Genomic DNA, 115,468 nt, shown 5'->3' on the forward strand with positions numbered 1-115,468 from the left:
GAACTTGCCAGGTGGAAAGCAGTGCTGTCCAGTCCTCTTGCTGCCGGCCTGCCTATGTCCAGGGCAATTCTATTTGGTCTCCAAGAGGATACACGGATCCCTTTTTAATGGTTGTGGTGAAATCAAGGAACTTTGAGTCTATTTCCTTCTGAGGGGTTGGTTCTGCAACCTTTTTTTCTGGGTTAAAGTTGCACATTATTTAATTCTAAAGTCGGATTTGATTCTGCCACCCACCCACACGCATGGCCACTGTCTGACCCCCAGGTTCCTTGGTTACTTGACGGGCTTTAGCTAGTCTGTTTATTGTGATTCTTACCGGTACCCTGCTCTCCGTGCAGTCTTGAGGTCATTTTAATGATACCACTGAGCCAGCTGAAGTTGCCTTCCTATCTTGCTCCAAATCTCAAAAATCCTGTGATTTAAAATGGAGCTGGACACGTGGAAAGCTGGGACCCTCGTCAGCTGCTTAGTGAATCGTCCCATTTCCCGGGTCCTTTTTTCACTCAGGTGCAGAAGTATGGTCCACAGAGAAATAGAAGAGAGTCATCCAAGCCTTGGGGCACCACCCAGCCCCCTCATCACCAGGGCTGGGGCAGAGAAAGCAGTAGCTAGACTGGCACAGAAGGCCGAGGGGGCAGCTGGGAGGCCTTGACATCTCTCTTCACTCATGAGTCTGGCGCTGAGACCCAGCACTGCCCTTCCTTTATGCTGACTGCTACAGCCAACAAAAGTCATTTCCTCGGGCCTGCCGGTGGGAAACGGCCTCTCATCACTGGGCTGGGCTGGGCCCTCCCTCAGGGTGGGGCAGAAGGGCTGAGGAAAGCTCTGCAGGCTTGAAGACAGCAAGAAAATCTGGAGCTGCTGCCTTGCCACCCCGTCTGAACACACAGCCGAGAATTCAACAGTTGAGCCCTTGAGACCTTGGAAAAGGTAAAGATCCCTTCTGGATTCATTTGACAGATTTCTCCCCAGATACTGACAGGAGAAAAGGAGCAAACAGAAACATTGGTAGTCCATAGTTGTTTGGCCTCAGAGCAGAGGTTCTCAAAATTTATCACGTGTAGCTTCTGGAACGCTTGTTACGGTGAAGATTCCTTGGCTGCACTTTTCAGAGACTGTGATTCAGAAACTGTAGGACTGCCTGGATATGCATTTTAAACAGGCCTAGGGGCACATTTTGCTCCAAAGCCTAAGCAACAGAGTTGGAATGTTCCTTCCTACCCCACTCACCAGCCTGGGTGTATTCAGTACAGCCACAGCTCCAGTCAGCCTAGAGCAGAGACTCTATTGTCCTCAACCTATGGTTCTCACAGCACGCAGCAAAGGTCCTGGCATGTGGTATACCAGTTAAGTTACCAATGGGGAGCTCATGCTCAGGTGGGAGTATTTCTTAGAGTTCCAGATTTACTGGCAAGATGAGAAAGTGAAGTCTAGTTAGAATATGGAAACCCGACACTGACTCTCCAGACTGGGCTGCTGACTGCATGGAGGGCTCATGGAGATACCTGTTGCTATCCTGAGAAGCCTCCAGTTCAGGTTTGCCTAGATGTGCTGGAAAAAGTACTGGACTCAGGAGATGAGTCTACTGGGCTACTCATGAGCTGAGCTTTGTGGGCTTCTGAACTACCTGTAAAGTGAGGGGTTAGCCCAGCATTCCACTAAGGTTCTCTTTGGTCTGACTTTCCAGGGTTCTCCAGCCCTGTATGAATGCTTGGGCCAGGGCCATGATACTTGGGTGGTAGGCATAGGCTACTGCTCCTTCTCATCATTTGCTCAGTATAGTTATGTGTACCTGGCACATAGTAGGTGCCCATTAAATACTTATTGCCGGAATGAATAAATCCTTGTAATTGATTATAAGAGTATTTTACCTACAATCCTCATTGGAAAAATGCCCAGGTATTAAGGCAGGGGCAGGGGCTGCAGCTGCCGGACTCTTGTGACAAGAGAACTGACAAGCCACTGGCCTATGTGGCTTCATCAGGGTCTCTGACAACTGCAGAGTGGCCATGCTACATTTCTTTTCTTTAAACATATCGAATTTATTAAAAAAATCTTACAAAAGGAATTCACATACATTGCACACAATTTATACATTTTTGAAAGGTGTAAAAAAAATTAAAAACCACCCACAATCCAGCAGTTTTTCTCTTCTTTTTGGTACTTTTCTATACTTTCGGAATTAGAGGAAAATATGATATATGTTATTTAAAAGTCACTTAACTCATATATAATCATAGCTAAACTTGTATGCATCTTTTCAACACTTTCTGTGCATGTCTTAGGTATATGTAACCATACTGTTTACATGGTGTCGTATTGTGAATTCTATGCTTAACATTGTCCCTTCTGGTCTTAAGCATAGTTTTCAGTAGCTTCATGATCCAGGGCACTTAACCACACCCCCCTCATTATGGATGTTTAAGCTGTTTTCTTTATGCTTTATATCACAAATATCACATTTTTATCTGTATTTCTTTATTTCCGTAGGATAGAGTCCCAGAAGTGGAATTACTGGGTCAAAGAGAATAACGCTCATTAAAGCCTCTTGAAACAAAGGGCCGAGTTATTTTGTAGAGAAGTTTTCACCGGTTTACACTGAGAGTCACTATCTTCCAGTGAGTTGGCCGCTGCCCCCGCAGAGAGGAGAAACAGCCCCCAGGCTTGAAGGCTTCCCCCAAGCTGTGTGGCGGCCGCAGTGAGGGTGAGCATGCTGGGATTCCGGCCGTAGTTCCGTCTCAGCTACCCCTCCCCTGGCACGGCGACCATCCTGTTTCCATTTCTTTGGGTTCTTCGTTTCATAAAATCCCAGGAGAAAAAAACGTCCCAGGGGTGGAGGCTGTTAGTGGTAAAGGCTGTGGAGATGGGAATGGGGGCATCCCTACGTTTGCGCCAAGAGAAGAATTTGTCAACAAGAATCCAACATCTGGAGATCCTTCACGGAAACATGCGTCTATTCCTAAGTGAGCTTCCCCGAGCAGGATAAAGAAATAGGAGGCGGTAGCGGGGTAGGGTTGGAGTACGCTTCCCGCTGGAGGGCTATGGCCCCTTTAAGGCTCAATTCAGGACCTGGCCCTTTAAAGCCTGTGTCAGTTTCCCCTGACGTCAGCGGCGGACCCGCCGCGCTGCTGTTTACCGCCTCTCGGCGCAGAGTACTTTCCGGAGTTCGGGGCCGCGGAGCCGCTGGGACCGCCCGCCCTTAAAGGGCCCGCGCCCTTGCCCACTCGCCGCGCCCTGCGGCGTCGGGTCCCTACCCCTTAGCAGCGCCCTCGCCGTCGGCCTCCACGCGTCGCGGCCGCCCCCGCCGCCGGCTTGCCCTCCCTCCTCCCCGGTCCCGGCGTCTGTCTGCAGGCTCCCAGCAACCAGTCGTCCCTCGCCCTCCGGGCCCAGACCCGCGGCCGCAGGGGCTCCGGGTGGGCGGTGCTCGGCCCCCCTTGAGCGGCAGCCGCCCGCCGAGGCCGGGACCCCACGCCCTGCCCGCCTCCCCGGGGCCCGGCGAGCCTCTCTGCGGCTCCTGGGAGGAGACGTCTCCTAATCTCAGGCGGGGTTAAAGTTCTGGTCGTGGTGAGATGCTGGAAGCTGCGGCCGGAGCCGCAGCCCGTCCGGGAGGTGCCCTGTCGCCCGTCGCCGCCGCCGCCACCTACGCTGCCGCCGCCCTGCTGGGGCCATGTTCGTTCTGGGCTTGCCCTTCTTGGCGCTCTTGGTGGCCTCGGTCGAGAGCCATCTGGGGGTCCTGGGGCCCAAGAACGTCTCCCAGAAAGACGCCGAGTTCGAGCACACCTACGTGGACGAGGTCAACAGCGAGCTGGTCAACATCTACACCTTCAACCACACCGTGACACGAAACCGGGTGAGGGCTGGGGCTGGGCTGGGGCTGGGGCCGAGAGGGCCAGGCGAGTCTGCCAGCCCCCTGCCCTTCAGGAGGCCCGGCGAACGAGCCGCCCTGCTGGGCTCCCGTTCCCCAGAACTACACTGGAGCCTCCTGACCAGCTTTCCTTCCTTTGCCGCCAGTGTTTTTCTGAAGCTCCGGCTGGACAGTTTCTGAAGGTGTCCCACTGCCATCAGCTCTTTGACCCCCTCTTGTCCACCAGCTGTAGTCTGAGCAGGACTGGCCAGCTCCCTAGCCAGCACCCAGAATCTGCTCCGTGGGGTCTGAGTGCCAGAGGAAGCGGCCTTGCTGCTGGCCTGGCCCAGAAAGCCCCAGCGGGCTGACAGGCCCAAGTGAAAGGGGGTGCGTGGGGACTTGGGGCCGCTGTAACTGCTGGGATCTTCCCAGGATTTTTTTAGTTTTATTTCTCTTCTAAGCCCTCCTCCTCCTGCCCTAGCCAGCTGACTGAGCTGAAGAGGGCAGATACAGGGCCAACTCCCAAGTTGGGTGAGAGGCGAGAGTTTACCTGCTGTGGAGAATCTGCCTCACACCTTGACTTCTCTTTCGTTTCTTCCCCACAGTGAGTTGAACATGAGCTCCAGATAGGAGGTCTGGGAGGTTTAGACGTAGACGTCAGTCAGAACTGAAATTTGGAGAATTCTTGTAGCCTGGCTGAATGGCCTCTTGCCCAGCTCACCCCATGCCTGGATTTACTGAGAAGCAGAGGAGTTGCCAATGGGAATCTGATTTTCTCTATGCTGGGGAGGGGCCTGGTTTCTGTGGCAGGCCTGGATCTACCTTCAGTGCCTGCTTCTCTGAAATTTGATCTCCTGTTTGGAGTCCTTTCTTCTTTTTTCCCTGTATCTGGAGTCAGGCTGAGAGCTGTGGCCTTTATCTCTGGGCAGTGCTGCCCCAGGGCTTGGGTTTCTGCAGCCCAGTAACAAGTATTCCCAGGAATTTGTTTAGTTCTATTTCTTTCTCTAAGCTGCCACTGTCGTGTCTTTGCTGCATAGTGACCCGGGGTTGAGGGTCTCCATTTTGTAGAGGGGAACTTGAGGCTCAGAGATGTGAAGCAACCTCTCCACAGCCTTGTCCCTTGGTCAGAGCTAAGGATAGAACTTGGCTTTCCACAGTCTGTTTCGTTTCCCCACCTGCCCACTCACCCCCAGATTAGTTGTTGATGGGAGCATCCTGGCTCACAGGGGAGCAGGTTGAGGAGCACTTCCTGCTCTCCTGTGTGCACGTGTGCCTATGTGTGTGCCTGTGAGCGTGTGCAGGCATGAGTGTGGTTAGGAGTGGGGTGTCCCGGAGATGCTGAGGTCTCCTTTCTCCTTCCAGGAAGTGAGGCCCTGCACATACCTGCCATCCAGACACAGCTCTTCCCTGAGCCTCTCTTCTAACTCAGCACAAGCCCCTCCTGGAGACTGGGTGCTGCCCTGGCAGGAGAAGGGGCACACATAACTTTCCAGCCTGACCAGGATTGGCATGAGGGTGTCGTGAGGGAGGGCAGGACTCACAGTCTGGAGCCATGTGTCTGGGGGACAGAGATAGTCACAGGCTTGACGGAGGGCATTTCCATGTCATCCTACAGACAGAAGGAGTGCGTGTGTCTGTAAATGTCCTGAACAAGCAGAAGGGGGCTCCCTTGCTGTTCGTGGTCCGCCAGAAGGAGGCTGTGGTGTCCTTCCAGGTGCCCCTCATCCTGCGAGGGCTGTGAGTAGGACCTGGGAATCAGGGAGGGGGGTGGGCCTCGGTCACGCCTTGCCCACAGCCTCACCCAGGGCCATCCCAAGGGCCTCAGACCACCCAGAACCAGGAGGCTGGTCCGCGGCACGAAGGCTGAGCTAGCCAACCCCGAGCTTGCTAGCCTTGTGGAGGCAGGGGTAGGGAAGTGCTGGAGATCAGAGTGGAGGAAATGGGGCCTTGCTGCCCTGGAGCAGCACGTTGGCCGGGGTGGGAGTCACGTCCTGACTCTCTGCTTCTGGCCATAGGTTTCAGCGCAAGTACCTCTACCAAAAGGTGGAACGAACGCTATGTCAGCCCCCAACCAAGAATGAGTCTGAGGTCCAGTTCTTCTACGTGGATGTGTCCACCCTGTCACTAATCAACACCACGTACCAGCTCCAGGTCAGCCGAATGGATGACTTTGTGCTCAGGTCTGTAGGGCAGAGCCAGGGGAGACTACGGGACTGGCCTCCTTGCCAGGCTCTGAGGGTGACTGCAGGGGTCTTCCATGCGCCACAGGACCGGGGAACAGTTCAGCTTCAATACCACAGCAGCTCAGCCCCAGGTAAGATCGCCCTGTCTCTCAAGAAGACTGCCCATCAAGAAGAGAAATGGGGAAGCCTGGGCATGGCGTGGGAGTGGTCTAGCAGTCTTTGCTGGGAGTTTCAAGTCGGCTGTGCTCTCCTTAGAGGACTCTCTGGAAGCAGGAGCTCTGGTCCCAGGGTGGTAAGGGACAGACAACATGGAAATGCAGGGACAGGAAGTCTGGCCGCTGTCTCTCCTGCTTGCTGAGTGATTGAGTGACACTGAGAGACTGTCCCGAGTGCCCAGCTGAGGCCGAGGAGAGCAGAACACGGAAAGTGGGGCCACTTAGGCCAAGGCCTTTCTCCCCAGAGAGCCTCTACCACTCAGCCCGCAGAGGGTTCCCACTGTTCCCTTGTAGAGGGTCAGAGAGAGCCTCCTCATGAGATAGGGCTCTCCCTGCACCCCTGTGCCCTCAGTACTTCAAGTATGAGTTCCCGGAGGGAGTGGACTCGGTGATTGTCAAGGTGACCTCCAAGAAGGCCTTCCCCTGCTCAGTCATCTCCATCCAGGATGTCCTGGTAAGCTGAGCGCCCTTCTCCTCTCCTCTAACTAGTAACAGGGCTGCTAAAGAGAGGGGACAGGGCCCAGGCCCCTGCCCATTTGCCAATCCCTTCTTCCCTCTGCAGTGCCCTGTCTATGACCTGGACAACAATGTAGCCTTCATCGGCATGTACCAGACTATGACCAAGAAGGCAGCCATCACCGTGCAGGTAGGAAGCACGCGTGGCCCTGCGGGAGATGCGGCCAGTGATTAGCTTTCCAGACCTTTTCTCCCTTTCCCGTGCCCCATTCCTACCCTACCCAGAGGACTCAGTCTTACCCACCATTTCCAGAGACTTTATGTCCCCCGATACATGTGGGAGTTGAATCGTAACCTCTACGCCCGTTGGGGGCAGCAGAGAGCAGAGTACCCTTTCTAGCTGCCATTCCTCTGTTCACTGCGATGACAGGTAGGAGAGGACAGGGCGCTGCCCGGTCTGGGTGCTGCTGCCGGCAAAGGCTCAGACCTGTGCTGGGGGCAGGGAGGGGGAAGCCACGCACGCGTTCACCTCACAAGCCCAGTCGTGCAGCTGACGAAGGCAACGTGGCCCTGCACACTTTCTCTTGGCTGATGTGCAGGCGGTACCAGTGGGTTCCATAGCGGTGGGGCAGGCGTGCATTTGCTTACTTGTCTGTAGGGTAGGTTCAGGCCTTGGGCTCTGGAGTCAGATGATCTTGGCTCTAAGCTGACTTCTGAGCCTGTCCAACAGGACTAATGACAGTACTTATGTTTTAAGGATCTTTGTGAAGATGAACTAAAAATCTGTACAGATGAGGGTTCAGTATGACATCTGGCCCACAGTAGCTACTGAGAGAAGGAGGTGGTGATGACAGTGGGGGTGATAATCATCACCATCTTGTGATCCTGCAGCGCAAAGATTTCCCCAGCAACAGCTTCTACGTGGTGGTGGTGGTGAAGACTGAGGACCAGGCCTGCGGGGGTGCCTTGCCTTTCTACCCCTTTGTAGAAGGTACATTTGGTGCCCTGGGCCTGGCCTGGGATGGGGAGGGCTTGGTCACCTCCTGGGAGGTAGAGGAGCCTGTGGGGCCGATTGGTGGAGGTGATGGGATGTGGGGTTTCGGCCCCAAGTTCGCCCAGGCCTAGTCCCACCAACTGTAGCCAAGCTCCAGGCAGCCACTTGTTTGCCCATTTGACATTTTACTTCCAGATGAACCGGTTGATCAAGGGCACCGTCAGAAAACCCTGTCAGTGCTGGTATCCCGAGCAGTCACATGTGCGTGTGGGCGGCTGAGGGGGGATGGACCGGCCTCTGGCTCTTCCTTCAGACCTAGGGTGGGGCGTGTTCTCCGAGCAGGAAGGGTGCTGAGGACCTGTTGCGGCAGGCTGACTGGGTGACTGGGTAGGGAGGGAGAGTCCTCGGCAGGCTTCACGCTGGGAGGGCCAGGCGGTGAGTCCCGGCACAATTCGGTTTAGATGGTGCCGGACCGCAGAGTGAAGTACCGAAGTATCGTTCTCCCTCTGCCACTACGTGCAGTGTAGTCTCACGCAGCCTCAGTTTTCCTTTCTCTGTAGCAGAGGTAATAGAATCTGTCCCATTAGTCTCACTAAGCTGTGAGGTTTAGCACACAATTAATAGGAAAATGCCAGGCCCCGTAGTCATGCTCAGTAAATATTTACTGAACTATTGAATGGACACCTTTGTAAACTGGAAAGTATAAGATTTTTCAGAAAGGGATTGTGATGGGAGGAGAAAGAAGCACCTTTCCATCCGGCTTCTTTATTTAGCATCTGTATATGGCGCCCCCTCTGTGTGCCAGGTGCTGCCCTCCGGCTGCAGTCCGTGGGGAGCACCCGTCTAGAGGAGCAAGGCCTGGTGCCCTACAGGGCACAGTAATGAGGAAAGGCCAGGCCACTGCTGGGGCCGAGGAGGCTTCCTAGAGCACACAGTCCCTGAGCTGTTTTGAAGGTTAAGTCAAGATCGAGTTTTTGAGAAGGAAGTAGAGGAAAAAGTTCTAGCAGAAGGAGCAACGTGAACAGACAGGCATTGTGTCCAGGTTTGGCGTATTTGGGGAACTGGCAGGTTCACTACCTGTGAGGGGAACAGTGGTGAGAGGATAGGTGGGGCCCTGTGTGCTACAGTGGGGGGCCTGGAGGGCCTGGGGGGCTCACCTTCCTGTATCCTCCACCCAGCTGAGGCCTACGTGGCTGGCATGCTCTTTTGCCTGGGCATATTTCTCTCCTTCTACCTGCTGACCGTCCTCCTGGCCTGCTGGGAGAACTGGAGGTAAAGGGGACCTGCTGAGCCCGCCCCTGCACTGGGCTGGGTTGGGCAGGGGAGATGGGGAGATGGCCTGGCAGGATCTGGGGTGATCTTCTCCACCAGCCATGGGGCCTAGGAAGGCAGGTCCCTTTTGGGGTCCGTGGTCCATGGGCCTCTCCTCTGGAAACACACCCCTCCCCTCAGCCTTCTTCCCAAGCAGGGAGACCCCACATTGCTCCCCAGCCTGGAGGAACGTTGAGATCATGCACAGTAGACAGGGTTATGGGGTGGAGAGGGTGAAGGCAGGCCAGCCCCACAGAGGGGTCCTCGTCCTGCCCTCTGATCGGCCTGGGGATTCTCCTCCTGCAGGCAGAGGAAGAAGACCCTTCTGGTGGCCATGGACCGAGCCTGCCCAGAAAGCGGTACCTCCGGAGGCCTGGGTGGGGAGGGCAGAGCTTGCTCTGGGTTTGGAGGGGAGAGTGGGTGGTGGTTGCACTGGGGAGGCTGGACGAGGAAGGGCAGCCGGGGATTCTGGTCTCCAGATGGGAATGTGCCGGGATCACCAGGCCCGTCCGTCCCTAACACGCCGGCTGTAAGGGCCGCCACCCGATTTTCTCTCTGGGGCTGCCTACACTGTCTGTCTGTCTCGGATGGTGCAGCTCACTGTCTCTGGGATCATTAACCCTTCACTCTCTCTCCCTTTCTTCTGCCGCTCCCTCTTTTCCTGTGTCCCTCCTGCTTGGGACCTCCCCTCCAGCTTCTCTCCTGGGTAAGCCCCAGCTGCCTTGGGCAGAGGAGCTGGCCTGCAGAGTGGGGGGGAGGGGAAGCACAAGGGGGCCCAGGCGGGCCGTGCTGTCTGTGCTTGCTGGTGATTCCGTGGCGGGAATCCTTGCCCTTTCTCTCTCTTTAGGGTGAGTGTTCCCACCAGGGACACACAGGGAGGTGGGCGCAGGTGGCGGCGGAGGGCGGGAGTTAGCGGATCGGTTCTGTCTGCCGCCGTGGGCCCTCTGCGTCTGTCTCTCGGGGCTCTTCCTTCCCTCTCTCCCTGCTTTTGGCCTCTGTCTGCTTCCAGGGCTAAGAGGCCCATGGACCTTCTCATTGCAGGTCACTCTCGGGTCCTGGCCAATTCCTTCCCGGGCAGCTCCCCTTATGAGGGCTACAACTACGGCTCCTTCGGTATGTGTCCACGTCAGAGGTAGTACCTGCCGCTCGCCTGCTCTCCTAGGCGGCACGGTGGCAGTCGGCCTCCTCAGAGCCCCTGGCGGCTGGGTCCAGCGCCCCCTTCGCTGAGGTCTCCTGCCTACCTCACCACCTACCATTCCCTGCAGAGAACGGTTCTGGGTCTGCTGATGGTCTGGCTGATGGCACGGGCCCTGGGGACGTGTCCTACAGTTACCAGGGTGAGTGGGCCAGGCAGGGCAGAGTGTGGGGGGCAGGGCTGGCGCTAGCTGCTGAGACCTGACGGTGGCCGCCGCCTCTCCTGCCAGGTGCTGGAACTAGGGCGGGGCCTGCCGTTTCTCTGCCCCTCTCCTCCTCCGCCCCCGGCCTTGCCTCCTTGGCGCCGCTTCCACGGTAACTCTCCCTTTCCTTTGAAGGGCAGGACCAGTTCAAGCGGCGCCTCCCCTTTGGCCAGATGCGGCAGCTGTACATTGCCATGGGTAGATGTGGTGGGGGGCTCTTCTGCCAGTCAGCTCCTGCCAGGGTGGTTGGCTGGAGCTGGTGGGCTCTGGGGCCAGGAAGATGCTTTGTGCATGGCTCCCCATCTAATACCAAGAACTGCCAGCTCTTGTGTCCTTTGAGATGAGCAGGCACTGGCCCCTGGTGCCCGTGGGCTGGCGCCCGGCTGCCTGCCCCCAGGCCAGGTGTTCTGGTTTGCTGGTGTGCTGACCAGCACCCCAACTCCCTGGCCTGCTGGGGTAAGGCTTGCAGACGGGTGTCATGTCCTGCCCTCTGGGGGCTTCAGTCAGGCAAGGTCACAGGAGAGAACTTCTGAAGGCACTAGAAAAGAACAGAATAAAGGAGTGGGTGCTCTTCTGAGAGGCAGCCTCTCACCCTTGCCTGCACCCCAGGGCCCACTGGGACTTTACTCAGCGGGGGCCAAGGCAGTCTCTTCTCAGAACCACACACAGCTGGGCACCGTCTAATCAGCATGCCTTCTGCCAGATTCCCTCCTGTTGCTTGTGGCTGGGATCTGGGGTCTGCTCAGGGTCCTGGCCTGGAAGCCCTAGCTCGCTGAGGGGGCAGGGCTGGAGCAGTCCCTGTTGGTGGCCTCTTAGAGCCCACCCTTGCTCCCCTCAAGGACTGGGGAGCACCTGACACTTCTTCCCAGGGCCTGGGCCCACCCCTGCTCGGAGCCCCCAGTTCGCCTCTCCTGACTGCCTAGTGATTGTGACGATTGCTCCAGGTGGGTGGGGGCAGACTTCGGCTTCTGCCCCAGGCAACCTTTCCTCTCTTCCTGCCCCAGAGCGCCCTCTCGACCCCGAGGGTACCCGGCCACGACTGGACTCCATGAGCTCTGTCGAGGAGGATGACTACGACACCTTGACTGACATCGATTCGGACAAGAACGTCGTTCGCACCAAGGTCTGACACCGTGCAGGCCCGTGGTCGGGTTTCCCAAGGAAGGGAGACTCAGTGTCCAGGTTCCAGCGCGCCTCCCTCTGGGGTGGCTTCTTAGGGAAGCAAAGGGAAAGTGCTCAGCTAGGCAGGATCCATGCCAGGGAGCTCGACGCCCAGCGCTTTGGGACCAATTGGCCGGCTGCAAGGGGCGGCCCAGAGCCCTGCCCAGCAGCATCCTGGCCTGTGCGGGAGGGGGGCTCCTCCCAGGTGGCGTGAGGTGGAGCTCACTCCAGCTTCCCCCCAGCAATACCTCTGTGTGGCCGACCTGGCTCGCAAGGACAAGCGTGTTTTGCGGAAAAAGTACCAGATCTACTTCTGGTGAGTGGCGGGCTTCCTGTCAACCGCAGGGTGTGTGGATTCTGGGCCCTGCCGCCTCACTGCTGCCCTCCCATCCCTCAGGAACATCGCCACCATTGCTGTCTTCTATGCGCTTCCGGTGGTGCAGCTCGTGATCACCTACCAGACGGTGAGAGGGCAGGGGCCTGCTGTGCATGCTCGCCTCTGCCATAGTGAGGGACACGGCCCCACGGGCAGGGCTTCCCCTCCCCAGGCTCTGGACTGAGCACGGGGCTTAGGTCACGGGACCTGGGTTCATGCCCCCGCTCTACCTTACCAGCTGAGTGACCTTGTGCAAGTCACCCAGCTACTGACTTAACCTCTCTGAACATCAGTTTCGTCATCTGTAAAGTGGGGTCAGCACAGTAGCAAGACTGGCCCCTTCCTGGCTGATTGCTGGAACTTGTGAAATGAGTCCTGGGACTTTGTACGTCTCGGTTTCCCTTCCTCTTTCTCTCTACTGTGGGACAGGAACCCCAGTCATGGTCCTGCCTCCGGGTGTCAGCCACTCCTAGGGGGCACAGACAATGAATGCTGAAGGAGGACCTGCCTGGTACCTGTGCTTGCACATGCTGGTCACGGTGGCACCTCCTGTCCTCTGTGCAGTGGGACTGGGCGGTGTGGTGGGGGCTGGGACCTGGGTCCCCTCCCCCAGGCTGTGGGCTTTAGCAGCTGCTCCCTGCTGCAGGTGGTGAATGTCACAGGGAACCAGGACATCTGTTACTACAACTTCCTCTGTGCACACCCGCTGGGCAACCTCAGGTGGGGAACACGGTGGAACAGGGCAGGGCAGGGCTCTGTGAATGGCCTCCTCTGGCCGGGCAGAGGCCAGATCCGAGGCCCAGGCAGTGTGTTGCCCCCTCCAGCGCCTTCAACAACATCCTCAGCAACCTGGGGTACATCCTGCTGGGGCTGCTCTTCTTGCTCATCATCCTGCAGCGGGAGATCAACCACAACCGGGCGCTGCTGCGCAATGACCTCCATGCCCTGGTGAGGGGCTGCTGCCCACTGCGCCTGGCCCCGCCCGGCCCACGTAGCCACTCTACCCACATCTCCTCCATTCCGCTCTCAGAGTCCTCTTTTTTATTCTGTTCCCTCCTTCCTTCCTTGTTTCCTGCCTCACCCCGTCTCTCTCTTCTCTGTCTCCCTAACAGGAATGTGGGATCCCTAAACACTTTGGCCTGTTCTATGCCATGGGCACAGCCCTGATGATGGAGGGACTGCTTAGCGCTTGCTATCATGTCTGCCCCAATTATACCAACTTCCAGTTTGGTGAGTGAGGCTGCCCTCTCCCTGGCCGCACCTGGAGTGGGGACCTGCCTGAGTCCTGCACCACCCCGAGTCACCCAGACTCACCCTGGAGGGGACTCCAGAGCTGGGTGCCTGTGTGCGCACACATCCTAGCTTATAGAAAGTAGGCTTCTGGAAGCTTTCATTCATCCATCAAGTGTTTCAGAAAGGCATGTACACTCACTGAGATAACAGATGATTAAGATGTGGGCCTTTGATGTCTAGGTGCTCAGACCAACTGTCCTTGTCAAGAGGGAAGTCAGACAGGTTAACAGCTAGTGGGGTGGCTCGTTGTGTGGCAGGGACAACTAAGGGACTGTGGTCACTGGCCTTGCTCTGTGGCCGTGCCGGCATCCAGGGCTCTCTCCACACTGATTGTCCGGGCTGGGAGTTCCATGCTGAGGCTCAGGGCGTTTCTGCAGCTCACACCCATGTCCCCCAACCTAGACACCTCGTTTATGTACATGATCGCCGGGCTCTGTATGCTGAAGCTCTACCAGAAGCGGCACCCGGACATCAATGCCAGCGCCTATAGTGCCTACGCCTGCTTGGCCATTGTCATCTTCTTCTCTGTGCTGGGCGTGGTAAGGCTCTGATGTGCTGTGCTCCCCGGGAGAGGCGCCCATGCATTCACATGTGTGCGTGCATGCACCCCTCTCCACCTCCTGCAGGAGAGATCCCTGCTAGCTCCCCGAGGTGCCTTCCCAGCCCTGGCGAGCCCCAGCCTGGCTCATCAGCACCCAGCTCCCCTGCAGGAGGGGTGGGCAGTGGGAGCGGCTTTCCTCAGCGCCCCTGCACCCCTACCCTGGTGGCCCCCAACAGGTCTTCGGCAAAGGGAACACAGCATTCTGGGTTGTCTTCTCCGTCATCCACATCATTGCCACCTTGCTCCTCAGCACCCAGCTCTATTACATGGGCCGCTGGAAGCTGGGTGAGGGCACGCCCAGGGCAGGGCACGGGGCCTGTGAAACAAGGTGGGGGTGGCCTTGGGCCCCGGACTCACAGCTGGCTTCTGGGTTCTGCCCTCTCACTGGGGGCTCTGGAGGAATCAGTGGGTGAGGAATTAGAGGTGTTGGCATAGCTATGTCCTCTGAAGGCCCTGGGTCCTCCCAGCTGCCAGCAGGGGACCGGGGAGGAGGGGTGCCCAAACCTTCCAGCACCTTCACTCCTCCTTGCAGACTCGGGGATCTTCCGCCGCATCCTCCATGTGCTCTATACAGACTGCATCCGGCAGTGCAGCGGGCCGCTCTACGTGGTACCTGCCCAGTCCGCCGCCCCTCCAGGGGGAGTGGGGCGTGGCTGAGCCCAGGGGAGGGCTGGGGACCGGCTGATGTGGGCCTTCCGCCCCTTCTCTCCACATCTCTCTTCCCCCATCTCAGTCCCCATGTCTCTGCTTCCCTCCAGGACCGCATGGTGCTGCTGGTCATGGGCAACATTATCAACTGGTCGCTGTGAGTCTGGCCATTTGTCTGTGGTGGCTTGGCTGGGCGGACAGCTGGGGACTCGGCCAGCCACTGACTGGCTTGGGGGCCATGGACAAATTCGTAGCTTTGAGCATGAGAAATGGGGTCTGAGGAGAGAGGCATTGGCACCTGGGGCTCTAGAATCCTCTGTGGGCCTCTGAACCCAGCCTCAGATTACAATAAAATGGGTGGGGCAGGGGAGCACCCTCCCTGCGTCACCAGCCCTCCCCTCTCACCAGGGCTGCCTATGGGCTCCTCATGCGCCCCAATGATTTCGCTTCCTATTTGCTGGCCATTGGCATCTGCAACCTGCTTCTCTACTTCGCCTTCTACATTATTATGAAGGTGAGTGTGGATAGCTGCACGTGCTCTGCCTTTGGGGCAGGAGTGGCCTGGCCTGCCTGGCAGCACTGAGGGGGAGTGCTTTCTGTCCCCACCTCTCTATGCCAGTGAGGTTTGAGGAGAGGAGAGGCGCAAGCGTCTTGTGTACACTCCCTGGGAGCCACTGCATCCTGAGGCTCATTTACTGAGCCCCTTCCATTTTCTGAGAATAGCCTGTGAAACTGGTAGCATTTCAGGCCACAGTGGGTAAGCACCCCATTCAGTCTAGCAGGGGTCAAGGAGGTGGGGCTCCCTGACTCTCTGGTAGGCCCGGGCCTCCGAGGGCCAGCTGCTTCCTAAGGGACTCTGATGCCATCCCATGTGAGGAGCTCTCTGCACAGGGAGAGTGCCCAGCGGGTGCCCCCTGCCTGCACACGGTTCTGGGTACATGGAGTCCCCGCCAGGGTGGACATCATAGGTGAGGACACCAGGCTGCTAGTGTGGGGACACGTTGAGCTGTGTAGCTGTGTGAGGTCACAGTGCAGTCCTAGAGGCCTTGCTGAGGGGTCCACCCTGAAATGCGCAGGAGGGGACGTGGGGTGGGGCAAGGCCTGGCCCTCAGGTTGTCCTTCCGTCCCCCTCCCAGCTCCGGAGTGGGGAGAGGATCAAGCTCATCCCCCTGCTCTGCATCGTCTGCACCTCAGTGGTCTGGGGCTTTGCCCTCTTCTTCTTCTTCCAGGGACTCAGCACCTGGCAGGTGAGTAGTCCTGCTGGGGGGAGGGTTGCCCACAGGCTTATTGTGAGTCAGCAAGGGCCAGATCTCTCTCCCAGCCTCGTGTGTAAGCACCTACCTGTCTTTCACAGCCGCTTTGTCCTTTAATCCTCCTCACATTCAGTGTGCCAGCATGGAGGTATCCCTATTTACCTGTGGGCAACTGAGCCTCAGAGAGGCCAAGTGACTTGCCGAAGGTCACACAGCCAGAGAGGGCACAGCTGGGGTTTTAAACCGGAGATGGGAGGCTCTCCCCCTCTGCCTCACTGGGCACTGGCCATGGGTCAGGTTTTGATTCTGTGGTCAGAACTAAGTCTGGCATGGTCTCTGCCTTTGAAGCACTTACCGTCTAGTTCCAGAGAGACAAGACCATTGGTTTCTGGCTTGCCCTTTACAGTATGTCACATGAGATGAAGGGTGTAGGCAAGACAAGCAGAGGGGGTTTACAGGAGTGTGGAGGGCAGAGAGGTGTCTGAGTTAGGAGATCCAGGAAAGCTTCCTGGAGGAGGCAGGCCTTGCTCTTGGCTCTGAAGGCCCTGGGTGATGGGGAAGGGTCCAGTGGCTCAGAGACGCAGTGATGTGAGTAACGATACAGAGGCGGAACTAGAGGAGGCAGATTGGGGGTCAGCGAATGCACTAATCTGGGGCTGAGTGAAGCCCTAGAACACCTTGAGGGTACGGCAGGTTGTTCGTGTCATCTCTGGGCCTCAGTGTGCGGCACACACAGCCCCCAGGTGCAGGGCGGTGTCCAGCCCATGGTGGTTGGCCAGGGGTGCCAGGGGGAGAGCATGGAGGACCCGGAGTGCCTCAGGTCACGGCCCACTGGTCATGGCGGCTGTCGCCCTCGGGTAGCAGTGCAGGACCTGCCAATTGTGCTTTGGGGAAAAAATGAGCATGGAGGAGCCAGGGAGGGCTTCCTGGGGCAGGGGGCAGAGGCCAAGGCACGGCTGAGTCAGGAGGCACCGTGGCCTTGTAGTGGCCCAGGATGATCACCCCTCTCCCAGATCAAGGGAGGACGAACGGATGGGGGGCGTGGAGAGGAGTGGAGGTAAGGGGGGGCAGGAGCCCATGTCCTGGGAGAGGCGTCTGTGACCAGGCCCGGTCCTAGATGGGGGGGAAGAGCGGGGCAGAGGGGGTGCTCTCCCTGGGCTGGGAGCAGGGGGCGCCCTGCAGGGTGGTGGGAGGCGGGTCTGGCCCCAGCCTCGGGGGCCCTGTCAGCAGGCCGCTTTCCTGCTCCCCCAGAAAACCCCCGCCGAGTCCCGGGAGCACAACCGGGACTGCATCCTCCTCGGCTTCTTCGACGACCACGACATCTGGCACTTCCTCTCCTCCATTGCCATGTTTGGGTCGTTCCTGGTATGTGCAGCTCTTCTGCCCAAGGAGGGTGGCATAGAGACAGAGGTCACCCCCTTTCCTATGCCTGACTCAGCTTCTGCCCCCCAGGTGTTGCTGACACTGGACGACGACCTGGACACTGTGCAGCGAGACAAGATCTATGTCTTCTAGTGGAAGCCGGGCCCGTTGCTTCACTCATGGGGCCCTGTGCCCCTTGCCTCACTGCCTAGAGCCTCTGTAGCACGGGGGGTGTGAGTCCTGCCTGGCTGCCCCGCACTGCGTGGTGGCAGGACAGCGAGGTCCAGCCCAGGCTGGGTCCAGCACAGTCATGGCGGCAGCCTTGAGCCTTGCAGTCGCCCTCTGCCAGGGCCTGCTCCCCCAAAACTTGAAATGTTGGCCAAATTGCTGCTTTGTTAGCCCTGGGGGCCTTGTCTGATGGCCGTCCATTGGTCCCTCTGCAGGAGGAAGGAGGGGCGTGTTTCCCGCCCATCTGGCACCTGCATTCTGCTCACCCCTCCCTGCCTCCCGACCTGGGACCCACAGCCAGGGGCTCCCAGGCTCCTGCTCGAGGGCCCCAGTCTGGAGCTTGGCCCTCTGTCCTGCGCCAGGGCCCCACTTCTTTTGGGGCTGAACCTGGCTGCTATCACTGCCTATTCTGGGCAGCCAGAAAGAATGGCGCTGTATAGTTTTGAGGGCTGGCCAGCTGGTGCCAGGCTTTTGGTGCTAAGGCCCGCAAGGGGACCCTGGCAGGGCTGCCTCCTCCCTCTGACCTATGCACAGGGCTGGCTCCTTAGCAGTGAGGGTCAGCCCACGTGTGAAAACCATTGATCTGAGGGACTGAATTTAGAGGTCACCTTCCTATCCCATCAGCCCCCAGAGTGATGTTGGCACCAGAATTGGAGGGAAGTGACTCAACCCTTTTTCTTCCTAGGTCTTAAGTCCTGCCAAGCCCCAGCTGGGGGCCTTTCAGTGCCATAGACACTGCCCGAGAATGTCCAGGCTGAGGGGGGTTGTGAAGGGCCCAGCACACCCTGCCTCCGCGGCCGTGCGAGCGCCAGTCCACATGCCAGTCCGCCTTAGAGGGTCAGAGAGGGGCTCCAGGCAGGGCATACTCCCCCCACGCCCGGGGCCCCTCGCCCTGGGACGCAGGGCTGGCTTCCAAGTTTCCGTCCAGTCTTCAGCCCAGTTCCGTGTTAGTCACACACATGCATACATGTGAAAGTTTGGAGTTTACACTGAGTCGCCCCAGCGCTGGGCCCGGGGGCTCTGGTCCTTGGCTTGCTGTTGCCCTACCAGGTCTGTTCCAGAGGCCCGTGCTGGGGAGGGCAGGTCGCGCCCCTGCCACCGAATGGGAAGTGTTTTATTCCACCCTACTTGTTTTTATAGCTCCCCCTTGGGCTGGGGAGGGGAGGTGGGTCTGGATCTGTTTTCAGAGCTCCATTTAATGTCTGTTTCCGTGCTATGGTTGTGTTTCTGTTTTCTATGAATGAGTCTGCATTCAATTAAAGAAACAACCAAATGCAGTTCTCGGGTCCCTGCTTGCTCCCCCTGTCTGGACGGAGATGTTGAGAATGAGGAGTGGGGTGAGGGTCCTCCCTTTTCCGGTTCTTTGGGTCTACTTTTCTCCAAGCCCCAGGCCCACTGGGTGCAACAGTTCCTTGATTCCCCTAACCCCACCCATATTTTTCCTCTCCTTTTAACAATGGCATCAATTCCGTAAACATTCAACAGAGGGTCCGCTCTGTGCCAGGCACTGTGCCAGGCAGAAAGGAGAGCATAGTGAGTAAGCCTTAGCTGTGCCGTCTCAGCTCAGATCTCCCCTTGCCTGGCAAATGGCGGTGGCCTCTGCCCACCGGGTCCCAGCCCACCAGTCAGGCTGGGCTCCCTTCGGGCCTGAGCTCCTCCCGGCTCAGCCGCTGCAGTGCGGGTCGTACTCCCCAGAGACTAATGGAGGGCCCCTTGCCAGCCAGGCTGCACTAGTGCTTGGCCAGTAAGATGGTGGTGGGTGGGGGTAGGTGGGCTCCAAGATGACGGGCAGGCTCCAAGAGGAGGGAATTTTGAAATTCCCTGGGAGGTTCACTTGGATTTCAGCTAAAGCTAAGGATGCCAAGGTGTGGTGGGCGAGGAAGCCGGTGAACTCTGGACGCAACCAGGAGCCTGGGCGGCTCTGGCGGGGCGGATCCCCAGGCTCCTCTCCCTGCTCTTTCCCACACCTGCCACTGGGGGGCGCTCTAAGCCCTTTGAACCCCGAGGCCCTGGAGTCAGGCGGCTGCAGTAGGGGGGCCCTGCTGGTGGTGCTGGGAGGTCTGTGTGTGGAGAATGCTGTGGAGAGTTGGCTCCGCCCTGCGGGCTGCCCTAGGATTTGGTGCCACAGTGGGTAGCCCAGAAGCCCCCCTGGATGTCCCAACTTCTGTCCCTTCCGGGACCCCTGGAGTCAGGTGCCAGCAAGGTAGCAGCGAGTCTCCTTCCCGGGCTGATGGAGTCCTGTCTGTTTCCCCGGAAGGTGGGGACTGTAAAGGAGGCAAGGAATGGTACTCTCTGGGCCTCTTATTCTAGGGTTGGTATCTCAGGTCCTGCCAGATCTTACAGACCCTCGGAATGGGGGCCGGAGTTTACTGTTGAACCCCCAGATTCCGCCCCAGCTGACAGCTGTCCGCCCCAGTAGGTCAGTATAACAGAGGGTGGGGCTGACAGCCTTCCGCTGCCACACCGGGGTCAGCAGGGACGCCAGGTTGCCCCACTCATGGCTTGCCCTGTGGCCTTGGAGAAGATGCCCTCAGAGCTGCAGCTTCCTCATCTGTAAAATGGGGAAAGCAGTCACGCTGTTAGGACGTAGCTGTGAGGACTGACAGCATTTGCAAGGTGCCTGGCACGTCGGAGGTCCTCCGTAAAGGTCAGTTCCTTGCTCTGACTAGAGCTAAAACCGCCGAGAGGGTGCGGTTAGGCCACAGACCTCAGGGATGGGTCCCCCTAGCCCTTTCCCCGTCTCTGGCCAGACCCTCTTGAAGATCGCCCTCCTCTCACACTCGGCAGCAGGGAGCAGTGCAGGGGCAGGAGCGCCCCAGGTCCAGACGCCGGGAAAGCCTTCACGGCCCTGTCCATAAAAGGCCTTTCCCGGCGGTCGCCGCCCCCCCCCACCGCGCGCGCTGCCCCGCCCCCTCCCGCTCCATCCCCGAAGCACGCGGGGAATGTCTCGGGCAGCCCCCGACAGACTGCCCCGACTTGGTGCCTTTCCCCAAATATGGAGCCCGTGTGCGGTCACTGGGGGGGCTTGGGGGTGGGAACGGGGCCCGATTTCCTCTCGCAGGGAGGGGCCGAGGGGTGAGCCAGCGGGGGAGGCTGACATCACCGCGCAGCAGCCCTTTAAACCCCTCACCCAGCCAGCGCCCCGTCCTGGCTGTCCGAGCCCAGACACAGAGCTCTTCTTCCTGCGGGCCCCGAGGAACCGCTGTGAGTGCACGGAGCCCCGGGGCTGGAGGGGAGGTGGGCTCCGGCTTGGCCGTGGCAGTGGCCGTGCTGCACGCAGGGCTCCCGGAGGTCCGAGGCCCCAGCCCTGGCTGGGGAAGCCCGCCCTCTCAGCCTGCGTGCCTAATCTCCAGATGGGGACACTGGCGGGTGGGATGGGGCTGCTAGAATCCCTTGGCACTCAGTCTGGGCCGTCCTGGGCTCTTTGAAATGCCCAAGATGACTTGGCTGGTGCAGACGGATTCATGGTGGAGCCCTGGGAACTGGGGTGAGAGGGAGGCTCCTCATTTGCAGCCTAGTCACACCCAGGGGTATGAGATAGGCTCAAGGCTGTGTTGTCAGTCGTCTACCTAGGAGGCTGTCCAAGTAGGTGAGGAGGTGTGTGAGTGCACCAAGGCAGGATGGCAGTGTCGCACTGGTGGGCCACCAGGGCTTGAGCAGCACAGGAGAGCCCCTGGGTAGCCATGGAGGCAGGGGTGAAGGACCGCAGACCTCGTAATCTGGGATGGACTGGGGTGGCAGGGTGCAGCACAGGTGAGAGCTGCCTCTCCAGTCATATGGCTCCTTCCGTCTCCTGGGAGGCGAGGTCACCCCACTGCAGCAGAGAGTGGCGGGCGCCGTCCGACCCTGGGAGGGATGGCCTGGGGCCCTGGGCCTTGCTGAAGGGCCTGGCTATCCCCCTCTGGTTGCTATTCAAAGGTTAGCAGTGAGTAGGGCTGCTCTTCTCTGTCTGAGTGAGACAAGCCACCCCCTCCTGCCCTCTCAGAGAGCAATGTGTACTTGCTCCGCTCCTCTTTGCTGTGACTTATTTTGGAGAGGGGGCACAGCAGTCCCGGACAGACCCCTGGCGCTCTAGTTTTGCTGGGTCCCTGCGGGTAGGAGGTGTCCCCTGCCCTCTGCAGCCGGGCTTTGTTCTCTCAGGGGAGGGAGGCCGATAGCAGCCTGTCCGTCCTGTCCCAGGAGGCTTGTCTAGAACGGCCCCTGGGTGAGCCGTGCAGCCTGCCGTCTCTCCCTCCTCTCCAGCTCAAAGGTCGGAGCAGGGAGCTCTTGGTCAGGGAATTTTGAGATATTTCTTGGGGCTCTGCACTTCCAGACGCTTCATCAGGAGGGGGAAGCGTGGGGCTGTGCGCGTTTCATCCTCCTCCCTTGTTCTGATCAAAACCCGAAGGACTCTAGATCCAGGGGTTCCAACTTTGCTTGTCACCGTGAACCTTGACGCCTTGCCCATCTGTTCTGAATGCCTCGAGCCTGACAGCTGGGGTAGCAGATACTGCTTCCGTTCTGTTCCCAGCACGTTCAGCATGCCGTCTGGGAGGGGAAGGCAGGTGGGAGGGCAGGTAGCGTGGCCACCGACCACCGTTCTTTGCCCAGGAATCCTTGGGTGGTTGAGAAGCGGGCAGGGAGAGGGTGTGGCTCGGCTGCTGGCAGGAAGCAGGGCAGAGGCTCCGCCCTTGGGCTCTCTGGCCTCGCCCGGCAGGGTGCGGTGGGGGAGGGGTGCCAAATAAGGAAACAGGCTTACAGAAAAGCCAGTTGCCCAACGGTTGGACTTTACATGAGTCAACCTAGGGATCTGGCTCCCAAATTTTGTTGTCCCCTCGAGGAATGGTTTTGGAGATACGTGGAGGCCAAAGCCAAAGAACTCCTACTGTTTTCACCCCTGGGCCAGGGGCTGGCTGTCCCAGGTCACCACCAGGAAACCAGCTCTGGGAGGCGAAGGATCCATGTGAGGAGCACTGCTGAGGGTCAGGCAGCAGGTTAGGGAGGCCCAGACACCGTCCCACCGAATGCGCACAGCCCCGAGGTGACTCCCTGCACAGACAGGGACCTCGAGCTCAGAGCGATTGTCAGCCTTGAGGACAGGAAGAGTAGGGCAGGTGGAGACTGGCACTGGCCTGGGGCCCTGGGAAATGGTGACGTCCCACTGAGGTGGGTCAGCTTCAACCAGAGACGGAGTTAGGAGATGCTGACTGCCTCCATCCTCAGACCATTCTAACCACCCCCAACCTCTGACCTCTCTGAGGTCAGGTGCTGGGTCTGGCCTTATTTGGTTCCTCTTTTGGGGGCTCTTCAGCTGAATTCTGGGCACTACCCAGGATGATACCCATGGCCAGGTCAGCCACAGTGTCTGGACCAGCCACACCATCTGCCCAGCAGCCTTGCCCCTCCTTCCCCCTGTGCGGGCCGAGGCCTTCCTCTGAGCTGGACACCGGGAGCTTCCTGAGCTCTGGCTGGAAGATTCTCAGCTCTGGGATTTCCCTTGAGGTCTCTGGTTCTTGGTTACTCGAGCTACTACAGTGGAGGGAGACTGAACATGAGGGAAAGTCAGCAGATATACCAGTTCTCTCTCTCTCTCTCTCTCTCTCATGTGGATCCCTTGAGGAAATGTACTTCTTGGGCAAAAGCTCTTAGGCACTGCTGGCTTTCTAGACCTGCCAGGGGTGTATAAGTTTGAGCCTCTTCAACAGCTGCAGGCCAGAGGCAGAGCTGACTTGGCAAAGGGCAGGAGTTTTGGAGTTCCAGCTTCTGGGATAAAGTGGGGGAGAAGTTAAGAGTTGGCAGTTACCTCCGTAACTCAAGGCAGAGGCAGGAAACCACCTCACACCCAGCTGAACAAAGAGACCTGCTGGCTTTATTTTGGGGGGCTTTGTGGCTTCCTCTGGGAGGCCTCGCCAGTGCCTGTGTAGACAATCTTGGCAAAGAAAGTACGCTTGAGACCAGTGGTTGTCAAACTACGGCCCACAGGCTACATGCAGCCTGCTGTCTGTCTGTGTAAATAACATTTGATTGGAAAAAAGCCACGCTCATTTGTTGATGTATTGTCTACGACTGCTTTTCGTGTTGCAACGGCAGGAGACCATATGGCCTGCAAAGCCCAAAATATTTACTGTCTGGTCATCTACACAGAAGTTTACTGACCCTGCCCTAGATTTCCAAAGATCTGGTTTCTCTGATCTCCATGTTCAGAGGCTCCCTGGCCGGAGGGGTTGAGCCTGGCCCCAATGTGCACTGCTGGCGAAACCAAATGAGGAATCCAGGGAGGGAGATGAGTGCCCAGGGCTATCCCCGCTCAGAGCCACAGCCGCCTGGCCCCGGCGAGCGCAGAGCTGTGCCCTGAGCCTCCGCCCCTCTGCCCTCCCTGGCCTGGCTACTGCAGCTCTCCCCCAGCATGGCCAACAAGGGCCCCGCCTATGGCATGAGCCGCGAGGTGCAGTCCAAAATCGAGAAGAAGTATGACGAGGAGCTGGAGGAGCGGCTGGTGGAGTGGATCGTGGCACAGTGCGGCCCTGACGTGGGCCGTCCGGACCGTGGGCGCCTGGGCTTCCAGGTCTGGCTGAAGAACGGCATGGTGAGTGGCTCCCTGGGAAGGGGCGGGTCTGTGCCGTCCTGGTGGAGTCGCCGGGCGGGCACCCCTGCACTGGGCCAAGCTGCATTCTGTGCCTACAGATTCTGAGCAAGCTGGTGAACAGCCTGTATTCTGAGGGCTCCAAGCCAGTGAAGGTGCCCGAGAACCCACCCTCCATGGTCTTCAAGCAGATGGAGCAGGTGGCTCAGTTCCTGAAGGCAGCTGAGGACTATGGGGTCACCAAGACCGACATGTTCCAGACTGTTGACCTCTTTGAAGGTATGGAGAGAAAAGGGGTGGATGTGGCAGGTGGAGGACAGCAGGCTGAGGCAGGGACAAGGAATGACCACAGCGTGCCACAACGGCGGCTCTGCATGGCAACGGCGGCTCTGCATGGCAGGAGGGGGATATGCCGAGAGGACACCACGCCCCACGCACATGGGCACACGAAGGATGTCCTGAAGCCTCCCTGGTTCTGGGACCACCTTTGCCCCTGGGTGGGCCATTCCTCTGAGAGTGGGGGCAGGCCCTGCCCTGGAGTCCTGTTCGCACAGTCCTGAGGTCCCTCCACCCCCATGCATCCTGCTCCAGGCAAAGACATGGCGGCGGTACAGAGGACCCTGATGGCTCTGGGCAGCCTGGCGGTGACCAAGAATGACGGGCACTACCGCGGAGACCCCAACTGGTTCATGAAGTATGTGGCCCCCAGGGGTCCCTGCATGTCCAGCTTGGTTCTCTGTGAGATGGGGGGCGGCCTGGGCTGAGCCCTTAGTGAGTGGTCTGGGGAAGCAGACAGACAGGTAGGCACAAGGCGAAGGTCTATGATGGGGGAAGCTGGGTCCCTAATACTTCTTGACCCCTCCCTTCCTGTCGCCCTGTGCCCAGCCAGTTTCCCTCACCTGTGGGCCAAGCTAGAGAGAAGAAAACAGGGAAGGAATGGGGTCAGGCTAGCAAGTTACAGGGGAAACGCAAAACAAGCGGAAACGCGCAGGCCTACCCTGGGCTTTATCCTGGTTTCTCTCGTAGGAAAGCCCAGGAGCATAAGCGGGAATTCACAGACAGCCAACTGCAGGAGGGAAAGCACGTCATCGGCCTACAGATGGGCAGCAACAGAGGGGCCTCCCAGGCTGGCATGACGGGCTATGGGCGGCCTCGGCAGATCATCAGTTAGGGGGGGGCCAGCTCCCAGCCCTGCGCCCCCCAGCTCACCGGCCGCAGCCGTCCCACCTAGCCCGCCTCACCCACACTGTGCAGTTCCTTCCGCCGGCCCAGCTTCAAGGCTCCGTCACTGAGCAAAGGTGACTGCACCTGGGCAGCGCCCCCAACCCCCACCTCAGCCGACTCCCCCGTCACTGCTCCCCCGCCCTGCCCCCACTCTGTCTCTCTCATCCTCAGCCAAGCAGGGGGGACGTGGGCTGGGGGCAGCCTGCGCGAGGGGGCAAGTCCACTGTCCTCCCTGGCAGCAGATGCCCACTGGAGGAGACCCAGCCCGACCTCTCCCCATTTTTTGCTGGAATATTTCTGGGGTTGAAATTCAAAAAGGAAGAAAATACACATCCATCTTTTCTCAGGCCCGGCTAGCGGAGTTTGATTTGCCCGTGGCTTCGGGTTCCAGGAAGTACGCGCAGGGAACAGCCGGGCATCCCTGGGTTTTGTGTACGCCTGGACTTGCACGTGTTCGGAGGCTGTTGTCCTCCAAAGGGCCCCTCCCGTTCCAGGATTTGGGGGGTGGGTGGGGGCACGGCAGGCTTGCAGAGGACCAGGCAGTGGAAGAGGAAAGTGAATCTTGGGGACTGAAGGGACAGGGGCAGCGCGGCAACTGGCATCAGCTTTGTGGAGGCAGAGGAAACGGGTGGGTGGCGGCAGGACTGTGTGGAAGGTTTTTATTTAGGAAAAGCTGTGCGGAAAAGAATTCAACAAAATGTTGCTGTGAAAAGAGAAAGACAAATCTTAAGCGTTAAAAAAAGTTCAAATCAACCAAACTCACTCAGAAGAGGGGAGGAGGCCAAGAACGGGGAGGAGTTCCAGCCTGTCAGGCAGACGGCTGGCCTCGGTGGGTAAGGCCGTTTCCCTGAGCACTTTGCGGAGGAAGCCGGGTGGCCGCAGGCCTGGCGTGGTGGCCGCTGACCCCTGCCACAGACCCCCGGCACACTCCCTCCCTTAGTGAGGCCCGTCCCGGCTTTGCCAGGAGCATCGCACCGATCCTTCGGGAGGGGGCTGGGGGTGGCTGTTAGGGCGCCAGGGGGGTGTTCAGGGTCGGCTCCTGCTCAGGGATGATGGGGGCAGCTGCCCTCAGGGCAGGCGTGCCGGGCGGACGGCCCATCGCCATACCAGTATGTCCGAGGCCCGAGCCTTAGGAAAGTGGGAGAAAGAGAGGAAAAGTCTGCTTTTCCTGGGTCCTGAGTCATTAAGAGAACGGGCCTATCTGGGGGTTCTCCCAGCCTTCACCCCAAGCCCTCTTCCCAAGTGACCCCAGTGATGTTTCCGCTGAGATGCTCTTCTGGCCGTGGCCGGCGCCCTCAGCCAGGCATGGGTGAGGGTCCGTGACCCACACCACTGGCCTGTCCAGGAGAAATGAGGACGGAGACTTGTCCAGTGGTGAGGGGCCAGCGCCCGGTCCAAGACCTTGTCACCAGAAGCTCCCGTTCAGCTGGAGGCCTGGGGCTGCTGCCCATCGTTCTCTGGCCCCGCCCGCCGCCTCTGGACTCCCCCGTGAGAAGGCGCCTGCCCTCCCTGAGCGCAGCCAGCGGGCGCTGAAGGCCCCTGGGCTCCGGACCGAGTGTCCCGGGACTCTGGGGCGGCTCTCCAACCCTCCCCGGACTAGGAAAGGAAGAGGCTGTCCACGCCGACCTGTCAGGCCCCGGGTCAGCAGATCCGCTCCTCCCTCCCGCGCAGCAGGTCTGGGCGCAGGGGCTGGTGAGGGCCGTCAGGGGCACTCCTGCTCTGGGACAGGCCCCACGCCCCCGGCTCCCGCACTGCGGGGACAGGGAGGCCGGCGCGGCGGGGTGCGCCCTCACCCTCTGCATCCGCTCCGGCCGGATCCTTGCTGTTACAAAGCGGCACTGACTCCAGTTCTGTCTCCTCCACCCCGGCTTTTTGGCTTCGCTGGGGCCAGTGGCAGGGTCCACTCCTACAAACCGGGTGAGAGGCCACATTCCTCTGGCCCAAGTATACTTCCAGCATGTAGTAAATGGTCCAGAAGACGGTAAAACAGCCAACAAGCACCAGGGTCTGGGGAAAATTCCAGCCCATGTTAGGGCCCATTTCTCCAAGCCTGCAGTTTTTCTCAGGCCAGAGCAATGGGCTCAGAAGCACTGCCCATCACCTCCAGGCATGCCCTCTAAGAGTCAGTCAGGAGAGTGGGGACCCGGGTCTTCCCCACCCCTCACTCCCCAAGTCACCTGGAGTTTCCCACCAAGAACTGAGTCCCCCAGGACCTTCCTGCCTGCCTGTAGCTTGGGTCACCGCCCCAGTACCTTGAGGGTGTTAGGGGTGATGGTGTAGCCATCTTCCTCCGGAATTTTCAGCCCCGGAGGGCAGGGCAAGGTGAAGCCCTCATCCAGGTACTTGCCACTCATGGCGCTCTCTAGAAGCCTGTGGAGGGGGTGAGGATGCCCCGCTCACTGGGTTTCTCCCCACCTGCCCTCACCCATCCTCCCACCTTACAGCTGAGGAGGGAGCCCCACATCAAAAAGGGGGCAGGTGCCGTGGGTGCCCTGGGAGGTGGGGCTCCCTAGGTGTCCCTCCCCCCAGCCCCCATGCGTCGTCTCCCCTCTGACACGTGTGTCTGTCCCTACCTTTGTCTGTCCCTGATGTCTACCGGAGTCCACACAGAGCCATACAGGGTCAGCTGCCATTGCCGGAGGATACCGGCCTGGAAGGGCTCGTCTCCTAGAGCGGCAAGAGGGGCAGTCCTGAGCCATGCCCTCTGCAGGCCATGCCCACAGCCGAGGCCCTGCCTGCCCGCCACCCCGGGGGACTCGGCCACCCGGCCTCCTGCAGTCCCAGCAACCCCAGGTTCTGCCGCGGTGTCCTTAGTGGCTGACAAGGGGGGAGGTGGAAGAGGGTACTCTGAAGCAGAGAAGTTTTGCCTTTATCTCTTCCATATTTTGGGATTTTGCTTGGAAAAAAAAAAGTTATAAATTAAAGACAGGTTTAAAAGCCACTGGTCCAGTGACTACCTAACGAGGGAGGGCTGGGCTCAGTCTTCTTACTGAAACACTGTGTGACCTTATGCAAGTCACTTCCAACCTCTGCAGGGCCTAAGACTTTCCAGAAAAAGGCCGTGAAAGTTGGTCCTGCCCTTAAATGCCTACCAGGGCTGGCTGAAGGGTGGTCATATGTGAAAGGACTTGAAATGTGGTTTCAGTAAGGAACTGATGTTGCTATACTGAGGAAAAATGGACCAGTCACTTCTCCAGGGAATAGAAGAGGCCATAGGAAAGAACAATTTCAGATTCAATGCCTACTTTTTAGATGGGACATACTTCTTGCCTTCTACGCTGCTGTTCTAAGGGTAACGCTGTGTATTCCACCTGGGATCATTCCTACGGGGACTGAGGTCCAGAGGGACCAGAGGACGGTCACGAGAGGCAGGCCCCGACGGGAGGGCGGGCAGGCTTACCTACGTCCCTGATGGCGAGTCTGTACGTCCCTTGCGCTCTCTCCCCCCAGCATCGCACAGTGGAGAAGGTCCAATCATCGAAGCCGCTGGGGTCCCTGGAGGAAAGCACAGAGTAGAAAACTTGGAAGGAGGGTGCAGGAACTGACCACTTTGCCCAGGAACATTCTTTTTTTTTTTTTTTTTTCTGTAGTAGCCATGAAAGTGTACAGCTGTTGTCTGAGCTCCAGCCATCAGGAGAGTGCCACGTGGGGTCCTCAGCACTGACCCCTTCCCGGGATCTCACGGGCGGAGGGACTGTTGTCAATGGGTCCTAGTGGGAAAGGCCAGCGTGGGGAGAGCGTGGGCCGGGGAGGCCGCTCAGTGCCTGTTTTCTGTCACTCTCCCAGGCTCTTACTAGCTGTGCCTCATTTCTTCATCTATACAAGGAGGTTACACAGTCTACCTGCATGGCTCTTATAGGGTTAGAGGGGCACAGACGTAGAGCATAGTGCTCAGCACGCTGAAGGGCTTGCACGAAGCACGAGTAAGTGGCTTCCAGCTGCCAAGGCCGGCTAGGGCCATGGCAGTGCAGGGCAGTGCCAGTGTCCATGTCTCCCATACCTTTTCCTTGAAAAGGCCGGTGCTGCAAAGGGAGCTCAGGTGTGGGTAGGTGTACGTACGAGTCCATGCTGCGGGGGGCGCCGATAAGGGACATCATGCCACTGGGGCAAAAGAGTTTCAGTTCCAAGCTGCCACGTCGTGGATGAGTGATGGAGACGGTCACTGCCACATGCTCCAGGGTCTTCAGCCCCGACATCTCCAGGTCCATCCTGCTGACTGTGGGAAGTCAGGCTGGGCAGCTGGGAAACCAGCCCCATAGACACCGCGCCCTCACTTCACCCAACATAACTCAGAGGCACTTGCTCCATGAAGCCACATAGAAGCATCTAGGGCAACCCTAAGAGGGACCTCGTGTACACTAGTAAATGGAAGCAGTTACTGCACTCAAGGAGTTTACAATCCAGTCTGGAGTCCAGATGGGAAGGTACCATATACCCAAGACACAACATAAGCACCAGAGAGCAACGTGATTCATTCATGCAAAAAACAATCAACGGGTGTCTCCTTCATTTCAGGCACTGTACTAGATGCTGAGAATATAAAGATAGGTTGGACATGGTCTCTGCCTCTACCTGCAAGTGGGAAATGTTATGGTGTGAGGCATACATAACGGATACTAGAACAGAGATGGTCAGACGGGTTTAGGCACATGGCAGCAAGACACACTCTGAAGAAGGAAATGAATACAGATGATAGAGCGGGTGGGTAGAGGGCAATCCGGGGGGGGAAATGGCATGTCTGAGAGCAGAGGTGGACATGAACAAGTTTCCTATTGAAGGCAATACAAAATTTTAAAAAACTACCGGAGTGAATAAACTTCAAGGAAATTATGCTGAATGAAAAAAAAGCCAATCTCAAAAGGATACACAGCATGTGATTTCATTTGCATAATACACATGAATCATATTAAGTACATCGGTGGAGACAGATTAGGGGTCGCCCGGCGCACGGGATGGGGCAGAGGAAGGCTGGGGCTGCAGCGGGATGACGTGAAGGAGGCTTGTGGTGACGGCACAGTTCTGGCTCTTGGTTGTGGGTGGTGGTTGTGCGAGGCTCCACGTGTGGAAAAATCACACAGGGGCCCCCCAGCTCCCCGGTGTGAGCGCAGGTCTAACTGGTGAAGTCCGATCAGCTCTATGGATCGTACCATTGTCGTTTCCTGGTTTTGATGTTGTACGTAATTAAGACATAAACACTGGGAGAAGGGTGTGCGGAACTTCCCTGAGCATTTCTCTGCGACCCCCGATGAATCTATAATTATTTCAAAGTGAGAAGTTTAAGAAGGAACAAACTACTGAAGCAGAGGATCAATTGGGGACTATTACGACCTTAGGTTGCAATGAGAAATAATTCTTTCTCTAGCACCTTTTCTGCATTAATTCCTTCCAACAGGCAGGCAGCAAGCAGTACCACCGCTTCAGATGCCCAGGTGCAGACAGGCGCCGAGAGCCGGGCAGGGGGCCTCGGCTGGCCAAGGCTTCAATCAACGTCCTTCAAACAAGCAAGCAGAGCTATGAGAAGGCGCCGAGCAAGGACGGAGCGCTTTATAAAGTGAAAGAAGGTCACCGTTAACAGGCGGGGGCAGCCTGAACGGGCAGAAGGAACAGGCTGGCGAGGCCAGTGAAAATGCTCCTGCCTTAGTCTAGGTGGCAGCGTGGGTAACCGAGAGGACAGAGGAAAGGAGAGGCTCAAGCCTTTCTGTGCCACCGCCTTCTGCCTTCCCGGACGCTGAGCCCAGGGGCGTCCACTCAGACGCCCTCTCCCTGCAGTCACAGCAGAATGCCACCGCCGTTTCCCCCCGCGGCACGCGTGGTCATGAGCACCACCTCATTGCGCAGGTTCACATTTCTTTACTTCCTCAGCTCTGAAGACCTTTCCCACCCCAAGTCAGCACCCACTTCCGTGACCAGACCCTGGGCCTCGTCACTGGCTGGGACGGCTTCACTTCTGAATGGTTTGGTAACTTTCACTGTGAGTTTCATCACATAAGCAGTGCAAATTAATCGAACACAAATTAGGGAAGTAAATGTAAATTAGGAGCAAAAATGAAACCAGAGAGCGCCCACAATTCTTGATAACACGTTGGTAATACCCACCCAGACCCCTCTCTGTGTATGCACGGGCTGTGTGTGGCTTTTCTGCCACTCCACCTGGCAGCTCTTCAAAGCCAGCGTCCCATCTTCTCTGAAAACAACCTGCTGCCCGTCTACCCCGGCACTCCTTCTGGACCCTTCATTTCCCTGCAGTCCATCCAGCTCCTGGGTCTGCTGCCTGAGACCCCATAGCTCATCGGTCCCCATACTCCCTGCTTTACACTCTCAGATTCCTTTGCTTTCTTTTCCTTTCACAGTAACTACCTGGCAAAAGTCCAAACCAGAACGCCCCCAGACAGCCACCTTCTTGGCTGGATCTTCTTGCTTACCGTCTTCCCCACTAAAAACGAAAAACAAAAACAAACCCTTTCTCAACTCTCACTGCCTTCTGCCTACCATGGTCTCTGGCGCCCTTCAGCCTGGGTTCAAATCCCAGCTTTGCCATTTTCTAGCTATGAGAATTGGATTTGTGTTTCCTTATCTGCCAAATGGGGATAGTAACAGTCATCAGGTTGACAGGAGGATTACAATACAGGCAGACCTCAGAGATGTGGGTTCAGTCCCCCACCACTGCAGTAAAGGGAGTCAAACGAATTTTTGGTTTCCCAGTGTACATGTAAACATATAAAAGTTATGTTTACACTATATTATAGTCTATTCAGTGTACAATAGTATTACATCTAAAAAAAACAGTGTCTGTACCTTAATTAAGAAATAATTTGTTGCTAAAAATGCTAACCGTCAACCTGCTTTCAGCAGGTCATAATCTTTTTGCTGTTGGAAGGTTTTGCTTCCACGGTGATGGCTGCCGGCTGATCAGGCTGGTGGTCGCTGAAGGCTGGGGCAGCTGTGGAAATTTTAAAAAATAAGACATTGATGAATTTGCTGCATATATTGACTTTTCCTTTCACAAATGATTTTTCTGTAGGCTTGGATGCTGTTTGGTATTTTACCCACAGCAGAACTTCTTTCAAAATTGGAGTCAATCAAGTCTCTCAAAACCTGCCACCGCTTTATGAACACTTTCTGAAATATTCTAAATCCTCTGTTGTCATTTCAACAAACTTCACAGCATCCTCACCACGAGGAGATTCCATCTCAAGAAACCACTTTCTTTGCTCATCCATAAGAAACCAATTCAAGTTTCATCACGAGATGCAGCAATTTAGTCACATCTTTAAGCCCCACTTCTAATTCTAGTTCTCGTGCTGTTTCCACCACACCTGCAGTTATTCCTCCAGAGAAATCTTGAACCTCAGAGTCATCTGTGAGGGTTGGAATCAACTTCTACATCTGTTAATGTTGCTATTTTGACCTTTCCGCATGATCACGAATGCTCTTAATGGCGTCTGCAATACTGAATCCTTTCCAGAAGGTTTTCAGTTGACTTTGCCAGGATCCATCAGAGGAATCCCTACCTGTGGCAGCTAAAGCCTTAGGAAATGTGTTTCTTAAATGCACTCATTAAATAATGTATTTTTTAAAGACTTGAAAATCAGTCTTACTCCTTGGTCCATGAGCTGTGGAACGGACGTTGTCAGCAGCGTGAAAGCAATAGTGATCTCGTCGCTGAGACCCCATCCCCATCAGAACTCCTGGGGGACCAGGTGCCTTGTCCGGCAGCGCCCAAGCTTTCCTCTGCAGCCTCCTCACGTCTCTCAGCCATCACAGAACTGAAGAGATTAGGGCTCTGCTCTGGATCAGGCTTTGGCTTCAGGAAATGTTCTGGCTGGTTTGATCTCTCCAGACCGAACTTCCTATCAGCACTGAGGCTGTTTCATTTTCTCATCACTACTGTGCTCACTGGAGAAGCACTTTTGATTTCCTTCAGGAACTTTTCGTTGGCATCCACAACCGGGCTGACTGGCACAAGAGGCCTAGACTTTGGCCTGTCTGGGCTTTTTCTGTGCCGCCCTCACTGAGCTTGACCGTTTTGAGCTTCTGATGTAAAAGGAGCGACGCGCGGCTCATCCTCTCACTCGAACGCTTGGAGGGCACCGCAGGGTTACTAACTGGCCAAAGCCAGTACTTCTGTGTCTCAGGGAGTAGAGCAGCCCAAGGAGAGGGGCAGAGACAGGGAAGGGGCTGGTCGGCAGGCCAGTCAGAACACACAAAACCTTTATTAAGTTTGCCAGCTTACATGGGCACGTTTTGTGGAGCCCCAAAACAATTACAATGTGGCATCAAAGACCACCGATCACAGACCACCACAGCGAATATGATGATGACAGAGTCTCAAATATCCTAAGAAATACCAAAATGTGACACAGAGACAAGAAGTGAGCAAATGCTTTTGGAAAAAGGGTGCAGACACTTGCTCAGTGTGGGGCTGCCACCAGCCGGTTTGTAAGCGACGCAGGATGTGGATGCACCACCAAGCGAAGCTCAGGAAGACGGGGTCTGCCGCGGGTCAGCATATGGAAAGTGCGAGGTCGGTACCCAGGGAATATTCAGGCCACCTAAGTGGTGGACGTGATCTCTCTTCCTTCACTGTTCAACTTCTTGGAAGATGTCTACATTCACCATCTCTGTTTCTCACCCCCCCATTCACCCTTAACTTCTTTCCCTACCACAGTGGTATATATAGCACACAGGGTCGATGTGAAAAGTTGGTCTAGAGTGCTTATGTAGAAGAGCATTTCTGTACCATTCCTCAGAACCTCTGCAATCCCCTCCCCAGAAGGGAACGCCTATTATCGCTTTCAGTTGTTTTCTTCTGGGATCTACTTTCACGTTTCTATATAATAAGCATGTGTGGCGGTTTTGTGGTTTATCAATTTGAGACATTATTTATTGATTTTGGATGAGAGCGAATGAGGATTCAGTGCCACATTCACACCTCCCTACCTTGCCCTCTCCACCTTCTCAAAATCAGTATATCACAATTCTTGGTTAGATCACTATTTGTTTTACTTTACAATGACCTTATAAATTTTATATGTACTTTAGCCAAGTAGTGTACAATGACCATATTCATTTTCTAAACAAATTGCTGTTTTCCCCTCTGGAGTTAATAACTGCCCAGTTTTGAGGTTTACTTCAACTCATGTCCCTGAAGCTAATTCTTTCCAAATGGCACAGACGAACCACATAACCTCTCTGAATACTATTGTTTCCAACCAACAAACAAGTCAGAGGCCCCCTCGATGCCATTTCCCCCTGGAGTCTGTCTGTGGACCCTTGGGGCTCGCTCCTATCTGCTGCGCTGCTGTTGGGGTGGGGCCTCTCTCTCTCTCTCTCTCTCTGTCTCTCCCTCCCTCCCCCCATCTCTCTCCTCCCTTCCTCTCCCTCCCTCCCTTCCCTCCCCCCCACCTCCCTTTTCTTCTCTTACTTTGCCCTTCACTGTAGCAGGCTAGGGGGTCTTTCAAAGCAGTTCAGACAAAGGGAGCATGAGAAACACTTGCATGTCTGAAAATCGTATTTCCCTCTCCCATGTGATTATTAGGCTGCGGTTTTTGAGCAAAAATAATCTTCCTCAAAACTAGAAAATATTTGGAGGATTTTTTTTTGATGTTCTTAATTATTCTTTATAAAATTAAATTCTCTCCTGTTGGTATCTCAAAATCCTGTATCTTCTTAGCATCATTTACATTTTTTTTTTTGAGAGGGCATCTCTCATATTTATTGATCAAATGGTTGTTAACAACAATAAAATTCTGTATAGGGGACTCAATGCACAATCATTAATCAACCCCAAGCCTAATTCTCAACAGTCTCCAATCTTCTGAAGCACAACGAACAAGTTCTTACATGGTGAACAAGTTCTTACATAGTGAATAACTTCTTACATGGTGAACAGTGCAAGGGCAGCCATCACAGAAACTTTCGGTTTTGATCACGCATCATGAACTATAAACAATCGTCACATATGATTATTCGTTTGATTTTTATACTTGATTTATATGTGAATCCCACATTTCTCCCTTATTATTATTATTATTATTATTATTATTATTTTTAATAAAATGCTGAAGTGGTAGGTAGATGCAAGATAAAGGTAGAAAACAGTTTAGTGCTGTTATTTGGAGGATTTTTTTCAAATGAGTGAGCCCTGTTATCCTCCAAAGTCAGCCTGAAGTCCTAACCGTTGCTGGAGCCTCTCAGCTGGTGGGCTTCCCTCAGGTGAACCGGCCTGCAGACCAGGACGTCCAGGGCATCCCACTTCTCTGGGGAGGACCCTTCCAGTCTCCTGAGCGGCCGGCCGGCGGGGTGGGTCTCCTCTCAGCGTGCTCCCTGCCTCTCACTTTCTGCTGCACCTGGGGTCGTAGGCTCTGGCGCACCACCTCCCCAGTTCCTGCCCAGGTAAGGAGGGGCCAGCACCTGGCTGCTAAGGGCGGGAGAAGGTCCACGGGGGTCTACGTGTCGGCTCATCCTGGGTTTTAGCCTCATACCCCATCTCTGTCCTGCGAGTCCTGCGCTCTGGGACTGTGGCATGAACGGGCTTGCTTCGCAGCATCACCCCTGCAGGTATTTGTACAGGATTTCCTTGCCCTGCTCACTTCTGCCTTCCTTTTCCATCTTCCAAAACTGTGATGAAAGACCTCATTTGCCATTGCCTTTCTCACTCTTTGTCCTTGTGCTTATACCATTTTTGTTCCTTTATTCTTATTCTGGGGAAGTTTGGGGAAAAAGCAGAGATAAAAAGCACGTGTTCAATTTGCCCTCTTCAGCCACAAATCATCTCTGTCCCCGTTAAGGATTCAGCCAACCACGATCTCGCTTTTGCCCCTACGGACACACTGCAAGGCTGTGTCTCTGGGTCACCACCGGCCCAGGGCCGCCCTTCAGCCCTCGGCTACCTGCCTCTCTCCCTCAGACGCCTGCGGCCCCGATACCATCCTCCTGATTCGTCTCCTACCTCTCAGGCCGCCTCTTCATTTCCTCGGAGGCTCCTGTCCGGGGTCCACCTGTAATGGTGGCTCTCCTTTACTCCCTCACCCTCCGTCTATCGTCCCCCGGGGGTCTCTCTTTCTCCCAGACCTTTTCCTTCCGTTTTTACACTATTGACTCCCAAATTATTACCTCCAGTCTAGTCCTTCAAACGTACTTATTCAGCTGCTTTCTAGATGGAACCTTTAGGTGCTGCCCGGAAGCTTCAAACTCAACAGAGCCGGAATTCCCTTCCCCAGTCCACGCGGTAGCCTGGCTCAGCTGTCCTTCTTCCTGGCTTCCTGGTCTCATCTGATGGCACCACTACCTGATCAGCTGCCCAACCTAAGAACTTAGAAATCTCTTTCTATAGTGAAAAAATACATATTTATTTATATAAAGATATACACATAAATATATTTATATTTACATATACAGATTTTTATTATAGAATATTTTAAACGTATACAAGTAGAGAGAAACATGTTCTCAACACTAACTTCATAATTATCAATCTGTGGCCATCAACAATTCCCCCTATTCTTCTGCCTCCCAGATCCTTTGGATGGAATCCCCAGCACCCTATCATTCCATCAGTAAAGGTTTCGGAGGCACCTCTACGAGATGAGGCCTTGGGAATGACTGGCAGCTCTCCTTCTCCCTTACTGGTAACATCCATTGGTGATGTCACAATCTACCTCAAAGGTTCCCCACAGTTTTGATAAAGTCCTACGTCCTTCCCCACCGGCACACCTGGTTCCACTGGGCCCTGCTGCCTGTAGTTTCAGGGCCCCCTCTGCCCCCCACACCTCGTGCTCCAGCCACACCACATGCCTGGCAGCTCCCTGAAGACACTGCAGCCTCTGCACACGCCCTGCGGCCTGGACGTCCCTCTTCTCCTGGCTGGGGCACACGGTGAAGCTCAGGCCAGGCCCTGCTCGCTTTGAGAAACCCTCCTGTCTTCTCTGGTGCAGGAGACATCCCTCCTCTGACACCTGTGTCACCTCTACAACACGACACTTGACTTGCAGACTGACTGTCTTTCTCTTTCCCTACCAGACTGAGCGCTTCGAGGGCAGGAATTGTGTCTTCTCTCTGAATCCCTGGACTGCAATACAGTGCGTGGGATGAGGTAGGTCTCACATATTTGCGGGAATGAATGAGTGACAATGTCAAGAGCCATTTCAGAGAAATACTTGAAAGGCTGAATTGCAGGGAAAGGATAGGGAAGGAAATGGGGAGGGGCAGGGGCTGCAGAGAGACTGCAAACCACAGCGTTTCAAGCTTGGGAGCTGAGGCACTGGTAGCGGCAGAAGGGAAAGCCTGGCAGGTAAACTAGCTTGTGAGAGGTGGCGACGAAATCCAAAATTTGGTACAAGTTCAATGTAGTATGTTGGCGGAATATCCAATAGCACACAGTGATTTAGGAATAGAAAGACGAAGGACAATAGACACGGAATACTCGGAGGAGAGCAGGAACACGGCAGAGAAGGGCGTACAGAGTGAACCGCATGTCACAGAACACTATGGAACAGCACGGAATCCAAGAAGAGCCCTGTGGGTGCCTGTCCGTCAGCACGTGCAGATGGTGGCACGCCGCGCACATTTTCATATTGCTGTGTATGGGGAGCTGGGTGGTCATGCACCAGAGGACATTAGAATTATTTTACTAGACTTACAGGACTTAATACATTGAGTTAATATTTAGAACAGGGCTTAGTACATAAAAAGCACTCAAGCCTTAGCTGACGATCATCAGCTTATTATTATTTGGTCTTTGGTAGTTGGGGTCTTTCTAACTCACCCTCTGGCCCGAAGATTCCAGGGCTTTCTTTGCCCACACTCCCGTGGAAGCTATGAAAATCTCCGACCCTCTCACTGGTCAGGGAACATAGTAAGAGATTGTGACCGAGGACTCATTTAGTGGAGAGGTGACAGATGAAGTTACAAAATCAGCCACACTGTTGAGGAAGAAAATGTGAAGGAGGGTGGAATAGCACGGACTCTGTCTCAGAAGGTGCTCATGGTTCGGGACTACTTGCAAACTAGGGAACCAAGCTCCTAGGGCAGAGAAGCCAGGAGACAGCTCTGGAGCTGCAGGGGTGGCAGAAGCCGGATGAGGGAGGGAGGCTGCTGCAAAGGCCTCTCCACAGGGTCAGGGCACCAGGAAGGCTGAGAAGAGGAACCCCAACTAAGCCCCATCTGAGCAGGAAAGGGCGCTGCGAGCAGGGGCATTTCAGGGCTAAGGGGTGACAGAAGCGAGCAACGGCTTTACTTAGTTCACTTGGAGAGGTTGAAGGACGGTAGGTGGACCTGGGATGTTTGAAGGGGAAGGAAGACCCAGAGGAGAGGCAGAGACTGGGTCGGAGATGAAGGAGCAGGTTTCGCCTCCCTGGCAGAGGGTTCGCCAGCAGGCGCAGGGCACAGGAAGGATAAAAAGGTGCACGGGGTGGCCGGGAGCCTCCCGTAAACAGACTCCCCTGTGTGTGAGACACTCCCTGAAACCCCACTCTCACTCTCCCACCCTCTGGCAGAGTTTTGAGGCCCGGAGTCAGATCTGAAGGAGCTGCGGGGAGAGGAGGGAGGCGGGAGTGTGGGTGACACAGGTGGAGGAGGAAAGAATTAGAACAGAATGTTGGATATCGTGATCTGGTGATGGTGGCATGAGTGTCTGTGTGTGTCAAAGGGCATTGGTGCGTTTTATTATATGTACTCCAACAAAAGAAAAATTATAGAAGTAACTATTGGTAAGGAGGGCAAGAAATAATAAAGAACCGAGGGGCCCTGATCTCTTTTTCCACATATTCTCCTGCCAATGAGGAGAAACAAAAACCTGTCGGCACCAGAGCCACACTGCCCGATGAGGTAGCTACTAGCCAGAGGTGGTTTTCCAAATCTAATTATAAAACTAAAATTTAGTTCCTCAGTCACACTGGCCTCGTTTTACATGATCAATAGCCTTATATGGCCAGTGGCACTGAATTGAACAGCACAGATAGAGAACACTTCCATTATCCTAGAAAGTTCTACTAGGCACACCACTGCTCTGGAGTCGCAGAGGCATTTTACCTCCTCTTCGATCTCAGCAACATTCAGCCCTCTCCCCCCCACCTTGCAGAAGGTCACTTTCCATCCCTCAGACCCCAACTCAGGTCTTGGTAGGAGAGACGATAGTTTGGCCACTGGCAAAGAAAGGATTCCTGACTGTCTAGGGCTGAGCCGCTCTATCTATTCTAACTGGACTTCAACCTCCGAGCACACCCACGGCTTGTACCTTCCCTTCTGTGTCGACAGTCACAGAAGAGGGACAGACACGTTGGCTGCCTCCGTTTCAGCCGAGCTCACTGCCCTTCACTGCCCTCCAGTCCACGAAGGGCTCCACCTGCCCAACTCCCTGAGCCGTCGCCCCCCTTGGCTCCCGCCACCTCTCTCCCCTCACCCGCCTCCCGCTCTCCTCCCCCAGGGCGACTGTCCTCTCCCCAGCCTCCTGTGACAAACCGTGGTTGCCCGATGCCTCTGCTCCTAGGGCAGCTTGTCAGGCTGGGGCAACGCCCCCCGGTTAGTGGGAAGCAGAGGATACCAAAGCCAGAAAGGCCTCTTGCCCTCTTCTAAGTCAACCCCTCATTCGGCAGGTGCAGCTGTGGGTTACTGTCGCTTAGATGACAGGAAGCAGGGAGGTGGAAGCTAAAGGCTCACTGTCTCCAAGACGGGGAGCGCAGAGCGCGGGTTCTTGCTGAACCGCATTCCTGGGAACGTCCCTGCGCTTTCCTCCTTGGCTCCCGCCTCCTGCCCCTTCCCAGATAGCATTCCTTTTACGGACAGTGCCGCGACTGGGCCCCGGGAGTTACTTCCACACAGCGGGGAACTGGGCAAGTGGTGGCCGTGGCCAGGGAGCGCGAACAGGACTTCTCTCGAGAGCTCCCCCCAGGAGACGGCCCCACACCCCCGAGCTCCCCTGTCTCTGGGACCACCCCCAGGGAAGCGGCGGGGACCCCCACCCCAGCACCCTTCTTTGGCCCCTCCTCCTGTCCTTGCTCTGGTTGGGCCCCTTCCTAGGAGGATGGGGACGGTGAGGCTGGAGCTCTGGTTCAGACACAAGACGTGACATGCTTCAATGTTCACAAGAAATAGCAAATAACTCTGCTTGTCAAAATTCCTCAAGGGAAAAAAAAAAAAACCCCAAGGAGCTGGAGGCCAGGAGAAGTCTCCCGAGGGAGCCTGGGAAGTCTGCAGACAGATAATAACCCTGTAGCCCAAGCACCTCGATCCGACCTCCCTCTTCTCTGGCAAGGCGCTCAACCTCTGCGCTCGACACAAGGCCACGTCTCTCCCAGACCTTCAGATAATTCTAGTGGCCCTGGGGTGGTGGAGGTGGGGGCAGAGGGTGGGCAGCGACCGTCCAGGGGGACATCCGTGATCCTACCCCTCCTGGCAGACCCCACCTGACTCCCTATTAGACAGCCTGAGAAGCAAAGGAAGCGACTGCCGGCTCCCCACTCCACCCGAAGGCCACGGGATGAGGGGAATTGTCTGGCAAGTTCTTAGCATAGGAGCCGAATGCTGAAAGGGGCATCTTTCAGCTCCTGTCTGGTCTCCCCCTGCCGTCCCTTCCCACCCCTCCCTCCTGCCTGTCTGACCCACTGCTCAGCAGCTCCTTCTGCTGGTAACTCAGGAGAAAGGTCTTGTTTCAGCAGCCAAGGGACCGGCCAACTCAGAAGCACTAACATGCCCTAAAATGGCCAAAGAAAACTCCCCAGGCCTGGCTGGGGCTCCAGGAAGGGGGTGGAACCCTGCAGGGAGGGTGAGTTCAGCTTCCTGTCACCCTGCCCCAAACTTCAGCCCAGGATTAACGCCCTCCTGCTGAGGACTTACCATTCCACAGGACCTCCAGGGAGCAGGGAGACAGTGGGATAGCCTTGTTCTCTTTCAACACGGGGCTGGCATAGGAAGCCAAGTAAGGAACAGACGTCCAGATCTATTCAAGGGAGGGGGGGACGGTGAGCGAGCTAACAAGACTGATGTCACCCCCACCCCAAAACACACACTTTCTCTCTCTCATCAACTTCGCCTTCAGGGCTCAGCTCTCTTTCCTTCCTCTCCTGGTCACCCTCCTCCCCTCCTGACACTCCTGCTGGCGCACAGGCGTGCTCCCTATGGCACCAGACCAAGGACCCAGAGGAAGCGGCTGGTCCAGGGTGGCGGATGAGAACCAGAGCACCCTGAAGTCCCGAGCTACACTCAGGTCTGGCACGAGACCAAGGACCCGGAGGAAGTGGCTGGTCCAGGGTGGCGGATGAGAACCAGAGCACCCTGAAGACCCGAGCTACACTCAGGTCCCACCTCAGACCCCGACAGTCTGGAAATTGCCACCAGTGTTGCACCTGCTTCGTCACTCGTAAGATGGCTATCAACTGGGATGAGGGGAAACGGAATGAATGAGCATTTATTAAGCACCCACGACATGCCAGGCAATGTTTCAGGCATGCAGCCCCCTCCCTTGGTCACTCCACACTGGGCCCCCTGCGCTGCCCACACCTGTTCACCTTGGCTGCATTAACGAGTCTCCAGGCACTGAGTAGGCCGAATCCGTGCTGGTGGCTGTGGCTGAAGCCTGCCTCATTGGTGGCCCAGTCCGCATGGTGGTCCTCATACTGACAACAGAGGCCCTGGTTAGCCTCCTAGATTCCCAGGAGCCTCAGCAAGCTCACTCTGGCCCCCCCACTCTCCCTGCTGGCAGATCCAGGCCAGGCTCTCCCACGAACACCACTAGGAATGGATTCCCCAAGGGAAGCTGGGACGCAAGGTCAAGCCCCATGCCGTCACTATAGCAGCCTGCTTCTACAGAGGGAGCTGGGAGTCCCAGCTCCAGAACGAGGGAGCCCAGACAGAGCTCTCCCTTGCAGGTAAAACAGCATCTGCAGAATGGATGCAGATGAGTTTAGATCTGTGGTCTGGGTCGGGCCCCTGCACCCATTCTATGCACATGCAACTCTGAAGGGATTCGGCACCTAACACTGGGACACCTGGAATCGGGAGCCTCCTGACCCCTGCACAGTCCTGGGCCCAGAACTCTGGGGTGGTCTGGGCCAGGCCGCAGGTCCGCCTGCTAGGCTCTCACCTGCGTGGCTGTGAAGACAATGATGTGCTGCACGTCTCGCCAGGTGAGGCAGGGCCGCACCTGCAGCATCAGGGCTATCATGCCCGCTGCAAGTGGGGCTGCAGCCGAGGTCCCCGTGTGGCCCTCCGTGCAGCCCGTGCCCTTCTGAAGGTCCCAGTCAGTGGTCACCTGGCAAGCAGAGGAGGGCAGGGGGCTGGGTTAGGGGCTGGGTTTACAGGTGCTGCGGAGAGGGGGAAGGGTTGGTCCTCTGAGAGCGCCCGGGGGCCCCTCCGTGGCGAGGGCTGGAGCTGTGGCCAGAGTGAGGCCCGTGAGCAGGCTGGGACAATGCAGGCCTCACAAGAGACTCTGGAGAATCGAGAGAAGGACAGTTGGACAGTTACCTGTGAGGGTCTGGCCAAGGGGGCAAGGAGATGGGGACATGGGGGACGCCTTAGGTGCCAAGCTGTTTCCTGATTCCTGCTCCTCTGATAACTCCCTGATTCACCACCCCGGCCCCTCTCGCCACCTGCTACCCTGCAGCCATGCTAGACGGGAAGCAGCCAGGGCAGCTCCGGGGCCCCGACTAGAGCTGGGGCAACACTGACGGCACCGTTCAAGGGAAGCCCAGCCGGCAGGGGCTGGAGTGACACGAGTGCGAGCAAAGGAAGCGCGTTCCCAGGGAGGGGGAACGAACGGCCCCCTGTCCCCTGGGGGCCAGCCTGGGTGGGCGTCTACAGCCCCTGCCGGCCTGGCCGTGGCAGGCCACAGGACCCGCTGCCTCCCCGCCTCAGCCCTGTCTTCACCTGTGGTTCTGAGGTGGGAGGTGAGGGCAGGGGCAGGGGAGGAGGAGGTCGCCTGGGGAGAGACGGCGTCTGCCTGGCATCAAGCCCTTTCCAAGCTCCCATCAACCCTGGAGCCAGAGGTGAGCAGAGGTGGGCCCTGCCTAGGTCTGCTCTGCTAAGTGGCGCTTGGGTCCAGCACATGGCACCCATATGAAGACCAGAGAAGTTTTTCTTCCAACCTTCTCTTTGGGGATCAGAAACCAGTGTGCCAACAGCTGCCTTGTCTCTGTTATACTCACTGCTTCCCTCCCAGTTGTTCCGGCAGCTGCCAAGAGACGTAATTTTCACTCAGATACCATGCAGGTTTCACTCGAAAACCTATCCAGGTTGTGGTCTCAATGAGAGTGGGAAGCCCGCTCTCTGCCAGGAAGCAGGGTTTTTTTTTCCTGTTAAGGGAACAGCCTCTTGGTGGCAGTCCGCTGGGCAGCTGTAGGGCTCATGAACTTGCCTGTAGTGGCAGAGGCCCAGGCAGCCGTGGGAAGGTCCAGCCAAGTGCCCCACGCAGCCAGAGGGTGGGCAATAGATGCCCTGCCCTCAGGGAGTCAGCTCCACCGAGCTGGCCATTGGACAAAAACTGTCTACGGGAGGTGTCTGAGGCAAGGCCATCCCAAAGATGGAAATGTGACTGAACAATCTCTCTCTTCATTTCCGGACAGTTCATGTGGAAGGTGGAGGCTAGGGTGGGAAGGGAGGTGAGTTCGGAGGCGAAAAGCCAGGTACCGTAGAACAAGAGTTTATGCCAAGGAGCTGGGAGCCTTCTTGGCCTCCAGCTGAGGCCAGGATGAGCAGTTCCTGGTTCCTGAGGGTTCTGCCAGGGCAGGAAGAGCACAGCACATTCCTGCTCTTCCCCCCAAGCTGGCCTGGCCTGGGGTGGGTGCCCTCTGCATCTGGACCCAGCCTGCTGAGCAAAGCCTCTGGCCCTTTTACTGTAGTTGACTCCCTTTCCTCCCCTCCCCGGGGTGAGTGAGGGGGCTGGGGTCAAGAGGCACAGAGACTTGGAACACGGGGTTGACCAGGAGTCCACTAGCAAAACACAATTTCAGTTTTGGAATATGAATTTGACCCCAAGAAGACAAAGCAGCCTAGTTGCCAGTGGTCCCAGAAGAGACCTCCCAACCTGGGCCACTGGACATCTGACACCACCTGGCACCAGCTCAGCTCTTCCCAGGAGCCCGCTGTGCCTGGATCACCCTGTTGGGGGCAGCTGCCCTGCGACAGGTAGGGAGGCCTAGGGTCACAGCCCAGAGAGCTGGCTTGTACCTGCTGGGATGGAGCTCAGCCAGCTGGGAGCAGGCACTAGACCCTGAATTCTTGACAAGGTCTCACAGCCAGAGAAGCCCCTCTCCCTTGCTCCAATCTCGTTTCCCCCAAGGGGAAGCTGCAGCCCCCAGGAAAGAGCCGCCTCTCGGGCTGAAGGAGACATTCCCGGCTCCTCTCCCCGCCCACCCTGTAAGGACGGTGCCAGCCTTACTCGGGGGAGCGCAGGCCCAGGACTCACGGTGTGTATGGGAGGCTGAAGAGCAGCGGGGTGAGGTTTGTTTTAAGCCCACAGAAATTAGTGAAAGCCCGGATTCTACCAAAGGAAGACAATGAAAAGTCCTGTAATCAGTGTGACACTTGGTAGTTCCTGTCGTGAAATATACTTTCCACTTTAAAATTTGAAACTGAAAAACCATGCATGCAGACTGAGTTAGAGTCCTCAGCTCCAGCCGCCCAGCGGCATGGCCCTTGAGACACGGACCCGCCAGGGAAGAGGACCCTGAGCGGGCACAGGGGCGAGGAGGGGACGCTCGGGAGGCACTCACGATGCTCCGCAGCATCTTGTCCCCGCCGCTGAAGGTGACCGCCAGCATGGAGGCACACTCCTCCGCATAGAAAGGCATCCGGCCCTCCTCGTCCACAGCACCTGGGGACAGAGCAGTGGAAATGCAAGCTGAGATGAGGGCCTGATAATATCAGTTATCTCCGAGTTATCATCCGGGAGGCTGTCCCGACTTTAAAAAATGAACCCCGTGGCCCAAGACTCTCAGTGTCCACAACCCTGCCTGAACAGGCAGCCTCAAATGGCAGAGGGCGTTCTGTGCCCTCATGCAACCTAATGCCGCAGGTCTGGGTAAACCTGGGGGCATTCCCCCCCTGAACCTGTTCATCCACCCACACGTTCATTTTCCTCAACATGTACTATCTACTGTGAGTCCCAGTGGGTGGCACACACACACACATACACGCCAGACTCACAGCCCCTCCCACTAGGCGACACACACACACGCGCACATGCTCCCGGAGCCGCAGGTGGTACCGATGGTGACCGTGTAGATGGAGTTGGCATAGCCGTCATAGTTGCAGTTGTCGCTGTGCTGGCCCCCGTTGCCACTGGCCACCACGAAGATGCTCCCGAAGCCCTGGCGGCCTGCCAGCACTCCATGCTGCAAGGCGGCCTGAGGAGCAGACGCGTCGGGGGTCAGCCGGGGGCAAGACTTCCACCTTCCTACCAGCCGCCCTCTCCCTGCCTTCCACAAAGAGAAGGCAAAGAGCCCAAAGGCACTGGGCACAGGAGAGAGAGAGGCTGAGGGAGGACACAGGCGGGGATGCAGCTGTCAGCTGAGCGGCTGTTGGATGCGTGTATGCTGCTTATCTGATAGGACGGGCCAGACATGGGGGCAGAGCGCACAACCCGAGGGTAACAACCAAAAGCACTGTTTCCTCTCTCTAAGAACCAGTGTCCCCCACACTCCCTCCTCCAGGTTAGGAGCATCCTTCCCAGAGGAGGTGGGCACTGCAAACGGGGCTGCGGGAGGGAGCAACCTGCAGTAGTTGTAGGAGCTGAATGAAGAGGGTGTCCTGGACCCCCAAAGTCTGCCTGCAGCTCAGTTACCTTTCCAAGCTGGTGGGGGCCATCCACCGTCCTCCCATCGTCATCGGGTCCCCAGCTGTTGAGAAACACCCAGAGGGGGGAGCCAGGGCCGGGCTGAGGCTGCCCGCCAGGCCTCCTGGGACAGGGTTTAAGGGCTCAGCCCTCATTCCCAAGGGGAAACTGAAGTGTGTGCTACGGTGCTTTACCTTGGAAACCAGCCCGGTTTAGCATTGCTCTATCCTGCCCCTAAAAATCCTTTCTCAGGCCCCAGGGAGCAGGAGACAATACATAAAGAAGAAAGGGACAGGGGCCACCCCTCTCCTGAGCTGGGGATCCAACACTAGGCTGGATAGCAGGGCACCACGAAGGGAGTGTTCAGTCTGGGCAGGTGCTCGGGTCTGAGGGGCTCTCTAGGAGGAAATGCACAGTGGATGACGTCATGGATTTTAGGGAGGTACTGCCCCGGGGGTAACGGGTGTCCTCAGTACCTCAGTTCCTCCATGCTCCTGCCCTCACCCCACCCACTGCCATGCCCCCGGCCCTGCCATAACCATGACCTGGAGCTGCAGGTGCATTTACGTGTGTAGGGCTGGTGCTGGGCACTCAGCTCAGCTGTGGCTGGAGACAGCCCACTTTCCCCCCGAGGCCTGTAAGTTTATTAAATAAGTAAACGGGGCTGGCTGGAGCACTCGTGCGGCATCCCGATTACTGGGGTGACCTGGGGCTTAAGCCTGAGAACCCAGTGGCTGGGGATCTGGACACAGGAAGGGGAGGGACCACAGGCCGAGGCCCGTGAGAAGACGCTGCTGGGCCCTGCCCATCAGCCCATTTTGCTGTCCTTTTGTCAGGATTTGTCCCAGGTGCCCCGGCCCCTCGCCCTCTCACCCTCCCGGCCCTGCCTCACCTGCAGCTGTAGATGTCATTGATCTGATAGTGCTTGTTGAAGGCCACGGCCTCCATGCTGTCCGTAAGGGGGCCATCCAGGACACGGATACCTAGGCAGTGAAGGCCAGCTCCTCAGTGACGCTGGTCCCCTGGATGGGGGACCTGGGGGGTGGGGGGCTACATGTGGAGACCGGCTTTTCCCTCAAAGTGCTGCCGTATCTCCTGAATTTTTATGTGTGTGCCTGTCCAGAAATGTTTTTAACGTAATGTTAAATCTTAGACTTTAAGGATCATGGGAAGAGGCATAGGCTAGAATGCAGGGAGCTTTGTATCTGCATGCTTAACCACATAAAACACTGGTGCAGTGCTTCACCCACAGAAGGTGTTCGATAAATGGTACTTATTACCCTGACTACTCCCACAGACGCCTAATTTCACTCTGTAAGATGGGGTGGGTCCCATCCTGGTGAGCACGCAGGGACAAAGCTGTCAGGAGGGACCCAGGCCCTGAGGGTGTCCGGCTCAGTGAAGCCTTGTTTACAGAGAGGGCTGCTGACCTCTGCCGGAGGGTAAGAGGAATGCAGCCGGCCACTCAGTCTGCAGGTTCCACTTATGGGGGACCAGGGGAGGGCTTCCCCATTCCTTGCCTTCATGAACCTTCTGCCTTGATGGACAGAGACTGGGAGGCGAAGGAGCCTTAGAACAACCCCGCATGGGGGCTGGGGCTGCTCAGCTCTCTGGAAAGAATGGAGAGCAGACAGTGATCATCAGAAGGGCCGGGAGCCTGAGTGCTGGGAGGGAGCCTCCGCGGGCATATGGGCCAAGGAAGGGCAGGTGAGAAGGTGCTCAGTGAATTATGGAAATGCAGACATAGGTAAGAGAAAGGAGTCACCGTTACAGCGAGCTGGGTCACTGAGGGAGCACAACCACGGTCAGAATAAGGGAAGAGGAGACCCAGCAGGCTGGACTTGAGGCCTCCACCCCCCACCCAGAGCGCTTCCATGTTTACCTGTTTTATATAGTAGAGTTTGCTGCTAAAAACATGTTTCAAACACCACTGCACTGAAAAAAATCAACAAACTGATATGCCCTACAGATGAGCTATCACAAATTTACCCTTTGCTCTCTGCTGCGTGTGCTGCATGTGGGATTAAAAACATTTCAGAATTCCGAGGGAGGGCAGGGGGTGAAGGCTGTGATGACAGGAGCCGAGCGAGGCTAGCTCGGAAAGTACCTGCCACGCGGCTCCCGTACGCCACTCCCACGGCACAGAAACTGTTGTTGGGCACCGCGGCGATCTCTCCCGCGCACCGCGTGCCATGGTAGTTGCCATTCTCCGCATCCGGGTGGGGCATAGGGTCCGGGTCGTTGGAGTTGAGGTCATAGCTGCCCTCAGGGCTCTGAAAAATTGGGGGAGGGTAACATGTGGTCACCCACTGCTTATAAGGGGCCAGCTCCTGGAGCTCAGGGGGAGGGGAACCGGGAGGGCGGGCCTCCAGACCAGCGCAGCAGGGCCCTGTCTCCACACACCGAACAGGCTGTGAGACACGAGGACAAAACACACTGGGGCAAAACCAACAAGCGCCGGACCTCAGCACACTTCGCTCTTGTCTACTAGAGAAACGTGCTCAGAGGACGACTGCTCCATAGCGAGGGAACCTGGGATAAGAATTTAGGGCCACCTAAAGGCCAGCCGCCACAGGGAGGAAGGTGCTCAGAACTCTGCGGAGAGCCAAGCTGCTACAGAGGCCACTGCTTCGGCCCCAGGGCGGGGAGCAGCCCCCGGAACCTGGAAGTATCACCTGGGATCAGCTCCCGCCTCCCTGTGACTCCACCGCCAGTCTGGAATGCCCGCTGGCGCAAAGAGGAAGAGCACCACCCACCCCCAAGCCCTTTTGTTTGGCCCTGTGACCTTAAGAAAGGGGACCAGCCTGAGATGATAGCAGGAAGGAGGTAAGCCATGGAGGTGGGAGACGTCGCTCCAGGGCCACTCACGTAGTTGGGTGCAATGTCCTGGACAGTGTGCTCCACGCCATCATCCACAACCACCACAGTCACCCCTTGCCCAGTGACGTTGCGCTCCCACACACCTGTCACGTTGATGTCCCTGCCGGGGCTCCGCTGGTTATTCTGTAGGAGAGGGAGGGTTGGGAACTGTTCTCAGAGCCTTGGGGATCCAGTGACACACAGCATGGCCCCCGGGGACAAGTTACAGCTAGCAGCCCCTTTTCACTCCTGGCCACCATCAAAGAGCCTGATATAGGCTGCGGACTGTTAGGTCTAAGTGGGGACAGAGCCAAGAAGGGACAAGCGAGAGCTCTGCCACAGCCTAGTCCCCGGGACAGCCTGGTATCACTCACAAGCAGCCCAGGTGGCATGGTGGCTAGAGCTACTGGCTGGAAGATACAATTATTACGCTGTAAAATAAACATTACATAATAGGATGTTAGCAGTTGACGCAAAGTGTCTACCATGTGTCAGGCACACACATATTGGTGCCCTCATCCTAACCGTAACTCTGGAAGGAAGGCACCATGACACTCTCCATTTCACAGAGGAGGACGCTGAGGCACAGAGAGGCTCAGCGGGTTGCCCAGGGGCGCCTGCTAAGAAGTGGCAGAGCTGGACTTTAAGCCCACGCAGCCTGGCCTCAGCAGCCACGCCCTAACCACCAGAGTCCATTGGCTTCTAGAAGTGAGCCCGGGAGGGTGGAGCCGGAGGAAGGGACACGCCCAAAGACAACAGATAAGTGTCCCCAAACAGAGGATGAGGGTGACTGAAGAGTAATACAGTCAAAAGCCCAGGGAAGGATTGGATACCCAGAAGCTACCCATCTGAAGCTGAAAACTGCAGGCCTGGACTCACCAGGTGCCATTGTTGTGGGTACTTGGGGTCATTGAAGTGGACGCTGCGCTTGGCCCGCTTTAGCAGTCTCTGCTCTGAGTACCAGCGCACAGCTTCGTGCCTGGCCAGCACGGCCTCCGTCTGCTGCCGGATGGCCTCCGCCTGCTCATCCTGCCGGTGTCCAGCTGGCTGGACCAAGAGGTAGAACCCCTGGAGCTCCCCAATGCGTCCAGCATTCACCAGCCCCGCTGCCTGGGCCAAGGCATCTGCCTGTTGCTCCAGCGTCTCTTCTTCCTGCTCACCTTCCAGCTTGTCCAGATGCACAGCCCAGCTTAGTCCCCCTGGACCCTCAGCCCCAGGCCCATCTGTCCCTGCCAGGCCCATGACCCAGGGAAGCAGTAAGAAGAGCCAGGCTAACTCCAGCCAGAGGCAGGTGGACAGGCCCCAGGGGGCTTCCAAGTGTGGCACTTTCTGCCTCCCCTTCGGCATCAGAGCAGCAGGCTGCAGATAAAGAGAAAGGACATCAGAGATAAAAGAGCTGATAACCGCAGGGGTCTGAGAGGGAGACTGAACCACCAAGTACTACACCTACCCAGAAACCCCTAATCCACTTTAAACGTTTGACCTAAATGTTTGATCCTCTTTTTTTATTCACATGTACCCCTGAACGATAGGGATAAGCCCCCAGTGGGCGGACCAGTACTAACCCCAGGTGGTACCTCCAGGGCATGAGGGGCCAAGTCCCACCTGAGCAGCTCCTGGAGCAGCATGTCAGTTGTAACAGGCAGCAGGCTGCTCCTTCCCACGGTGGCCATGAGAAGGGCTCACAAACCCTATCACTCCCCCAAACTACTAGCAGAGTCACGACTCTTTTTAGAAGAGACCCTCCTCCCTTATTTAGAAGGGACACAAATCTTTCCCCAGCTGACTTCTCAGTCCAGCTGTCCTCAGGGCTAACTCCCGCCGTGGGGCCCCAGGCCCACCTGGACTCCATGTGAGGCTGAGCTCCTGGTCTGCTTAACCACCTCACGCTCATTTTGCGCAAATGGAGAAAAGGCATCACTTTCACTGCGAGTTGTGTTCGCTCTGTGCGCAGATTGCAGGCCTGTGGGCCCCAAGCAAAGAAGAAACGGAGTTCTTCCAAACCCAGTGGAGCAAGCAGAGGCTCACCATGATCTCCAGGACCTGTGACCGGAGAAACTGGCCAATGGTCAGGATCATTTCCAGAGATCTCAACTGGGGTGTAGACTGGAACAGGACTGGTACGGTAAGGCACAATCAGCTCACAACCCCGAAACCCTACTTCTTGCCCTACCCATCACGCCACCCTCTTTTCTTTCTTCCTAGAGGCCCCAAAGAGGGCTTGGACTATTACCAAAACCACTCTTGAAAACGCAGGCAGTCCTGCTCCCTAGAAGTCCGGGTGGTAGCTAATGTCCTGATTTCTGTATCTCTGAAGGATGCCCGGAGAAGTCAGAGCAGGTGGGAGGCAGGGGAAACAGGGAAAAGCCGAGAACACAAACCAAAGTGAACAGGCGTTATGGGCAAGTGGGTAGCAGTGAGGGACGAAATGAATGGAAAGGGGCACTAAAGGTCTTCGCTGCCCGTGGGCCCTCGCTCAGTAGGTGGGCTAGGAAGGGAGAGCGCACGCTCCGGGTATAGACACTCAGTTTGACAGAAGGGCCAACTTAGAACTCGTGGGGACCCGGACAGGTGAACGGGTGGCAGAACGTGTGTACTTAGCGGTGGCTGGACCCCTTCAGAAACACCTGCCCTCTACTGGCGTCACCTTGAGGCCGGGCTTGGAACCCACACACGTACCCCTGATGTGACTCAAGACATTACAGAAACATGGGAATTTCACCGAAGTCTCTTTGGAAAGAGAACAGGGGTCTTAAGTGACCTAACATTTCCCTCCAAAAGTCTGCATCCCACATCTGCTCTTTTTTCCTTAGGTTCCCAGGCATGTTCCCTCTCAAAGTCCTTCCTGCCCTCCAGCAGCCTAGATTTCCCAAGATACTCAGACGTCTTTCCCAATCTGCGTACCTTGCTGTGTGAAATAAAATCTCGTTAGACAGCGAGAGAGTGACCCTCCCAGGGCCCTTCAGTCTCAGCAGATCCCGCAGATTTCCGGAAGCGCGGAGAAACCTGACCACCACTTCCTCCTTTCCCTCGGGCAGGGCAGTAATTGACCCCCACCCTCCACTCCAGACTCCAGTTTCTGGAAAGGAACCTCAAATACCCTCTGACAGATCACAACCTCATACAACTGCTAGGAGCACCTTCACAGCTCGTAGGCGCTGAGGGAGAAGAGGAATGATGCGGGCAGCCCAGGGTCCAGGGCTCTGCGCCCAAACACTGTCCCGTCGCCGTTTCTACATCCTGTTCCTAAAACCAGGCTGCGCACAGGGGTCGGGCTCGCTGATTCCCTCTCCCCGACCTCGACTGCCCGGGGCAAGGTGCCCCCTCCTCAGAGGGAAGCACTCTATCCCGGAGCTCAAGCCCCCGGTGCGCCGAGTCCTGGGCGCCCCCGCGCCGGGCCTGAGGGCGCGCTCTGTGCAGCCCCTCGGCTCCCCGGGTTCCAGGAGCCCGGACCCCAGGGCCCCGCCCCCGCCGAGCTCCCCACTCACCGGCCCGGCCGCCGCCGCCGCCGCCCCCCTGCGGAAAGTCGCGGCTTCCCGGGAGCGCGAGGAACCAGTGACAGTAACATCACTTCCGCTGCGGCGCGGCCAATCGGCGGCGGGTCCCCGGCGCACACCCGCTGCCGGCGGCGCTGGGGCCGGTCCTGCGGGCGGGCGCCCGGCCGGGGAGCGTGCGGCGGTGGCAGGTTCTGCCCGTGGGGCCCCGCCGCCCCGAGGCCTCAGGCATCCTCCAGGGGCGCCCTCCCCAGAGAGAGCACCTTCCCGGTGTCCTCTGGAGAGGGCATCGCGGTTGCGATCTTTAAAAACACCTTGTCCCTCTTCTCCCCTGAGCACCAGCGCCCCGGTTCTCCCTACAGCCCCCCTAGAGGGGCTCCTCCCTCCGGCACGTGTCCTTCTGTCCGGCGGGCGCGTCTCCCAGCTTCCCTGCGCCCCCGGGTGTCGCCTCGCATCTCGGAGGGTTTCCGGGCGCCCAACCGTGCCAGCTCGGGCCGCCAGAGGGCGCCGTCGGGGGAGGCGCGCGCCACCGCAGCCGCTCCTCTCCCGGCAGAGCCCCGCCCCCTCCGCTCGTGCCGCCGGAAGTGGGCGGTGTCGCGCGCGCGGCCCGGCGCTCGCCCCCTCCCCCCAGGCTCGGCGCCCCCTCCCCCCGCTCCGCCCGCTCAGGTGCGTCCGTCCCTCCCCCGCTCTCCTCCGGGGTCGCGGCGCGGGGGGTGTGTGCGGGGCGCGCGCGGGAAGGGGCTGCGGCGCGGGGGCGCGGGCGGGGGGCGCGCCGGGGGGCGTGGAGGGGCCGCGAGGCCCGGGGCGGGGGCCTGGTCTGCGCGGCGGACCGGGGCTGGCAGCCGGGGTGGGGGGGCGAGGGGAAGGTGCGCGGCGCGCTGGCCGTGGGCAGCGGCCCGCTCGGCGGCCCCCCGAGGAGCGCGGCCGTGGCCGCCGGCGCCGCTTCCCCCCATTGTCCCCTTCGCGCCGGCCCCGTCCTTCCCGGGCAGCCGTCGCTGGTGGTCGCCGCTGCTGGCGGTGCGGGGATGCCTGGCGCCTCGGACTGCGCCAGACGAACCTGCCCCGCTCCGCCCTGGGCCCTCCGGCGCGGGAGGTGCCCGGATGACCCCTGCCCCGGGCTCCCGTGTCCCGGGCCCCGAGGGACCCGACCCTGAGCTCTCGGGGCAGGATGTTTGCACCCGAGGGAGCAGTAGCGGCGATTTGGGGCCCGTTTTCTCCCAGGAGCTTTGTGTAATGGCAGAAAGGGAGGCACCGAGGGTTTCTGGCCTGTGAGTGACTGAAGTGTTGACACATTGTTGCTTGTGCGCTGTGGGAGGCCCAGGGGTGATGCTATCAAAATAAAAACAAGAATTTAGACTAACCCAATGGTAACCCCCACCCCAGTATTCTCTTCTTCCCTTTTTCCTCGCCGTAGAGGGTCAGGAGTTTGCCCTGGGACATAAAGGGTGACCTTTTGATCTACGAGAGGCATGTGTCCGGGGTTCCATACTTGGATACCCTGTTTTCCAGCTTCTGATTTTCATGCTAGAGAAACCAAGATTCTCCCAGTCTTTTGCACCCCTGCCGTGACTCTGAATCAGAGTCGGTGCTTTCCTCAGACGGTGGTTATCAAACTTTCCGCGTCTGTGGGGAACTCAGTAAAGGATGCTTGGATTGCCCGATAGAGTATTGCTCTTTTTTTCACACACAAACACCTCTAAAAAAAACTTCACTTAAATTAATGGAGAATGTTTTTGATGTAACAGCCATAAAATGATTTTTAAAACATAGGATATTATCGGTATTAGGGCAAAAGATACATCCTTTATAAGTTATATTAAGGCAAAGTAGGTGTGTGGACCTTTTGGAAGATTCTCAGACTATGGTCTACTGTTTCAAACGATGGCCTTTTTGCCGAAAGTGAGAAAGCTTTGCACAGATGCCTAGGTATTTATACAAATATGGTGATTCCTAAGGGCTGACGTCCACGGGACCTAGTGTGAGAAATGGCTCTTCTGCTGCCCTGCTACAGAATACTCTGAAGTATTTTCTCCTAGAGCCTAATTTTTTCTTTGTGTTTCTTTCGCGGAACAACCCCGTTGTATGGACGTTCCGAGGGGACAAGATCCTTGTGTTTTAAAATTTTGGAATTTGTAGCCTGTATTTTGTTTCTGAATGTACAGAGCGTGATGGCGGCGTCTGAGGTAGCTGGTGTGGCCAGTGTCCCCAATTCTCCGGAATCCTCTTCTAATTTATGTGCTTCCAAATCAGAGGAAGGTCTCCCAGATGGTCTAAGGTAACGTGTGGATTCTTGACTGGGAAGGTTTTATTTGGGAAAAGGGCTTTCGAGATGGGCCTCTCAAGGAAGTGTAGCTGGTCTGCTCTTTGGGGTTCTAGTGGCACTAGGTTAAGCTTTTTAAAGGTAGGGACTGACCTGTATTTGTATTTCTGGTACCTAACACAGCTTCTGACAGCAGCAGGCATGCTAAATATTTGTTGAATAAATAGATAAGAGCACAGGGGATCAAACTCACCCCAAAATGCAAATGTTTCCCCCACCTTATCCTACATGGACTATATATCCATTTAAATGTATGCTTATATATGTTTATGTATATACATGTAAATCTTCTGTATTCATAGATGTAGATATATATACATGTAGACACATTTACATTTATACACAGATAAATGTGTGTGTGTGTTCATATTTATCTATAGATAAATAGGTAGGCTTGCTAGAATTTTTTTACTCCTTCATGTATACCTTTTGCTTTCCATCCAAACTGTTGAGGGCAGGCATTACAATTACCCAGCCTCGCATCTTGCCGGGCTTGACACATTGTATGTACAGTGTTGTACTGAACTGACTCTGTATCTCCTCAACGCTTTTCTAGAGTACCTAGAACCTAACTCAATAGATAATACTATACTAACAGCTTTATCTGTATTAACATGTTTAATCCTGTTAATAAAACAATCCCAGGAGGTAGGTGCTAATATTATTATTCCCATTTACAGGTGAGGAACTGAGACACAGAGAGGTTAGTAACTTGGCCAAGGTTACCGAGCTATGTTGGAGTCAGGGTTTGAACCCAAGCTTGTCTGACTCCACAGTACTTAGTAAATATTTTTTTCAATGAAGAGAGGTTTGTTAGTGAGTGGGGTAATGGGCAAAAATGTTAAGTAAACTTAACCATAAACGCAAATCTTCATTTTATAAATAAAATGTGCCACTTACTACTAGTAATAATAACACTAAGGTTTACTGAGTGTTTGCTATGTGCCAGGCACTGTACTAAATGTGTCATATGCATTACTCGTGTAATCTTCACTGTAATCCTCTTAGGTGAGTAATACCGTTACTCTTTTACAAGTGAAGTTAAGTGACTTGCCCAGAGTCAAAGCACTAGTGAATGGCAGAGTCAGGATTCACACCGAGGTACTGCATGTGCCCAAATTAATAATCAAGTGTCCCCCCGACCCCTCAGCTCCCAGCAGGGAATCAGCTTAGAGTGCTTGTAAAGATTTTCACTTCAACAATTTTCTGTTGCTTTATTTTGAACAGCAAGTACTTCTGAGATTCAGAAGGCAGTGACCTGAAGCATCAGTCGGTGCTAGTTTGGGGTGCTTAAGGGTGTCAGTTGACAGAATCAGTTTTTTTTAAATAGGGGGCAAAGAAATTTAATACAGATTTAGTCATTATTCCTGGGTGAAAGACTTACAGTTATGAATGTTAGACGTCATTGTAAGTAGGTTTTGAAGATCTCTTTAAAAAGCAATGTGTTAAATGGCCGGGGCAAACAGCTATCCCAGTGTTACGTATATACTTGTCACCTGGGCTAAAATTTCTACTGACAGCTTCAATTTTGGATTCACAGTTGTACTTCAGACAACCTGAAGATGCTATGTTCTGGAAAATTGTTGGAGAACCTAAAGAGTGGTTCTTGTCAAAGATCTGTATAATTAACTTGAAGGCAAATTATTTTTGCGAAACATGAGACTAGAATAAAAACTATTCCTAAGTTACTATTTTATTTAATAAAATATGTGTAAGTAAATTAGTACATGCAACTAAATGGAGTATTCTGACTAGCATTAGGCTGTTTCGTCCCCAAGAGTTCTTCAAATTGGCCCTCAAAATTTTTTTTAGATCTTCTGTTATTTGTGTGATTGTTTATTTACTGTCTCCAGACGGTAAATGTCTCCAGACAGTGACTGTCTCCAGAACCCAAGTTCTTAACCACTAAGCTATGCTTGCAGCATTTGGGCTAAAAATCACTGGATAGAAACCAAGCTCCTGTTCATCCTGATAATTTTGGGGGCGGGGGATGGGTTGTATGGTCTAGTTGTGTTGTTCTAGTGGTTACGTTGGAAGTATTACAGATTTAATCCTGTTTAAAATTGAGTGAAGAGAGAAACTTTATCTTCTGTTTTTGATAGCCCCAAAGACCCCGCAGAGAAGCACAAGAGCTCGCCTCTGTCGAGTGTAAGTAACCAAACGATAGCCAAGGAGAGTAACAGAAATGCCCATTTGGAGCAGCCAGAGCAGAGTCCTGGTTCATCAGCAGGTGACACGGCAGCAGCGCACCGGGCGGTGTTAGGAGAGAACGTGCTAGCCACAGCCCTTTGTCCCTCTGGCGGTGGGTCTCAGTCCGATGTGAAGGACGTGGCCAGCACAGCAGGAGAGGAGGGGGACACGTGCCTCCGGGAGAGCCTCCACCCCGTCACTCGGTCTCTTAAGGCAGGGTGCCATACAAAGCAGCTCGCCTCCGGGAGTTCTGAAGAGAAACCCCCACGAGCCTCCGTCCTAGAGGAAGGTAGCAGGGACGCAGGCTTGGATTTCCGACCTGTAGTGGCTCCGGCAAGTGGGCTTGAAGGAGTCAGTGTGGATCAGGATGGTGATCAGGATAGCTCTTCCCCGAAGCTTTCTCAGAACATTGCTGTCCAGGTCAAGTATGAAGTTTCTACTACTAACATGGAATCGGGGCTTTTGTTTATTTTTTCATTACTTTTTGAGGGTAGGACACATTTCTTCACAGTTGGTGGAGAACTACTCTGTCTCGTCTTTTTACTGGCACCTGGCATACAGTTTTCATCCAGTGCTGTGCAACGCCTTCAGTCTGGTGTTCAGTAAATGGTGAAGCCAGGAGCCAGTGTCTAATCGTGGTGACTAGGACCTTTGTGGCCTACATATAATCTCTCTCACTGAGTGATTGATGAGCGTAGGTCCTTAGCATTCATATTCCCGGGCTTTGTCCCTACAGGAGGGACCCTTGTTCATTCTCTGACCTGCATCTTACATGCAGCGTATCTGCCTTCTAGTGACTGGTGTGCTTTTTTGTAGGAGGAAGGAGGGGCCCAATAGGTAGTAAGGGGCAAAGTTCTTATCTCGGACTTGAGGCTCCTTTCTGTCAGTTGTTGGGCCTTGTTCAGGTGGTTTTGCGGGACAAACGCTTGATGCAGTGTGAGTGTCAGCGTCCGATTGCTAGAACCACCTGCTCCTCTTGCCACGAGGCCTGATAAGGGGGAAGAGAAAGAAGTTAGCTTCTCAGTTACTTGAGGCAGATTTCCAGGTGAAGGCACTAGAGTAATTCTACCTTTTAAAATATCTCTGAACAGTTCTGAATGTAATTGTTTCTTTCTTTATAGACTGACTTTAAGACAGCTGATTCAGAGGTAAATACAGATCAAGATATTGAAAAGAATCTGGTAAGTATTTAAGCTGTCATTGTTGACGTGACAAACCATTAATGCAGAAGAGCTAGAGTTATGTCAGCTCAGTTGGAAAGGGTGCAGGAACCTCCTTTATAAAATTCCTGACAGTTGGTCAGCTAACTTCTGCTCGATCACTTCCAGAGATGGGAAGCTTACTGCTCACAAGGCAGCCTGTTGCATTTTAAAAATAGCTCTTATTGTTAGGTCTTATTCTGAGATGAGGACAGAACCTCTAAAATTTCTTGTTAACCGTTTTTTCTTGAGGTCTGTAGAGTCAATCTAAATCCTTTTTCTTGTTAGCCCTGTACATATTTGAAGTTTTTTTAATATGGCTTCCTCTTACGCCTCAAATCTGAACTTTTGCAGGTGAAACATCCCCAGGTGTTTTAATGTTTTTCTTTTCTTCATAATTAATGTTTTTCTTTTCTTCATAAAATGCTTTTTAGTCTTTTCATCATCCTGGTTACTTTTTCACCTAGACATGTTCCATCTTATCAATGTTTCTTTTAAAATGTGACCCTGAGAACTAAATACAATAATCCAAATGCAACACAGTTTACCATGCTCTGGGATGCTCGTTCTCTTTCTCATTCTAGACACTATTTCTTAAGCTTACCTTGGCTTATTTCGGCAGTCTCGTCACACTGGTGAGCTTGTCTGGGGAGCCTTAGTCACATTTCAGTAGGTGGACAGTGGCCTCACTTACCCCAAAATAAAACCCTGTCTCGAGAGCTTATTTTTTAATCATAATATGATGTTCTCCCATTCACTTCTCAAACCTTTATTGTCTTTGAAAATGGTTATCTTTTAGTGAATCAATTCAGTTTAATGCTCTAGGTTCAAATTTTACATGAACTACCTTATGCCAAATGTGCTTTAAGTGGGCCCTCTAAGTTTTAGTGTCCCTTTGACAGGTAACCACTGATTTTCTTGATCTGCTGATATGAGGCAGAGCTGGGCTGTGGTCCTTGGAAGCCTCACTTGTGCTCCTAGTTTATGTGAGAGCTCTCTGATTTGCCCATCTGAATCCAGGTTCCCCAGACCTCCTTAGTGGATTTGTCCATTTTCAGCACAGATGACCAGTAAGGAACCTGATTTCTGGGTACGTTTTGAATAGGTGATCTGTTCTATATATATATTTTTCCCTTTCTTTTCTTCTCACTCACAATGGATGGTAAAGGTCTCCTTCCTTTATTCCCCAGGGCAGGGATTGGCAAAATTTCTGTAAAGGGTCAGATAATAAATGTCACAGGCTTTTGGACTATATGGGAACTGTTGTAACCATGCTACAACAAGTAGCATGAAGGCAGACCTAAAGCCATTGGATATCGCTGCATTCCTATAAACTTTTATTTATAGAAACAGGCACCGGCTGGATTTGCCCCACAGGCGGTAGGTTGCCAGACCCCACCCTAGAGCAACATTGTACAATAGTATTTCCTGTAATGGGGGAAATGTTCTGTATCTGCGCTAGTCACGTGTGGGTACTATGTGGGTACTTGGGATGTGCTGTTATTGACGGTCTGGAATTTTAAGTTTTCTTATTTTAAGTAATTTAAGTTTATATAGCTACACATGGCTGGTAGCTACAGGATTGGACACTGCACCCTAGACTCTGTGCGATGCCTTAAGCAGGCACATGGTGAATGTGTCTTACAGTCAAATTGGGTATTGAATTTTTCTTCTGTTGTTACCAATAGGATAAAATGATGACAGAGAGAACCCTGTTGAAGGAGCGTTACCAGGAGGTGCTAGACAAGCAGAGGCAAGTGGAGAATCAGCTCCAAGTGCAGCTAAAGCAACTCCAGCAAAGGAGAGAAGAAGAAATGAAGAATCACCAGGTATTCTGCTGCCTTGGCACTGCCCATAAGTAAAGCTGCAGCCCTTAACCAAGCTCTCAGTTTGTTCCCACATTAATACAAGTGAAAGATCAATATTTAACTTGTTAGTGGCTATCATAGAATTTTAAGGATTAAAGAAAAAAACCTTTGTGAGCATCTTGTCCAAACTCTCACTTCTATTTTAGTCTAGAGGGAAAAGAATTATTTAATATATTTTGTTGACATAATCTACCCTCTGCCTGGAAAACTATGCGATTAGATGCTTACATCACATGATATTAAGAAATACAATTCTAGGTAGATTAAAAATTTACATTAAAAAATTGGAAAAATATTTTCAACTAGAAGAAAATTTAGGAGAATATTTATAAAACTTTAAGTTGGAAGAGGTCATATTAATCTAGGCAGAAAACCTGAAAGTCGTTAAAAAGATGAATCAATGTAATTACACATAATGAAAAATTTTTGATACAGCAAATGATACAAAAAAGTCAAAAGACCAATGTTAGACTGAGAAAATATTTGTAGGACAGCTGATGGTACCAATATTTGATGACATTCTGAGGTTCCTACAAATTCATAGTACAAGTCAAATACTCTAGGGAAAAACCAGGAAAGGTCACTGTATCCGTTTTCTGTTGCTGCTGTGATGTTACCACGAATTTAGTGGCTTAAAACAACCCAGCTGTATTATTTTGCAGTCCTGTAGACTTAACGTGGTCTCGCTGGGCTGATGCCAAGACACTGGCAGGTTTGCTTCCCTTCTGGGGGCCCTGGAAGAGGATATGCTTCCCTGCATGTCCACCTTCTAGGGTCTGCTGCATTCCTGCACTTGTGGCCCCCTTCTCCATCTGTGCCTATTCTTCCCTAATCACTTCTTCCTCTGATGACAACTGGGAAAGGTTCTCTACTTGTAAACACCCATGAGATTAGAGTGGGCCCACCCATTCAGTCCTGGACTGTCTCCTCATCTCCAGGTCTGATCCTTAATCACATCTGCAGAGTCTCTTGTCCCGTGGAAGGTAATGTATTCACACACACATACAAGGTGATATATATAAAATGACTTCATTTTGAAAAAGGAAGCAAAGAAATGCATCCCTGAACACACGTGTGTTTGTGTGAGAATGGCAAAGATGGGAGCATTGCACAAAACAGTTACTGTATTGGTTACTTTAAGGGTAGAATTGCTGTGAATTAGGGAGTGATTGACGTCATCACTTTTTAATTATTTGACTTCTTATTACGAATAGGTTTTCTTTGTTAAATAGTAAAACAGAAACCGGAAAATAACCTCACAAAGTAGAACTGTTTCTAAAGAAAGAAGACCATATCTGTTGGAAGCAATGAACTCCCACCCTGTGCAAGCACGCCTTTGTCAGCATTCTTGACAGGTGTTCATTTACCCAGTATTTGAACACCAGTAATGGAGAATGTAGTGCTTCACAAGGCAGTGAATTCCATTTTTGACCAGTTGTGATTGTCAGAAATTCTTTCACCTGCTGATAGGAAATCTGCTTTATTGTAAATTTCTCCTTTAAACCTTAATTCCGGCTTTTGGAACCACTCATCAACCGTATTTCTATAATTCGGTTTGAAGTCAATATGGTTAATTAGCAATAGTTGAAAATGACCTTCAGACCAAAAGAACTAACTCATTTCCTTCTTCATTTGCATGTGACTGTAATTGTGTGGGACACAGGAGATATTGAAGGCCATCCAGGATGTAACAATAAAGCGAGAAGAAACAAAGAAGAAGATAGAGAAAGAAAAGAAGGAGTTCTTGCAGAAGGAGCAAGATCTGAAAGCTGAAATCGAGAAGCTTTGTGAGAAGGGCAGAAGGTAAATGATGCTGTTAAGAACACGACCTCTGTGTGTATGTGTGTATTTGTGCAACAGGGGCCAGTTCTGTTTGTGTTTCTACTTTCTCGTCTTTCAGTCTAACTTTTTTTTGTATTAAGGTATCATTGATATACACTCTTAACGAAGGTTTCATATGAAAAGCAATGTGGTTACTACATTCACCCATATTATCAAGTCCCCCCATACTCCATTGCAATCACTGTCCGTCAGTGTAGTAAGATGCCACAGAGTTACTACTTGTCTTCTCTGTGCTACACTGTCTTCCCCACATCATGTGTACTGATCATAATACCCCTCAATCCCCTTCTCCCTCCCTTCCCCACCCGCCCTCCCCCACCCCTCCCCTTTGGTAACCTCTAGTCCCTTCTTGGAGTCTGTGAGTCTGCTACTGTTTTATTCCTTCAGTTTTGCTTTGCTGTTATCCTCCACAAATGAGGGAAATCATTTGGCATTTGTCTTTATCTTCCTGACTTATTTCACTGAGCATAATACCTTCTTTCTCCATCCATGTTGTTGCAAATGGTAGAATTTGTTTCTTTTTTTTTTTTTTTTGTAGATAATTATTTTTTATTGAAGGGTAGTTGACGCACAGTATTACATTACATTAGTTTCAGGTGTACAACACAGTGATAAAACATTTATATACATAATTCTAGGTTCCAGCTATCACCCTACCAAGCTGTTACAATATCTTGACTATATTCCTTATGCTATACATTACATCCCGGTTACTTATTTATTTTACCATTGGAAGTCTGTCCTTTTTTTTTTTTTTTTTTTTGTGAGGGCATCTCTCATATTTATTGATCAAATGGTTGTTAACAACAATAAAATTCTGTATAGGGGAGTCAATGCTCAATGCACAATCATTAATCCACCCCAAGCCTAATTTTCGTCAGTCTCCAATCTTCTGAGGCATAACAAACAAGTTCTTACATGGAGAACAAATTCTTACATAATGAATCAAGGGCAGTCATCACAGAAATTTTTGGTTTTGCTCATGCATTATGAAATATAAACAGTTCAAATATGAATACTCACTTGGTTTTTATACTTGATTTATATGTGGATACCACATTTCTCTCTTTATTATTATTATTTTTAATAAAATGCTGAAGTGGTAGGTAGATACAAGATAAAGGTAGAAAACATACTTTAGTGTTGTAAGAGAGCAAATGTAGATGATCAGGTGTGTGCCTGTAGACTATGTGTTAATCCAAGCTAGACAAGGGCAATAAAACATCCACGGATGCAGAAGATTTCTCTCAGAACGGGGGGGGTGAGGTTCTAAGCCTCACCTCTGTTGATCCCCAATTTCTCACCTGATGACCCCCCTGCGACTGTGCCTGTCTTAGGTTGTTCCTCCCTTGAGGAATCTTACCCGTCTCTGGCTAACCAGTCATCTTCTGGGGCCATACAGGGAAATGTAGAGTTGGTAAGTGAGAGAGAAGCCTTATTGTTTGAAATGGTTAGCTTTTTATTTCTTTGCATATTTATGCCCTGTAGCTTCTATGCCCAGCATTTGTCTTGAGGTATCTTTACCACTTGGAAGAATTATGATACTCAGTAAATTTGATATGAGGCACGAATTCTATTTAAGGGTTGTAATTAGGAAGGAAGAAGAAAAGCTATAGAAGTAGCAGGCGGGAGAAAACATGGGAAGATTGATTACTTCTTTGACATATCTTCTTGTAGAGTAACTTCAGCATGTATAGGTTTTAAACTACTACTTAAATTGCACACACACATTAACATAATAGGAGTATAGTACATAACCAAAGCATATCTGTAATTACCAGCCATCTCCAGTGAAACCAAGAAAACCAGTTAGGCACCTTAGGCATTTGTGAAAACTTATCTATGATATGGTGGATATTGTCCAACTGAACTTGAACAGTCTGAGAGAAATCAGACAAATTAAAACAACCCATTCCTGGGGAATGTTCACATCCCTTATGTTCTTTTCACAGTAAATAGTCTGTAGTTGTAAGATTTTGGAGCGCTACAATTTGCACTTCTCCTAATTCTTGGTTGAGTTCCAACAGTATAGATCCAGTCAAATTTGTTGTTTTACTGTATGCACAGGCCAGCTTAGATATGTCCTTCCTCATTCCCATGGCAAGTCCAGGAACTGGTGGGATGAGTGCATCTACAGCTGTAGCAGTGCGTGGATCTTTGTTGGGGTTTTTTGATGATCATCTTCTGGCATGAGTCTTCCAGAGAGTGCTGATGTTGGAAGTTCTTTTTCATATCGTATCTTAGTTCATTTTCGGGGTAGCCCAATTAGGCTTTGATCCTCTGTATAAACACAAACAGACCCTTTGCCTACACTTTTATATGCCCTTTATACCCTTGTGTAGAACTCATTGGAGGTTACCACACAGGAACTGCCCTTTTGTTTTGTTTTGTTTTGTTTTGTTTTGTTTTTGGTATCACTAATCTACACTTACATGATGAATATTATGTTTACTAGGCTCTCCCCTATACCAGGTCCCCCCTATAAACCCCTTTACAGTCACTGTCCATCAGCATAGCAAAATGTTGTAGAATCACTACTTGCCTTCTCTGTGTTGTACAGCCCTCCCTTTTCTCCTACCCCCCCATGCATGCTAATCTTAATACCCCCCTACTTCTCCCCCCCTTATCCCTCCCTACCCACCCATCCTCCCCAGTCCCTTTCCCTTTGGTACCTGTTAGTCCATTCTTGAGTTCTGTGATTCTGCTGCTGTTTTGTTCCTTCAGTTTTTCCTTTGTTCTTATATTCCACAGATAAGTGAAATCATTTGGTATTTCTCTTTCTCCGCTTGGCTTGTTTCACTGAGCATAATACCCTCCAGCTCCATCCATGTTGCTGCAAATGGTTGGATTTGTTTCTTTCTTACGGCTGAATAATATTCCATTGTGTATATGTACCACCTCTTCTTCATCCATTCATCTACTGATGGACACTTAGGTTGCTTCCATATCTTGGCTATTGTAAATAGTGCTGCAATAAACATAGGGGTGCATGTGTCTCAGTCTAACTTTTATTTGAAAAACAAGAGCATAAATAAAAATCCTCCAGTAGTTTAGCTTTTTCAGCATCCCATATTAGATTTAATTTAAAAAATTACAGAGATTCATTAATGTTTTGAAATAAATAGCAGCAACTTGTTGGGTCCCAAGTGTGATGAGGATTTTGATAAGTATCTAACACACCTATTGCATTTACTTTATAACCTGATCTTTTTAAGGTCCAGGTTGTGAGAATACTTTGATTATACTTACATTATTCCGCACGAAAATCAGATTTCAAATAGTATCACTATAAGCTGTTTGGAAAAAATTATTAGTGGATCCATGTCCACTTCTGGGTATTGCAGCAAGAGCCAGGTGGGCCTAGAATTTGGGCAGATTTTCAGTTTTCCATGTTTCTCAATATGAGCTATTTGGAAGTCAGAATAACTGTGAATACTGTGATGATTTTGTTTAAATTCAACTAAAATGCATTTTTATTTATCAAGAAAATTCTGGCTTGCTCATGTGTGAGAGAACTGAGAGGTAGCAAGCTTATTTGCTGAATCATTTCCCAGGTGTGAAAGATGATAGCCATGGAATGTCAACATGAGAAAGAATGTTGGGAAAGGGACTAAAGACCAATCAGTTGTTCTGTTGAAAATCTAATGAGAATGACTTGAAGATGGGTTGGTTGTCCATGATGATCCATGTAGTGGCAATTATGAAGAGTGTACCAGGAGCAGAACACTGTGCCAGGCATTGTTAGTAATAAAAACAGTTACCACCTCAGCCCAACAAGAGGGCCTCTGCCGTTGTCTTCGCAGTCTGTGGGGGGAGATGAAGCATAGTCACGTGCATGTAAGCAGCTTAGCAGCAGGTGTCTTAAACAGCACAAGTTGGGAAGGTGGTCTATACTTTTATTCTAGGTCCCGTGACGAAACATCCTTCTGATGTGTACTCTTTACACTGTGAGTGCCCGTCTGTCTTCACCAACTGGTTGGGTACCTACAAATGGTGACTGATACAGTTTGCTGCTCGTGTTCTTGAAAATCCAGTTTTTTTCATGTATGTCATGAAAATCCAGTAATGTTTTTTAATGAGTGTCAGAGTGGTGCTTTCTGTCGTTCTTCCTGTTAAAAAGGGGTCGTTTTTCCAGAAGTATGGGGAGGTCGTCTGCTCCGGGTGTCTTTGTTCTAGCCGGGATTGAGGTTTTGTGTAGCATTCCATCATCCATGGGAACTGTAAGCACAAAGATTTTGGTCCTTGTATTGTATGCTCAGGCTGCCATGTGGAATGAGCCCCTGGGTGGCTTAAACAACAGAAATCTGTCTTCTCACAGTTGCAGAAACCCAAGGTCAAGTTGCTGGCAGGGCTGGTTTCTGGTGAGGCGTGTCTGTTTGGCTCGCAGACACAGCTGCCTTCTTGCTGTGTCCTCCATGGCCTTTTCTCCGTGTGTGTACACTCCTGTCTTCTCCTCTTGTATAAGGACACAAGTCTTATTTGATTAGAGCCCCATCCTTATGACCTCATATAATTTCCATTACTTCCTCATAGGTCCTGTCTCTAAATATAGTCACAGTACAGATTAGGGCTTCAACATAGGAAATCTGGGGGGATACACAGCATATACTGGTCATATTTCCTGTTAATAGCTGTTTCTTTCTTTCATTTATTCAGCCATCATTTTTTAAGTGTCTACGATGAGCCAGGCTATAAAGAGCCTGGAGAATGAAAAGTCCTCATAATGATACCATATAGTGGTGGTATGAGAGCATTTAGAAGAGACTGGGGGGCGGGAATCAGGGCTTTGCAGAGGAATTGATTCCAGCATTGAGTCCTAAAAGGTGAAGAGGAACATGAGTACCGAATCCTTGGTTTGATCCTGGGTTAAACAAACTATAAAAGGCATTTGGAATAACTGGAAAAATTTGAATGTGGACTACTTATTAGATGATATTGTATCAGTGTGAACTGTTTTGAGTATGATTATGATATTATGTGGTTATGTAGAAGGTTGTGTTTTTTTTAAGTGTCAGTGCTATACGATCTTATGATGGCTTCAGATACACAATACAGTGGGTCATTGTTCACCCATAGTAGTATCAAGTCCTCACCCCCTCCAGTGCGGACACTGTCCATCAGTGTAGTGAAATGTCATAGAGTCGTTAATTATATTCTCTGTGGTGTACTGCCGTCCCGTGTCCAACCTATATTGTGACTGTGAATTGTAGAGCGCCTTAATCCCTTAATCGGCTTCTGCCTCCCCACCAGCCCCCCAACCCCTCACCTTTGGTAATCAATTCCTTCTCAGTGTTGTGAGTCTGCTGCTATTTTGTTCCTTCTGTTTTGCTTTGTTATATACTCCACAAATGCGTGAAATCATTTGGTATTTGTTTTTATCTGCCTTGCTTATTTCACTGAGCATAATACCCTCTAGATCTATCCATGTTGTTGCAAGCAGCAGGATTTCTTTTCTTTTTGTAGCTGAATAATTTTCCTTTGTGTATATGTACCACATCTTCTTTATCCATTCATCTGTTGATGGACACTTAGATTGCTTCCATATCTTGGCTATTGTTAATAGTGCTGCGATAAACATAGGAGTGCATATGTCATTTTGAATCAGGGATCTTGTTTTCTTCAGGTAAATTCCTAGAAGTGGAATTACTGGGTCAAATGGTTTTTCTATTTTCAGTTTTTTGAGGAACATCCATATTGCTTTCCACAATCGTTGAACTAATTTACATTCCCACCAGCAGTGTAGGAGGGTTCCCCTTTCTCCACATTCTCGCCAACATTTGTTGTTTCTTGTCTCTTGGATAGTGGCCATCCTAACTGGTGTGAGGTGCTATCTCCTTGTGGTTTTAATTTGCATTTCCCTGGTGATTAGTGATTTGGAGCATCTTTTCATGTGCCTGTTGACCATCTATATTTCTTCTTTGGAGAAGTGTCTGTTCAGGTCCTCCGCCCCTTTTTTAATTGGGTTATTTGACTTTTGGGTGTTGAAGCATATGAATTATTTATGTATTTTGGATGTTAACCCCTTGTAAGGTAATCATTTATGGATATATTCTCCCACAGTGTAGGAAGCCTTTTATTCTGCTGATTGTATCCTTTACTGTACTGAAGCTTTTTAGTTTAATGTAGTCCTGCTTGTTCATTTTTTATTTTGTTTCCCTTCTCCGAGGAGATGTGTTTAGGAAAAAGTTGCTCATGTTATAGTCAAGAGATTTTTGCCTATGTTTTCTTCTAAGAGTTTTAGGTTTCATGACTTACATTCAGGTCTTTGATCCATTTGGAGTTTACTTTTGTGTATGGAGTTAGACAATAATCCAGTTTCATTCTCTTACATGTAGCTGTCCAGTTTTGCCAACACCAGCTGTTGAAGAGGCTGTCATTTCCCCATTGTATATTCATGGCTCCTTTATTATATATTAATTGACCTTATATGTTTGGGTTTATATCTGGCTCTTACTCTGTTCCATTGATCTATGGGTCTGTTCTTGTACCAGTACCAAATTGTTTTGCTTAGTGCAGCTTTGTAGTAGAGTGTGAAGTCAGGGAGTGTAATTCCCCCAGCTTTGTTGTTTTTCCTCAGGATTGCTTTGGCTATTCAGGGTCTTTTGTGGTTCCATATGGATTTGAGAACTGTTTGTTCCAGTTAATTGAAAAATGCTATTGGTATTTTTATAGGGATTGCATTGAATCTGTAAATTGCTTTAGGCAGGATGGCCATTTTGACAATATTAATTCTTTCTATCCATGAGCATAGGATAGATTTCCATTTATTGGTATCTTCTTTAATTTCTCTCATGTGTCTTATAGTTTTCAGAGTAAAGTTCTTTCACCTCCTTGGTTACTTTTATTCCTAGGTATTTTATTCTTTTTGATGCAGTTGTAAGTGGAGTTTTCCTGATTTCTCTTTCTGCTAATTCATTGTTAGTATATAGGAATGCAACAGATTTCTGTGTATTAATTTTGTATCCTGCAACTTTGCCGAATTCAGTTATTAGTTCTAATAATTTTTTGGTGGAGTCTTCTGCAAATAGTGACAGTTTAACTTCTTCCTTACCGATTTGGATACCTTTGATCTCTTTGTGTTGTCTGACTGCTGTGGCTAGGACCTCCAGTACTATGTTGAATGAAAGTGGTAAGAGTGGGCATCCTTGTCTTGTTCCCAATCTTAGAGGAAAAGCTTTCGGCTTTTTGCTATTAAGTGTGATGTTGGCTCTGGGTCTGTTGTATATGGCATTTATTATGTTGAGGAGCAAAGCGTCTATACACATTGTGTTAAGAGCTTTTATCATGAATAGATGTTGAATTTTGTCAAATCCTTTTTCAGCATCTATTGAAATAATCATGTGATTTGTGTCCTTTTTGTGATGTGATACATGATATGGATTGACTTACAAATATTGTACCATCCTTGCATCCCTGGAATAAATTCTACTTGGACATGCTGGATGATCTTTTTGATGTATTTTTGAATTTGATTTGCTAATATTTTGTTGAGGATTTTTACATCTATGTTCATCAGGGATATTGGTCTGTAATTTTCTTTTTTTGTGGTGTCTTTGGTTTTGGTATTCTAGTGATGCTGGCCTCATAGAATAAGTTTGGAAGCATTCCCTCCTATTCTACTTTTTGGAAAACTTTAAGGAGGATGGGCATTAGCTCTTCTTTACATGTTTGATAAAATTCACTGTGAAGCCATTCAGGCATGGGGTTTTGTTTTCGGGTAGTTTTTTGATTACCAGTTCTATTTCATTCCTGGTAATTGGTCTGTTCAGATTTTCTGTTTCTTCCTGGGTCAGTCTTGGAAGGTTGTATTTTTCTAGAAAAAAATTGTCCGTTTCTTCTAGGTTGTCTAATTTATTGGCATATAGGTTTTCATAGTATTCTCTAATAATTCTTTGTATTTCTGTGGTGTCTGTTGTGATTATTCCTTCTTCGTTTCTGATTTTGTTTATGTGTGTAATACACTCTCTTTTTTTCTTGGTATGTCTGGCTAGGTGTTTTATCTATTTTGTTTATTTTCTCAAAGAACCAGCTCCTGGTTTCATTGATTTTTTTTTGTATTGTTTTATTGTCTTATTTTATTTATTCCTGCTCTGATCTCTATTATGTCCCTCTTTATACTAACTTTGGGCTTCATTTGTTCTTCTTTTTCTAGTTTCTTTAATTGTGAGTTTAGGCTGTTTATTTGGGATTGTTCTTATTTTCTGCATCCCACAGGTTTTGGGCTGTGGAGTTTTTGTTTTAATTTATCTCCATGTATTGTGTGATTTCTGTTTTAGTTTGGTCATTGATCCACTGATTATTTAAAAGCGTGTTGTTTAGCCTCCAGGTGTTTGTAGTTTTTTGTTTTCTTTGTGTAATTTACTTCTAGTTTTATTCCATTGTGGTTTGAGAAACTACTTGATATAATTTCAATCTTTTTGAATTTATTGAGGCTCTTTTTGTGGCCTATTATGTGAGCTATTCTGGAAAATGTTGCATGTACACTTGAGAAAAATGTGTATTCTGCTGCTTTTGGGTGGAATGTACTGTAGATATCTGTTAGGTCCATCTGTTCTAATGTATTTTCCAGTGCCTCTATTTCCTTGCTTATTTTCTGTCTGGTTGATCTGTCTTTTGGTGTGAGTGGTGTGTTGAAGTCTCCTAAAATAAATGCTTTGCATTCTATTTCCCCCTTTAATTCTGTTAGTATTTGTTTTACATATTTAGGCCCTCCTTTATTAGATGCATAGATATTTATAATGGTTATATCCTCTTGTTGGACTGACCCCTTTATCATTATATAGTGTCCTTTGTCTCTTCTTACTTTCCTTGTTTTGAAATATATTTGTCTGATACAAGTACTGCAACTCCTGCTTTTTTCTCACTATTATTTCAATGAAGTATCATTTTCCTTTTTCCATCCCTTCACTTTTAGTCTATATATGTCTTTGGGTCTGAAATGAATCTCTTGTAGGCAGCATATAGATGGGTCTTGTTTTTTTATCCATTCTGCCACTCTTTGTCTTTTGATTGGTGCATTCAATCCATTTATATTTAAGGTGATTATTGATAGATACGTACTTACTGCCATTTTATTGTTTTCTGGTTGTTTTTGTATTTCCTCTCTGTTCCTCTTTTCCTCTCATACTCTTCTCTTGTTATTTGATAGATTTCTTTAGTGTTGTGATTGGATTTTCCTTCCTTCCCTTTCTTTCGTGATCTATTGTAGGCTTTAGTTTTGTGGTTACCAAAGGTTCAAGGATAGCTTCCTTACTATGTAACAGTCTATCTTAAATTGCCGATTACTCTATTTCAAACACAGTCTAAAGGTACTTTTTTTCTTCTTCCTCCTCCTCCACATATTATGTATTACATGTCATAATCTGCTCTTTTTGTGTATCCCTTGACTGATTTTGTGAGTAGTTGATTTTTCTTCTTCTGTTTTAATTTCGTACTTGCTTGGTAATTAATTGATCTACTACCTTTACTGTGGGTTTATCTTCACTGGTGAAAGCTGTTTAGTCTTAGGAACATTTCTGTCTACAGCAGTTCCTTTAACATATCATGTAGGGCTGGCTTATTGGTGGTGAATTCCTTCAACTTTTGTTTATCTGAAAATTGTTTAATATTTGCTTCAAATTTAAATGATAATCTTGCTGGGTAGAGGATTCTGAATTGGAGGTTCTTCTGTTTTATTACATTAAATGTATCATGCCACTTCCTTCTGGCCTGTAAATTTTCTGCTGAGAAGTCTGCTGATAGCTTGATGAAATTTCCTTTATAAATAATCTTTTTTTCCTCTCTCTGGCTGCTGTCAGTACTCTCTCCTTATCTTTGCCATTTTAATTATATGTCTTGGTGTTGTCTTCCTGGGGTTCTTTTGTTAGGGGTTCTCAGTGCTTCCATGACATGAGTGTCTGTTTCTTTCCCCAGATTGGGGGAGTTTTCAAACAATTACTTCCTTAAAGAGACTCTGTCCTTTTGTCTCCCTCTTCTCATTCTGGAAGAGTGTTCCATTTGGATTGGTCACACAACTCTTATTATTGTTTCATTCTTAGAGATCCTTTTTTCTCTTCTGTTTTTCAGTTTCATTGTTTTCCTGTTCCCTAATTTCTGTATCGTTTATAACTTCTTCAGACTGTGATAATCTGCTATCAAATCCCTCCATTGTATGTTTCTATTCAGGTACTGTATTCTTCAGCTCTGGTGACTCCTTGCAGGTGTTCTTTTTGTTGAAGTCCTCCCTGAGATCTTGAATATTTTTCTGTAGATCCTTGAGCATGTTTATGATTTTTGATTTGAAGTCTTTATTAAGAGGAATTGGTGATTTCTGTTTCATTTAGCCCTCTTTCTGGTGTCTTGTCTTATAGTTTTGTTTGGAATGTATTTCTCTGCCTCCTTATTTTGTCAGGGTTCTATGTTTCTTCCTTTGTGTTAGATGGCTCTGCCTCTTCCTGACCTGTAGAGTAATAGCTTTATGAAGGAGGCTCCCTCTAGTGCCCAGAAGCTCAGGACTCTTTACCTTCCCGTGCAGGAGTCCCAGCTGGTGGTGTGTAGTGGGCGGGCCCCCTTTCTGTCTGGCTTCTAGTGGTCTGATTCTAGGCAGGCAGTTTGCTTTGGCCCACACCTTTGTGATCAGCACAGAAGCTGCTGCTGGAGTTGCGGCCTCTGCTGTGGATGGGGATGCCCTCTGCTTGGCCTGCAGCAATCACAGGGGCTGCAGGTGGGCAGGACCCCGTGCCTGCCAGGAGAAAGATGCTCCCGGGGCTGGCTCCCATAGGTGCCTCCCAGGCTGGGCAGAAACAGAGTTGAGAAAGCTGGGAGGGTCTCCCTCTGCCTACCCAGCAGCAAAATCACGCACTACTGTGAGGCCAAGCGAATTGTATGCCAGCTGTGCACCTGGAGAGAGGAGCCTCAGGGCTGCATCGCCAGTGAGGGGGATGGAGCATCTAGGACTCCTGAGAGTTCCCCGACCTATTGGGCCAGGGCAGGTGGGGGAGGTACTGTCCACCTGCCTTTTCTCCTGAGACAAGAGCTCTGTCTGATACTCGCCCCTCTGGCACCCCTCCCGCTGCTGGGAAGTCTTTCCAACTGTTGCTTTGCTTTCATCTCAGAGGTACAGGTGATGTGTGCCTGTTCTCTACAAGCGGCTAGAACCTCAGCCTCCCCGAGTGTTCTGCCTGTCTTTGTTGTCCAGCCCCGCGAATCACCTGAACACCATGTAATGTGGGCTTGTGCTCCCGGGGCAGATCTCCTGGCCAGGTGTTGAGCAGTCCTGGGCTTCTACCCCCTCCCTGTTCTGTTCTTTCTTCTGCCTGTGGGGAGGGCTTGTGTCCTGCTGGATCTCGGCCTTGCCACTTTACTCTTTTCTGTGACATCTTCCCTTCTTCCTCAGATGAGGTAGTCTGTTCTGCAGTCAGGTTTGGTTGTATTTGCTGTATTCATGTTTTATGTGTTTTGGAGAGGAGGATTCCACCTTGCCTTCCTGCTCCATCTCCCACCCCCCCAACCATATGGTTTCTATGCTTCCCTTTGTTGGTGTATCACCTTGATTGATTTGTAAATATTAAGCCATCCTTGCATCCCTGGAATATACCCAACTTGCTGTGGTGAATGATCCTTCTAATGTGTTTTTGAATTCAGTTGGCTAATACTTTTTTGAGGATTTTTGTATCTATGTTCATCAGGGATATTGGTCTGTAATTTTCTTTTGTAGTGTCTTTCTCTGGTTTTGTATTAAGGTGATGCTGGCCTTGTAGGATGAATTTGGAAGTTTTCCTTCTGCTTCAGTGTTTTGGAATAGTTTGAGAACCTAGGTATTAACTCTCCTTTAAATGTTTGAATTCTTCCGTGAAGCCATTTGGTCCTAGCCTTCTGCTTGTTGAGAGTTTTTTGATTATTGTGTCGATTTTGTTGCTATTAATTTGTTCAGATTTTCTGTTTCTTCCTGCTTCAGTGTTGGGAGATTACATGCTTCTAGGAATTTATCCATTTTTTCAAGGTTGTCAGATTTCTTGGTATATAATTTTTCATAGTATTTTTTTGTAATTCTTTGTATTTCTGTGGTAAGCCGTAATTTTTTTCATTTCTAATTTTATTTAGGTCTTTTTTTCTGATAAGTCTAGCTAAAGGTTTATTAATTTTGTTTATCTTTTCAAAGAACTAGCTCTTAGTTTCATTGAGCCTTTGTTTTTGTTTTTTTTTTGTCTCTGTATCATTTATTTCTGATTTAATCTTTATTATTTCCTTCTTTCTGCTAAGTTTAGGCTTTGTTCTTTTTTTTCTAGCTCCTTTTGGTGTAGGGTTAGATTTGAGATTTTTTTTGTTTCTTTATGTAGGCCTATAACGCTATTAACTTCCTTCTTAGAACTACTTTGCTGCATCTCAGAGATTTTACATTATATTTCTATTTTGTCATTCTCCAAGTATTATTTTATTTCCTCCTTAATTTCTTCATTGACCCATTGGTTGTTCATAGCATGCTGTTTAACCTCCACATGTTTCTGTTTTTTCCAGTTTTTCCTGTAATTGATTTCCAGTTTCATACTGTTGTCAGAAAAGATGCCTGGTATGATTTCAATCTTTTTAAATTTATTAAGACTTATTTTGTGGCCTAACATGTGATCTATCCTGGAGAATGTTCTGTGTACACTTGAAAAGAATAAGTACTCTGCTGTTTGGGGATGTAATGTTCTGTGTATGTGTATTAGCTCCATTTGGTCTAATGTGTCATTCAAAGCCACTATTTCCTAATTGATTTTCTGTCTGGATAATTTGTCCACTGATGTGTAAGTGGGGTGTTAAAGTCCCCTGCTATTATTGTATTACTGTCAATTTTTCTCCCTTTATGTGTGTTAATATTTGCTCTTTGCATCTAGGTGCTCCTCTATTGGGAACATAGATATTTATAATCATTATATCTTCTTGCTGGATTGAACCCTTGATCATTATATAGTGCTCTTCTTTGTCTGTTATTACAGTCTTTGTTTTAAATTCTGTTTTGTCTACAGTGTAGCACAGAGAAGGCAAATAGTGAATTTGTGGCATCTTACTACACTGATGGACAGTGACTGCATTGGGGTGTGGGTGGGCACTTGATAGTATGGGTAAATGTAGTAACCACATTGTTTTTTCATGTGAAACCTTCAAAAGAGTATATATCAATAATACCTTAATAAAAAATTATTTTAAAAAAAGAAAAAAAAATTCTGTTTTGTCTAAGTACTGTTTCTCAGCTTTTATTTTTTTCATTTCTGTTAACATGGAATACTTTTTTCCATCCCTTCAGTTTGAGTCTGTGTGTGTCTGTAGGACTGAAGTGAGTCTCTTGTAGGGAGCATGTAGGTGGGTCTTGTGCTTTACCCATTCAAGCCACCCTGTGCTGACTGAAGCATTTAGTCTATTTATACTTAGAGTAATTATTCATAGGGGTGTACGTATGTCATTTTGTTCAGTGTTATCTGTTTGTGTCATTGTTCTCTGGTTCATCTTTTTTCTCTTGCCTTCTCTTTTTATGGTTGCATTCCTTTCTCTTTATTTTTTTGTATCTATTATAAGTTTTGTTTGGTTACATGTGGTTTCTTTTTTTTTTTGAAGTATCATTGATGTATGATCTTATGATGGTTTCACATACATGACACTGTGGTTCAACATTCTCCCATATTATCAAGTCCTCACCCCCTCTATTGCTGTCACTGTCTATCAACGTAGTAAGATGTTACAGAGTCATTACTTGTCTTCTCCATGCTGTGCTACTATCCCTGTGACCTACGTATATCGTGATTGCGAATTGTAATGACTCTTAATCCCCTTCTCCCTCCCCACCCACCCTCCCCAACCGGTCCCTACTGCTGTTTTGTTCTTTCTGTTTTGCTTTTCATGTGGTTTCTGTATAATGCCTTACATATATAGGAGTCTGTGTTAAGTTGGTGGTCGCTTGAGTTCGAATGCATTCTAACAGCACTATGTTTTAATTCCCCCCTCCTCCATGGTTTATGTATATGTCTTATCTTTAACACCTTTTGTTTAGCGATTCCTTAGCTAATATTTAGAAGTAGTTGATTTTGCTACTTTTGTCTTATAACCTTCACACTGGCTTTTAAGTAATCGGTCTACACCTTTGCTGTTTGCTTTTACCAGTGAAATTTTCCCTTTTCATAATTTCCTTGCTTCTAGGTATGGCCTTTCCTTTTCCTCTTAAAGAAGTCTCAGTAACATTTCTGGTAAGGCTGGTTCAGTGGCGGTCAGCTCCTTGAACCCTGAGCCTATCTGAGCAGCTCTTCATCTTTCCTTCACTTCTGAATGATAGCCTTGCTGGGCAGACTGTTCTCGGTTCCCTTCTGGCCTGTAGAATTTCTGCTGAAAAGTTGGCTGAGAGCCTTGTGGGGTTTCCCTTGTAGGTAAACCCATTGCTTTTCTCAGTCTGCTTTTAAGGTTCTCTTTGTCTTTGATCTGTGATATTTTAATTATTATGTGTCTTGGTATAGACCTCTTTGGGTTCATCTTGGTTGGGGCTCTCTGCGCTTTCTGGACCTGGAGGTCTGTTTCCTTCCCTAGCTTAGGGAAGTTTTCAGCTATTACTTGTTTAAATAAGTTTTCCGCCCCTCTCTTTCTCCTTCTCCTTCCAGGACTCTCTACAATACAAATATTATGATGTTTGATGTTGTTCCAGAGTTCTCTTAACCTAGCCTCATTTCTTTTTATTTTTTTTTCTGCTGTTCAGCTCAAGTGTTCCATCACTCTGTCTTCCAAATCCCTGATCTGTTCTTCTGCATCCTCTATTTTGCTGTTGATTTCCTCTAGTGTATTTTTCATTTCACTGAGATGTATCCTTTGTTTCCAGTTGGTTCTGTTTTCCATCTCTTTGTAAAGATTCTCACCAAGTTCTTCCACTTTTTTCTCAAGGTCTGTTTTCTCCCAAGTGAGCATCTTTATGACCATTACTTTAAATTGTTTGTTGGGTAGATTGTTCAACTGTGTTTCAGTTAGTTCTGTTTCTGAAGTTTTGTCATGTTCTTTTGTTTCAAGCATATTACTGTGTCTCCTCATTTTGTTTGACTTCTGTGTTTGTTTCTGTAGGTTAGGTGAAAGGTCTACCTCTCTCTGTCTCGCTGGGCATGGCCTGTGTAGAAATGTCCCCTTGGGAGACTGCATGTGCCTTGCTGGAGGCTGGGTGGCTGTGGACTGGGTGTCCTAGTGCAAGGGCCTCGCAGATGTGGGCCAAGGGTCTCCTGTGTGGTTGCCAGCCAGGGCCATGCTTATGTCAAAGGGACATGGTCTGGCAAGCTCCCTGGTGGGCAGTGGACTGGGTCCTCTCTGGTTGGTTACCTGGGAACAGAGGCACATAGTCCAGGGGCCTCCCTCCTTATGTGGGTGCCAGCTGGGGCCATGCTAATGGGCAGCTGGGGGTGGATGGGTGCAGTCCAGGGGTCTCCCAGATTGGCAGCCCCATACATGAGGGTCAGCTGGAGATGGGAGGGGCACGGGCAGGGTGAATCTACATGAATATCATGTTAGTACCATCTGGATGGGACTGCTGGATCTCTGCTAAGTGTGTTCGGGTCTGGGCAGGGGCTGGGAGGTCGCCTCCATCACATTTGGAGATGATGTGTTCACACCCTGCTCCTGCCCCATTAGCAATGTGCAGGGGTGATGCAAACAACGTGGCTCACCCAGTCCGTATTTGCATGAACATTGCGTGGGGGGACCATGAACAGTGGTGCTTACCCTGCTTCTGTCCCTGTTAACACTGTCCTAGGGACACACACAGTGGTGCTTCCCAGCCCTCTGCCCCTAGAGAGAGTTCCAGTGCTTCTCTTGCTGTTAGGCAGGTGCTTGAGTTCTGAAAATCAGCTTCCTTCAGTTATAGCTGCCGCCAGGTTTAAACACTCCAACTCGTGGCTTTTATCCTGTGCCCCAGGGCAGGCAAGTCTGCTTCTGTAGCTCAAGAACTCTCCCTCGCTACTGCAGGGCCCTGCTGGGAGTGGGGCTCCCTCCATACCATGTCTCTGTCTCTCTTGCTGTCCTTCATGTGGTCTTCTTATCCCTCATTGTGCAGGAGTTCACTCAGGCCTGCGCTCTTCTCGGGTTGAGCTGCTCTGTGTGCAGGTGTCGATTCAGTGCGTATGTGAGAGGAGGTGGCTCAGGCTCTTTCAGTGCCACTGTTTTGGACCCGCCTCCTAGTATGTACTCTTTGTATAGGACTTTCATTCAGTTTCGTGCTTTTGACATTCATTCATGTTGTTGCTCTCTATTGTTGAATAGTATTCCTCTTGTCAATGTACCACACTTCACTTACCCATTCTCCTTTCATGGGTTTCTCATGGTTTCCAGATTTGGACTGTTACAAGTAAATGCGCTATGAAGATTCAAGTGCAAGTCTCTATGTGTACATACACTTTTTATTGGTTTTGGGTAAACCCCTAGGAGTAGAATTGCTGGGTTGTAGGGTGGATTTATGTTTAGTTTTCTAAGGAACTGACAAACATTTTTCCAAAGAGGCTATACCATTTTACACTCTACCTGCAGTGTATGAGAGTTCAGTTGCTGGCTGCATATCCTTGTCATCCAAGTGGCTATGCAGTGGTTTTCCACTGTGGTTTTAATTTGCATTTCATTAATGACTGATGATGCTGATCACTTCTCATGTGCTTATTGACCATTCATGTATCTGTCGTTGTGAGGTGCCCAAATTTTTGCCCTTTCCGCCTTTTTAGCTTTTTATTACTGTGTAGTAAAAGTTCTTTGCACCCAACTTCAAGCTCTACTACAAAGCCACAGTAATCAAGACAATTTGGTACTGGCACAAGAACAGACCCACAGACCAGTGGAACAGAATAGAGTCCAGACATTAACCCAAACATATATGGTCAATTAATATACAATAAAGGAGCCATGGACATATAATGGGGAAATGACAGCCTCTTCAACAGCTGGTGTTGGCAAAACTGGACAGCTACATGTAAGAGAATGAAACTGGATCATTATCTAACCCCATACACAAAAGTAAATTCAAAATGGATCAAAGACCTGAATGTAAGTCATGAAACCATAAAACTCTTAGAAAAAAACATAGGCAAAAATCTCTTGGACATAAACATGAGCAATTTCTTCATGAACGTATCTCCCCAGGCAAGGGAAACAAAAGCAAAGATGAACAAGTGGGACTATATCAAGCTGAAAAGCTTCTGTACAGCAAAGGACACCATCAGTAGAACAAAAAGACATCCTACAGTATGGGAGAACATATTCATAGATGACAGATCCGATAAAGGATTGACATTCAAAATATATAAAGAGCTCACGCACCTCAAGAAACAGAAAGCAAATAATTCAATTAAAAAAATGGGCAGAGGATCTGAACAGACACTTCTCCAAAGAAGAAATTCAGATGGCCAACAGGCACGTGAAAAGATGCTCCACATCGTTAATCATCAGAGAAATGCAAATTAAAGCCACAATGAGATACCACCTCACACCAGTAAGGATGGCCGCTATCCAAAAGACAGACATCAACAAATGTTGGTGAGGATGTGGAGAAAGGGGAACCCTCCTACACTGCTGGTGGGAATGTAAATTAGTTCAACCATTGTGGAAAGCAGTATGGAGGTTCCTCAAAAAATTAAAAATAGAAATACCATTTGACCCAGTAATTCCACTTCTAGGAATTTACCCTAAGAATGCAGCAGTCCAGTTTGAAAAAGACATATTCCCCCCTATGTTTATCGCAGCACTATTTACAATAGCCAAGAAATGGAAGCAGCCTATGTGTCCATCAGTAGATGAATGGATAAAGAAGATGTGGTACATAAACACAATGGAATATTACTCAGCCATAAGAAGAAAACAAATCCTACCATTTGCAACAACATGGATGGAGCCAGAGGGTATTATGCTCAGTGAAATAAGCCAGGCAGAGAAAGACAGGTATCAAATGATTTCACTCATCTGTGAAGTATAAGAACAAAGAAAAAAACTGAAGGAACAAAACAGCAGCAGACTCACAGAACCCAAGAATGGACTAACAGTTACCAAGGGGAAAGGGACTGGGGAGGGTGGGTGGGAAGGGAGGGACAAGGGGGAAGAAGGGGCATTACGATTAGCACACATAATGAAGGGGTGGGGGGGACAAGGGGGAGGCAGTATATACAGAGAAGACAAGTAGTGATGCTATAGCATCTTACTACGCTGATGGACAGTGACTGTAATGGGGTATGTGGTGGGGACTTGATGATGGGGGAGTCTAGTAACCATAATGTCACTCATGTAATTGTAGATTAATGATACCAAAATAAAAATAATAAAATAAATACAAAATAAAAGTTCTTTGCATATCCAAATATAATCTGTTTGTCAGTTATATTCTGTAAAAATTTTCTTCCACTCTGACTTCGCTATTCAGTTTTTAATTGCATCTTTTGATGGGTACAAGTTTAATTTCAAGGATGTCTGATTTATCAAGTTTTCTTTTATACTGATTGCATTCTCTGTCCTGAGAAACATTTGCATACTCTGAAGTAGCAAAGATGTTCTCCTCTGTTTTCTTGTGGAACCTTTATCATTTTAGGTTTTACCTTTATGACTGTATCCATCTGAAGTTGATTTTTGTGCATGGTGAGAAGATGAGGTTGAGGTTCACTTTTTTCCATGTGGATATCTAGTTATTCCAGTACCATTTATTGAAGACTTTCCTTTCCCCATTGGATTGCTTGATACCTTAGTCAAAAGCCAGATGACATTATTAGTCATCTGTATAACTTGTGGGTCTATTCCTGAGTACTATTCTATTACATTGGTATACAGGCAGACCACATTTTATTGTTCTTTGCAGATAACGTGTTTTTTCCAGATTGAAGACTTATGGCAATCCTGTGTTGATCAGGGCTGTCAGCACCATTTTTTTAGCAGCATTTGTTTGCTTTGTATCTCTGCATCACATTTTGGTAGTTTCCCCAATATTTCAAAGTTTTTCTGTATTATATTTGTATGGTGGTCTGTGGTCAGTGATATTTTATGTTACTGTTGTAATTGTTTTGGGGTGCCAAAACCATGCCCATATAAGATGGCTGACGTAAGTGTGCATTCTGACAGTCCCACCAACCAGCTGTTCCCCATCTCTCCCCCTCCTCCAGCCCCACCACTCCCTGGACACGGTACTGAAACTAGTCCAATTAATGACCCTGTCGTGCCTCTGAGTGTTGGGGTGAAAGGAAGAGCTTCATGTCTCTCCCTTTAAATCAAAAGCCAGAAATGACTGAGTTGAGTGAGGAAGGCTGAGATCGGCGGAAAGCTAGGGCTCTTGAGCCAGTTAGCCAAGTTGTGAATGCAAAGGAGATACTATTGAAGGAAATTAGAAGTGCTTCTCCTATGAACACATGGATGATGAGAAAGCTGAACAGCCTAATTGCTGATATGGAGGAAGCGTTAGTGGTCTGGAAAGAAGATCAAATCCAGCATTAACATTCCCTTAAGCTAAACCCTAATCCAGAGCAAGGCGCCAACTCTTCAATTCTGTGAAGGCCGACAGAGGTGAAGAAGCTGCAGAGGAAAAGACAGAAACTAGCAGAGGTTGGTTCTTGAGGTTTGAGGGAAGAAGGCGTCTCCACCACAGAAAAGTGCAGGTGCAGCAGCAGGTGCTGACGGAGAAGCTGCAGCAGGTTCCCCAGGAGATCTGGCTGACATCACTCCCGAAGGCGGCTACACTGGACAGCAGATTCACAGTGTAGACGAACAGCTCCTGGAAGAAGATGCCGCCTAGGACTTTCATAGCTGGACAGGAGAGGTCAGTGCCCGGCTTCAAAGGACAGGCCGACTCTCCCGGGAGGGGCTAATGCAGCTGGCGGCTTTAAGCGGGATCCGTGCTCATTTGCCATTCCAAAGCTCCCAGGGCCCTTAAGAACTAGGCTGAATGTGCTCTGCCTGTGCTCTCTAAGTGGACAGCAAGGCCTGGATGGCAGCACATCTCTTTACAATACGGCTTCCTAAAGGTCTTAAGCACACTGTTGAGACCTGCTGCTCAGGAAAGAAGATTCCTTTCAAAGTTCTGCTGCTCATTGACAAGGCACTTGGTGACCCAAGAGCTCTGATGGAGATATATAATATTGTCTTCATGTTCTCGGATAAAGTAATCGGGAAATTTTCAGTCTTAATTGTAAGAAATTTAGAATTAACTGTTAGATTTTTAAAAACTAAAAAAGTTTTAAATACAATGTACATGCAATAAATGGTACTTATGTTAAATATTGATGAATTTTTATAAATAATCATGCATATAAACACAAATCAACCAAGGTATAGCATGTACCAGTAACTTAAAATGTTCCCTGTATTCCTTCTCCGTCACTGTCCTTCCTTCCCGCTGTTCCTAGGTGAACACTGATGTGCTTTCTGTCACCATACATTATACTTACCTTTTCTAGATATTTGTGTCTAGCTTCTTATACTCAGCATATCTTTGAGATTCATCTGTGATGTTGTGATGGGTGGGAAGTGTATCAATAGTTCATTCCTTTATTTTTAAGGCTGTTTGTTTTAGAGCAGTTTCGGATGTATAGCAACATGGAGAGGAAGGTGCAGAGCTTTCCAGTATACCTCCTACCCTGCACATGCACAGCCCCCTTACTATCAATATTACTTACCAGAATGGTACATTTTTTACCAGGGGTGAACCTACACTGGCACGTCATAATTATCAAAAGACCACAGTTTACCTTAGAGTTCACTGTTGGTGTTGTACATTCAGTGGGTTTGGACAAACGTGTAGTGGCATATATCCATAATTATGATACCATACAGGGTAGTTTCACTGTTTAAAAAATCCTCTGTGGTCTGCCTTCATTGGCTGTACCATTGCAGAAGGGCACTTATGGGTCTTTTTGGCAAGATAAATGGGGTTTTAGAAGAACAAAGAAGGTATTAAGAATTTGTGATATTTGTCTGTATGGTTATGAGTGGTTTTTCTCTCTCCTTCAGGGCCACAAACCTCCCCTGGTAGTTTAGGGTAGATTTTATTAGCATTCTCTCTCAGGAGCAGATCTGCCTTGAAAAAGAATTTATGATGGCCTTATTTCCCAGAAGTTGCTGCTTTTTAGTCAGATAAGGGAAGATCCCAGAAGGCTTTTTTCTGCATCTCTTGAATCTCAAATGTCTTCAGTCTAAAATAATCTTTATACCAACTGTGGGGTTCCAAGTGGTTTCCACAGTTGATTTGGTAATACAGTGCATTGGCAACTTGGAAAATTGGTTCAAAGTCATTCAGACCCTCCATGTGTATAATATATGGAGAATCACATTTGTTTATGTCACTGTTAATCTCATCAGAATAGTTCTTAAGTAGTGGGAAGCCTTCAAGCTCCAATGACCAGTAGGTTTTCCAAAATTCTAATTTTTTCAATTTAGATTTTATAGTTGGCAATAAATTCTGTCAGTTGTTTTCTTTCAAATAACAGGAATACTTCATTCATTTTCAAGAACATGTCTGCCAAATACTCGAGTTCAAATAACCACAGTTTGTCCATCAGCTGTTCTTTCAAGTAAATATGGTGTTTCTTAAAAAAAGAGGCTAGTTCAGCTCACAACTCAAACTGTCTCACAAGAGCTTTTCCTCAAGACAACCCTTATACTTTGGTAGGTAGCATTTCATGGAATAGAATAGTACAGAGATGTGTATTTAAGGGTCGAGATTTAATAAAATTAACTATTTTTTAGCTTCATCATGGATATCCTTAAGTAAAACTTAAAATTAAGCCATGAAATTAAAAAATATTATTCACCTTAGACTATGTGAACATCACTTGTGTTTGTTGCTGAGAATTCACACACGTCGTCTTTAATTAGTGCCAGTGCTAGCTGAAAAAAACGGAACAGCAAGTCCGACTACATCTATAGATTTGCCTGTTTGTACAGCAAAACTACAATTCTGCAGATGAGATCTTAGGTAAGTCTTCAATTTGCAGCAAAACCTTTAATTTGATGAGTTACTGTATTACTAGAAAGTGGTGCTGCCATGATTTATTTTACCAACTTTCATTCAGGAGGCCTACAGCCGTGTCAGCTGTACGGGGTTGTGCCTCTCGTGCCGTCCAGTAACCTAGCAGGCAAAGGCCCTCCTGGGGCTTTTTCATTTCCAGTCCGAAAGACTTTAACAGTTTCTAAGAGTTTTGAAGTCTTCATTACATCTGCATTTAGAATAATCAGTTCCATTTTTTTTTTATTCTAAATGATTGGTCTCAAAATGTTACCATAAGTTAAATGGCACAATATAGTTAGAAAATGACCTGTTGCTTAAGATGCAATAAGGTAAATTATGAACATCTATAAAGTCAAGAGAAAGGTGGCTTTTGTCATACTTTGGTTTCTTATTTACAATTTTGCCAAGTTTCCTTGGAGTAAGTTCTTTCCATCAGCAGATAACTCTAGGCCATTTGCATCTTTTATATAATCTTAAGATGTATACATTGCAGCTGTGGATTGAGAAAGTCTTCTAAGCTCCGCTTTTTGAGCCAGTGATAGATTTTGAAATATAAGAGAAAAATTACAAATAAATTTTCTTTTAGGAAAAATATTAAATTCTAAAATAATGCATTTTAGATATAAGTAAAATTGAGAAAGTTTTCCAAAAATTTAAAAAATACTATGGCAAAGCAAAGTAACAAAAAGTACTTGTTTCTGCCTGGATGCCTGGAGAACTTTGAAATTTGAATGATTTCTGGGCAATGAGATTGTAGAGATTATGTATAACTTTTTATTGAGCTGTTATAAACACAGTCTGATGATTATTTCTTTCCCTTCTTTTTCCTCCTCCTCCATTCTTCATATGTTGGGTGTTTTGTTCTGTGATCTTTCTAGGAGTGCTCCCATCTAGAGCAGTCTCTCTAAGATACCCTGTAGAGGTGGTTTGTGGGAGGCAAATTCCCTCAACTTTTGCTTGTCTGGGAATTGTTTAATCCCTCCTTCATATTTAAATGATAATCGTGCTGGATGCAGTATCCTTGGTTCAAGGCCCTTCTGTTTCATTGCATTAAATATATAATGCCATTCTCTTCTGGCCTGTAGGGTTTCTGTTGAGAAGTCTGATGATAGCCTGATGGGTTTTCCTTTGTAGGTGACCTTTTTACTCTTCTCTGGCTGCCTTTAATACTCTGTCCCTGTCCTTGATCTTTGCCCTTTTAATTATTATGTGTCTTGGTGTTGTCCTCTTTGGATCCCGTCTCTTGGGAGTTCTGTGTGCCTCTGTGGTCTGAGCAACTATTTCTTCCCCCAGTTTGGGGAAGTTCTCAGCAATTATTTCCTCAAAGACACTTTCTATCCCTTTTTCTCTCTCTTCTTCCTCTGGTACCCCTATAATGTGGATATTGTTCCTTTTGGATTGGTCACACAGTTCTCTTAATATTGTTTCATTCCTGGAGATCCTTTTATCTCTCTCTGCATCAGCTTCTATACGTTCCTGTATATGTATAACTTTTTTATGTAAATTTTTTTATTAAGGTATCATTGATACACAATCTTAAGAAAGTTTCACGTGAGTAACATTGTGGTTTCAACATTTGCCCATATTATCAAGTCCCCCTCACACCACACTGCAGACACTGTCCATCAGTGTAGCAAGATGTCACAGAGTCACTACTTGTCTCCTCTGAGCTACACTGTCTTCCCTGTGACCCCACACACACCATGTGGGTCAATCATAATATCATAATGCCCCTCAGTCCCTTTCTCCCTCCCTACCCACCCTCCCCAACCCCTTCCCTTTGGTAACCACTAGTCCCTTCTTGGAGTCTGTGAGTTTGCTGCTGTTTTATTCCTTCCGTTTTGCTTTATTGTTATATTCCACAAATGAGTGAAATCATTTCATACTTGTTCTTCTACACCTGGCTTAATTCACTGAGCATAATACCCTATAGCTCCATCCATGTTGCTGCAAATGGTAGGATTTGTTTCTTTCTTATGGCTGAATAATATTCCATTGTGTATAAGTACCACATCTTCTTTATCCATTCATCTACTGATGGACACTTAGGTTGCTTCCATATCTTGGCTATTGTAAATAGTGCTGCAATAAACATAGGGGTGCATATAACTCATTGAATCTGTGATCTTGTTTTCTTTGGGTAAATTCCTAGGAGTGGAATTCCTGGGTCAAATGGTATTTCTATTTTTAGTTTTTTGAGGAACCTCCATATTGCTTTCCACAATGGTTGAACTAATTTACATTCCCACCAGTAGTATAGGAGGGTTCCCCTTTCTCCGCATCCTCACCAGCATTTGTTGTTGCTTGTCTTTTGGATGTTGGCCATCCTAACTGGTGTGAGGTGATATCTCATTATGGTTTTAATTAGCATTTCCCTGATAATTAGCAGTGTGGAGCATCTTTTCATGTGCCTCTTGGCCATCTGAATTTCTTCTTTGGAGAAGTATCTGTTCATATCCTCCACCTGTATTTTAATAAGGTTATTTGTTTTTTGGATGTTGAGGCATATGAGTTATTTATGTATTTTGGATGTTAACCCGTTCTCAGATATGTCATTTACGAATATATTCTCCTATACTATAGGATGCCTTTTTGTTCTACTGATGGTGTCCTTTGCTGTATAGCTTTTTAGTTCAATGTAGTCCTATTCATTTTTGCTTTTGTTTCCCTTGCCCGAGGAGATGTGTTCAGAAAAAAAATTGCTCATGTTTGTATTCAAGAGATTTTTGCCTATGTTCTCTTCTAAGAGTTCTTTGGTTTCATGACTTACATTCAGGTCTTTGATCCATTTCAAGTTTACTTCTGTGTATGAAGTTAGACAATAATCCAGTTTCATTCTCTTACATGTAGCTGTGCAGTTTTGCCAACACCAGTTGTTGAAGAGGCTGTCATTTCCCCATTGTATACCCATGTACAGCATGTGTAACTAAAGAGAGCCATTAAAAGCATAACAGAAGTATCAAGAAGGAAAAAAATAGAGAGCTTAAATTATATCCTAAACCTACTATCTTAGAAAGTGCTGGAAACATTACAGGAGCATATATTCCATTAACCGTCAGAATGATGACATCATCACCTGTTGCAGAGCCTCAAAGAAATGCTCTCCAGACTCATTAAAGAGTGAGAATGAAGACAACACATAATTTCAGTGTTGTGGTCTATGTTTTGCCTCATAGACCAGGCCTTCAAAGGGTTTTGGGGACTGTGGACTGTGTCTTGCGAACTGCTGTTAGTCTAATCATTTTGTCCATACCTGTGGCTTCCACTGCTATCTCTGGTGGTTTGTGGACTCTCATCTGTATCCTTGGCCCACATTACAGCACCAAGTGCTGGACTTGTACGGCCACTGCCTGCTGAACTCCCTGGACTGCTTCCTCAGCTGGCCTCTGTCTTACTCTGTCGCCGTTGCACATGCTGTTTGTACTGCCCAGAATTTCCTTGTTCCTTTTGTTCACCTGGCAAACTACTGGGTTGTGAGCTGGGCATCTTTATGTCCCTAGGTTTTGGCAAAAGCCTAGATTACTGTGCTGCTCAAGAGATGTCGTTGAATACTCATGCCCAGTGTGTGTGTGTCTCTCTCTCTCTCCCCTCTCTCCCCTCTATCCCCCTTTCTCTCTACTTGATCTGTTTTTGGGACAGGGACTGAGTGCATCATTAATTAACCCCACACATATTTCACATTTTCTTGCGGTAAGAGAACTGTGATTCATATACTTTTTAACTTGAAGAATGTGTGTTATAGCAGGAAAACACAGCTTCCTTAAAACTTTTGTCTAAAGAATTATTAGAGAATTCTTCCTCTGGCAGGAAGTTAATTTGGGAAGGAGAACACCTGGAGACTAAGGAAGAAGGGCCCACTTAGTCGTTTCTATTACGTGAGTAGACATTGTCAGTAGAGGGGAGACTAATGTTAGTAAATCAGTGAATGAACACACACATGCATACCCATACTTTATCTGTGAAAAAGAGGGCAGGGATGTGTGGAAGATTGGGTCAAAGGAAAGAAGACGGTACCTCAAAAACTAATTAGGAGAATTGTTCCCTTTCCTATATGTAAGGCTACTAAAAAAACAGAAGAGAAATAAACTTGTTTCTTTCACTGAAGAAAAGTGGGAACGTTTTTCTGAAGATCTAACTCTTTCCAACCTTTTCTTCTTAGTTGCATTTCTTAAAATTCCAGTGAAAATAATTTAACATTTCCATATAATTCTGTCAGCTGATCTAGGCAATCATCCTGCTTTCAGCCATAGAACTTGCTATAATCAGGGGTAACATAGGGAATTTCTTTTGCAGGCTGTTTGGTCCTATGTAGGATGCGCAACTGTTCTACATTGTGGGAAATCCCTCAGTCTGGGGCAGACTGGGCAGTTGGCCACCCTAATCCTGAGTGTATATGTTACACTCTAGGAATGGGAGTGGGGGGGGGGGCATGGAAACCAATGGAAGTAAGTCCTGTGATATGAAGAGAACAGCTCTTCCTTTTGAGAAGTGTTTACACTAGCTAAGGAATAAGGAGATCAGCATGCCAGTGTCTGTGCTTGGTGGCACATAGTGACTGCTCCACTGGGGTGAGCATCAGGCACGAGTGAGCCCCCGTGTCTGGTCCTGCATTCTCAGTATCCATACCAAAAGGCAAGTTGGGAAATAAGAGGAATGCTGCAGGGATCCAGAGTCCTCTGTGGACAGAGAACGGTCTGCTTTCAGTGGTTTATGGCCTAAGTATGCTCTTCTTCCTGCTCTGGTCAGTCTTATTTTAGCAAATGGAAATGTGAACATTTTCACTTCGAAATGCAGGGCGTTTTTACAATTACAGACCACTTTAAACATTTTACCTATATAGTATATAGTATATATAAAGAGAGGCAATACTTGGTGTTAACACTTCCTGTACCATATGTGGCAGACCAGTTTTGGATTACTTTGCTTTGGTGCCCTTTAGCAATCTTGTCTTTCCCTCAGTCTTATTCTTGGTTTCTTTTCTTATAGAGAAGTTTGGGAAATGGAGCTGGATAGACTCAAGAATCAGGATGGCGAAATAAATCGGAACATTATGGAAGAGACAGAACGAGCCTGGAAGGCAGAGGTGAGAAGAGCCACCCCATCCGGAGCCTCAGTTCCGGGCTTCCAGATGACATAGCTCCTTTTCTTTTCTTTTCTTTTTTTTTTTTTTGAGAGGGCATCTCTCATATTTATTGATCAAATGGTTGTTAACAGTTGACAACAATAAAATTCTGTACAGGGGACCTGATGCACAATCATTAATCCACCCCAAGCCTAATTCTCATTAGTCTCTGATCTTCTGAAGCACAACGAACAAGTTCTTACATGGTGAACAAATTCTTACATAGTGAATAAGTTCTTACATGGTGAACAGTACAAGGGCAGTCATCACAGAAACTTTCGGTTTTGATCACGCATTATGAACTATAAACAATCAGGTCAAATATGAATATTCGTTTGATTTTTATACTTGACTTATACGAGAATCCCACATTTCTCCCTTATTATTATTATTATTATTATTATTTTTAATAGAATGCTGAAGTGGTAGGTAGATGCAAGATAAAGGTAGAAAACATAGTTTAGTGCTGTAAGAGGGCAAATGTAGATGATCAGGTCTGTGCCTATAGACTAAGTATTAATCCAAGCTAGACAAGGGCAACAAAACATCCACGGATGCAGAAGATTTCTCTCAAAATGGGGGGTGAGGTTCTAAGCCTCACCTCTGTTGATCCCCAGTTTCTCACCTGATGGTCCCCCTGCGACTGTGCCTGTCTTAGGTTGTTCCTCCCTTGCATAGTTCCTTTTTTTTGATCTGATAAACTCATTTTATTTTCTACTCTCTTCCCAAGAAGCAGTGCTAATATGTATTATATCACTTTTGGAGCATGCACCCGAAAGCTAAGCAGGGTTGGGCCTGGTTAGTACTTGGATGGGAACACACATACTAATTTACAAGTAATATAAAAAGTATGGAAAATGAAAGCCATTTGCAGATGACATACACTTTTGGTATAGTGTCATAGCCCTAAGCCGTGTAAGGATCATGCCATATGGCCCTCGTGTTCACGATCTAGCAGTGGCCTTGTGTATGGCAAATTAATAACGTATTTGAGCGTGTGCTGTGTGTCTCCTTAGATCCTGTCGCTGGAGAGTCGTAAAGAGTTGCTGGTCCTGAAGCTGGAAGAAGCAGAGAAGGAGGCAGAGCTGCGCCTTACTTACCTCAAGTGAGTGCCCCCCGCTCTAGAGTGTTGGCCCTGCCGGGCTTGTTGCACTTGGTTTTTCAGGCATTTGAGACCCGAGGTGAGGTAGCCCTGTGCCTGCCCTGGGGTCACAGGGACCTCAGGGCCATCTCTGCCTGTGCAGTAGTGACTGTTCAGTGATGTCTCCCCACATCTGAACTGCCTTGAGCTCTAATTCTTCTCTTCTACAGTTTCTTATTTTTATTGTATTTGTTCCAACTGGGTAAGCAGTTTCTCTTACGGTGTCAGAGCACAACAGACGTCGTTGGAGGTCTGTTTTCTTCTGTAGTCGTCTCTCCTCCCACCTCCTGCCATGGAACCCGGAAGGCCCCTGTGTCATTCACGGGCAGGCGCAAACCCTCTCCCTGCGGGCGGTCCTCTCTCTCCAGTGCTCCGCTTAAAAGGTGCTGGAGTGAAAGTGAGGCAAATGACTGAGAACCTCGGCTCTCTCTTGCACCTGGTCTGACCTCTTCTCTCTGGGCCCAGGAGCCAGCCACGGTTCTGTGATCTCAGAGACTTAGGAGTGGGTCTGTGTTTAATTCTTTAAATTCCTGTTGGTTTCTTGAAAGGTCAACTCCCCCAACACTAGAGACAGTTCGTTCCAAACAGGAGTGGGAGACAAGGCTGAATGGAGTTCGGATAATGAAGAAGAATGTTCGGGTAAGTGGTAGTGGGTGACCATGAGTCAGAGTTGGTCTGTGCAAGTGACTCCTAGGGAAAAGGAGGGGCCTCGTCACTGCCACCCGGGGCCCCTGCTGTTTTCGTGGCACCGAGTGGTACCCCGGAGAGGCCCACGTGGCTCACCGGTGAAGGGTAATCCCTTCCTTGCTCTCTTTTCCAGGACCAGTTTAATAGTCACATCCAGTTAGTGAGGAACGGGGCCAAGCTGAGCAGCCTTCCTCAGATCCCCACTCCTACTCTGCCTCCACCCCCGTCAGAGGTGAGGGTGCTCGCTGGGGGGAGTCTGCCTTTCTGTGTCGGTGGCACAGCCAATCTTTAACTGGTTCTTTTTATGAAGATGCTGGTTTTATTACTGGTTATAATGATTATTGGTATTACTTGGTGTAGGAGTTACTCGTTGATTTCCGCTCCAGCTCTCAGCTTTATCTTCTTCTTTTCTGTCTCCACCTCTGCAGACAGACTTCCTGCTCCAGGTGTTTCAGCCCAGCCCCTCTCTGGCTCCTCGGATGCCCTTCTCCATTGGGCAGGTCACAGTGCCCATGGTTATGCCCAGTGCAGACCCCCGCTCCTTGTCTTTCCCAGGCCTGAACCCTGCCCTGTCCCAGCCCAACCAGCCTTCCCCACCCCTTCCTGGCTCCCATGGGAGAAGTAGCCCTGGCTTGGGTCCCCTTGTTGGCCCCCACGGTCCACACATGCCCCCTGCCGCCTCCATCCCGCCTCCCCCAGGCTTGGGCGGTGTTAAGTCTTCTACTGAAAGTCCCAGGCCCCAACCAGTAGACAAACTGGAGAAGATCTTGGAGAAGCTGTTGACTCGGTTCCCACAATGCAATAAGTAAGTATCTTTAAGGGCTAATTTAAAAAAAGTTTGTCAGAGAGATGTTTATGGGCTCAGTAGGGGAGGTTTCATGGACATGCCCCATGAGCATAGTGTAGGCACCCTCCCTGGACATTCTTCTTCCTTAGGGCCCAGATGACCAACATTCTTCAGCAAATAAAGACGGCACGGACCACCATGGCAGGTCTGACCATGGAGGAACTGATCCAGTTGGTAGCCGCCCGGCTGGCAGAACATGAGCGGGTGGCAGCCGGTGCCCAGGTAGGAAGAGCTGCCTGGGGTGACTCGGAGCTGCCGAAATGATGGGGAAGGGGTTGACTTCAGAAAAACCTGGAGTGGGAAACAGCACTGTAGCCAGGGCTCTCCAGTCTGCTTTCTTCCTTTGCTGGCCTGGGAAATAAATTATTTCTTTTTGTGATACGCTCTGGTACTCAGACTCTGCTTCCATACTCTGACAGTGTTTCTGCCCACAGCCACTTGGTCGGATCCGGGCCTTGTTCCCTGCTCCACTGACCCAAATCAGTACCCCAATGTTCTTGCCTTCTGCCCAAGTTTCATATCCTGGAAGGTCTTCGCATGTAAGATTCTTTTTCTTTGAAAACTGGGATGTGGAGAAGCTGGGGGGAAGGAGGGAGCAGGGTTACAGGTAGAGTGCAGGAAAAAGCCACCATCTCATCAGCTGAGTTGTTGGCAGCCCCAGCTGGGAAAATGCAAGTACTTTCAGCAAGTCTGTATTTGGACTTTTATTTCTTTTGGTATAATGTCTTTTTGCTCCATGGAATCATGGACATGAAAGACAGGGAAACCCAGAGGTTCTTCCTGTTTTGACCACCCCTCCTCTGCTCTGCAGGCTCCAGCCGCCTGTAAGCTGTGTCTAATGTGCCAGAAGCTGGTCCAGCCCAGTGAGCTGCATCCAATGGCCTGTACCCATGTATTGCACAAGGAGGTGGGTACTACATACCTTCCTCGTTCTCCAGTTCTTTTTTTTTGACAGTTGAGATGATTTAATTTTCCCTGAACATTTTAATGTGTTGATGTTCATCATTAATATCTAAACATAAGGTTTTCAGTAAATTGTGGCTTACACATCAGCAGAATTCAGAATACTAGCGATTAGGATCTCCCAGTTTCCTCTCACCTCACTCCCCTTAGGGGACTGGATAAGCAGTTCATACTAGAGCACTGAGAGGTCACCTTCTGGGAAAACTGATACTAGGGTATACACATCTAACTGTTGTTTCAAACAGAGCATTGTCAAGAGACTTCGCTTAGGTGAGAGGAATGGAATTGGGAACCTGAATATGAGATTAATAACTCCATGAACAGACTAGCTTGAAGGCCTGTCTGTCAGAGGTCAGTCATCTTCACAAACTGACCAGCTATTCCTGTCTCTTACTATTACCAGGCAGAGTTAAGTCTCTGAGCGACAGGACGAGCCCTTCCCTATTTTGTTCATTTTCATTTTCCAGTGAAACTGAATTTACATCTAAATTCCTGGTCAGATCTCAGGGTGACGGGTAATCGGGAATGGAAGCTCAGCTCAGACTGAATGGATCATAGAAAGGCGCAGGGCACACCAGATACTCAGCAAGCAGCAGCCTCACACAATTATTAGCTTTTCTGTGAAAAGAACAGGTTCTGTTGCTCCTTAGACCTCCCGAACCTTAATGTCACTCTCTCCTCTCCTTCCCTCCATCTTTCCAGATAAACCTGAGATGTATCTTTCTTTCTTTCCAGTGTATCAAATTCTGGGCCCAGACCAACACAAATGACACTTGTCCCTTTTGTCCAACTCTTAAATGATGGACCTGACTGGGGAGGAAGAAGAGGAGAAACTGATGTGAACAGGAAGCGCGGGTTCAAGATTTCTAAAACTCTATATTTATACAGTGACCTATACTCATGCCATGTACATTTTTATTATATAGGTAATGTGTGTATAGAAAGTCTGTATTCAAATGTTCGTAAATGAGAGTATGTATATTATGCAGAAATGGTCTGTCCCCCTCACCTTGAAACTCCTTGGGGGGGATGCAGGTTGTAGGTAAGATGATGTTTAGTTTGCCCTTGAAATTATGATATTCTTGCCTAGGGTTGTTTTCAGATACAATACAAAACCATCTAGTAAGCTGCTGTTGCTCTAAGGCCATCCTGCTTTGATTTGGCTCAGCCTCTAGCCATTTTCTTAAGGCTTATTTATGCAGATTTGAACCCTGGTGCTCACCTGCTGTCCAGCCAGATGCCTTGCTTATGGAAAGCCTCCGGAAGCCTCCGTGTTGTTCTAGCCACTCTGCTCCGCATGGACACAATGGGACTGATTGAGGGGGAAAAATGTAACCCTAATGGTTTGACTTTTCATTGACTACTTTACTGTGTTAACGCTCATTATTTGCACATAGACGTTAGATTTACAGAATATTCTGTTTTACATCAGCAAAATTCACAGTCCAAGAATAACAACATAACCAGGTCCCCTTTCCCCCACCCCCCCACCCCCACCCCAAACTTCTGTCCACCCATCTCCTGGATAGTCATCTCTTCAGGAACTAGCACAACCCACAGGTCTTTCCTGGGCTGAGCCATCTCCTGCCGCCGCTGGCTTGGCTTCTGGTCAAGCTCTGACACACCGACCTGGTGAAGTCCCCTCCTCGTCCTTCTGGCCACTGTCAGCTTCTGGTCCCCTAACCAGCTAACCCCCCTCCCTGCTGACGGTTAAGGCAGTTGGTTCACCGCCAAGTCATTGGATGACCGTGGGTGAGCTCCAGGCAGGCACTGGGGTGAGGAAATGTCTGTGCACAATTACTTGCAGAATGATCTTGGGGTGCTGAGGTTTAACTTTTGAAGCAAGAAAACAATGGGGGACATGTTCCCTGTCCTGGGAAAAATGGAGACCAAAGGGATATGAGGAAGAGAGGCTGGATTTCAAGGTTAGAAGTCATTTGTTCTATAGATAGTCTGGAGCCGGATGGTTGTTCCTTTCTGCTTACTGAGCACCTCTGGTATTTAGGTCTAGACCTCAGAAAGCTGTAATAACTCTATTAGAGCTTAACTCTTCTCCTTCATCTTTACTCCTATAGGAAATGGCTTCAGTTCCCTTCTCTTGGAATTAAACAAGTAAAAACTAAGTGTTAAAGGAAAAATTAGTTCCATGGGAAGGACACCATTATATTACCAACAGCTGAATTTTTCCCATTCTGGGACCTGGAAATGCCTCCTGGCACTAGCAATATGTATCAGGGTAGCAGAGACTTCCTTTCAGATCCAATTAAATTCTTTCCCATTTTTGTTATTTTTTTCCTTGTCTTTTATCCTTGCCTATCAGCTCATGGAAATACTCTTTCTCTTCTCTTGCCCATGTTTATTGGCTAGCATGTTTAAGGAGCTGGACTTCCCAGGACCTCCTTGGCATCTTGTAGGGTGATTGAAATGGCCTGAGTACTCTCTTCTTAGAGGTCAGATGACCCACTTTCTTTGGTTAATGAAATGCTAATGTCTGCAGTTTGGTAGCCATCATGAACGGAAATGTGGTAAAATGGAAGACCAATGTTCTTCTCATTTGGGTGGGGTGTCGGGGAAGCCATTTTTTACCTTGTAATCTAAAGATTTTCTTTCCTTTCAACTTTGCAGCAGCCTTTGGGCCACTGCAGTATTTTTCAGCATCGCCTGAAAATTTAGAAAGCAGAAATGGGTATAAAGATTATTGTTTCCAACAAAATTTTGAAGCCAAAGGAGTAGAGAGAAAAAAAAGGAAGGAGTAGTGGGGCTTAACCTCTTCCCAGTACAAGTCCCTCAGAAGCCGGCTGGAGGACTCGTGCTTCGGGGAGCTGTGATGAGGGTGGGGGCCAGACAGTCGCTCTTTCCTCCTGAGATCCGCGGGAAAGCAGCACTTCGGGCTGCTGGTCCCTGCCCCCTTTCCCTCTGCCAACTAGCCTGAGGCGCTAGAAGCCATGCCACTGGGAAGGCCCCTAATGCAGTGGGGTGGAGACAGGACATTTTTCAGGAGGAGAATTTAAATGTAGAGATACATAATACATATTTTTACAAGCAAGAAGCTGTTGCCAAGTTTTTTTTATAGAGTTAATTGTTCAAGGGTAGAAAGGAAGTAACTGTAAAAGAAAAGTAAGTACAAGTTTTCTGTTGAAAAAAGTAATGGGACTTTCTAATGAAAGGCTTGGGTTTTATGTCCTAGGAAGAAGCCAGTTTTCCCAACATGGGTAGAAATTATAAAGGAGAATGTGGTGTTTTCATTTCATGGTAGCAAATCTGGACGTTTATTTACACAGTAAGTTCTGGGCTGGAAGTGGCCAGTCTCCAGTCTCACTGTCAGTCTCTGCGGTTAGGGTCTGACCCCCGTCAGCCAAAGCAGCACCACACAGTGGGGATGGAAGAACCCAGATAGAAAACGGTGACCCAGTATTTCTTGTTTTATTGGTTTATGGCTTGTGGGCAGCTGGCTGAGGCTGGGATCTCCAGGGGCCCTCCAGGGGTCTTATTTCCCTCTCCCTAAGGTAATATCGCACTCGGCAGGTCTCATACCTGGAAGCAGTGTGTTGACCAGACGGAAATAGGATCCAGGGGGTATATTAGGAATACTCAGCTCTTCCACCAACACTGGTATCATAGTCAGCTGCGGTAGAACTGATAGGGAGGAAATGAACATGGTTCCCACTAGGTAGCCCCAGAACCAGCCTGGGTACCCACGTACTATTAGGAGTGGGATACACAGAGCAGGATAGGGGGAAAGGATGGCCTCCGCTGGGGAGCTCCTGGTGAAGGAAGTAAGGAGCCCAAGGCTGCTGTCCTTTCTCCAAGCAGCCTTCATCCCGAAGGCAGCAATGCTAGAGCCGGAAAGCCCTGTGTTTCTGACACTCCTGCATCATACTAGTGCCACTGTGGGGTGTCTTAGCCAAGTAAATGGAGGGGACGTTAGAGTGCGTGGAGGCAATGAAACTGCTCTGTTCTAAGCAGAGATCTTCCTACTTCTTCCAGCTGAGCAGGAAGAAATCCTGGCAGAAGAAGAGGCATCAACTCTGTACCTGTTAATCAATCTTCAGGACTCTGCTTCGAGGATTAAGTAGGAGGGGTTTCCTGTCTATTCCTCCAGCACCTGAGCTGTAGAGCTCCAGGAGTCAGGGTTTGCAGGAGGGAGGGGAATGTCACCAGGAAGCCCAGCCCTGCTCTATTTGCTCTATTCCAGTTGTATTCCCAGAGGGCACCTGGGGCTGAGGGGGTTGGGATACTTAAGTGTTGCCTGTCACATGTGGAGTAAAGGGTTCGGGAGAGACAAGGGGAATAGGGAGAAGTTCATTTGTTAGATGGAACTTCTTCGTGGGCACTTCTCACTTAAGAGCGCTGAAAAGAGCCCTGGGCTGGGTATGCCCTCCTTCCCACGTCACTCTTGGTCAGCTGCCACCACAGAAGAGGAGACCTCGGGCAGCAGTACCCACCTTCCAAGGCAGGCTTCTGTCTGGAGATGCCACCTGGAGCTGGGCTGGCCTCGCTCTGATCCCAGTGCCCCACTCTCTGCACTCCCTCTCCTCTTGTTACCGCCCCCATTTGTACAAACACTCAGCCCAATTATTTTTTGTTTAATTCAAGAGGCAATCTTTGCACCAGTGTTAGGTTGTTTATACTGCAGGTCACAACTGCCTCCAGTCCTACCAACTGCGGCCTGCAGGGAAACACTGGCCCTGTCCCTGCCAGGGCACTGCAGGGACACGCCCTGGGGTGACGGGTGTGATGCCCCTGCTTCAGGAACCATGAGAAGAATTGGGGTTGGAGAGTCTAGGAGGACAGTGGGCAAAGGTTCAGGGCTGAGGTTTCAAAGCAGCAGAATTTCCTGACTTGTCTGAGGTGCCAAGGGCACTCCTGCCACCAGAGCGCCCCTGTCTTCGCTCCTGTCTCCTGCAGGGGCGATCCCCACGGCCCACCTGCCAGCGTGTCCTGCTCCTTGTCAAGGCAGGCCTTTGGTGGGGAGCGAGGGTCTGAGGCGCTCTGGCCACAGGGGCCGTCCGTGTCTCCTCGTGAGCAGCGTGGGCCACTGACGCGGCTGAGGGGACTCTCTCTTGCCCGAGATCCTCCTCACTTAAGCAGGGAGATGTCATCAGCAAAGTCATCGTGCTGGTGCCGCAGGCAGCGGAGGCAGCGCCACTGACACACCATGAGGCAGAGGGGCAGCATGAAGAGGGCGCAGATGGCAGCCATGACGTAGGCTATGGTCATGAGGGTCGACTCATCTGTCTGTGGGATGTTATAGCCACAGTCTTCCATGTCCAGGGTCACAAAGGGGCCTTCCACTGCTGCCGTCCTGAACTCATCGTGCACTAAAGAAAGGGCAGACATGAATGAGCAGCTCTCATTGTCAGGCAGCAGTTTGCATGACAACAGAAAGAAATTCCTCATAGGTCTTGACATTAGTCCCTGAGGAGGCTGCAGCATCTCCTTCCCTGGAGACGTTCAGGAGCAGGACAGAAAGCCATTGCTAGGTGGAGGCATTTCTCTCCTGGGTCGTAGGCAGCAGCGTCCCTTTTCCTACATCCCTTTCTCAAGTGGGAGTGCTACCTAAAAGGCAGCCCCATATATACCTGGTAAACTCACCTGCTGCTGAATTCTAGTTGCGAGACCCCGCCGCCATGCCAGAGTAGCCCCGTCTGCCTGTGCAGCAGCTGACAGGGTCGCTCTAGGCTCAGCCTGCTGCCCTTGGGCCTGGGGCTTCCCGAGTTGGGAAGGCAGATCTCGCTGCTCCAGGGCCCCCCCCGGGGTCACCCGTCCAGGCAGGGCTTGCCATGCCCGGCAGCACAGGAACAGCACACGCTCTGGAACTAGCTTTTGCACTGGGGTTGACTCTTCCTTGTGGCACCTCTTACTGCCTCCTAGACTGATGGGCCCAGGCACCCTAACTGCCGGTGGGGGAGCATGGACAGACGGACCCCGCCCTGGTGCTCTCACCATGGCAGGCACTGACAGCAAAGCCAATTCGCTTCCGGGCCCGATCGAAGACAACGTAGAAGCCCTCCATGATGACAGCTCCCATGACGGTGCCCGTCGATGACTGGGAGATGGCGAACTTGTAGCAGTCGTCTTGGGAGGTGGCCACATCTTCCACTGGCCGCAGGTATTGCTAAGGACAAGAGAGCAGAGTGAGAGGAAGCCTTCACCCTGTCCTTCACCCCACCATGGCCGTCGCAGAGTCTGTGCCCTTAGACCACTCCTCGCTTTGCTGACCCTACGCCCTGAGGGGTTGGTCTTCCAAGAGCCCTTTACCAGTGGACACTCAGCTGTTCCGTCTTCCAAGGTCTGGGAAGCCGTGCCTGCTCACTGTTCCCAACATGCACGTGTCGTCTTCCGAGACGCCACTGACTCAGGGTGGGGACGCACCTGTGGGAGGATGGTGATGCGGAAGGACTGATTGGTGGCCTCGCCCATTAGGTAGAGTGAGATGACTGGGAAAATGTTCCAAGGGGTGGTGCCCGCTTGCCAGCACACCAGCTGCTCCCCAAGCCAGAAGCCATCGGGAAACTTCTCTGTCTGTTGGCGAGAAAGGGATGATGGTGAGGAAACAGCCTCTTTCCTCATCTCGCCTCTCCTGGTTCGGATAACACTTGCTAGTCCCCTTGGTTGCTTTCCCGTGGAATATCCCAGCTGGGGAAGGGGAGACCGAAAGCCAAGGATGCAGGAAGAGAGAGGCAGAGGGAGGCCAGATCTCTGTGCCAGGGGTACCGTGTGACAAGCAAACCAAGGCTCACAGAAGAGAACCGTTTGGGGGGATCTGGCAGAGGAATCTAAGGGCAGATATTAAGGCTCTGGTTGAGGAATGCGATTTTCACAGACTTCTTATGATTCTGGGTCACCTCGCGCCGTCCCTGGTCGCACTGACCGAGGAGGCCGCCTTGATGGATCTGATGGCAGCTTCAAACACTTTCTTGGGCAGACGGAGGTTGGTGGTGCCACTGTCCACGATGCTCTTGTCATAGTTGTACTAAGGGGGAGAAGAGAGGGCTAGAATATAGGAAAACGCCGCCTTCGACGCCAGGCTCTGGCCGGAAGGAGGGGAGAGTCTGGATTCTTGGGGCCCTGCCGGGGTTGGCATCCTGGCATTGCCGCTGCTAAGGTGTGTATCTTGGGGCAAGTTACTGGACCTCTGTGCCTCAGTTTCCTCATCTTTAAAATGAGGATGATAATGTCCCTACCTCGAAGAGTCACCATAAGGATTCCGTCAGTTAATACACTTGCAGTGCTCAGAGTGGTGCAGGGCACATAGGAAGCACTCACAAAATACTCTTAGTATCTTGGGTGGGCATTCTCCAAATCTTGAAATAAAAATGCCTTGTATGGTGCTTTTAACTATCACAGTACTTTTATATCTAATTTAACACACATCAGGAATCTGAGGAAGGTCCAAATGGCTTTGCTGCCATTTACTGGGGACTGCTGTGTGCCAGGCACTGGGATAAGCCTGTTCTCATTTTCTCTGTCTTCACCACAATCTTTGAGAAAGCTGTTTTTCCTCTGCTTTGTAGATGAGGAAACTGAAATACAAGATAGTAACTTGGCCGAGGGCACCTAGTTAATCTAGAAACCCAGGTCTTTCTGACTCCAAAGCCAGAGCCCTGTGCAGCATAGCACACTGCCTCAAAGCCGTGCAGCAAGGCAGTGACTGCAGCCCGGACATGCTTTTTTCTCAGCCAGACCATAAGCCATGCAGCTCCCGGGAAAGTGCCCTGCCAGTCCCTCGCCCCACACCTCGGCTCTGTGTGACCATTAAGCTCCTGACTGTTCTAGGCTCAGCCCCCAGCACTTTCTGCAGGCCCCGCATCTCTGCTCTGTCCTCCTAACCTCAGAACTCGGTCTGGCTTCGTACCCGTCACCTCCCTGCTACCTCCCTGGTTTCCGCTTGGTTCACTCACCTCCTTGCAGTCCATTTTCAGATCCTGTCCATTGATCTCCACCCGCACAATGACCACCTCGTAATACCACTCCCGCCGGATGGGCGTGTACCAGAGGCTGCCCGTGTACAGTGACTGGTCGATACCCCCGATGATCTAGGGAGAAAAAGAGGCAGGTACCTGGGTCCCGGCACAGAAGGACAGCAAGTCACCCAGAGAGCGAGCAACAGAATCAGTCATTGTTGGGGGGTGGCAAAGCCCTCTACAGATTACCTTCCCCATCTTCCTGCTTTGAGTCAAATCATGCCCCGAAGTGATTACAGTTTCTTAAATGTGTTAAGGATGTGTTCAAAGGAAGAGACCTTCCAGTATTTTTAATTATTTGCTCCAGAATCACACAGCTCTTGATATAGTTATTTAAACCTAAACTGGCATAATAAATATTGAATGAATGATAATTTACCATTATAAGTTTTACTTTCTCTGCTTGTTGGAGATGGAGTACCATCCATCAGTTGTCCTAATTAATAAATAGACTTTTAAACTCCTTATATTTGTCTTCTGATCATCAGACTAAATAATCTTAATTTGGTTGATCTTATTTTCATTTCCTTTTAAATTTTCCTAATACTCTCATCCTTTCCATGTTTACTATAGGTATCTTGAATCCTTTCTGGAATAATACAAGGAGAAAAAGGATGGAAAAGGAAAAGTGGAGGTGGTGAATATAAAGAGGTTTCTGATTCTAAATAGTGGAGCCAAGACTGTGGTGTGGCCTTAGAGGGAGGGAAGGCAAATGGTCCCCTTCTCTCTGCCTAGTGCCAGGACCGCCCCTCTACCAAGACCTACTCACCATGCTCCCACCAACTGAGGCCAGCATTTCTGACTGGTTGAGGGGGAAGCCAGTGCCACAGAGCTGCAGGGAGAAGAGGTTTGGCACGTGGGTCTGCTTTACCAGGGAGTCAAAGAATGGCTCCAGGGAGTCATCAGGCTGTGCAGAAAGAGATAAGGAGTGAATCCTCACGTAGAAGCCCTCATGAAAAGCAGCCAGCATCCTGCCTGAACAGGAAGGTGAAAGCAAAGACTTGGGAGCTGTTTCTTGGGAAGTACCATCTTGAGGTACTGAGATTTGGTAGAGGATTAACGAGAGATCCTGGCAATGCAAACAGCAAAGATCTATAGGATCTTTGGTCCCCATATGCTTAACCTGTTCCAGATTTATGGAGGCCTCTCTTATTTGTTAAAATCTTAGTCCATAGAAACCACAGCCTATTACTGTACTTACCCCAGTGTCACTCACTATAGTTCTGCCCTCTACAGGCAGGAACTTGACTGCCCCCCCACCCCTCTGCAGAATCCTTTAAACTGACTGGTTTCCCTCCTTTGGTCCATCCCTCCCTCCCTCTCCCAACTCCATCCCTGTGCAGCGTGCAGTTTGCAATGCGCAGACATTGTGTCTGCAGTTAGGCCTTGTTCCTCTCACCCTGGCGATCTCAGCATAGGCCAGCCCCAGGATGCCCTCCCAGTTGGAGCCATTGATGAAGAACTTGTCTGATTCAGTGATGGCAGCGATGTTGGCACGCACGGTGACGTTGGGGCCATGAGGGATGCTCACCAGGTCGGTGCCCAGCTCCCCCTCCCACTTGCCCTGGGTGTAGGGCACATACACACCCTTCCGGAGGTCCCGGTATGTGCTGGACCTATGGAAAGGAGGCAGAGATGTGTGGATGTACAACCACAACAATGGCACAGGGATCCAGCATCTAACCTCATCTCGGGCATCCTGTATCAGATAAGATGTTTTCTGATGCTCAACAGAACATCCCTCGATCAATCACCCAGAACAGAGTGTAAAGTGGCCTTGCACACAGATGAGAGGAGCTGTTGCTGGGGCCCACTCTGCTGTCTCCAGAGCTCCAATTCCTACATCTTGAGTTCAGGCCATGTGAAGAACAAGCCCAGGCTTTGTGTATTGTGCCTGTTGTTGCTGAAGTGACAGCTAGCAGGCCTCTCTTCCTCCCCCAGCTCCATCAAGCTCCCAGAGAAAGGGAGCTATTGACATTCTTGCTGCCTTGGGACCAGGTGGTACCATCTCGGTGATAGAGAAAGTGCCATTGGGGTGATGTGGGACCTCTATAGCAAGTTCTTGCAAAGGAGGGACCCACACAAGCATGTCAACAGGGCAGGGGGTGTACACACCACTTGTATGAAACATGTTCATCAGCATGTGCCACCTCTACCTGAGTTTAATCACACCACTAACCAGGCCTTGTGTGTGGCAGTGACAGAGATGGGACTGGGGGGCATTGCTGGCATGTATAGCCTTTCACTGATCTGACCACATCCCACTCCCTGACTGCTTTCTGTAGACAGGGAAGTTAAAGGGGAAGCGGCCTAAGGCAGGAGACAGGGAAGGTGGCTTTGGCACTTGCCCAAAAATCCAAGAGTGGGATTTCAGCTTCTACTCACGTTTTCACACGGAGATGCTTCAGATGTTAGGGGTCCTCAAGCCACTTCTTGTTTTTATGCTAAGGGAGCTCCCAGATCATCCCTCACTGCCTCTTACCTTAAAAACCCACTTCAACCCTCACTTCCACTTGTGGGCTGAATCCAGCTGCTGGAACTCTGGGTGGGGCAGGGAGCATGTTAGCTTTCAGGCCCTGACACGGGTCCAAGCAGGGAGGCTTACGGAAAGCTCTTCCTTTGCTTCCTTGCCCTGTGTGTGCAAAGCCGGAGAGTAGCCCCTTGGGTGAGCCCACAGCACAGGGAGCTGTACTCAGCCAGCGCAGCCTCGGTTTAGCTGGTGTTGCCGCAGAACAGAGCCACTGAGGGGTTGTGGGGTGACAGTCCCATGCCTCCCAGTTCAGGCAGAGACAAGGAGACCCGGGAGGCTGCTCTCCCACGGGAAGGGGCCCCGTCTCAGTGCCTTCCTGGCTGCCCCTCAGTTTACCCTTCCCTCTAGTGTATCTCCTCAAATCCCCCCAACGCTTCTCTCCCGGGAAGGATCTGAGGAACTAGTCTTTCTCCCTGCAGCCCCCCCCTCCCCCGACCCTTCTCTGCCCCAGCTCCTTGGGATGGGTGCCCTCTAATCCTCCCCGGGACTCACAGCTGCCTCTGGTAGTAGCGATGCAGGAAAGGGTGGGGAGCAGCCCCCACTGCAAAGTTGCTGCTGCCTGTGTCCACCAGGATGTTGAGCTGTGAGAGAAAGTAGAGAGACATTATGGGCAGGCAGTGTGGACTCCCTGCCCCTTCGCTCACAAGCACAGAGTCTTCCTCTGGAACGCGCACGGTGAATGAAGCTTCCACGATGCGCGACCGGACAGGCTGGTGCCTGCTGGTGCCATGGGCACAGGCAGGACGCGGGGTCCTTGACATCCTCAGCATGGCCTCTGAAGCCTTGTGTCTGCTTCTGTCTTCTCTTCATAACATTTTCTACATCCTAAGACACAGCATCTGTGTATGTGTTGTTTCCATTCCTGTTTCTTTCTACCATCAGGTTGCCCTTACTCACTTTGTGCACCTGCTTCTGTCTGCAGAGATTGCCCCTTCCCGCTGCTTCTGGGTCACCCCGCAGGCAGCTGGGCTCCACCCCTCAGGCCCAGAGAAGAGCTGTTCTGGGAGCTCGCACTGGCGAGGGGAGCTGTGGGGACCAGGATGGTGTGTCGGTGCCCACGTTTCTGACCCTGCCTGCCATAATGTGGCTTCCCTTGAAAGGCCTCCCTTCTGTCTCAGAGGAGACACAGACTTAATGAGCCCTACTGTCAGAAGTAGTGGGGAGCCAGGAGCCCACTATGATACCTGGTGAAGACCCATCTAGTCAGGGCCCTGGTTTTTGGCTAAATGGGTACGGACAGGTGTCTTCTTGGCGTTCCCTGCTGTGCAGCTGCTGCTCCTAGCACCTCCTGTATCTTGTCCCTCCTTACCCCTCCCACGGCCTGACCCCTCCCGCAATCAGTCCAGAGCCATTTTTTGAATGCCCACTATATCCTCACAGCAAGAAGAGGAAAGGACCCTGTCCTCAGAAACATGGCAAACTGAAAAATGGAATCTTCTCCTGACTTTCCATGCCCATCATCCCGGCTTCTCTGGCTTCAGGGTCCTTCACTTCTGTGTCCTCGGCTCAGCGCAGTGAAGTCGGCTGGCCGCGGTTTTGGTGCAGGCTCTGACTTTGTCACCTCGGGCAGGTCACGGCGCTCTGGGCTTCGTTTCCTCGTCTCGGCCAGATCCTCGGCTCCTTCCCGCTCTCGGTGGTCCTCTGTGGCTTCGCTGACCGTCCTCCCCGCAAGGCTCACCTGAGCTTCCCGTCCTGCCCACGTCCTCCCCAAAGATTCCTCCCGACCGGCACCGAGCCCGGGACCCTGCCACCGCCCCTCCTTCCCGGCCCCCAGGGCTGGCCCGCTTCCCCTTCTCTTCGCCGCCCTTCCCCCCCTCCCCTGGTCTCTGCGCAGCCACCCGCTCCCGCTGCTGCACTTCCAGAGACAATCAATAGAGAACCGGAGGCTCGGCAGTTCAGATTTCAAACAACCAAGTTAATGACTAACAAGCGCCCCCCCTCCCGGGACCCCCTCCCCCATCTGCTGGGACTCCGCTCTCCACACCAGGGCCGCCCTCCTGTTTTCAGGGCTCGCAGCTATCGCTGGACCCCAAGGCGGACCTCCTCCACAACGCCGTCCCCGTAGCCGGGCAGGGGAGGGCACTGGGGGGGGGGTGCCCGCTGGCGCCAGGGCAGCGTGACCGCCTCTGGCCCTGGAACAGAGCCTGCACGGGGCTCCCGGCCCCAGCTGGGGGAGAAGCTCTCTCTGCACCCCACTCCCCCCAGCCAGGAGGCCCGGGGCCCAGCCCGGCCTTTCTCCTCCTCCGAGGAGGGCCTTCCCCTCCCACCTGAGGGAGGGTCACACTGAGGAGGAACGACCCCCTTCGCCCCACCCACCCACCCACCCACGCTGCGCTCTCTGCCTCCCCATCTCCACCCTCCACAAAAAAGTGGGAAACCAAAATACGCAGTTGGAACTTGGGATTTCCTCCTGAGCAAACACCCAACTGCCTGGCGGCCCTTCCCCCGGGCGGCCCGCCCCCTGCCCGCTCCCGCGGGCCTCCCACTGGCCAGGCGCTTCGGGCGGCGGGGCCGCCGCACCGGTCGGGACGCGGGTCCAGAGCCGCCCGGGAGCGGGACGCGGCGGGACCGCCCTCCTCCCCGCGGCCAATCAGCGCGCCCGCTGCGATCGCACCGCCCGGTCCTGCCCTCGGCGCCCCGCCCCGCGCGCTCCCCCGTCTGGCTTCCTCCGTTGGCATTTGCAAGTGCAAGAGCCTCCTCATTTTAAGAAACCTTCACTAATCCGCACCCGCCTCCAGCTACCCTCTTTCTCCTCTCCCGTCACCCAAGCTCTCCGCCAAGCTGTCTGCCTTTTCCCACCTCCCACTCGTTCCGCAGCGCGTTCCAAAACGGTCTGCCTCCGTCCCTCCCTCCCCTACGAACCAGCCCTTACTACGCTTACCATGACTTCGCGTCACCAAGCGAGAAGTCCCTCGGATCGGCCCGCGTCTGCTCCGCAGGCGCCCCCTTCCTCCAGGGCTGCAGCCTCTCCATAAGCCGTCTAACCAGAGGCTGCGGCCGCAGCTCTAACCTCTGCGGCGAGGCCTCCTAAGCCCCTAGCGCACGCCTTTCCCTCCCCTGGGAGCTCCAGAAACACCTACCCAACTTTCTCCAAGATACCTCAAATTCAGGCTGTGCAAAGCTGACCTTACGTGGCCCTGCCCGTCTGTCTTTTCCCCGAGTTCCTGCATCACTGAATGTTGTCATCATCCATCTGCTCCACAGTCAACAACTTCAGAGCGTCCTAACACCTTCCTCTTCTTCACATCTTTACCCGGCGCAGCAAGTCCTGCCGACCTGCCGACTAACCTTAAGAGCCTCCGGTGTTGATCCATCTCTTGTCATCTCCCTTGCCGCCCTCAGGCCCAGCTATCACCATCTCACATGGAATGTCACTACAGCTTCTCAGCTGGTCTTGGCACATCCACCCTTCACCTCCCCAACCCGTTTCTGCACTGTGGCTACAGTGAGCTTTTCAAAGTGAGAGTTTGACCACGTTACTCTCCTGTGTCAGTCATTTCTTTTTGTTATTAAAGTAAAAACGTAAAGCTTTAACATTTCCTGCAGGGCTCCTGATGGTCTGGTCCTGCCTGTATATCCAGCCTAGTTCGTCTAACTCCTCCAAGCTCTCTGCCCACTGGCCACACACTGGCCTCATTTCAGGTCCTCAAACCAGCCGTGGTTTCTCCCCACAAAGGCTGCTGCAAGGGTCACTCACTCTGCCTAGACCATCCTGTTAGGGGCTTGGTCTACTCATCTCCTGTCATCCTTCCGCCTGAGCTCAAAAGGGTCTTCCACACGGAGAAAGACCAGGTTATAATCTCTTACTCAGATGCTTCCATAGAATTTAGCGCTCCATAATTTCCCGTTGAATCTCACCTCCCCTTGTATCTAATTCTTTAAAAATCCCCCGTGTCCCTCAGGGGTATCACAGTGCCTAGCAATAAATATTTCTTGAATTCATTAATGGTTAAAGGAAAGAAGGGAAAGAGCTACTCCACCCTCTGTTTTGGGTAAGGCAGGGATCCCTCCATGACTCCCAAACTGCGTTTACTGGTATGGCTCTCGCTCAGACCTGCCTGCCTTTCCCCAGTACCTGATTCGACACAGCCTGGGGTCCTGGATCCCTCCTGCCCCTTCCCCTTTCCCTTGAGGCCAGGCCATCTCAAGAGTCTGTCCCTTTTGCATGTAGATGCCCAGGGGACCGCAGCCTGGGGTCAGGGCTAGGTGAGTGCCAATCACTTAACAAACAAATGTCCCTCAGGGGGGCATCGAGGGCAGGCCGCTTCATGGGGAGTGCTAACGAGCCCCACAGGGAAAGCACGCCTGCCCGTTTCACTCTGCAAGCCAGAGCCCTGGAGTTGCCAGTGGGAGATCTCGGATGTTGAACTGGGTGTGGAGCTGGTGAGTTCCGGGTAAGCTCTTTGTTTCCCAAGTCCCACCTCAGGAGCAGACAGGGACGGCTCAAGACTCTTCTGTATGAACAGGGCCTTCAGGAGTCATCTGTCCATCAGCCTGAAGAGATGGGGGTTCTTTTCCATTCTGAAAGATCTCACAACCCTTATCCCAGGGTCTTAGCCTTCCCTGGGAGACTTGCAAGTTCTTTCTACTGAACAATTCCTACTCTAATTCTTCCTACTGAAGAAAGAAGTCTATTTCCTTCTGTCTGGGCCTCAAAGAGCTCTTACATTCTTGTATATTAAGCTTTTTAGCTAAAGCTGAGATATGGATGGAAGCCTTTCTTGCATTTTACAGAGGGGGAAACTGGGCCCTAGTGTGAGTAAGCAACCTGAACCAACTTACACAATAAACCACAAAACCAGGCAAGAATCCATTGGTTTTGTCCAAGCCCAAGTCTGGTCCTTCATCTCCTTGACCTTCCTCTCTCGTTTGGGGAGAAGTGTACAGCAGAGTGTTACACTGATTAATCACAGCCACCTGTATCCTCGTCCTTGTGTGGTCCCTTCTGACATCAACTCCGGGTGTGGCCATGTGACTGCTTTGGCCAATGGGACTTCAGAAAGGAGAAAAGCAGAGGCTTGATAGGAACCTGAGCACTGGGGATCGGCCTCTTGGAAAGCTGCCCTGAGACTGTATGTGAAGAAGCTCAGCCTCTCCACCTTGAGGATGGAAGACTTCATGGAAAAAGACATCCAGCAGGCCAACCTTTGGCTCCCAGCTGACCCACCAGCTGAATATAGCCACGTGAATAAGCCCAGGTAAGACCCACAGAAGAACCAAGCCGATCCACAGTCCTAAAAAACCAAATGGCTCATGTTTTCAGCCACCGAGTTTTGGAGTAGTTTGTCACACAGCATCAGATAACTAATACAAAACGATCTGAATTAAATCCTGAAATCTTGACCTTGGGGGCACCTAGGCAACTGCAATGAACCTGTCTCCTCATTTTCCCCTTCCTCACCATGCTTCTTACGGAGTTGCTCAATAGCACTATGATCTCTCACCTCCGCACCTTCGCATACACTGTTTTCTATGCTGGACAAGTCTCTCCCTGTTTTGTCTACCTTCTATTCAACTTTGAAGTCACAGTTTAAGTTATCCTGTCCTCCAAGGTCTTGCCCGGATGCCCCCAGCTAAGGTTAGGTTTCTCCTCTTCCAGGTCCTCAGTAACACCTGTACTTCTTTGCACACCATGCATCAAGCTTTTTATCTTTTAGCTAATGTCTCTGTTCAAACACACACTCAGAGCTCTACAAGGGTCGGGAGCTCCTCTGTATCCTTATTATCTAAGCCTTACCTAGCCCTCCATAATGATTTTTTTTTTTAACTGACAGTAATTGCCTCATTTCCTGTGTTCTCTGTGACCCCACAGACTCTTGCTATTAATTCTCTGCCTCAGGCTCCTTACAGGGGTGATTTTCAATCTGGTACTACTGCACAGTGACAATGACAATTAATGCCCACCATACCCACAAAATTGACCGAATATTCACCCAGGTTCTTAGAGCACCTTAGTGACTTCAGGACACTGACCTCGACATTCCGAGTCAGCTTCCTATGCTCTCCTAAGTGGATATTCCCAGACCTGAGCTTGCCCCAGGCTCAGAGAAGGAGGCAATGAAGGACAAGAGGAGGCTTAAGTCAGCAGCTGGGGATGGCTGAGGGCCAGGAGAGTGCACAGCTCCCACCTCAGACTAAGTCCAGCGACTGGGTCCTGGGCAGGTTCTTCCCACCTTGACCAAGCGGCTGACCCAATGGAAATGGACTCCTTTCCCCACACATATCCTCTACCTTCCACTTTGCTCTCTAGGCTGAAGCTGGCAATCAGTACCTGGTGCTATTTACCCTACCTTGGGCTGATTTTTAAGGAATCCCAAGGTGGGTGGGTCACCTTAAAGCTTACCTAGTGCACCCTTCCCCCTTCAGACAGGATGTGCCATTTCCCCCCGCCTGAAACCCAGCTCACCTGATGCTTATCAGTGCTTCCTACTCAGATGAGATGATGGATGTGAATGGTCAAAAAATGTACATATCTGTTCCTAAAGAGCAGGTCAAAAACAGTGGTTCTCAATCATGGAGTCCAGAGACCAGGACTTGAGCCCCAGCTCTGTTCTTCCTTGGTTGAGAAATTGGACAAACCACTTAATATCTCTGCGCCTCAGTTTCCTCAGCCCCGGAATAATACCTGTCCCTTGTAATTAAAGCAGAACAACAGACAGAATTTTGGTAAGCGATATTGTGCTTTCAAAGCTTGCGCCTTTTGAATAATATGAAACAGCTTTGTATGGTGACAGATAGTAGCTAGATTCACCATGGCGACCACTTGATAATGTAAATAAATGTTGAATCACTACATTGTACACACCTGAAACTAATCTAATATTGTATATCAACTACACTTAGATCTTTAAAAAACCTCGCTCCTTTTGCTGTGTTGTTCCTTGACACAAATACAGTCGGAAAGGTTAAGAGGAGAAGAACCTTCTCCTTCCCTCGCCCTCCGCAGGAGCAGGGAACACCTGGTCTAACCAAAGTGATGCGGGCCCTCTGAGGACCCCTCCTCCTTTCTGCCCTCACAGCTGCCAGCCTCCTTCAGGCCCTTGTGTCCTAACTGGGAGCCTCCTCTCGGGCTCTAGACTGTCCAAGTTCCCCTCCACTCTGGAGCTGTTTCTGTAGAACCCAAACGACACTAGGCCAGCCCTCTTCTCACATGCTTGAAAGGACTCCTCGCTACCTCTGGGATACAACCCAAACCCCACTCAGCCTTGCAGCATTCCTGCCACGACTGCCAGTTTCTTCGCACAGCTCAAGCCTCTCTTCATGAAGTGTTTCTCCCCACCGCTCTCCGAATAGCAAAGCTTTCTCGTCTTTGGAGGCCATATTCAAAGGCTCGCTTTTCCAGCAGGCCCCTCCTTGCGCCCTGCCAGAAGCAGCGCTTCTTTCTTTGTACTTCCAAGACTCACTGTTCTTTTTGTACAAATGCTTTCAGGCTTGTATGACATTTAGGTGTTATAAGTCTGTGTGTCCCAGCAAATCATGAGCTCTCCAAGGACAAAGACTGTGACATTATTTTTCTCTTCTGCACACAGTAGGTGCTCAACAACTATTTGTGAAACTGAATTGACTACCATCAGAAGATTTCAGTCCTAACAATTAAATCCTAAACAAGTAAATGAAATTGAAAACAATCTTAAACAATTAAGTCCTAAACAAAACAAAAATTCCTGTTTTGCGGTCCTACTATTATAATGAAAGGACATCCTTTCATTTAAGTGAATATATGAAAATACTTTCTCCAAGAGCTCCATTTCTTCACTGAGAATTGACCATCACGAGTTCTATTTAGATGGCTTACGCTTTATTTGTTCATTCACTCAACGTTTTTTTAGGTGTGTGTTCTGAGACTGGTGTGGTTATAGATATCAGATAAAGGGAAATAATACACTGCAGAAAATAAAAAACAATCTAAAAAGACACTGTCCTCAAGAGCTTCATGCTTTAGAGGGAAATGAACACAAAAACAGTTATAAGATATTCTGGTAAGTGCAGGGAAGACAGGGAGCATTTATAATAATTCTGGTAATTGCTAGGATTGAGATCTGGTGATAGTCAATCAAGTGCAGACATGAGCAGGTGTCATGGGAGAATCGAAGAGGGGTGATCATAATAAACTCTCTCTTCTTCTCCCCAAGACACACAAATACATGGCATGGCATTGTAAGAAGGTCAAGGGTGAGACAGGATCTCAGCTTACTGGCCTGCCATCTGGCCAGTTGTTTAAATTTTTAGTCTCCATTTTTTCTGCTAGAAGCTGTAAATGATAAGATCATATATATACATATATATGTATGTATGTATATGTATATATTGCAGGAATTACTGTAAAGACCAAAATAATCTATGTAGAATATACTTTAAAACTTTACATAAACTGCCACCATAAATACGAGTATATATTTGTACACCAGAGATACAAAACCAGCCCCTCTTGCCAACCATCAATTCCTGCAAACGGTCTTGTTAGCCTCTAATTGACCCCAGATCTGAATCGCAAAATCACCCTTGATGCCTGTCTCCCTCACCCTTCCCACCGACATCACCAAGTCCTGTCCTTCCGCCTTGCATCTGTCTTCCCTTCCCTTTCCAGCGTATCACAGCTTCATGCAGTCCTTGTCATGGTGCTTCACGCTCGGCCTGTTCTGACAGAGCTGCCTGCCCCTGTATCTTTCAGTTCCATTCTTCCTAAAAGACTGTTTCATTATGTCATTCCTCTGCACAAACAAATTCAGCTTTTCTCTCATATCTGCAGAGCAAAGCCTAAGCCTCATACCTAGAGTTTAAGGCTTTCGGCAGTCCGGCTCTACCTTTCCCAGATCTGCACCGTTAACTGGCCTGGGTTTCCCATCTCTGAACAAACATGCAAAAGCCTGAACACACATAACCCACTCCTGTGGCCTCCCCGGGTCTAAGGGCGGGAAGAAGCAAGCATACGAGTAGAGTGCAGTTAGTTCAGTGGGACAGTGCCATTTTCCCACTGGGAATGGCCGCCCCCCTCCTATCCATCCTTCAAGACCATGCTCCTAGCAGAGCTCCTCCGGGAGGCCTTGCCTCATTCTACTTCCTCCGGAACTCAGGAGACTCTCTTTGTACTACTGTAGATCGGTGCTTCTCCAGCTTGAGACACGGCCTCTGAGATGCTGACTTAGGAGGTCCAGGGAAGTCACGTTTCTAACAGGCTCTGAGGACCGGTGTCTGGGGACCTCACTTTGAGTGCCACTGCTACGGATGACCTTGTATAGCACTAATACATGCAGTTCCATGCTACGCTCTGTCGGCAGAAAATGTAACTTCTGTTTCTTTGTGGATCAGCCCCCAAAACCCAGCAATTAATTGCCTGACGGGTAGCAAGTGCTCCCCAACGTTCACTTTTACTTGATCAGAGTACTCCACCAGCCACACTCTCCTTTGGTGCGTGCAGCAGCCCCACCAGGCAGGGAGAAAGGGCATACCTCTTGCAGACTGCTGGGGAGAGAATCAAAGTCACCACAGAGCACAGGCTGGCTGGCGCTGGCTCGGGTTCGCGGCTGCCGGGCGATCCAGAGTCTAATGGGGTCTGCTTGGCACTGGCTCCTTGGCCCAGTGTTGAACTTTAACTTCTCTTTTCCCTTCTCTTAGGAAGGAGGAGAAGGAACTGACATTTATTAGGTACTTACTCTAACAGTCTCTGGGCTGGTGGATCTATCTCGAGGGTCCAGGGAAATACAGTTCTACACGGAGGCCCAGAGCACCCAGTCCTACACGGAGGCCCAGAGCACCTAAGTCTACGCCTCGTAACCCAGAAGAGACAGGAGTGGTCAGATGAGTTAGAGGGAAGGGACTTCATGTTTCTGGGAGTCAGTTGTGTCCCGGAGCATTGTTCCAGGTGCTTTCACCTACAGTCTCATTCTATCCTCACAATGACCTTGCAAAGATCTCATTTCAGCCATTTACACCATTTCAAGACAAGGCAATATTCCTACAGAGGTTACTTAATGTGCCCAAGGCCACACCACTGAGAAAAGCTGTGAGGTATAGAGCTGGGATTCCTGGTGTGTCTGACCCCAGAGCCCTGGTCCATTCCCCAAAGCACCTGTGCCCAGGTCACAGGGTCAGTGCACATCAGTAGCAGACACCAGAGGAGGGCCAGGTCTCCATGCCCCCTGCTCCCTGACCGTACCTGGCATCCTGTCGTCCCGAAATGCTAGAGGCCTGTCCTCACAGATGCCAGACTGTTTCTGGGGAAGTTATGGTGCACAGGAAAGAGGAGGGATAAGTGAGAGAGCCCAGAGCCTTGGAGCGGCCGGGAGGCGGGAAGGGAGCTTGGGTGCCATGGGCCAGCAAGCCTGCTTCTGTCGGGTCGCTGGGAGGTGGAGACCTGTGTTTCTCCCAGACCCAGTGAGAGAGCCATCTGAGAAGTCCAGGGACGTGCGACTCTTCCCCCTACACACAAGCACCCTCCCACCTTCACAGACCCTCCCACGGACAGGCCTCCCTGACACAGGTCCCACAGATCCGGGGAGGGGGAGACTCACAGAGACGTGCAGGCTCGGATTCAAGGTGACCCACGCCAGCCCATACAGAACCATCCTGCCACCCGCGCCTAGACTCTCCCACCGAGGAGGCGTGTGGACGCCGAGGGCAGCCACAGCACCCAGCCACAGAGGCACAGAGGGTGCGACCTCCACCAGCCTCCTTAGAGGTTCCTTGAGGGCTGTCAGGACCGATGGGGAGGGCTGGCAGTGTTCTCTCCTGCCATACCGCGTCCCCCAGCACCTATCAGGTCCGGTCAGGGAAGGAGTCTCATTCTTAGAGGGGCTCTGGCTGCTGTGCTGGGATTCGTCCTCTCACTACTCAGTCCTCTCTGGCCGGTGCTGGGGACATGGGGTGGGGGAGGGGCCCAAGTGCCCAATGCAAGTGGGGAGGCACGTGTCTGTCCAGGGCTCCTGGGTAGGCACGGAGGCCAGGAGAAGCCTGGAAACCTCACCCTGCTGCCCCTCTGGCAGCCCAGAGAGGGGAGAAAGGGGCTGATCTAACGCATGCCAGGACACCTCAGTCCTCAAGGTGCTGGGGTCATGGTCTCAGCCCCGGGTTCCCAGAACACCAGAAGTGGGAAGAGGGTCAGGTGACCAGGATTCAGAGGGGTGGGCTTGGGAGACTCAGCCTGGCCAGGGCTGACACCTGTCCACAGTGGCCCTGTAGCGCAGACCCTTCCCCAGCCCAGGCTCCCCTCACTGAAGTGTTTCTCTTGGCCCAAATCCTTCGTGAGGGGTACGTGTGTAAGCCTGGGAGTGAGGGGATGCAGCCAGGCAGGAGGCCTGGGAAGCCTGGGGGGGTTGGAGGGGAGGCGGAGAGGGGAGCTTTAGGGCTGAGTCCTGCCATGTGACCCTAGAAGAAAGGTCTGGGACGGGGTCCCTCCTGCCCGCACTGGGCAGCCCATTTTAGCAGGGGCCAGCCCGCCGCATCCCCAGCCTGTCTCCCCTCTGCTCCCGCAGGAAGGAGGGTAGGGCTGGCCTGGTGACCTTACCGTCTGTGGGGGGCTGCCCACGGTCATCTCCACGTAGTAGCCCTGCCCAGACTTTCCCCTCAGGTTGTCCACCATCTGCACAAAGCTGCCCCTCCGGCTGGGCTCCTCTGGCTCCTCGTCGGTCTCCCTGGGCAGCCGCAGCCCCAGGGGGGCCCCCCCAAGCCCGCTTCGCAGGGGCAGCCGGATGCCAGGCTGGGTGCAGTGGGCGGGTAACACCCCTGAGCCCATCCACAGCAGGAGCCAGGGCAGTGCTTGGGCCATAGTGGACCCTGGCCTTCGGGTCCTCTAGGCTTACTCTGGTCCACGTCCGTCCCTGTTGCCTGCCCCCAGCTCGGGGTGCTGGTGGTGGCTTCTCAGGAGAGCGAGCTGTGAGGCATCAGGACTCCAGGGCCTGCAGGTGCCCCAGCCAGCCCCGGGGTCCAGGCTGGGGTATCCGGCAGGAGAAATCCACAGAGAGACAGGAGGGGAGGAGACGGATCTGAAGCCTGGCTACATCGGGCCAGCGGCTCCAGCCTCAGCAGAGGTCTGGACAAGGCGGGCTCGGGGCCCCCGGGGGGCTGGGCGGGGCGGGCATGGCAGGTCTCGGCCGGTCTCCTGGTCTTGGTGGCCGGCAGCGCAGGAGGGGCAGGAGCTTCAGGCTCTTGTGGCTGCGTTTGCTGCTCAGGCCACCATAACCCAGCTCCCAGCTCCCAGCTCCCAGCTCCCAGGATGGCTGGGGAGGCGGAAAGACTTGTGGCGGCGACTGTCAAAGCCAAAGGGTTTTCTCTTTTCCCTGGGATCGCTGGGAAGTGTAGTCCTCTCACGCCAGGCAGCCCAGCTTCCGGGCTTTGCGAGGGTCTGGGATGCCCTCTGCCGAGGTGAGTCCGCCCTGCAGGACCCTGGCGGGAAAGGGCTCCTCCGCCCAAGCAGGGCGGGAAGGGCCTTCAGGATAGGGTGGCGGCTGGCCTCTCATTCTGTCAGTCCTTCATTCTGCATTTTTTCTGCATTTATTAGCACCCACTATATGCCAGGCATTCTGCCAGACACTGGGGCTACATAAAGAAATGAAATACCCATGCACCATACCAAATAATTTGGCATTAAGGAGATGGGGTTTGGGGAACTTCTGAAGGATC

General features: G+C 50.8%; 5 protein-coding genes across 22 annotated transcripts; 3 read left to right on the top strand and 2 right to left on the bottom strand.

The window, feature by feature from the left end:
• Window positions 1-313: 313 nt before the first annotated feature.
• SIDT2 (SID1 transmembrane family member 2) lies at window positions 314-18,599 on the top strand. Of its 5 annotated transcripts, XM_057491128.1 has the most exons (28): window positions 314-930; window positions 2,491-3,850; window positions 5,460-5,581; window positions 5,860-6,024; window positions 6,113-6,158; window positions 6,595-6,696; window positions 6,805-6,888; window positions 7,590-7,689; window positions 7,888-7,953; window positions 8,871-8,964; window positions 9,310-9,362; window positions 10,045-10,116; window positions 10,269-10,340; window positions 10,536-10,598; window positions 11,405-11,523; window positions 11,804-11,877; window positions 11,959-12,025; window positions 12,584-12,657; window positions 12,762-12,885; window positions 13,050-13,167; window positions 13,633-13,769; window positions 14,008-14,116; window positions 14,364-14,440; window positions 14,590-14,636; window positions 14,888-14,993; window positions 15,616-15,726; window positions 16,984-17,097; window positions 17,185-18,599. In XM_057491128.1, exons 2-28 carry the CDS (start codon window positions 3,668-3,670, stop codon window positions 17,245-17,247), a joined length of 2,562 nt encoding a protein of 853 aa, XP_057347111.1. In that variant the 5' UTR covers window positions 314-930; window positions 2,491-3,667; the 3' UTR covers window positions 17,248-18,599. The 5 variants fall into 5 exon arrangements, 4 of the variants coding, with proteins under 4 accessions (XP_057347111.1, XP_057347112.1, XP_036775742.2 ...); XM_057491129.1 differs by lacking the exon at window positions 10,536-10,598 and having other exon boundaries at window positions 616-930; XM_036919847.2 differs by lacking the exon at window positions 314-930 and having other exon boundaries at window positions 2,090-3,850.
• Window positions 18,600-19,950: 1,351 nt separating this feature from the next.
• Window positions 19,951-25,455, top strand: TAGLN (transgelin). 3 transcript variants are annotated; one of them, XM_057491134.1, is made up of 5 exons: window positions 19,951-19,969; window positions 23,696-23,887; window positions 23,986-24,163; window positions 24,476-24,578; window positions 24,911-25,455. In XM_057491134.1, exons 2-5 carry the CDS (start codon window positions 23,708-23,710, stop codon window positions 25,053-25,055), a joined length of 606 nt encoding a protein of 201 aa, XP_057347117.1. In that variant the 5' UTR covers window positions 19,951-19,969; window positions 23,696-23,707; the 3' UTR covers window positions 25,056-25,455. The 3 variants fall into 3 exon arrangements, with proteins under 3 accessions (XP_057347117.1, XP_036775755.1, XP_036775754.1); XM_036919860.2 differs by lacking the exon at window positions 19,951-19,969 and adding an exon at window positions 20,379-20,526; XM_036919859.2 differs by lacking the exon at window positions 19,951-19,969 and adding an exon at window positions 22,246-22,264.
• Window positions 25,456-25,753: 298 nt separating this feature from the next.
• Window positions 25,754-52,532, bottom strand: PCSK7 (proprotein convertase subtilisin/kexin type 7). Of its 8 annotated transcripts, none has more exons than XM_036919851.2 (17): window positions 52,223-52,532; window positions 50,576-50,697; window positions 49,614-50,093; window positions 48,744-48,878; window positions 47,983-48,148; window positions 46,768-46,858; window positions 45,885-45,939; window positions 45,309-45,447; window positions 44,815-44,915; window positions 42,189-42,356; window positions 41,614-41,721; window positions 40,943-41,045; window positions 29,168-29,324; window positions 28,509-28,603; window positions 27,682-27,775; window positions 27,361-27,478; window positions 25,754-27,115 (listed from the first exon to the last, which is right to left on the bottom strand). In XM_036919851.2, exons 3-17 carry the CDS (start codon window positions 50,079-50,081, stop codon window positions 26,750-26,752), a joined length of 2,364 nt encoding a protein of 787 aa, XP_036775746.2. In that variant the 5' UTR covers window positions 50,082-50,093; window positions 50,576-50,697; window positions 52,223-52,532; the 3' UTR covers window positions 25,754-26,749. The 8 variants fall into 8 exon arrangements, with proteins under 8 accessions (XP_036775746.2, XP_036775745.2, XP_036775747.2 ...); XM_036919850.2 differs by having other exon boundaries at window positions 50,576-50,777; XM_036919852.2 differs by lacking the exon at window positions 52,223-52,532 and adding an exon at window positions 51,639-52,216.
• Window positions 52,533-52,765: 233 nt separating this feature from the next.
• Window positions 52,766-93,716, top strand: RNF214 (ring finger protein 214). 5 transcript variants are annotated; one of them, XM_036919853.2, is made up of 15 exons: window positions 52,766-52,894; window positions 54,391-54,503; window positions 56,651-57,158; window positions 57,860-57,919; window positions 59,626-59,766; window positions 61,469-61,608; window positions 88,580-88,676; window positions 89,732-89,820; window positions 90,405-90,495; window positions 90,677-90,775; window positions 90,972-91,348; window positions 91,480-91,612; window positions 91,810-91,929; window positions 92,202-92,297; window positions 93,089-93,716. In XM_036919853.2, the coding sequence occupies exons 2-15, from the start codon at window positions 54,397-54,399 to the stop codon at window positions 93,152-93,154; spliced, it is 2,124 nt and encodes a 707-aa protein (XP_036775748.1). In that variant the 5' UTR covers window positions 52,766-52,894; window positions 54,391-54,396; the 3' UTR covers window positions 93,155-93,716. The 5 variants fall into 5 exon arrangements, with proteins under 5 accessions (XP_036775748.1, XP_036775749.1, XP_036775751.1 ...); XM_036919854.2 differs by having other exon boundaries at window positions 91,825-91,929; XM_036919856.2 differs by having other exon boundaries at window positions 56,651-56,696; window positions 91,825-91,929.
• Window positions 93,717-96,924: 3,208 nt separating this feature from the next.
• Window positions 96,925-115,083, bottom strand: BACE1 (beta-secretase 1). Its single transcript, XM_036919858.2, has 9 exons — window positions 114,354-115,083; window positions 103,343-103,431; window positions 101,720-101,936; window positions 101,090-101,227; window positions 100,258-100,392; window positions 99,228-99,329; window positions 98,729-98,878; window positions 98,300-98,471; window positions 96,925-97,674 (listed from the first exon to the last, which is right to left on the bottom strand). The coding sequence occupies exons 1-9, from the start codon at window positions 114,612-114,614 to the stop codon at window positions 97,433-97,435; spliced, it is 1,506 nt and encodes a 501-aa protein (XP_036775753.2). The 5' UTR covers window positions 114,615-115,083; the 3' UTR covers window positions 96,925-97,432.
• Window positions 115,084-115,468: the final 385 nt, after the last annotated feature.

The sequence above is a fragment of the Manis pentadactyla genome, chromosome 13, assembly GCF_030020395.1.
Source record: "Manis pentadactyla isolate mManPen7 chromosome 13, mManPen7.hap1, whole genome shotgun sequence".
NCBI lineage: Eukaryota > Metazoa > Chordata > Mammalia > Pholidota > Manidae > Manis > Manis pentadactyla.

What these genes read in the sequence shown, in the direction of transcription:
- SIDT2 (XM_057491128.1), top strand. Translation starts at nt 3,668, where the DNA reads ATGTTCGTTCTGGGCTTGCCCTTCTTGGCGCTCTTGGTGGCCTCGGTC. An exon ending in CCCCTCATCCTGCGAGGGCT is followed by an intron (nt 5,582 to 5,859) that starts GTGAGTAGGACC and finishes TTCTGGCCATAG; the next exon opens with GTTTCAGCGCAAGTACCTCT. An exon ending in GCAGCGGGCCGCTCTACGTG is followed by an intron (nt 14,441 to 14,589) that starts GTACCTGCCCAG and finishes GCTTCCCTCCAG; the next exon opens with GACCGCATGGTGCTGCTGGT.
- TAGLN (XM_057491134.1), top strand. Translation starts at nt 23,708, where the DNA reads ATGGCCAACAAGGGCCCCGCCTATGGCATGAGCCGCGAGGTGCAGTCC. An exon ending in TCTGGCTGAAGAACGGCATG is followed by an intron (nt 23,888 to 23,985) that starts GTGAGTGGCTCC and finishes CTGTGCCTACAG; the next exon opens with ATTCTGAGCAAGCTGGTGAA. An exon ending in GACTGTTGACCTCTTTGAAG is followed by an intron (nt 24,164 to 24,475) that starts GTATGGAGAGAA and finishes ATCCTGCTCCAG; the next exon opens with GCAAAGACATGGCGGCGGTA.
- PCSK7 (XM_036919851.2), bottom strand. Translation starts at nt 50,081, where the DNA reads ATGCCGAAGGGGAGGCAGAAAGTGCCACACTTGGAAGCCCCCTGGGGC. An exon ending in GACTCGTTAATGCAGCCAAG is followed by an intron (nt 41,046 to 41,613) that starts GTGAACAGGTGT and finishes TCCCTTGAATAG; the next exon opens with ATCTGGACGTCTGTTCCTTA. An exon ending in TCACCCCTAACACCCTCAAG is followed by an intron (nt 27,116 to 27,360) that starts GTACTGGGGCGG and finishes AATTTTCCCCAG; the next exon opens with ACCCTGGTGCTTGTTGGCTG.
- RNF214 (XM_036919853.2), top strand. Translation starts at nt 54,397, where the DNA reads ATGGCGGCGTCTGAGGTAGCTGGTGTGGCCAGTGTCCCCAATTCTCCG. An exon ending in CTCAGAACATTGCTGTCCAG is followed by an intron (nt 57,159 to 57,859) that starts GTCAAGTATGAA and finishes CTTTCTTTATAG; the next exon opens with ACTGACTTTAAGACAGCTGA. An exon ending in CTTTGTGAGAAGGGCAGAAG is followed by an intron (nt 61,609 to 88,579) that starts GTAAATGATGCT and finishes CTTTTCTTATAG; the next exon opens with AGAAGTTTGGGAAATGGAGC.
- BACE1 (XM_036919858.2), bottom strand. Translation starts at nt 114,614, where the DNA reads ATGGCCCAAGCACTGCCCTGGCTCCTGCTGTGGATGGGCTCAGGGGTG. An exon ending in GCATCACCATCCTCCCACAG is followed by an intron (nt 98,472 to 98,728) that starts GTGCGTCCCCAC and finishes TCTTGTCCTTAG; the next exon opens with CAATACCTGCGGCCAGTGGA. An exon ending in TGCTGTCAGTGCCTGCCATG is followed by an intron (nt 97,675 to 98,299) that starts GTGAGAGCACCA and finishes CCCTTTCTTTAG; the next exon opens with TGCACGATGAGTTCAGGACG.